The 144,179-nt window shown below is 37.2% G+C and overlaps 9 protein-coding genes, 1 long non-coding RNA gene and 1 other non-coding gene across 16 annotated transcripts; 6 read left to right on the top strand and 5 right to left on the bottom strand.

Moving 5' to 3' along the window:
- Positions 1-4,217: 4,217 nt before the first annotated feature.
- Positions 4,218-26,027, top strand: LOC121051084. Of its 2 annotated transcripts, none has more exons than XM_040513028.1 (8): positions 4,218-4,310; positions 19,948-20,040; positions 20,319-20,780; positions 21,147-21,326; positions 21,465-21,719; positions 22,980-23,123; positions 23,512-23,927; positions 25,071-26,027. In XM_040513028.1, exons 1-8 carry the CDS (start codon positions 4,256-4,258, stop codon positions 25,767-25,769), a joined length of 2,304 nt encoding a protein of 767 aa, XP_040368962.1. In that variant the 5' UTR covers positions 4,218-4,255; the 3' UTR covers positions 25,770-26,027. The 2 variants fall into 2 exon arrangements, with proteins under 2 accessions (XP_040368962.1, XP_040368963.1); XM_040513029.1 differs by lacking the exon at positions 4,218-4,310 and adding an exon at positions 15,410-15,622.
- A 16,379-nt stretch (positions 26,028-42,406) lies between these two features.
- Positions 42,407-44,722, top strand: LOC112198714 (serine/threonine-protein phosphatase 2A 65 kDa regulatory subunit A beta isoform). Its single transcript, XM_024339842.1, has 8 exons — positions 42,407-42,592; positions 42,701-42,781; positions 42,876-42,980; positions 43,095-43,277; positions 43,587-43,679; positions 43,821-43,960; positions 44,373-44,450; positions 44,623-44,722. The coding sequence occupies exons 1-8, from the start codon at positions 42,422-42,424 to the stop codon at positions 44,720-44,722; spliced, it is 951 nt and encodes a 316-aa protein (XP_024195610.1). The 5' UTR covers positions 42,407-42,421.
- A 7,857-nt stretch (positions 44,723-52,579) lies between these two features.
- Positions 52,580-53,323, bottom strand: LOC112198706. The gene has a single exon (XM_024339833.1). It carries the CDS (start codon positions 53,321-53,323, stop codon positions 52,580-52,582), a length of 744 nt encoding a protein of 247 aa, XP_024195601.1.
- Positions 53,324-61,600: 8,277 nt separating this feature from the next.
- On the top strand, positions 61,601-68,419 carry LOC112188916. Of its 2 annotated transcripts, XM_024328157.2 has the most exons (8): positions 61,601-61,857; positions 64,348-64,419; positions 64,761-64,936; positions 65,335-65,398; positions 65,473-65,663; positions 65,892-65,937; positions 67,021-67,086; positions 67,498-68,419. In XM_024328157.2, the coding sequence occupies exons 3-7, from the start codon at positions 64,776-64,778 to the stop codon at positions 67,057-67,059; spliced, it is 501 nt and encodes a 166-aa protein (XP_024183925.1). In that variant the 5' UTR covers positions 61,601-61,857; positions 64,348-64,419; positions 64,761-64,775; the 3' UTR covers positions 67,060-67,086; positions 67,498-68,419. The 2 variants fall into 2 exon arrangements, with proteins under 2 accessions (XP_024183925.1, XP_024183931.1); XM_024328163.2 differs by lacking the exon at positions 64,348-64,419.
- A 6,773-nt stretch (positions 68,420-75,192) lies between these two features.
- LOC112182266 lies at positions 75,193-79,794 on the top strand. Its single transcript, XM_024320712.2, has 7 exons — positions 75,193-75,474; positions 76,185-76,360; positions 76,750-76,813; positions 76,889-77,079; positions 77,308-77,353; positions 78,682-78,747; positions 79,158-79,794. The coding sequence occupies exons 2-6, from the start codon at positions 76,200-76,202 to the stop codon at positions 78,718-78,720; spliced, it is 501 nt and encodes a 166-aa protein (XP_024176480.1). The 5' UTR covers positions 75,193-75,474; positions 76,185-76,199; the 3' UTR covers positions 78,721-78,747; positions 79,158-79,794.
- A 20,856-nt stretch (positions 79,795-100,650) lies between these two features.
- On the bottom strand, positions 100,651-103,602 carry LOC112173682 (protein TAB2 homolog, chloroplastic). Its single transcript, XM_024311368.2, has 5 exons — positions 103,079-103,602; positions 102,923-102,992; positions 101,977-102,148; positions 101,700-101,843; positions 100,651-101,021 (listed from the first exon to the last, which is right to left on the bottom strand). Exons 1-5 carry the CDS (start codon positions 103,555-103,557, stop codon positions 100,762-100,764), a joined length of 1,125 nt encoding a protein of 374 aa, XP_024167136.1. The 5' UTR covers positions 103,558-103,602; the 3' UTR covers positions 100,651-100,761.
- Positions 103,603-104,580: 978 nt separating this feature from the next.
- Positions 104,581-109,681, top strand: LOC112182947 (tRNA-dihydrouridine(20/20a) synthase). Its single transcript, XM_024321515.2, has 12 exons — positions 104,581-104,908; positions 105,008-105,134; positions 105,487-105,614; positions 105,708-105,777; positions 105,886-105,988; positions 106,719-106,836; positions 107,034-107,115; positions 107,510-107,571; positions 108,247-108,319; positions 108,415-108,495; positions 109,135-109,215; positions 109,347-109,681. Exons 1-12 carry the CDS (start codon positions 104,712-104,714, stop codon positions 109,509-109,511), a joined length of 1,287 nt encoding a protein of 428 aa, XP_024177283.1. The 5' UTR covers positions 104,581-104,711; the 3' UTR covers positions 109,512-109,681.
- A 240-nt stretch (positions 109,682-109,921) lies between these two features.
- On the top strand, positions 109,922-113,026 carry LOC112182948. Its single transcript, XM_040513091.1, has 6 exons — positions 109,922-110,406; positions 110,490-110,699; positions 110,862-111,329; positions 111,532-111,961; positions 112,742-112,822; positions 112,953-113,026. Exons 1-4 carry the CDS (start codon positions 110,350-110,352, stop codon positions 111,625-111,627), a joined length of 831 nt encoding a protein of 276 aa, XP_040369025.1. The 5' UTR covers positions 109,922-110,349; the 3' UTR covers positions 111,628-111,961; positions 112,742-112,822; positions 112,953-113,026.
- Positions 113,027-117,399: 4,373 nt separating this feature from the next.
- Positions 117,400-118,968, bottom strand: LOC112198699. Its single transcript, XM_040513502.1, has 4 exons — positions 118,478-118,968; positions 118,192-118,389; positions 117,742-117,981; positions 117,400-117,570 (listed from the first exon to the last, which is right to left on the bottom strand). Exons 2-4 carry the CDS (start codon positions 118,315-118,317, stop codon positions 117,451-117,453), a joined length of 486 nt encoding a protein of 161 aa, XP_040369436.1. The 5' UTR covers positions 118,318-118,389; positions 118,478-118,968; the 3' UTR covers positions 117,400-117,450.
- Positions 118,969-122,416: 3,448 nt separating this feature from the next.
- TRNAT-CGU lies at positions 122,417-122,488 on the bottom strand. Its single transcript has one exon. It is a non-coding gene; the product is annotated as a tRNA-Thr (tRNA).
- Positions 122,489-127,331: 4,843 nt separating this feature from the next.
- Positions 127,332-130,192, bottom strand: LOC112192191. Of its 4 annotated transcripts, XR_005804976.1 has the most exons (8): positions 130,151-130,192; positions 129,213-129,283; positions 129,065-129,117; positions 128,551-128,835; positions 128,388-128,463; positions 128,009-128,089; positions 127,521-127,574; positions 127,332-127,405 (listed from the first exon to the last, which is right to left on the bottom strand). It is a non-coding gene; the product is annotated as an uncharacterized LOC112192191 (long non-coding RNA). The 4 variants fall into 4 exon arrangements; XR_005804980.1 differs by lacking the exon at positions 129,213-129,283; XR_002933410.2 differs by lacking the exon at positions 130,151-130,192 and having other exon boundaries at positions 129,213-129,882.
- Positions 130,193-144,179: the final 13,987 nt, after the last annotated feature.

The following is a 144,179-nucleotide window of genomic DNA, read 5'->3' as shown; positions in this document are numbered from 1 at the left end:
GGCACCGGTTGGGTCGGGTTCTGGGTTGCTGCGAGGGTGGTGTCAAAGGGTGCTTGGCGGATCTGGGTTGCTGCGAGGGTGGTGTCAAAGGGTGCTTGGCGGATCTGGGTTGGCATTATCGTTGTTTCCAGATCTGATCTCGAGATGGAGGATGGCTGGGCTGGTGGCGACGGGGTTAACAGGCGGCAGCTGGTGGCGTCTTTGCAGGTGGTGCTGCGATAGGTGCTGCGGCTTCTCGGCGGGGATGTACCAGAGCTGGGTTAGGCCTGGCATGTTGGCTGGGCTCTCCTTGCTTCTAAGGCTTGGGCTTGGGCCCTCTACTTGGACTCAAACCAGGCTACTTTTTTCTTTATAGTTTTTATTCTTTTATGTTGTTTAGTTTTATTGCGTGTTTTGCGAGTAATAAGTCTCTGCATATGTTGTGTAGAGCTAGTCGGGCCTTTTGCCTGTGGGTGCACTCAAAGTATCTTGTCTGCTCTAGGTAGGCGGCGAGTTCCTTGCTTCGTCAAATGGTCGCTACCTCCTAGTGGCAGGGTGAGACTAAGTGTCACTGGATATATTTTTCAATGGCAACATGGTGGGAAAGCTGTGATTATGGAAATTATGCTATGCTGTATTCGAGTTGCAGATCGAGTTATCTTTCCGTTGTGTCACCGCTGCGAAGCAAATAGAGCCGTCTGGAGCGCGTTCTTTGCTAGTATGTGCCTATTTGAATACAAGTGTTTAGTAGAGTTTCATGATATTATTTCAGGATGTACGTACTCTAAGTGCCTATTGTAATCAGGTGTTTAGGCTCAATGTCCCCCCTTGTATTCGACTGTTTCATTAATCAAGGCCTGAGGGCAGCCGCACCAGCCCTTTTTCTCAAAAAAAAAAAATAAGTACCTTTAATTTCCTTATATAGTTGGTGTTTTTCAATAATGTCTTAGTTATATATATATATATATATATATATATATATATATATTTTTTTTTTTTTTTTTTTAATGTATGGCTTTCGATTTTATTTAATTCATCTGACAAATTATTCATCAGACTTTCGATTTTATATTCATCTGACTATATATATATATATATATATATATATATATATATTTTAATGTATGACTTTCGATTTTATTTAATTCATCTGACAAATTATTCATTAGACTTTCGATTTTATCTTATTCGATCTTCTGACTTTTATTTATCTTTTCCTTTTTATACGGAAGTCGCTTCTTTCTTTCTTTCTTTTTTTAATTGTTTTGACAAAGATGGAACGCGTAATCAATCAATAAGTTTGATAAACAAGAAAGGAATATGCAACAAACCTGAAAGAGTGGAGAATATATAAGAAATATATTTGCCTACTTGTCCTAGATGCTCTAATGCTATTGAATGGATCATAGTTTGAAGGATTGTGAAGTCCTGATGAGAATATAGGCTGTTTATTATTCTGGTGACTTTCTCTCCTCCTTCCTAAACCCTTTGATGATTGGTTGATTTCAACCATCTCAAAGGTCTAAAATTAGTTAATATCAGGTGTCTTGCTATTGTATTTTTCTGTGAGGCTGTAGCATATTTGGGAATGGCCTTGTAGCAGAATGTTTTAACCAAGCTTTTGACATTAGTAATTGACCAGTGTTTATCATTGAAGCAAATAAAGCCACCAAAAACCTGCGCGCAAGACATGCATGTTGCCCTACCTTTCTCGGACTGCCCGCGCCCTTCGGGTTGCTTTAAATTGGACATTAATTGATGGTAGTTTCATTAAGGGAACTAAAACTGGAGGTGTGTTCAGGAATGATTGTGGTGCATTGGTGTAAATCTGGGATTGAGTCGTGTTCTTGACCTGAGCTTTGCTACTCGAGGGATTGGAAATGGCATGGAAATGTGGCTGCAGAATTTTTGAAGTTGAAATGCAGTCTTAGTACTGCTGTCAATCTTCTCACATATCCTAGTGATTCGCTCTATCTGTACATCCTAGTGATGCACCCTTATTCTAGTGACGGATCCAAGCCATCATCCACGGGCTTAATTGGATGGGTTTTCTTCTTCCTTAGTTGGTGGTTTGCTCAATGACCAGTCCCGAGGTGTGGTAGTTGCCATTAGTTGATGGGAAGGTGCCGGAGGTCTTGTTGATGGCGGTAGCGATTGATTTGCTAGGGTGCTAGGTTTGTTTAGTGGGCTACGGCCGTTTGGATTTGCTGCATTGAATTGGGCTCTTAGCTTTATTTTGCCTATAGAATGGACTTTAGTCATTCGATTTACTTGATTCTTAGATTTACGAACTATACAACAATATATTGAGTTCTCTACGTGCTTAATTGTTGCGTAAGAGTTAGGTTAATCAGATATTTGTCTATTTTATAGGTTCGTTTTTAGAATAAATGAGTTTATTTGTTTTCAATGAGTGATAGTACCGATTAGATTGCTTGGTCCATAAAGATTTGGTTCAAGCTAACATTCGGCTATGATAAGGAATAAAATTATCTGCTTTGTCAAAAAAAAAATGAAGAATGAATAGTCAAATGTACATTACTAATATGAAGAGTTGACTAACGCACCAATTGGATCATTTAACTAATGTGTGTGTGTGTCATACACATGGTTCTACCAGTGAGAGATCCATTTTTTAGATCATTTTAAGGAATTCTTTGTGGGACTCATTTTTTAATCACATATCGGCATCTTGACCGTTTAATTTTTAGGTCCCAATGAGTAGATCACTTCTGCAAAATTTTCAGCCTAATAGATTATCGTTAAGGCACTAAGGTAGATCAAATCAATAGACGAACTGAATTTGTCCAACTTGAGCGATCGTTTAGAAACCTAAATCACAATTATGAATGACTTAATGATTATCAATTTGACTGAAAATTTGCATAAGTGATCTACACATTAGGACCTAAAAACTGAACGATCGAGATGTCGAAATGTAATCAAAAAGTAGGTGTCACAAAGGATCCCTTAAACTTGCCAAAAAAAGAGGATCTCTTAGTGAAAATGCCCTATATATATATATATATATATATATATATATATATATATAAAAAGTTCCCAGGACCTCCTTAGATTTAAAATTTAATAATTTTACCGTTAATCATTTACATTCCTATGCAATAATTATGTATACAAAAATAACCAAATCCATAATTATTTGTCATTGAAAATGTGTAAACAAATGTAGTTCATGTGATAAAATTACAATAAAGATAGTGCTAATCAGATAGTTATACGTTTTCTGATTTAGCTAATTTTTTATAGGATTTAGATGTGTATGTGTAACAAGAGAATGAGTGGTTTGAATTATTAAACTACATGCTAAAATTATAAATATCCTCAAAATTTCAAATTTAATGAGGTCCTCGATCTCTAAAATCTCTATATATGTGCGTGTATATGGCATTTGAACAGAATATGAATCTCAAACCGTCAGAATTCTCTGAGGTTCACTGGAACTGGGTTCCAAGAGAAGCTAATTCTGCCACCGCCTCGCTTGCCGATCAGGAGGTGGGACCTCAATGTTGGGTCGACAGTCCCTCTTGGAGTTGCGATACTAACTAAGCCTTTGAGATAAGAAATATAAAAAAATGGTCGAACAAAAACCCAAACTAGAGATGACCTAAGTAGTTTCAGGACTTAGGGCAACCGGGTAACCTTGCTAAAACACAATATAGCAATAGTTTTATGGGTTGGCCAGGTCAAAATGACGTGGAATGTTGGGGTGGCGCGGCTGCAGTGGTATTAATTTAGGATATTTTATTTTTATTTTTAGGATTACCTTCTTATGACCAGATTCATATGGAATTAGGTTAGATTTGTAATATTTGGAGCTTTAGGCTCTCTCTTTGGGTTTTATCCCTTTAGGTTTAATTAATGAATATTATCACGTACTTTGACCCCAAAAAAAAAAGTAAAAAAGTTTTTTTTTTTTTGGACGACAATGTAACTCTCCATCCCTGATGTCAGTGAGATTTGAACCCGTGACCTCCACGGTGTTAGTTAGACTAGCTAACCAATAGGCCACAGCTCACCGACAAAAAAAAACTACTACTTGATACAAACCTTTCTAGCTGCTGATCAATTTTTAAAATTTATTCGTGTCGGACTAATTCCAAAACAATTATAAATTACAGGAAATGATATAATCAATGGCAAATTAAACCGACCAACCGAGAACTATAGTTATATACATATATAATCGCAAATTTCTTGTTTCATCGTACTTCCATTCGCAAGAATGTCCTCGCTTTCTCTTTGAAGATCAACCACTATGTCTTTCAGTACTTCAACCTCTTCAAGTACTCTTGGATCCAGCTTTCGCTCAGGTATAGAAACATTACTGTTCTTTTCTTTTCTTTTCTTTTCTTTTTTGTATTGTTGGTCTTTGTTGTTTGTATAAAGCTATAGACAAGAGTAGCTAGACAGAGATCTCTTCCAACTTCAGCTGTTCAAGCTTTTCATTTAGACATGACTCAATTAAGTTGTTTTAGAGGAGCTATTTTTAGCCTTCTGTTGTTGTATTTTTCATCGGTGGCCATTAATTAATTGCCAGCTGAAAGCTTCACGGTGGAAAGCTTGTCTCTGAAAACAATGACATACATGCAAGAGCTCCAAACTCCCAATGGAAATTCTCTGCTATACATATAAATCTGTTGAACAAATTTATATTTACGTGCTAGACTACAACTATTAAAATTATTACAAGATCACTTTTCCAAAATAACCAGATTGTTAACGATGAGATTAAATTGCTTTTAAATCCATAATATATATGACTGTAAATCTGTAATACAACTGAAGTAGCTAGCAGCTGATGATTAGTCATTTTGTGTGTTCTACTATATATATATAGTGTATATATGATGCAACGATATATAGTTCAGCTACATATTGAGCTGCTTTTTAGTATTAGACATCTGATATTTACCATTCTATAAACGCAAAAAGAAAAACCCTGGAATATTATCTGAGATAGGAACAAGTTACCTCAATCTACTTTGACTGATTCAATAGAGTTAAATCATACTAACATTAGACGCTTAGAGCATCTTTTGCAATGCTAACCATTTTTTAGTCAAATTTTAGCCAAAATAGCTAAAAAGTCATTTTAGCTAACTATTTTAGAAATACGTATGTATCAGTGTTTTCTATTTTAGCTAGTTTTGAATTTATATTATTAAATGAATATTAAATAGTTTAAATGTATTTATAAATAACATAAAATAACCTAAAATAAATGTTTTAAATTATAGAGAGTCTCAATCGCTCTCTATATTTATAAACGAGATAGCGAAAAGTTATAATGGAGAGCCCCTTAGAAGTCTTGTGCACCTACTAAAATAGATAAAAAACTAAACATACTCTCTAAAATAGCTAAGAAGCCAAAATAGAGTGTGCTAAAGATGCTCTTTAGCAATGCTAACTATTTTTTAGTCAAGTTTTAGCCAAAGTAGTTAAAAAGTCATTTTAGCTAGCCACTTTAGAAATACGTATGCATTAGTGCTCTCTACTTTAACTAGTTTTGAATTTATATTATTTTTTAAGTGAAGATTAGATAATTTATATTTATATATTACATAAAGTAACTTAAAAGAATGTTTTATATTATAGGGAACCTTAGCTCGCACTCTATATTTAGGAGCGAGATAACTAAAAGTTATAATGGAGAGTCACTTAGGAGTCTGGTGCATCTTCTAAAATTCAAGAATAATACATGAAGTTAGGCTCACTATGAATTTTGGTACATGAAGTTCTAAAACATAAATTTTATTACATCAAATTGCAAGTCCAACCCAATATATGTACACGATGTCAATAACGACGTTAACCCTTATGTCATTATTCATTTGTCAAAGGGTAATTTAGTACTTTTAGTTTCCTCAATCTCTCTCTCTCACACACTCTCTCTGACCCACTCATTCTCCCTCTCCCCCCCCCCCCCCCCCCCCCTCTCTCTCTATCTATCTATCTACATAGACCCATCCCCTTTCTCTCCTCCATGGCCACAGCCACCACATTTCCTCCACCTTCAAATCCACATCCACCAAACTCAACCCCAATTCTAATCTCAACCCTATCCTCACCAGCAATTACCGTTGGTCCATGACCCAAAATATGCACCCAATTTTGCAATTCCTCCTATGGTCCTTCAACTGTGACGAGTATTTGGAATGGGTTGTTCCTTATTATACTGGCGGCAACCTCAAAGTCCTCCGCTACCGCCCAACCAATCAGATTTTTCCCCGCAGTGATCCGATTCAAAACTCATAGAGAACTGCAATGTCTCGCTCCCTCTCCCCCTAATTCAAACCCTCCACTCTTGCTCCACTTCTCTGGCAATTGACACGCAATTGAGGTCAGCTCAATTTCTCGCACCCGTACAGAAGGCTTGATGTTGATGTGGAAAGAAGGGGAAGAAGAAGGTGGGGGAGAGTTGAACGCGTGGTAAAAGAGGTTAGGGTGGAGAGAGCAGCCGCCGAGAAAGGAGCGAGACTAAGTCAAGAAGAAGAGGGCAAAGTCAGTGTGGTAGAGACCAGTGGTAAGGTTAGGGGTGGAGGCGTCAATGGCGGTGGTGGTGGTTATGAGCAGAAGGGCTTGGGATTTAAGAGGCAAAATCAACGAAGTGAAGTGAGGAAGGGGAGAGAGAGAGAGACCGTTTTACCCCTCAAAATATGACACATGTCACATAAACTAACGACGTCATTGACGTTGTGTACGTATACTGGATCAGGCTTAAGTTTATATTTTGGAACTTTATGTATAAAAATTCATAGTGGGCCAAACTTCAGTTATATTACCAAAATTTTCCCCAAATAGAAAAATAAACAAGTTCTCCAAAATAACTAAGGAGCCAAAATAGAGAGTCTGATAAAGATACTCTTAGCAATGCTGGCTATATTTTAATCAAATTTTAGTTAAAGTAGTTAAAAGATTAATTAGTTTGTATAGTCACTTTTAAAATAAGTCTTCATAATAAGTTCTCTCTATTTTAGGTAATTTTGAAAGGAGCTTCTATTCATACCTCCAAATTTGATATTTGGACCTCCCCACTTAATAGACCTCCAACTTTCTTTTACAAATAACCATTTTGCTATCTACACCTCTCTAATCTTCCTAAAATGCCCATCGTCCAATAAAATCAATAAAAGCTCTTTTTTTTTAAGATTCTATTCATACTTTCAAAAATCATTAGTTGGACCTCCTTTAGTTTTTGAAGATTTGGAATTGCAGCAATTTTTCTTTTTTCATTTTTGGAAGTTCATCCTCCATATACGAGTTACAGAGGTGCTAGCACTTTTTCAATGAATTGTCGACTCTTGGTTAGCGTAGGCAACAATACCATGTTTGCTCATCATCTCGTACAAATATGTTTTCCAAGTATTATTTTCATTGCATTTAGGTGTCATTATCCCTAAACTGATTCAATAGCAACTTGAAATGAACATGGTTCTTTAGTTTTAGATATGTATGGGATAGTGGAGGAAATTACCATAATCAACCATGAGTCTAGTGCATTCTCTATAGATTTATATCATAAGGTTGAATTTTTCATCATATTTATAGAATAGTTCCACATAAAATTGCTCTGACTGATGATGTGCGGGAAGATCAATCTTGTGGACAACTACTCATTGCTGCATTTATCATATAAACGTGCTGGAGTACTGTTTTTTGTCGCCACTCTTTCACATGTTTGTTTGCATTCAGAATGAATAGGGCTTCATCAACTGAGGTGTCTTTGTATTTCCCATTTTCTCTCATTTTATTTTTTATTTTTTTATAGCGCAGTGATAGATCTTGTAAATTGTCAGCTGTGTGAGCAACGAAGTCTATCACTTTACAAGGACAAAGTCAAATTCTGAAAATTTTGACTACAACGTAAAATAATGTTTGACGATATATATTTTAGCGTTTACATTAGAGGAGAAAGTTTTTTCCAAGTTGAAGAGTATTACTGTTCGTAGAGATTTTTTTTTTTCCTTATTTATGTCTTTATTAGTAATTTGACATGAGTTGACAAAATCAACTATTATTTGAAAAAACAGAGAGGTCCAAATACCAATATTGGAGGTATGAATAGAAACTCCCTTTATATTATCTTTTCAATGAAGATTAAATAGTTTAAGTTTATTTATAAAGGGTGCAACTATTGTGACAAGACCCGCCCCGGATTTCACCCCTGAAATCCGAAGTGGCCCTGCGGGACCCACCTTAGAAGAAATTCTACCAAAAATTTGGCGGAACTTCTCCCAAAATGGGCTACCCAAAACCTGTAGAAAGCATATACACTTCTAAATCAATTCATCCTTATGCTCCTGGAGCCACCCTGCTCCCCAAATCAACATCATCCTCCAATTCACAAAATACAAATCTCAACTTGAATAACATAAACCTCATCAATAATCAGAGCGATTCTAACGGAAAGGTATATAAGGAAAACCTAATTCAAGGACAGACACGGAAGCCATGCTATTGACTATGCCTCAACTCCAATGTACGCCCGACCTCTACAAATTTCGCCTGCAAACTGGGCATTTGAAACCAAAGGGCCCAGGGGAAAAGTATTGAAAACACGTTAGTGTGAGTGGACAAAAATAATCAATTTTAAACAAAAGAGATTTTATACTTTCCCACATTTAATTTATTAAAAAATCTCCCGATGCATGCACTGATTTAGGAAAACGAAACAAAAGGAGTTCCGCTCAAGAAAACCGACTAGCCCCGCTAGTCCCAAACAACTGAAAGGAAGGATGGAAACTCCGACACTCAACAGAATAAGACCAGCCCCGCTGGTTAAACGGAAATCAGACTAGGCCCCGCTAGTCAAGTAATGATAGGATATGGGGAAGAAATATCACCATACGGGTAATGGAGCCTCCCAGGCTCTACCTACCCTCGACTGCCACTCACACATAGATTGTGCGAGGAGGAGAACTAATAACCTCAACTTCCACTCACACATAGATTGTGTGAGGAGGAGAATATGACCTCGACTGCCACCCACGTGAGGAGGAGAATAAATCACCTCGACTGCCACTCACATACACAAAGTAAGTGAGGAGGAGAATAAGCTACCTCAACTGCCACTCACCAACACAAAGTCGGTGAGGAGGAGACCTAATCACATGACCCGCGTATGGTGAGGAGAAACCATCGAAAACCAGTAAATCCGTAAATCCATAAGGCTTCTCCAAAATCTCTCAAGATAAAATCCATGTATTCAACGACGTGACCCCGCACGCCAAAATAGTCTCGAAATCATAAACAAATGGGCGAGAATTAATAAATCATTATAATTTCTTTAGGAAATCTCATTTCCGATAATATTCCAGAAAATCTCGAAATCATCATTAAGGCATTCCCAATGCCAAAACCGAAAGTCGATAAATAAATAAATATGAAGACTAACTCCATTGAAATCTCAAATCGACAAATATAAATATAATATAAATAGCATAATTCCGGAAATCACCTCAGAAATAATTCGTCGAAAATCAACATCAATTATAAATTCGAATCCGAGCATAACAAATTAATATCCGAAATTCACAACCGGTATAAATCATAAATACTTCATGAAAATCATTATTGAAAGCAAATCCACGAGATAAATTGAAATCAAATTCCGAAATCAATTCATATGCTCGGAAAGTAATATGTTAATTAAATAAAGCATTAATTCAAGAAAATAAATGCATGCATCATTATTTAGAACAAAAGTCCACTCACAGTACTATTCCAGTGATCACGCATATGAGTTCCTTCGTCGAGCAATCGCTCGGTACGTCACCCTGTACATAATATATTCCGTGAATAGTTATTCCACAAATTAATACAATTCCTCAAATCCATTCCTTATAATAACATCTCCACTTCTCCTCGGATGCAACCCAAATTATACTACTAATACCAATTCGTTAATTTAAAGGTTCTAAGGTAGAACCGAGAGATATCTGACGGCCGGATTCTCGTAATTCGATAATCGAAACCCTAAACTTCAAAAATTCATAATTAATTCCAAGCTTCTCCAAAATTCACCAAATTTCATATACAAGCTCTACAATATTTATAGGATTTAATGGGCTAAAAACTGGAATTAAAACACAGCCCAACACGCCTCCACGTGCCGCCAACGGTGGCAGCGCGTGGGCCCCACGCGCCGGCGGCCACTACCTCCGATGGCCACCATATTTTGACAGTAGCACCTACTCAACACACTGTTCGATTTTCTCAACTACAACACAACCCAATTTTACCTTTAAACAGTCGAAATCGGCCGGTGAAATTTTTCCAGAAAATCCCAAGAACCCTAGGATTTGAAATCTTCGATTCGACCTCCACACTGAAAATCTTGACTCGAGGATAGGGGCGAAATGATCCTTGGCAAAAACCGATCCTTCGACGCCAGTTTGGTGGCCGGATATGGCCGGAATCGCCGGAAATCGATGAAACCTCCGCCGCCAAACACCACCACAGGCGTGACAAGGAGGAGGAGACGAGCTTGCCGGTGCCCGAATTCCGTCGTGGGTCGGCCGGAGAAGGGAGATATCGGAGGAAGAAGAAACCGGACAGAAGGGAAGAAAGGGTCGGGGGAGAGGAGAGAGAAAGAGCCGGGTAGGTTTCCAAAAATGGAAACTTACCACAGTAACTCGGCTATTTATAGAAACTTACCATGAACAGTAACCGTAAACAGTAACTTTAATCTTTTGCCTATAACTTTCACATACGAGCTCTGATTTTTACGCACCACATATGCACGCGCTTGGTTTAACATCCTCTACAACTTTCATGAAGGAAGTTTCCTCAAATTTTGACCCGAACGAAAAGTTAACTTTTAGGGCCACTAAAAGTATCTAAACAAGTAAAAGTGAAAGGAATTGTCGTTTCCCGTCCAAATGACTAGTAAACGGTAAAATTTAGGTCCGGGACGTTACATATTGTCACCCTACCATATGCTCTGTTCACTTTACACCCAAAGTTTGTCACCCAAACTTCCAATGCTACCCTTATTTTGATTTAATCATTTTCAATTACTTTCTTATCTTCAATAATCGAATTGATTATAGATACCCAAGTCTTCTTTTCTTCTTGATACCCAAAAAATTTGCAGAACCCAGTTCTCATCCCGGCTAATAGAGTAGAGAATTCATGATCAACATAAGCTTCCATTGAAATAGAGTAGCAATGGTGTTAAAGGCAACATGACTATACCAATTTTGCAAGCGAAAATCCCCACAAGCATAGATGTGTAAGGAACAAAAGGGTTTGAGAGCAAGTATATATTACTCAGCCAACATCTCATAGGATTTGATTGCCATTGAAACACCAAAAATTAGACCATACCCTTTTGCCCAAATAGCTCAAATTTCTGATACGGGGGAAGAACCAAGAGCATCAGCACAAAGAATCGAGCTTTTTATGAAAAGTGATGAAAAATTGAAGATTTTGCAACGAAAGAATCACAATTTCAGAGAGGAAAAGTCAGTACTTGGAAGTGAGAAAGAGAGGAAGGTGGTTTAGGATTTTGGAATAGGGGAATATGATTTGAAATTGGAATGGGGTTGGGATGACTGGATGAGAACTAGGTCTTGCAAATAGGAGGTGGAGAGCCAGATGTTTTGGTTGGCAGCGACGGTGACTGTGGAGGCAGATTCTTGGGTCTTCGGCCGGAACTGAGCCGGGATGAGAACTAGGTTTGCAAAGTTTTTGGGTATCGAGAAGATATAAGAAAGTGACTGAATGATTAAATAAATATAAAAATAATAAATTTTAATTCAAATGATTTAAACATCTCTCAGCCCTTGGATCAAGGTTGAGCAAATCAGATGGTAATTAAGCAAATAATCCCTGATCAGTAGCTGACCAAGTGAATGGGACTGTAGTAGTAATACAATAAAACTATTGTATATTTTTTGTTAGTAAGAAATGACAAAGGTATTTATCCATACTTACATATGTTAAAAGTTTGTATAAAATATATTTTGCATTCTGTACTAAGGGGGCGGATCTGTGGCCACCTAAATTATAGTTAAGATTATACTCTGATTCTAGACCATTAGATCATATAACAACTAATGGTTCAGACTAAACAAAATATGTTATTTATTTTTTAAATAACATATTCTATTATATATCTAATCAAATAACCAGCCATTAATTTTTTTCCTATTGTCCTTCAAATTCATTTATAACAGACAACTTAAATTAAAAAATGCTCAACAATTACAAGATCCATTTCCTCAAATTATTTTCTTGCTTCTCTTATTCTCTAAATTCATTTGTTGCAGGAAAAATAATTGATTGAGATTTTTTTTTTTTTTTTTTTTTTTTTTTTTTCATTTTTATTGATATGCAACTCACCTAAGGAGTAGAATCAACAAACGGAGAATTTTTTTTTTCTCAACCTCTAAACAAAATTTACTCTATGTTACATGAAAAATTCTAAATAGTTTTCCAATTGATACCTTAAAATTAATGAAGTTAGAGAAGAAAGTAACTAAATAGATAATCTCATTTGATTTGGTATTCCAAATTGGGTTTTCCTGCAGTAAATGAAGGAATGAGAAAAAAGGAAAAAATGTAATCATCTACTTTTGTATTTTAGAATATGCATTTATTAAAAAAAAAAACTAAAAATATTATTTAATTTGAACCATTAGTTGTTATATTGTGAAATTATAACTATTGCTTTTTATAATATAGATATTTCAATTTTTCTATCTTACGATGCATTTTAAGTACTTTGAACTCTGCCCCCACCACCCCACATCCCCAAAAAAAAAATTTATGACTCCGCCCCTTACTCAGTCACGATGTGTGGATGAGGGTTTTATCACCCACATTTAAATATGATGATCTATTATTTATTTTGTTAATCACTTATTTGTCTTGACACTCCATTTTTAGATATTAGCAACCAAACTACTAGGTCACATAGTCAACCGATTGCCATATCATTAGTTGATCATTTACTGACTCATATGAGTACGTTAACTGATTATAGGATTCTATAATATTCTACATGCCCTCTCATTTGCAACCTAAGTATTAGGTTGCATGAGCAACCAGTGTTCTAAAACTCGACTGCCTAGGCGCTGGGCAATGAGTTTCTGACTCGATTAATAGCTAATCAGTGGTGTTGGGCGGCTTGAATTTGGGCGGGTGCCTAGGTGTGTGGCCGGCTGAGCGGAATATCAAGATGGGGAATCTAGGTGCATTTGGGAGTTTTTGTCAAAGCTTCTACGAGACGTTTCTTCTCCTTTTCCACTTTGACCTTGTCCAGAACCTTCTTAGCTGCACCGCCTAAGCCGTCGCACAACTTCACCACCCAGATGATTTAGATTTGAGATCTGAATAATTTTCGAAGCAAATACTATTCATATTAATTTAGATCTGAGATCTCAATGAAACTCTAAAACACTTAATGACTTAATGACCTCGAGGTTTTAATTTATCTAAATTAAGATATCAATGATCAATGCTTGGTGTTTAGTAGGACGAGGAGGATGAAGAGTTCTCGATCTAGGAACATAGATAGAATGAAAGGGGACCACAAGAAAGAGGAACTAAAAGAATTTTATTTAAAAAATAAAAAAATAAAAAAAATAAAAAAACTAAACAACTCAGTTTACCGGCTTGAACTTTAAGCCTAAAATCAGTCTGGTTCTTAAACTTTTTTTTTAATCAGACTGGTCCTTGTACTTTCAAACAACATTACCCGAATCCAAATTTTGAATCCGCGTCCAAAAATGACATTATCTGCTGAGTTGGAGCAGACAAGGGGGCCCACACTTCAGATTTTTAAACCCTAAAAGAGGGCAGAATGGACATTTTGAATTTAATATAATTTCTAATTTTTATTTCTCTCTCTCTCTCTCTCTCTCTCTCTCTCTCTCTCTCTCTCTCTCTCTCTCTCTCTCTCTCTCTCTCTCTCATCTTCTCTATATTAGCCACCACGCCGAAATTTAGAGAAATCTCTTCCACACCCAAACTCAAACCTAGGTGCTATCAAATTCAAATCCACAACCCATTCACTCCGATACAAAACTCATTCACTCCGTCACCCAACTCTTCCCCCACCGGTCTTCACTATTTTCACTCGTACCGGTAATAGGAACCTCAATTCCCCCAACTAGCTCTTCCCCAACTCCGATTACCAGTTAATGCCATGTAACCCACCTCACTGTCATTTCCAATTCTCCAGAACCCACCACTTTCTGATGGGCAGCTCCGAAGAACCCAGCTAGCCCATCTCCCTCTACGACGTCGTCTACTCCCCTCCTCTCCAAACCCGATGACCCGTCGCCTCCTCCCTCCCCTTACTCCAACCAACCCGTCGGACCCAGTACCTCCAGATCTCCTACAACCACAACCCTCGTCCCTTGAAGGGACCTCCCTTTCCTAATCCTCTTCCTCCTCTTCGTTCTCGCCACCTTTGGCTTCGGAATCTTCATCGTCTTCCACTGCAACTCTGATTACTCCAGTCTCTCCTACTAATACGACTCTGATTTCACCTCCTGCGTCAAGAACGCTTCTTCTTTCACTCATGGCCCCATCAATTGTGAGCTTCTCAGTTCATCGTCATCTTTTCTAAGGGTTTTGACATGGACCTCTTAGGCTTGGCAGAGGAGGAGGGGTTCGGCGTCATAGAGGAAGGGGTCGCCGATATAGAGAAAGAGAGAGAGAGAGAGAGAAAGAATATAGAGAAAAAAATAAAAATAAAAATAAAAATTAGAAATTAAATTAAATTTGAAATTTCAATTCTACCCTCCTTTAGGGTTTAAAAATCTGAAGTGTGGGCCCTCTTGTGGGCTCCAACTCAGCAAATGACTTTTTTTTTTGAACTTGGATTTAAAATTTGGACTCGGGTGCTGTTGTCTGAGAATACTTAGACCAGTTTGATTAAAAAAAAAAGTTTAAAGACCTGACTGATTTTAGGTCCAAAGTTTAAGGGGGTAAACTCAATTTTTTTTCTTAAAAAAAAAAAAAATAGGGTCCTTGACTCATAGCCCCAAAATAGACTAAAATTAGCTCACTTACACCACCAACAAAATTTTGTTCCCACTAACCCCACTTGATAGCTAAATGACGATTTTGGGCTTCAAAAAATTAAAAATCACAGGTTGCGACCCTTATCTCTCTCGCCGACTCTCTCTCATCATCGATCTCTCTCTGCAAGGACGCCGTTGACGACCGATCTCTCTCTCTCTCTCTGCAAGGAAGAGGTCGACGACCCTCTCTCTCACTTTCTCTCTCATCACCGATCTCTTTCTCTGCAAGCACGTTGACGACGACCCGAGGATCCATCTCTCTCTCTCTCTCTCTCTCTCTCTCTCTCTCTCTCTCTCTATACAAGGACGTCGTCGACGAGGAGGAGGAGGATCTTAATTACAAAAGCTCCGAGTCTAATCTGAACCTTCTTCCCCACTAATCCCTCCGTCAGCCTTCTTCCCCGTTGTTTTCCAGCACCGACTTCATCTTCGGCATCACCGGCGTCGTCGTCTCTAAGGCTGTGATTGATTGAATGATCTACTTTGGACCAGCTCGACCAGATGCAACTACTTTGGAGTCGGAGCTCCGAACACCGACGAGAAACGTAACGAGGTCTCTTCTGGGCTCACCCAAAACCCATTTCAAGGTACTCTCTCTAGTAGTTCTTCATTTGATTTTCTTATTTGGCTAAATATTATTCCTTGTCTGGCAAATGGGTTAAGATTTAGGAGATGTAATGGGGAATAATGATGTAAAGTCTTGATTTTTTTTTTTTCAGCTATTTGAATTGTACATACAAAAATGGGTGTTTTTGCTCTAACCCAGAGACTATGCAACTTTGAAATCCGGAGACTGGTGTTGATAATCGGTGTGGCGGTTGTTATTGTAGTTGTGAATCAGTGTTTTGAGCTTCCCTTTGGTAAAAATGTTTACTTTTCACCTGCGGATACTGGTTCAGCTTCAGTGGTCACATTGTTGGGTAATGTTACTAGTTCAAATGATTCGGAGTCTGGGAAGTTTGATGTTGTTGGTGTAGTGGGGATAGTGGTTAATGATACTGGTGGTTTAGAGTTAGAGGAGTTTGAGTTGGAGAAAGATACAAGTAATGTAACTGTTGAGAAGAGTTTTCCGGCAATAGACGTCTATTGGGGGGCAATAGACGTTTTGAATTGATGTAATCTCCTAGTTTTTTTTCTTTAATCAAAGTTTTATTTGTCTAATTTTAAAAAATAAATGGGTATTAGGGGGCAATAGACATCTATTGGGGGGCAATAGGCGTCTATTGGAGGGCAATATAGGTTATTCAGGGGGCAATAAACCGCTCCGACCTCATATGAGATCTACAACAACCTCTTTGGAGATTTCAGGCGAGGTTTCATAAACCTCTATTGTCTCCCAATAGACGTCTATTGGGGGGCAATACATGGCTGATAGTCGTCTCTTGGGGGTCAATAGACGTCTTTTAGGGGCAATAGATGTCTATTGGGGGCAAAAAAACTTTCCGGTGAGATTTTCAGCAAATTCCTGTGGGCGGCAGCCGGTGACCGGATTCCGGCGGCCGGTGACGAGCTCCGGCGAAGTCTCCTATAGTTTCTCTCTCTTCCATTTTCTCTCTCTCTCTCTCTCTCTCTCTCTCTCTCTCTCTCTCTAAGTAACAAAGGGGTGAGGGGTAAAATGGTATTAAAAAAAATTAAAAACAAAAAAAAAAATCTTAATGGGGTATTAGGGAAGACTCCCTTAGAGGGTATTGGGTAAAAGGGAATTAAAAAAACTTAATGGGGTAAGTGGGAAAAAAATCCCTAGAAATGGGGTAAATGGACAAAACCCCAAAAAAAGACAGACATCGATTTTTTAGTCTTCTTATACACCTTTTTGAGTTTTTGACCCACGTTCTACGGTGACGTAGCAAAATCAGCCACCAATCAACTACATATGATTTAATGAAATAGAAAATCTAGTAAATAGAAACTCTTTTAAGTCTAGTATTCTTTTTTATATAATTATATGATATAAAAATAAAATAAAATTAAAATTAAAACCGCTTAAGCTCTATTCCCTTTGTCACCACTCGACTAGTGCTTAGCGATTTTTAGAACCTTGTGAGCAACTGATTGGCACGTCATAAACTAGTCAAGATGAGTTATCCACAAAGTTATATATTAGAGTATCTCCAATAGTAGAGATGTCAAAAAGAGTCTGTTAAATTTGGTTTTGACAACTTAGGTAGCAAATGTCAAATTAACGTGTCACTCTCTCCAACCAATATGTCAAAATGTATATTATATTATGAGTTTTACTTTTTTATTTTTTTGTTAATTTTAATTTATTATGATTTGTTGGGAAGTAAATATTGATATAGGTCCATTTGGAATAAACAAATAGCCATAAAATATTTGAATAGCTTTGAGCTTATGTCAAATTTGACATCACAAACTCATATGTCAATTACACATAAGCAATGACTACTCCATTGGAGAGGAATAGTATGTCTTTTTGAATGATTCACACCCTCCATGTGGATTTGACCATTCTATTGGAGATGCTTTTATGTACAAAACCTAATTTTCATTATATATTCTGTGTTCGGCCTAATCTTCAACCTCGCTAGCTAGCTGCTACTGAAGAAGTTGTCTTAGCTTAAACTTTGCACCAAGAAAAAATCTAACCGCCTTGCCATAGTTACCTGAGGTGCACCCCAAAAATGCCATTCTTCACCTTGAGTGAGGTGCTAATTAAGAATTTCAACATTGCATTTATAAGAAGCGCAATAGTACATAAAAACTGCATGGAACTTATGAATTTTGTTTTCTAATTAGCTAGTAGTTTTTTAAAGCGATTTTAGGTTTCATCAAAAAATAGTTAATTAAGTACTGTTCATCGATTTATTTGATTGTTTTATTTTTAAGAAAGATAATTAGTAATTTGAAACTTCGCATGCATAGAGGATGGTTTGGACCATTGGATTGATAGTACTTAATATAGAATTGAATTCAAAATTTTATAAAGATTTACCATTTTGAAGTTGGAGAGTGTAGAACCCCACATCATAAAACTGATAAAAGGAAATATAATTTACAAGTATTACTTCTAATAGCATCAAGATGAGTTACATGAATCACATTTGTCGTTGTTTAACATGACAAAATATTGTTTAAAATGATAAAATAATGATTCATCTCCACTCATGTCATGGACCCGAATTGGGATCTCTAAGTTGGGCCTTCAAACAAGATGAGTTAGTTCTAGTGTATTGACGAAGTTTGTGATTGGGAATTTGTTTATTAATTGGCTGACTAAGTTTCTTTTCCAATGTGGAAATTGGTTGCGCATAGGTGTGCACACCTTAGAAAATTGAAAAGTTTTAGGTTGTTGAGTTGGGACGAGACGTTGGCGAGTCGTGGTCTGTTGGTTAGCTAATCTAAACACCTCGGAGATCACGTGTTCAAATCTCATAAGGTGCAATAGTGGTTTAGAGTGGGAATAAAAGAAAAGTTTGGAGAATATTGGTGCAATAGTGGCCCATATTATCACTGTTTAAAATACGATATATATATATATATATATATATATATATATATATATTGGTTGATGGCGCTTTATTATTTTCAAAAATGAGTAATGAGTCTGGAATAGTTCTTTTGGAACAGTCTATGATATTGTGATATTTATTATATATTTTTTACATCTAACTGAACAAAATTTATAATCTAATTAAACCAAATTTACTACATTGATAACAAATTTACCACTTTAGTTTTATACTATTTACATATAATTTAACTAAAATAATAACATTAACAACAAATTGTTGAAAAACTTGTAACAATGTCCTAGATGGAGTAATTACTTCATACAGAACTAAGATTACACAAAAAATAACTCATGTTACCACAACAACAACAAATTTGCTGTCATATATGTAAATGTATGTATGACATACATGTAGGTACTGTAAAATTTTCCTAAATTTTTGTTTGTAGCGAAATTCTTCATTCAGAGCGAGTGCAGTGGTCATATTTTCAGAATGAGTGTGGTCTAGTTTGTTTTTTTCAGACTTCTTCCTCTATAGCATTAGTGTCAGAAATTATCTTCATGCCATTATCTCAAGTTCCCATCCATTTTTGTAATTCTGTTTCATTTTTTAATCAGGTTTCCATTCATTTACCCATATCTTCTATTTGGGCTAGGGCTTTGGCCTTTGACCCAATTCTATGTTTATGGTTTTTAGTCTTTACTATGCCTTTTATCTAGTTTTCTTTAGTTAGTGTCTTATTTCCTTGCTTTGGGAATCCTAGGTTTGTATTACTCTCTACTTTTGGTAGGGAATTACGCACTTTCGTGCCTCTAGCAAATCCTCTTGAGTAGTCACGATGGAGGATTCTCGAGACAAGGGCATGGGAAGCTTTGGGTTCCCGGGTCTCCTTGCCTAGTGCTTGACTTTTGAGTCTTTTACTACTTGCTTCTTAGTTCTCTCTAGTTGTATACCAATTGAGGTCTCTAGGCGACTAGGTTTACTTTTCAAAGAGAGATTTTGTAGTGAGGATTTGATCTCCTGTATGTAGGCTCAATAAGTGAGCGCATGTGTTATCAGTGAGGGTCACCTGTCCTTTGCCTGGTAGCTTATACCATGTATGATTTTGGTGTAAGACAGCATTCGATGTACGTGCCTTCTGGCTATGAATAATTGAATGATATTATCTCCTTTTCTCAAAAAAAAAAAAAAGTTGTTTCAACTTTACCGATTAATTAGTCTAGGGATTTCCCTTCTTTATCCTATATATATATATATATATATATATATATATATATATATATATATGTTGGCTTTTAGGTTTTAGGACGCTAGCTTCATGCATTATTGCATTTATAAGGCTAATGAGACATATCAACTGTTTTAGTTTAAAGAAAAAAAATTCGACCTTTTAGAGATTATACGCTTATACACTGTATGTTTTGTGACAATAAACGTAGGATGTGACATAGCATATGAGAATGATGAACCAGTAGCTGATGATATGGTTGCTACGGGTAATTCAACTCCAGTCTTGTCGCTCCGATTACCAGGTAAGCCTTTTTAATTTATTTATTTTTAAAACATTTTGTTCGTTCATTTATTTAATTTATTATTATTTTTTTTTGTTATAATTGAAAAACATGCCTTCAGATTGTTTTCAACTGATATTGACCTCATTTGCAATCACCTTCAGATGTTATAGAGCTCTTATATGGTTAATTCATAGGTTCCAAGCTCAATTATACATAGGTTAGGGCATGTAACCTTCAGGGAATATGACTTGTATGCATGATTGAACCATTCGTTCATGTAACGTTTGCATATACAGAAGAAGGAAAGGATTCGACTTTATGTCTAAGGATGTATAGAGCTGCACTAAAAGGTGATTGGGAAGAGGCAGAAGAAACAATAAACAAAGATGAGTCAATAGTGCGTTGTGGGATCTCATTAGGATCATATACTGCCCTTCATGTTGCTGTGGGAGCGCGACAAGTCCAATTTGTGGAGAAGTTGGTGGAAAAGATGCAACCAAAGGACTTGAGACTTCAAGACGAAACGAGCAATACAGCTTTCTGTCTAGCTGCTGCCGCTGGATCTTTAGAAATTGCTAAAATTATGATACGGAAAGATCCAGACCTGCCAGGACTACTGGGTTCCAAAGGAAGAACGCCACTCTATTTTGCTGCTTTGTTTGGACATCAGAAAATGGCTGCATGTTTGTACTCTCTAGCGTCAAAAGAAGAAAACCTACAAGAACTATTTTTCACTTGCATTAAATCTGGTCTCTACGGTAAGTTTAAACGTCTTGTTCTTGATTCGAGATTTATTTCTCATAAAAGTTGACGTACTTTTTTTCGTTTGTTAGATGAATTTAACTTCTTCTTTTTTCCTTTTCTTTTTGCTCATGTGAACTTAACATTGGTCAGAGAATTAAATAAAACACTATTTTTATGAGACTTACATTAAAATTATCCCTAACAGAAGTAAATTTTGTTCTTATTCTGTGCAGAAGTAAATAACATTAATTTGCTGCAGCTTAAAAGAATATCATTTGATACCTTAAAAGAAGTATATAATACATCCATTAGTATAAATTGCCTCCATAAGATAATATTGGTCATTATTCTGTCGTTTTCTCATGTGATTATATTTGCAGGTTTAGCCTCGTTGATGCTAAAAAAGAATCCCCAATTTGCCTGGCAACGTGATAAAGAGGGACAGACAGCCTTGCATTTGTTGGCTATAAAGCCTTCAGCATTTACCTCTAAAACTCCTCAAGGAATATGTATGAAGGTCAAATATTTGACATCAAAAATATGCATCAGACTCACACAATGTGAGTGCCGATCACTTCACTTATATATCACTTTTATCAAGTATCAATTTACGTTGGCGTTTGCAGGTCTTACCTCGTGAACTCGCTTCTTCTTCTTTTTTTGCTTCTGATGATTAATAAATTGGGTTACATTTGCAGGTCTTACCTCGAGAATACTAAAGATATGTGCAGAGCTTGCAAGTGAATTAGATAAGAATGATCATCAGTTAACCACAGTACTGGATTTATTAGCTCATGAAAAATCTTCGGTACCCACCAAGAAAAAAGAAAAAAATCCTTCCATATTACCCACCAAGAAAGGTAAAAATGCTTCGGTACCTGTCACTGACAGTTGGGGAATACGGAAAGGGCTTTCATCACCTTGTAGCCGATTACGGAAAAAGCTTGAAAGATGTGAGTATTCTATTATGAAAAGGTCGACTATACATACACTAGTACTACCCGTAAATCACGTCTTTATTGACAGTTACATAGTAACGACAAACTTGACACTAACAATTGATAATGTATCAAAGGGCCCGGTAACTAAAATATTGCAGGCTAGTCACCACTTAAACCACGTAGGGTTATATCAGATGTATCTGATGAGATAGGGATATATTCACAAATGGTGTATAAACTTTAGGCGATTCTATATTTTGGTGTACCAACTTTCATAACTATCAGAATGGTGTATAAAGTTTGCTCAAATCTTTCATTTTGGTGTACGTCGTTAAATTTTCCGTTATCTTTCCTTTAGCTTTGTCAGTTTTTTTTTTTTTTTTTTTTTGTAAAGATAACGGAAAATTTAACGGTGTATACCAAAATGAAAGATTTGAGCAAACTTTATACACCATTCTGATAGTTGGTACACTAAAGTGTAGAATCGCTTAAAGTTCATACACTATTTGTGATATTTTCCCGATGAGATATTATATATAGTACTATAGTAGGGAACCATTACTTGTCTGCTAAGATAAGATAGAGATATACATATGCCTACGAGAAGTAATCAAATTGAACTCGGTCACTCTTATGGGAATAGGACTCTGATCTCTACTCCTATAAAAGGCACAAGTCTTTGCACTCTCTCTTCACCAAGTTATCAGAGTCTTGCCCAATAAAAACAATACAAGTGAGAGAGAGAGAGAGGCGAATAAGATTTTTGCTTTAAGTTTTCAACCTCAGGTCAATACCAAAATCTCTAAACACCGTTACATTTCATTTCATCTTTTGTTTAGTACGTACTTATTATTTGTGAATTTTTATGATCTATTTTATATGTTTATTGGTACACACACACACAAACTTATTGCTTTCAATCATAATGTTTCTAATGCATGCCCTATTTCATATAATATGTTACCATTTGAAGACATATGTTACCACTTCGATAATTCATGTGGTAACTAAGAAAAAGTTCTTATTAAGATAAATAAGATCTCATTAGAGTAAAATAGGTTCGTGTTTCAGTAAATAAATCCTAAAAATAGTAATTGTATGTATATGTCATATGTTAACATATTCTAATTTATGTGATCTAAACCATTGACGTTGAGTGTGCCCATGCATATCATGCACCATCTGTGTGTGTGTGCAGTAATATACTAGCACACTAACAAGTTAAGTTTCGTCTGATCTAATTAGTAATTATTTTGGTCAATTATTATACAGCGTTTGCTTTGAAAGTGCTGGAAACGTATCCAGAGCTTCTTCTAGAACTGGATGGGGATAATTTAAGAGTTGCCTTGAGCAATTTATTGAATCAAGAGCATGCAACATCTGCCTCTGGACTACTGCGAGAAATACTCGAGCGAAGTGAGTTACTCTTCTTACTAGCTCAAGTAATAGCTACCTGTAAAGTAATATAGGAGTTAAATACATTAAATTTTGTTACCAAGTTTTGTTCAAGAAAAACGGGTATGGACAACAATTTTGATTAAGAAAATAACTTCTCCTTCGACATGGTTGCTATAAATGTTCCGCGAGTTGTACCGACTGGACGTACAAAATCTTCTGCATCAATTCCGTCACGTACAGTGTACAGAAAACATTCACTAAAAACTTGTACAGACGCTATTGGCTTTACTGACAATTATTGATGCATGCGACCGTGCTTTAACCAACTTTATGCAGCTCTGTTCAAATTTTGCGTTCATCGTGGAAGGAGGATTAACTTTTATTCCACATGTAAATATAACTACAGATGAAAATTCAGCCCAAGCATTAGTCAAAGACCTCTGGGACGAAGTTATGAAACAAGACTACCCAAAATTCAAAGACATATTAACAAGGCCTACGCATCTATTGTTTGACGCGGCAGAATCAGGAAATTCTAAGTTTGTAGCGCAGCTGATTCACGATTCTCCTGATTTGATATGGGAAACTACTGATGATGACAGAAATTGGACCATAATACATGCAGCAGTTAAGAACCGCAATGAGAGGATCTTTAGTTTAATATACAAGATCGGGCTGATCAAGGATGTCATAGCTACCTTCAGAGACAAAGAAAATGGTAATACTATACTTCATTTGGTTGCAAAGTTAGCTCCAACTAGTCAGTTGAATAAATTACCTGGAGCAGCTTTCCAGATGCAGCGGGAATTATTATGGTTTGAGGTTCTCTCTCTCTCTCTCTCTATCTCTCTCTCTCTCTCTCACATAGTCAATTTGCTTGAACGGTCAGATTGCTGCAATGAGATTGTAAAATGAGTCTCACAAACAGTTCTACTAACGAATCCTTTTTTTATAAGGGATCTCTTGTGGGACTTATTTTTCGATCACATTTCAGTATCTGGAGACTTGACTATTCAGTTTATTAGGTTCCAATGTAAATTTTTGTTTACTAAGGGTTCGAATCTCTCTCTTTCCATATTTATTCTTCACCTAGTCTAAAAAGAAAAAAAAAAAGATATCTCACTAGAAGGGTCATGTATATATGTGTGTGTGTGAGCACGCGCATATGTTGTTTTTGCTTAGGATAGGACTGTTTAGAACTCTTGTGTTTTTTTTCCTTTTCAATAAGATTTAGGATGTTTTTTTTTACCTCGGTTCACGGAAGGGAAATCATTTCCCTTGTCTTTCCATGGGGATGGGAAGTTAAAATTCCTGTCAGGTTTCATTTCCGTTGTTTGGTAAAGCAGGGAAACATTCAAGAAAGACTATTTGGTTTCCTTTCCAGTGTTTGGTTGGTTCAGGAAAGGAAAGAAAAAAAAAATATCAATGTTCCAATAATACCCTTATATTTTAAAATTTATCATCGTAGGTGAATTTGGCAATAACACATTTGAGGAGGACAAATCCATCCCATGAGTTTTGAAAGGAACCATCTTCCATCCTATTTTTTCCTCTGTCAGGAAAATAGTTCCCAAATTTGTGCTTACCATACAAAGGAAATGAACGATTTCTCTTTCTTGATTCCTCAAACCCGTAAACCAAACATGGCCTTTGAGTTTACGTACTGAACTACTAATATTAAAAGTTAAACATACAATACTGAAGTAGTGAAGTATAGAGCTTAAAATCTAAAATTGTAATCCTGATGTTTCTACACCTTAAATTAATTTCCCGTAGATAAACATCTTTTCTTTTTCTTCCACACACACGCACGCTAATCACATACTGATGTCATAAACCTAGCTAACTAATAATCATCCCATGATTCATTCACTTCAATTCCAGCTAATTGGTTCTATTTTTCTAATACTTGATCAATTGAATTATCTATTTATTTTACATACATATTGCATATGCACTATGCAGGAGGTGAAAAAGATAATGCGACCTTCACATATAGAGATGAAAAATAACAATTCAGCCGATGGCATAACACCTCAAGATTTATTCTCTGAGCAGCATGATGAATTATTGAAAGCTGGACAAGAATGGATGAATGGGACTGCACGATCATGCACACTTCTCTCGACGCTTATCGCAAGTGCTTTGTTTGCGGCCATAGTTACTGTTTCCGTCGCTGGAAATCATCCTTTACAAAAGACCTCATTTCGGATTTTCATCATTTCAGATGCGATAGCATGTTTGTTGGCCTTGATATCAACATTAACATTCATGGCTATCCTCACCTCACCGTATGCTGAAAGAGATTTTCTCATAGACTTACCCGGCAAGTTGAAAACCGGACTGGCATTTCTCTTGGTTTCTATCATAACCATGATGGTGGCGTTTAGCTCCTCTATTTTCATTGGTTACGGCCGTAAGGACTTCCTCTCAAGTCTTGTAACTGTTCTTGCACTTCTGACGGGGGTTGTGTCAATTGTTCAGCAGTGGCAGCTGTTGAGCATTGCATTTGGTTCTGCATCCTCTTCCGAGTCTTTATTTACGGAAAGTGAAACCGTGCTTCAGTCCAATAAGAAACTAACCGTACCCCAGATGAAAAAGAAAGAACCGTCCAGAGTACGTCAGTCAAAGAGAAAAACAAACCGTTCTTCAACAAGAAACTAAATTTTATGTTTTCGTTCCATGCCTATGCATATGCTTATGGGAATAAATATGTCAGTTCTGTAAAGATATTTATGGAGGAGGCGATCTGTTGTCCCCAAAAACCTTATGGGCCCTTTTGGAAATAGGAATTTGGGAGTGTGGATTTGGATTTAGAACCCCCAAATTCAAATCTACCTCTATTTGGTTTTCTATTTTGAGGTGAACTTGGATTTGAGATCTATTCCTTAAAAATCCACGCTCTAATTTACTTAAGAATTTGAAAGCACTGTGAAAAAATAGTTATATAATTGAAATCATCTCTCTCTCTCGTGTAAAGAAAACACGCACTTAAGTCTCTAAGGCCTTCTCCAACCCACCAAATTAAAAGGCTAAAGGGCTATTTTTTTAGCCGAAGTGATCTCTAACCCACCAAACTAAGGGCTATATGGCCAAAAGTTAGGGCTAAAGGACAACCCAAAGGTTAAATTTAGCCCCAAACTTAGCCTTTTAGCCCTTTAAACAAAAGGGATAAGAAGGGGGAGGTCCACTAGAAAAGCTGACTGTGACCTATGCATGACGTCAACAGCTAGTTGCTGACGTCATCTAGCCGTTGGTTTTGATTTATTTATTTTTTTATAAATTTTTACACTATAGATACATATTACCTTAACCTTCTTTTTCACATCTTAAAAAAGATATTTTGATTATCTTAAAAAAAAATACAACCTGAAAAATATTTTTTATCATAAAAATGATTTCAATTACTATAAGTAAATATCTAACAAAAAATAAGAACTGTTCAAGTAAATCCAGAATATGTTTCTGGCCCAAACTTGATGTTACTTGCTTTAGTTGAAATAAGGTTTATATTAGAGATATTCTTGGAGAATCTTAGGAGATATCCAATCAATGTATGATTATGTTTCCATGTACAACTCTATCTCTATTCTTGTAATCCTCTATATAAAAAGACCCCTATTATCAATGAAAGTACGACTTAATTCTCTCCCAAGACCAGTTTTCCTTAAACAAGTTATCAGCACGAAGCCATAACCTTGAAACCCTAAATTTGTAGCCTTTAAACCCTCGCCACCATCGCCACATGGATTGAAGCCCTCAATCCCAGGATTCCAGAACCGGCGGCCGAAGCACCGGAACCGATCTAAAAACCACCAAACCGGCCACTGGAAGTATCAAACCAACCCTCCAAGAAGAAAAAATGGGATCCATGCACTTGTTCACTAGCTTCTGGAACTTCGATTGCTACCAAATTTTGCCCATAGTAGCGTCTCGACCTCAGCATTCAGGAACTGGAAGAAGAACACAAAAAACCAGTCTAAAAGTTGTAGAACCGGCCTCCAGAAAACCCAGCAGAAGAGAAAAAAACAGAGGAAAAAAAAAAAGGAAAAGCTCAGAAAAAGTCAAAGCCCAGCCCAATGCCACGTCAGAATAGGACCCACACTGCCACGTCAGCACCGGACCCACTGCCACGTCAACTCGGTCAGCTCACTGGTCAACTCCGGTCAGCAGTCGACGACCGCCGGCCATTTTCTGGAGACCGGTGACTTTTTCGGCCAGTTTTCCGGCAAGTTTTCCTGTGACTTTCCGGCCATTTTCCTGCTTCAAACCACTTTTTGAAGCTAAATTTTCCAGCGACCTATTTCAAGGTATTTTTTTACTAAAAGTTTCCCTTTTTTTAATTCAATTTCTTTTCTTTTTTGGGGACTTGCAAACTCCCTTCTTCTACCCCCTTTCTTCATCATAGGGAAGACCTAATTAAGCCGAACTATGGGGTGTTCGTGCTCACTCCAAGCTTAGAGCTTGTAGAGTCCTCCAAACTTAGAGTTTGTTGGGAAGTTATGATCGACCACAAACACATCATTATTTCGATCTAATCCAGCCCCTCTTGGAATTGAATTTCCTGAAAACGATTACGCTCAGAAATTCCTAATTTCTTGGAAGCGATTACACTTAGAAATTTTATATGTTTTCGTGGTAGCTTTTTCCGCTCTAAAACTAACTCTTTTTCTTGTTCTCTTTCAGGATGAGTAACCTGAACAAATTGGACTTTGCTCCATCAAGAACAACTGGATCTAGATATCACAGGTGGGTTCGTGATGTCCGCCAACCTCTCAAGGCCGATGGAATCCTAGATACAATTCTCGAGCCTAACCAGGACGTGCTAACTATTGAGCAAGCTCAAGATTTGGAAACAAATAGAGCAGCCTTAGAGGAAAATAAGGCGAAAGCCATCATTCTAATGACTCGTCATATGGATGATTCGCTCCAGTACGAGTGTATGAATGAAGAAGACCCCAGAAGGTTGTGGGTCTCACTCGAAGAAAGATTTGGCAACGTCCGTGATTCCCTACTTCTGGACCTAGACATGAGATGGCATAGCCTCCGCTTCTGTGATTTTAAGTCAGTTCTTGACTACAACTCGGAAGCACACTATGCCAAAATCCTTATCACATTACACTTTTTGCACAAAAAAAAAAAAAGTGTTGTGTGATGAAGGAAAGTGAATCACACAACATGTTTAATAAACATACGTTGTATAAGGTGGTTAAAATTCTAAAGTTTTTTCTAGAAGGTCATTGCACAACGGTTACAAGAATAATCTGTTGTGTGAATAAATAAAAAATAGTGGCAGATTTCCCTCCTAGATCGACTCAAATTTGGCTCAAAATTGGTACTTCATTGTACAACAGAATAGTTATATCTGTTGTATGAGTGTAGTTTGCAAATTGTCATACAACAGTTTTTGTTTTTGTGTTGTATGATCAAGATATATTAGATGTTTCGATGCGTCTCCATACGCTACTCATTCCCCTGCTCCTAAACTGAACTTTGCTTACACAGAGCGGGAACTTTTCCTCCTTGCTGCCGCAACTCAAATTTAATATGTGCGGAATCAGACAACATAACTTCATTATGTGTTGTCTGATACATGAACACAAAATAAAAATAGCCAACAGCCAGTGTGTTTGACAACTTAATTGGCTAGTGCTAATGACTTTTGTCTCCCACTTCATTTTTTTCCAACACTCAGATGGCCAGACAGAACACCATCAAAGCACAATTTGTTTTTCATATGTCTTCTTCTCTCCCCGAAAGACAAGTACTTCATCTTCACCTACAACCAACCTCCGTGGCCGACTCCACTGAAACTTGCATCCCTGATCCCTAATCATCAACCCCTCAACTCCCGACCCCAAAATTTCTTCAACTTTCGAAACCTTAACTCGCTCTCTCCAACTTATTCACGACCCTCTCATACTCTACCGCACTCCGACATAATTCATGCCTCTACAAAGAACCAAAGAAGTAGTTAGTGAGGAGAGGAAGATGAATGAGAGGAAGTAGTTAGCATTCCCCGCCTCTCTCTTCTATCTTCTTTCTTTCCAGACTCCACTCCCCCAACTCCAAACCCTATTTTCCCCTCTGCTGCCTCTGTTTTCTACCATGTCAATCAACACTTGTCTCGGACGAGCCAATCCTAGACTTATACGAGATGATGTCTGACGAACAACATGGGGATTCCCAGTTCGATCTCTGATCTGAATCTCCACCAGAAAGTCCACAAGCTCCTCAAATAGCGCCGTTTCAGCTAGTTTCTGGTGATGTGAAGTTCACGGTGGTGGCCAAGGATGGGTTTTGTTAACTGATACTTTTCTTGCCTCAAATTTTCATGTTTTTGAAATCGATTGTGTTTTAGGTTTGATTGATTTTCTGGTTAAAATGGATTTGGGGATTAGGGAGGCTGCCGCGCCATCATGGACGCCGCCAATTTTTTCTTTTTGTCCGGTAAGCCTGTTTTCATCACCCCTCCCCCACCCCCCCTGTTGATTGAGGTCTCGGCTTTGATTTGGATTGGGAAAACCCTAATTACTTGTTGTTTAGTTTAGAGTAGTTGAGGCTTGAGGAATCTAGATAATAGAAGTTGGAGAAGGGAAAGTTGCTAGGTCAGTTTGAAAGCTGAAATTGGTAAGGACCTTGAACTCTGTTTTGATTATAAGCAGCAGGATATGTGTAATTTTAAACTCTAAGGTCATTCTCTGTTAGTTGATTGTAGTAAGATCTAGTTGGTCTCTTAGTGCATATGTGTGAGTTCAATTTGCTGAGTCTTTAGCAATGTTAATTAAGGATGTCATGATCTTTTGATTGCTGTTAAGTGCATGTCTAAATGTGTGTTTATGGACAAGTTTATATATGAGTTTAATTGTTAAGTTGCCGGCTTCTCTATATCATTTTGCAACGTAATTATGTCTCATCCGGTCATCCCCAATATTGTTAAACAACTATTAGGTCCCAAAATCTTAAGAAGTTGGGGAATGAGCCAACATTTGTATTATGAACTAGCACCCTTTATCAAGTGCTGTCTCATTATGCACCTTCTGTTGCAGAAAATTGTTGAGAGTGAAAACTCTTTAACCACAACTTTGATATTTATGTTAAGCAACCATTGGGCCTCAAGATAAGTTGTTTGGGAAAGAGCCAATAATGTATACCCAGCTAACATCATATCCTCTTTATTCTGTCTCCTTCTCATTATGCACCTTCTGTTGCAGAAAATTGTTGAGAGTGAAAACTCTTTAACCACAGCTTTGATATTTATGTTAAGCAACCATTGGGCCTCAAGATTAAGTTGTTTGGGAAAGAGCCAATAATGTATACCCAGCTAACATTATATCTTCTTTATTCTGTCTCCTGTTTTGAATTCCTTTCCTCTATATGTTATTTTATCAGGGTTTCCTGTCTCAATCTTGAAACATGTTTTAAGTTCCATATTTCCTAAATTGAGTGTTGGAATTGCATCCATGTCCAAGCTTGTTGTTCATTTGAACTCCAAACAAAGCGCAACCTTGTAGGTGATAATGTCCTGCTGCAAAAGTGGCTATGTGAGAATAATGCAAAATGTTTTCTTTAGCATAATTTACCCCAACCTAACCTAGGCTGGCCCGAATAAAGAACTGTTCAGTAATTGGTGCTAGGGTAGGTATTAACAGTCCGGTCAGTTCAAGTGCATTATTTATACAACAACAAAAAAAAGCACATTTATGTAGATTGTGTTAAATTTCTACTTGTTTCTGACTATATCAGGAGCTTAGTTAAGGCCCTGGAGGTCTCTCATTTTACTAGTTACTGATGTCACCGAAAACATGTGCATATAAGTATACCATTTTTCTTGTGCTTCTTGAATCCTTTTTATTTTTTATTTTTTAGAAGAGTGCTCCTTGAATCCTTAAGCCTGATACTCTTGACTTTCATATTATCTTATGCTTTACAAATTATGAAAATAATGTTTCTGAATACAGAGTTTGTGCATTTAGCTTCTCAATCAAGCTAATACTGCCCCTGTCCCAACCTACTGTGCATTCTGAAAGATTTGTGCTTATCAAATTAATACAATGAATTACCAAACAACTGCGTCTGAATATTTTTTTTTTAATTTTTAGGGACATATGTGTGGCTAGATTTGGTCTAATAAAAGGAAATCCACTCGGTGAGCTTTTGAACTTGAGGACACCATATCAAGATACTAAATTGAATGGATGATTTTCCGTTTTTTGCAAGAGATGAGTTTTGCATGGATGGTTGTGCTACATTTTACCGCTGAGATTATTCAAAGAAATCGTAAAATATGAGGTGAGGAAGTTCTTGCTTTTACTAACTAGGAAAAAAGGAGAAAGTGAGGAAATTGATAATATTTTACATGCCATGGTTGATAATTCTAATATACTTTTGTAGTGTGAGTTTGATAGGTCTATTATGAGAGTGATAGAAGCATTGCAGCCATTGGAACCTCAACAGAGAGATAGAGCTTGTATAAGGCTGAAGAAGGTATATATTTCATTGTAGTCTTATGTTTTGTGGATATGTTTCTGCATTATCTATTTGCTCTATCAACTAGTTATATGTGATTTTGTAGGCCAATGTTGCACATGGAAAATGAGGAAAGTGAGGGCACTTGCGATGGAATTCAACCTATAATTTGTGTGGTACTATGTGTATTTGAATTAAGGATATGTTTTATATCATTAATCCTTGTGTTCTGAGTTCTGACACAGTTGTGCTTCTTAACTATAGGCAAATACGCACATATCTGCAAATCCAAAGTTCCCAGATGTAAAATTGTTCCAGGTGCAGTTTAAAACTCAATAGCTCTGCCTTCTATGAATTTTAAGTTTAAATACAGTATTGATTAATTGTCTTTATTTCTGATACAAGGTTGCGGACCTGATTACTCGACTGGACAAAATTGCCGAGATGAAAATTCCTCTGTTGGTTTGTGGAGATTTCAACTCTCTTCCTCTGAGGTTAGTCTTCTGCTCTTAATAACTAGCTTACTGGATGATTTGGTATATAATAAAATTTGGAACAAAAGAAAAAAGTATGGTCCTTGTAGAATTGTTTTTGTTCTTGCGTTTGGCCCCTATGATGACTCTTGTGATTCTATCATTTCCGCCTAACAAGCTGACCTCATCTTTTCTACGAAAACCTTGGGAACTTTTTTCTTTTATTTGTATTGAGAACAAATTTATGATTGATATTCCTATTTAACATTGCAGTGAGCCTCATAAGTTCATAACTGCTGGCAGAGTCGACATTAATCTTCCCAACGATACTGATCCATTTGGCATATGTCAGCATCTAAAGCTTCACCATTCACTTCCACTGGTATGGTCATTATTATCCGTATCTCAGTTTTGTTTTACATAAGATTTGCTTGAACTGTTAGCATCTTTATTTCTGCTAGGAACATAGATATATTCCCAGCCCACACATATAAAGCACTTTTCTGCAAGCATTTTTTATATTTGTGTCAAGAATAGGAACTTGTGGTTAGATGCGATGCTGCTCTTAAAGCTTTATGCAAAAGAAAAGGTCTTGAAGTTGAGGTAACTAATATTTCTATTTTGTATATAAGCTACATTAGTCTTATGCCCTAAACTTCTGACGATGTCTGGAATTATGAATTACCTAAAAATGGGTGATAGAAAATGGGAAGAGATGTTGGGAGTGGAATGGCTTTAGGATCAAGTGTATTATTTATTTATTTGCTCCAGTTGCTGCTGTTCTAGGGACCAATCCATCTCTTCTATTATGATGAATCAGTTGGATGTTGTGAAGTGGGGCTGGCTTTTAGTATTTTCTGATTGCTTGTGTTTTTGTGTTTTTCTGGGTTACTAATTGGTATCTTTTTCTACGTTTGAAAAAAAAAAAAAAACAAAACAAAAAAACACACACACACACACAAGAACACGTATAGGTAGATAAGAGTCTCAATCAGCCAAGCTTTCCAACCCTATACCTAGAATATCTTCAGTGGTCGAAGTTTGTAATTGAAACAGTCATTTTGAATAGAATATCTTCAGATCTTTATTTTTTTTTATGTCAGCAAGAGCTTTAATTAAAATATCTTGATCTGCCTGACTGTTGAGAAGGAAGAAGATCCAGGTTCATATTCAAGAGCATCAAACTCTGTTTCTGAGCTTGTGATAGATGTTCAACTGAATGTGAGTAACATGAAAGTGTTATATTATATCGTCTTTTCTTTTCCAGTATATTGCCAACTGGTAGTAGTAATAGGGACGTCATATAAGTTAGCAGTACTTTCTTACCTTGTCATTCGAAGTTTAAATATTTCCATAACCATTTGAGAGTTACTTGTAGAATTTCATTCAAGCTGTGTGGACTCATGGCTAACAAAATGGGGGACATGCGGCCCCGTGTGCAAGCATGATATGAGAACAAAACCTGTAAATCCTAAGGTAAGAGAGTGAGCTGCATCCTCATTATTTAGTGTTCCAGAGTCTTGTTTAAGTTTTTTGAATATTAAGACTCTGGGACAACCTCTATTCTGGTACTTGCAGTCCCTAGCTTTCTTGATTGTGATATATGGGCTAATAATGAACTGGAAAATATCAAAGTTTGATTGTTACCAGTTTTCTGAAAACGTCTGAAGCTTGCATCTTATTCTTTTAAATCTGTTCTATTGCAAACATACATAGGCAACAGCTATAAATCTTGTTTTTTGGTCCACTTTTTTGTTAAAGGTAGCTGAGGTTGAATGCAAGTTGGCAATATATAGGTTCTGTTGAACATGTTGCTTTGTCTTTCCTAGCTTGTTCATGGCATTCCACTAGGGCATGCTAATATGCGCGTTTCTATTTATGCCGCACTTGAGGAAAAAGCAAAAGTGTTGTTTCCTGTGAAAGATGAAATTGAAACAGTGAAGCAGGCGTTGGGGAGTTGGGTAGCATGGCCTAAACACTTGGTCATAAAATCACAGGTCAAGGTTAGAACTCAGTATAATTCAACCCAGCTACTTTGATAAAAGTTCATTTGTTTGAAGATATTTACTCTTTAGATATATAGCATATATTTATGATATATACCTTACATTTATTTTCTTATTCTATAAACCTGCCGAGGATAATGTTGAGAAGAAGAAGAAAAGGAAAGAGAGAGGGGAAGAGAGGTAGCAGCCAATACACCCAAGCGGATACTGATCAAGTGCGAAATGAGTGAGAGAAGTTTGTTGTCAACACATGTGCATGAACCATGAAGTAACGCGCTTGTTGCTGGACCATTTTCGCTAAGGAAAACATCTTTTTGTGCTTCTCTGTTGGTACATTGTCATGCACTATGTGTTGCATGTTTTGGAACAATGGATATATATATATATATATATATATATGTATGTATCAGCTTTTTGATGTCCCAAGTAGATGGGCATGCACTAGAATGCTTTTCTTGTTTAAAATGTTGGGTTCAATGATTAGTGGTTTGGAATGATGGTTTGCAATGTTTATATTTGGTATGTAAATGGATCAAATGCATAATTTAATTCAGGAACGGGATATTCAAATAATCAGACAACAGAATAGATATAATGATAACTGCCCGTTGTCTGAATGGCCAAAAATGGGACAAATCACATTCCAATCATTCATATGCACATCGGTTTTTAACAAATCACTGTCTTCTAATCTGCACTCACACAATAGAAGTAATTAAACTCTGTTGTCGCAATTTTAATTAGACAACAGAAGAAATTGAATTCTGTTGTCCCAAATGTTGATCATACAACAGATATAGTCCAAGCACTGAAGTTTGAGGATCAATCAGACAACACAAAAAATAAAAGTATGTTGTCTGATATGCTTAACATACAACAACTTGAACCCAAGCACTGTTGTCTGAAGGTAGCGCTTCAATTGCTGCGTAGCTGCGCATGGCATCTCTGAGCCATCTGTCAAGCCATCACACAACAGTTATAACAAATACCCATGGCCTGTCTGTTTCTCAGACAACTGTGTTCCACCATTGTTTGATTTTTCATCAGATAACGGCTCGCTCTACATCGATCACACTCCAAATCACACCACGGTTTTGGCCCGTCGTTTGATAAGGTTTTTGGCATAGTGGCACTGCGCATTAAATCCTTAATGGAATTCTGTGGTAAAGAGATCACACATGTGATGTTGATTGAGAAGACTCTCTCTGCCTTCCTTGTCTCTGCATTGATGGTTTCTAAGAACTATCGAATCGATGTTACTGCAGGACGGATCACAAGGTTTCATGAGCTTATTGGAGCTATGAATGTCGCTGAAAAGCATGACAACATCCTTGTGAAGAACTATAATTCGAGATTCGTGGAAACAAAGCATATTCTGGAATCCAATTATAGTCGCGCCCCTAAGAGAGGGCGCCAAGAACAAAACCCTAATCTTAGGGATATTTCTGAACGTTCTGGTTCATATAATCGCTCTACTTGGGAAGGTAACCGCCAAAATAAGCGAACACTGAACCGAAGAGGTCCACATGGAAAGGGAGAGGGAGGCAACGCCTCTGGCCATGTTGGTGGCGCCACCAACACTAAGAACCATCTAAATGACGCTTTCAAAGCGCCTCAATCAATGGAGTTTGAGTAAAGAGATGTATGTTCTTGATGTAGAGTATTTGGTCATTGGGCACACATTTGTAGAGCTCGTGAAGAAAATGTCACCACCTACAAAGCATATTGTGAAGCAACAGAAGCTCACAATGTGAAACAAGAAGATCAAGATGATGATTTAGAGTGAAGGGTTAAAGACTACAAATCTGGCTGGGATCAATAGATCGCCAATTCTGTTTAAGTCTTTATTTTTCCAAGAGATGTAATAGGCAATTGCCATATATTTTTGTAGTAATTGCCAATGGTTTAGTCTTTCTTCAAAGAAGGCTCACCCAAAGTAAGTGTGATGTCTAGGAAGGTTCTGAGATTAGTGGTACTTAAGCGAGCCTTACTCCACCGACATCTCTCTACTCACCTGGTCACATTTATTTTGGAATTACCGAAAGAAGTTAGACAACTACCATTGTTTTGCATTAGCTAGCATTTTGGATTAGCTTTTCTTTGGTCAAAGAGACAATGACGTAACTCCGTTGACTTATGAATAAAATTTTGAGTTCTTTTCATTATGACTCCATATTACTTTTGTGACTACGATGGCTGGGTCATCAATATTAATTCAAGGACATGGAATAGCCCAAGTTCCCCTTGCCAAATGGCACCTTGATTACTATCACAAAACTCTCTACGCTCCTAGGTCAAATTGCACATATGAATAGCCAACGGATTCCATGCGAAAACGCATGTAGAGAACGGAAATGAGTTCCTTTGTAACACCTCTAATGAGTGCGAACAAAAGCGCATCTTAGAGAAGTTTATGTGTCTCTCTAGTAGACTCTATGTCACTATTCGAGCTATTAAATCCAATAAAGTTATGAGATAAGATCTCTTGGATTTAGACACATATTGGCTTTGTCATGACAGGATAGTTCATCCTAGTCATGATATGATGATCCGTCTTCTAAAGACTTCACACGGACATCCTTTCTCTTAAATGAAATGAAGCATGAATCAAAAGTTGATTCCTGGACTAAGTGTGACCAACTCTACTGCCTAGGGCACCGCCTCAGTCCACCACCAGCCTAGAGCTGGAGTAGTCCCTATCCATGACGCCATGGATGGCGTCCATCATGGTGATGGTGCCCCAGGTATTGTTGTAATCACCAACTTGCTTCAAATAGCGTTTCAGACTCTTAGGCCCAACCAAAATCCTCATTGGTTACTTCTAAAGCCTCTCGCTCGTTTTACAAAGCCCATTCCTTAAGGAATTAGGACTGAGACCATCCTATGCAAAGGATATAAAAATACTCATTATGTTCTTACATAGAATCCGTGGACTAGTTCAACCAACTTGCGGATGTTTAAATATCTCATGATGCTAGTTGACATGCAAACAAGCTGGTCATGTGTTGTGTCATTGTCCACTTGTAAATGCTACTTACGCTACACTCCTGGCATATATCATACAAAAACGGGCTCACTCCCCGGATCATCCTATTCGCTCAATTGGACTTGACAATGCTAGAGAGTTTACATCGCAGACTTTCGATGGTTATTGCATTGTGGCTGATGTTGGACATTATATTCCCATGAACACACCCTAATGGTCTCGCGAAAATGACTGCGATGTTTGTCCGGACATTGGTAATGCGCACCAATCTCCTTATATCTGCTTGGGATGATGCAATATCGCATGCAGCTATGCTAATTTGTTTACGACCCACCACCACTAAATCTACCTCTGCGTTACAGCTAGTAACTGGGTACAAGTATCGTACTTACGCATATTTGAGTATGCAATTTATGTGCCAATTGTGCCGCTACAATGCCCTATGATAGGTCCTTACAGATGAATGGGCAACTACGTTGGATTTGAGATTCCAACTATCGTCCTCCACTTAATGCCCTTGCTAGGCGATCTCCTTACCGCCATTTGTGGATGTCACTTTGATGAGACAGTCTTCTCGTCGTTAGGGGGAGATAAGAACACGAATGTTCAGCAGGAACAACATGAATTGTCATGGCCTGTCCCCACTATGTCTCATCTCGATCTCTACGAAAGTGACGACATCACACATTTGGTGCAAATATGCCTGCAAGGAAGTACGTCTCTACGAGAGGACGTAGCGCCACCCTACACAGAGGTAGGTATGGAGCCAACACCAAAGAAAGTGACACTCTGGTGTTACAAGCCATGGCCCCAGCTAAGATGCGTGGGAGGCCCATGGGTTTGAAGGATGCTTTGGCACAACCTAATCCTTGGATCATTGACACTCAAAATCCATCTCATGAGAATCTTTCGGGTTATGGTTATCGTTGGGGAACGCCTCAATGTCAGAACCCATTCCTAAGAATATAGAGCTTTATGAAAATTACACTAGTGTACATGAGACGTGCGATAGAAACTCCATCATAATTGATGATGTAATCGTGCATTTCGTTGCGCATGAGTGTGTTAAGTCCAATGATATCGAACCATGCTCCATTGATGAATGAATGCCAACGTAGAGAGATTTGGCCTAAATGAAAAGATGCGATCTAGGTTAAGTTGGATTCTCTAACGAAGAGGAAGGTTTTCGAGCCAGTGATGCCAACACCTCTTAACATAAAACCTATTGACTAATGGGTCTTCATTAGAAAGTGTGATGAGAAAAAGAGATGGCAATCACGCTTTATGGCGCAAGGCTTCTCACAAAACGCCCTGGAATCGACTACGATGAGATATATTCTCTCGTAATAGATGTCATTGCACTCCACTACCCTGTCAGAGTGGTAGTTTCCAAATGACAGAACATGCAGCTTACGAATGTGGTCACTACGTATCTCTATGGGGATCTAGATACGGAATATATATGAAGGTTCATGGTGAACTTCATTTACCCAAGTCATGTGGCTCTAGACCACAGAGCACGTTTACAATAAGGTTAAAACGCTCACTAAGATGACTACTTGATTGGGAAGGGATATGCCCATGCGATTCCATAACAAGTTTCGGATTCCATCGCAGTTCATGTTGGACACGATCTTCATTGGAAGCCCTTAAAGAGTTAAGGGAAACCGCTAAACACTTGAAATCCGAGTTTGAGATGAAGGATTTTGGGAGAACATGATTATGTCTCGGTTTGGAACTTGAGCATCGTGTTGATAGATGCTTAGGCATTTTGACAAGGTTAAACCTTTAAGCACCCCCATGATCGTCCGTAGTCTTGATCCTGAAAAGAATACTATTCATCTGAAGGATGATGACGAAGATGTGCTAGAGGCAGAAGTGCCTTACTTGAGTACAATAGGCGCATTATTGTAATTAGATCAATGCACAAGACCGGACATCTCATTTGCAGTGAACTTGTTAGCTAAGGTATAGCTTTGCGTCAACACGACGCCATTAGATTGGTGTAAATTAAAAGATATCTTTCGATACTTGAGATGTATGATTGATATGGACTTGTTCTATCTCTACAAAGAGATGATAGATTCGGACAATCACACACTAGGAAAGCCGCCAACACTGGCCTGCGTCCTGTAACCATATCCCAAAACAACGTGTGTTTTAGAAGGTTTTCCTGATATTGGGTATCTCTCTAACCCATACAAAGGTCATTCCCAAACTGGTTAAGTGTTCATTATATCAGAGTTGTATCAATGAATTGAAAATATACTTGTTACAATATATATAAGTAATTACAATGATAATTTATACAATAGTATATAGATTACAATGCACAACATGCATATGAAATAAAGGAATTGTAATTGCAAGAGGACTGACTTGTGATTCGAAAGAGGCTTGCAGATTGGCAATGTCCTTTAGACAGAATTTTGCCCCTACTTAGTGCTTGTAGTTTGTTAGGCTTCTGACCACCACGATACAACTATTGATAATCCAAGGGCCTAGCACCAGACCTTGGATTCTAGCAAACGCACCAAATGTTTTTCTCTCTGAAGGAAAGGAAGGAAATATTATTGTGTATCTAGAGAGGAAGACCTGTTAGGTTTATATAATGTTTTAGACACCACTTCAGTTCAAATTGAAAAGGTAAGTTGTTTAGACTTATCCCTTCAATGACCTCTTTAATTCTAATTCAAAAGGTAAGTTGATCAAACTTGTCCTTTTTATTTCAAATTTCAAAAAATGAATTCTATTCAAACTTTAACACATTAAAATGATGAATGTTTCATGTTGATATCAGTACTGATCAAAGGGTTGCTTGGATAATGAGGATCCCTACTTGCATATGGAACAGTAAAAATGTTGGCCTAGATGTAATGGGATTAGGAAACCTTTATGGGAGGCATCTAATCGTTAAAGCCAATATATGGACCTTAATCCCTGCTCCGCCAATCACCCATGCATATAAGTTCTCTACCCTATTACTGAGATTGCATTCATCAGATTGCTCAGAGGAGAAGATCAAGCATGTCTTTTCCAGTTTAGTTTTCTTTATCAATATTTTGCATATGTTAGTTTGTTCTTATGCTTGAGTACAATGTATATTTTACATGACTATCCAAATTACATCTTATAATTGTTATAAGAGTCGTTGTACTCAATTAAGAAGCCAAAATTGAACACAAAATAGTTTTTTTTTCTTAAAAAAAAATAAAAAACTAGTTTCTTGTCTAAAATTTTGGTTGGGCCTCGCTTCATTATCAAAGCCCAAAACCCACTGGTTTCTTTATTATTTCCATAAATTCCTCGCCATATACTTTGTTATTTTTACATTCATATACTGATCTTCATTATTTATATAGGTATTTTGCTCTTTTATTTGTATCTCTAGTAGATGAAAATGCAATCTTGTGATTTTGAGTAAAGTAGAGTGGACATGTGCTTTGATGATACAAGTATCACACACGTGCAATATCGTGTGATGTGGTGGGACCGGCCGACTGGGTCCTGAGAGTAATTTGGGGTTAAATGAAGTAAAATATATTTTGTGATATAGTGTTGATACACGACTTGACCCATTAACAGCCTTAGGGTCAAGTCTTAAGAGTGATTTGTGGCTAAAAGCACTACACCAATTTCGGAATCAGACAACACATATCAGACGACAGCAAACATTTTAACTGTCGTCTGATTTAATCAGACGACAGCAAGAAATATTGTGTCGTCTGAGTTTTCGAATTAGACAACAGTTTTTTCTTGGCTCTTGTGCAATATCATTTCAGACAATGGTTTATTTTTTTGATGTTGTCTGAATGAATTAATTCAGACAACAGTTATTATGTGATGTTGTCCAAGGTTCATTTATACAATGGTTGATTTTTGCTGTTGTCTGATTATTTTCAGTCACACAACTGTTATTAGGTGTCTGTTGTCTGATATCTTGTAAGTCAATGGCTACTGAAAGATGTTGTTTGATTTAAGTTGTTCAGACAATGGTTTTTAATTTGTCTATTGTTACATGAGTTTCAGACAATGCATTTTATTTGATGTCGTCTGAGTTTTAGATTTTTTTTTTTTTTGATACAATGAATAGCTGACTTTAGTTAGGGTTTGACTTATACTTTTAACACTAATACTCTTTCAACTCGTTCCCTCTCCATTCCATCGAGCAAAACACCCAGTCCGCCTCCAGCTGAAAATCACTCTCTCTCACTCTCACCCTAGCCTTTCTCATTTTCTCCTTCTTCCTCTTTCAGCCGCACATGCCTCTTTCTCTCTGCTCTCTCTCTTCGTCTCACCTTCTCTCTGTCACGCTGGAAAGCTCGACTTCCAGTCGTCGACTTTTGACACCTCCACCACCAAAAGATAGCCCAAGCGATGAAGAATAAAACCCCGGCCACCCCTCCATCGATCGAGATCATCGGACCAAGGGAAAACGAAGGTTGCGTTGGATCCAAGGGAAGCAACCACACGTCCCCACAGTCCCAACCAGAGACAAGAGAGAAGAGAAAGAGAGAAGGGCCTAAGAGACTAGAATTAAGCAATTCGCACCAAAACCACGAGATCGAGCTGGTGCTAAATCCAGGTACAACTTTCTCCTTGATTCAGTTTACGAATCAGGTTCTAGATCTTCTGAATCAGATTTCATATTGATGCTACGTTCCAATCGAATTGAAACCTAATTTGTTGTGATTTTGAGCACGAAGCTCAGCTTAAGTTATGGTTGTCTGCTATTTCTGTGCATTTTTATGAATGAACAAGTCGAGTGTTTATGCAAATGTAATGGTGTTTGTGTTGAAGGTGGAGAAAGCGGAGTTTAATGGTGATTGAGACGTGGCCGCGGTGATTATGGGGAGTCACAGTGGGGAGCAAGAACGGAATGGATCGGATGGACAAGGACAAGAGCCGTACCGATCTGCTCGCTGCTGGCCGTAAAAAGGTACATACACATTGGCTCATAGCACACTAGCTTTCGTAATTTGGCTGCTGTGTTAGCAAATAGAGCTCAAGGGTTTAATTCATTTGCCACACACTTGAACTGTAACTTGTCGAGTATATTTGTTATTAGGTATAATTTAGATAGATTGGGAAATCCTGTAATGCCTATAGGTGTTTTCTTTCATTTTGTTAACTGTTATAGCAAGTGAATTACAGTCTCATATACAAGGTATCCCACTGCCAATATACTATCTTATCTCTGTATCTATCCCTGCTTATTTTTTCATTTGTATGACTTATTACTATACTGTGCACGACTAGTTTTCTTTTGGCTATATAGTTTCAAGTTGGACCATGAGATAATAGTTTTCTTGATATTTATATTTGTGATTTGAGTCACCATCTTAGTAATAGTTTGAGAACTTGCCAGTTGACTTCTAATTGATGGTTGTTGTGATGTTGACATTCTTTAGGTCAGACCTGGTGCCTGCCTATGTTCGACTTCTTCGCGATAATGAGGCTGAGGTGCGGATTGCTGCTGCAGGAAAAGTAACCAAGTTTTGCCGAATTTTGGACCCAGAACTTGCCGTTCAGCAAATCCTACCATTTGTTAAGGTACACATCTTAACTTATATTTTGTTTTAAATAGTTTGTTTGATTAGTCTTGATGCAGTTCTGATGTGTGACTTTAGCTTTATAACTTATAAAGTTTGCTTGCTATAGGAATTGTCAACAGATTCATCCCAGCACGTTCGCTCTGCATTGGCTTCAGTGATAATGGGAATGGCACCAGTTTTAGGAAAGGCAAGAATCTTCTGTTGACTTTTCTATATAATTCATAAAACTAACCATGCTCTCCTGATCCTTATATTAATTCATTTTCTGTTGGTGGTTGCAGGATGCAACCATAGAGCAACTGCTGCCTATTTTCCTTTCTCTTGTCAAAGATGAGTTTCCAGATGTCCGGCTGAACATTATTAGCAAGCTTGAGCAAGTCAACCAGGTATGGTTTTGCCCGCAACCACTGTTAAATTATTCAACAGACTATTGTCTTAAGGATATTGGTTTATGTTTTCCCATTGAATTTGAGCCGTTCTTGGTAATTTACCTGGTGCAGGGAATTGGAATTGATCTGCTGTCCCAGTCTCTACTGCCAGCAATTGTGGAACTGGCAGAGGATAGACATTGGAGGGTTCGGCTTGCGATAATAGAATATATCCCTTTATTGGCAAGTCAGTTGGGTGTGGGGTTTTTCGATGATAAGCTTGGTTCTCTTTGCATGCAGTGGTTAAATGATAAGGTTTGTGCAGCCTTTGAGATTGATAAATAATTTTTTGACATCTCATGCTTATTGCTTTCAGAAAGCCAAGAAGAAGAAGAAAAAGAACTTGATGCTTCTGCTTTTTGTTCTTTCTATTTCATCATCAGAAAGAATTTTGTTACCTTATATTTACTTTTACTTGTCTAGAAGTAAAAACATGGGAATCTTATCTGGTGGTTAACAACTTCCTCTGGTTTTAAAATATTGAAATGGCAGTAATCTGTCATGCAGTATAGGCTGGGAAACCTCTTTTTTGAAATTTACTGACAAAATTGTTGTTGATGGTAGGTTTACTCAATACGTGATGCAGCTGCTAATAATGTGAAGCGCCTTGCAGAAGAATTTGGTCCTGATTGGGCCATGCAGCATATAGTCCCACAGGTTTCTATTCTTTTCTTATTTTAGATTGGACTAAAATGTATCTATGACTAGGTTTGTAGTTTTATAGCACTAAGGTCTAGTTAGGTACCTTTAGGCTGAGTCATTTGTTACTCTTGTTTAAATCTGGCAATCTGTTGACAGGTTTTGGAAATGATTAACAACCCTCACTATTTGTATCGGATGACCATTCTACATGTAATTTCCCTACTTGCCCCTGTTATGGGATCAGAAATTACTTGTTCCAAACTTCTACCGGTGGTTATCACTGCATCAAAAGATAGGTAAATATTACTAGCTATGACACTTAATTTTTCTCTTTGCCTGATTTAACTTAGCTGTGTTAGCAAATAGAGCTCAAGGGTTTAATTCATTTGCCACACACTTGAACTGTAACTTGTCGAGTATATTTGTTATTAGGTATAGTTTAGAACTTTAGATAGATTGGGAAATCCTGTAATGCCTATAGGTGTTTTCTTTCATTTTGTTAACTGTTATAGAAACGACTAGAGAGAGACAAATGATCGATCTGATTTTGAATATTTGGTCCCTGTACATTTATCATCAGCTTCAACAATAGCAGTTGGTGGGTCAATTATGTTTTTATAAATTTGGGCATGGAGTGGAGATAAGTTTGTTGTTGCTTCCATATTAATTAGATCATGAAGGAATAATTATTGCTTGAATCCCTTGCAGGTATTGCGTTCCGGATATTTGGATACTATCCGGAGGCAAAGGAAGTGATTGTCATAAGGCTGCAATTACAGGAGACATGTAAGTCCTGATGTCCTCCTTTTTCTGTTAATTTGGAGATGTCTAGTGGTACTGTGGCAGTAGATTTGACCAAGTTCTTATTGTTTTCGTCATTATGATTTATCTAATATTCTGTCAATCATTTACCAGTCTCTGAATTCTCAAAAATGATATCCTCTTGTTTGTTTTGCAGAGTGGGAGACCCATTCAAAGACACAGCTAGACCTTCACTTCATGTCCTTATTAAAATGCTTGCTACAAAAATGTTGGTCATGGCTCCTGTCTTTCTTTGAGTAGTTTATAACAATTCCGGGTTTTCCAGTTTATCAGTCATGAGTGCACGTAAACTATTTGATTGACTTGTGTCAATCTACTTTTTATAAGAGCTTTAGTATTTGATCATGATGCTCTCAATACCTTGACAATTTATTAATTGCATCTACTTTTCTTTCCTTGCAGTGATTTTGCTGACAACTATCTTAGTGGTACAACACCAAAGGAATAGGCTTCAAGCTTGCAGTGATTTTGCTTACAACTATATCTTGAGAGATCGAGCAAATTGTATTCTTTTTTATTATCATGTAAAGCTCATGAAACTTGAAAGCTTGTTAAGCTAATGAAAAAGATATAGGCACTTGGACAAGGTTAATTCCTGTGTAAATGTTGGGACGAATACTGGAATGAAATGGTTTTTGGAATCAAGGATATGTTGTTCAATTGTGTATATCTTCTTTTCTATCTCAGACAATTCAATACCAATCGCAAACCATTGTCTAACAAACGAACATAAAGAAAAAAGAAAGAAAAAACTGTTGTCTGAAGCAATAACATACAATAGCTTTAATAGTTTTCATGTTGTCTTGTTCAAAGTCAGACAATAGTATTCAATTACATTGCTGATCTACAAGCTTCATTCAGACAACAGTTTTTGTACAAATCAATGTTCTCTAAATATTCATTACACGTCAACATTCTTCCAGGGTCTGCCAACTGAAATTACTTTGCACAAGAGTTCTGGTACAAATTGCTGTTGTTCTTTGTGGTGTTCAGACAACAGACTGGGTAGTAGCTGCTGTTGTACTAAATTTTATCAGACGACAGTTTTCTGGTATTGTCTGATTCATGTATCAGACGGCATTGAGATAGACAACAGCAAACCTTATACTCAGACGACAGTGAAAAACTGTCGTCTGATTGAAAAATTGGTGTAGTGAAGAATTAAAATATGTTATTATGATACAATGTTGATACATGTGTGATACTAGATTGTTTCATGTCTGATATAGTATTGATACATGTATGATACAGAGTTACTAAAAGTGTGATAAAATGTTAATAAATCTGTGATACAATGTTGATACAGGCTTGATATAGGTATGGTAATTGTGTGACATGGCAAACATGGCTTAAAGATGATTTGAGATAAGGGCTATGTATTGGTTACTACCATGTGATTTGGATCTAAAATTAATTTAGTCTCTAAACTTCCAATTTCATCAAAAACACCAATCCACTATTATTTCTTATCTAGTAGGTCAATCCGCCATATGTCTGTGAAATTGAATCCCTAAACCGCTAACTTGGTATGCCAACTCAGCCCTGATGAGGCCCACATGAAAAAGAATATACCAAAGTTAACCCTGGCTCTCTTCTAACCCAGATTTCAGTCTGATTCTCTATTACGTGACCTTCCCCCTGAACACAATCTCAAAACCAAAAGGGTCAAGCCTTGACATTCCTACGAGCAAAAAAACCAGTGTTCTAAAAATCGGCCGCCCAGGCCGCCTAGGCGCTGGGAGGAAAGAGACCGAGGCGAGGAAGGGGTAATCGGCGGCCTTAGGTGGAGAGAATTTAGGCCTGGGCGTCTAGGCGGTTTTCCTTTTTTTTTTTTTTTTTTATGTCTTTGCAAAAGTGCTAAACCTAAACACCGAAAGCATTCGATCCCAAATTAGACAAAAAGATTTTGCTCTGTTCACTCCTCCACCGCACCTCTTCTCCCAGCTCCCCCAGAGCCATCACAGCTCCCCTCGAGCCACCGCAGTTCCCCCAAGCCACCGAAGCTCCCTCAAGCCACCAAAGCTCAATTGCACCCTTCCACAGATCTTGATACCCGATCGCTGAGACATCGTGGGCTCCTTGACCACTCCGATTCATGATTCATAAACGTTATTTAGAGGGAACATGTGGGTGGCTACAATCATCTTCTTCAAGCTCAATGTTTTCGCCGCCGCTATTGAGTTTACATTTCAGAAATTGGTTGTGGGTGGATGGATGTTTGGGACGATGAGCAGAATAGGACTTGTGTTTGGTTGATCTGATCAAATTCTCTTCATAGAAAATTGATTTTGGTGATCTAGGAATTGGGATTTGAAAGATTGAATCTGTGAATTGGTTTTAGAAGATTTTGGAAGATTGGTGTTGGAAGATTTTGGAAGATTAATTGGTTTTGGAAGATTTTGGGTTATTTGGGTTTGTGACTTCGTGTTTGAATAGGCTAGGAATCATCCGGCCATGTGTTCAATTAAAAATATTCAAGCCATGTGTTCGACATGCATGAAATGACCTAATAGAAAATTCATATTATTGTTATTTATAAATTATAATAAGTATTTATATATATTTTTTAGGTCTATAATATGTTTATATGGTATAAAATAAATTAAAATTAAAAAAAAAAATAGAAACCGCCTAGGCACCAGACTAGGCGTCTGGGCGCTAGTCCCTTGGCGGCCGCCCGACTAGCGGGTAGCGATTTTTCAGACCTTGAAAAAAACTCAAGCAATTCTTCACCCTAAACCAGCCTGACTGCATTGTCATTAACATATTCCACCGGTGGGTCTTTGACATCATCAACGCCCTCGGAATCAAGAGGATCGTCTTCAACGAAAATGGGTTCTTCTCCAGTTGCCTAATGCAGAATATCAACTTATTTGGACCTCATGAGAATAGGGGAAGGTGATAGCCATACTAGTGAACATCCTAGACTCGGGTGATAGCCACCCAGGCTAAATTAGTACTCTCTCACTCCCGTATATATCCTTATGCCACTGAGGCGAATATGGTACTGGGCTTCAGAGTTACCGCCACAGAGGCAGTAACTAGTGCTACAGAGGCTGACAACCTCCGTGATCCTATCATGTCACCACAAAGGCGGACAACATGCTAGCATTATAAATAATCACCCTAGGTACGGCATATGAAAACATGAGAAAAACCAAAATCAGTAAAGCTTCCCCAACTCTCAAAATAAAGACACGAGTACGGTTCGAACCTCACTTGGAAAATCTTGTGATAAGAAATCAATAAATCAACGGCGTGTCCCACACGCCAAAATATTCTCGAGTCAATAAACGAATAAGCAAAGAAATCCATAAAATCCAATAATATCCACAACTCGAAAGATTCATTAGAAAGCTTAAAATAATAAGACCAATGAGCGATTCTCAATCCTTTCTAAAAGCTAGAAGCACAAGCCAATGTCAAGAAACCAAAAATAAATTCCATAATCGAAACCAATTTATAATCTAGAAATAAATAAAACCATCATTTACATTATTGCATGCATATGTTTTAAAAGAAAGCGTCCACTCACAATAAACGGCTAATCCTGCGATCGGTCAGAATCCTCCTCAAATGGGGTCTCCTCACATCCTATACAAAATGGTAATTATAAACAACAACTCAGCATTCGGAATTTAGAATGTAAAGGACAAAAATCTAAACTAAAACTCCGACCCTGAAAACCCAAGTGCTTCAACTTCTCGGGTTCGACCTAAACTTAACCACTGATAAAAATTTGTCAATTTAAAGGAAGACAAAACTGAGAGAAATCCGTCGGTCGGATTCTCGTAAATCGATAACCGAAACTCTACACTTCAGAAAAATCACAATCGATACTAAACCTACTCCAATATTTACAAAACACATACTAAAATGCTCCATAAGTTACAAGGAATGCAACCAGCCAATTTAGGAGGCCAAAATCGGCCCCTCACGCGCTACCAGCAGTGGCGATGTGTGGGGCCCCCGAACCAGGTATCAACACCTATACCAAAATGTTCCTTACAACATCCCTAACAACTTTCTTAACTACAACATTGATCAATTTTAAGTCTAAAGCCCGAAATTTACCTCGAAAGCAAAACAAGGGATTTTGAAATTCTAGAATTTCAAATGACTAGTAAACCGGTAAATTGAGGTGCGGAACGTAACACGGAGAATCAGACTAAAATCTGGGCTCGTAGAGAGCCAAGGTTAATTTCGGTATTTTTCTTTCCATGTGGGCCTCACCTAGGCTGAGTTGGCATGCCACGTCAGCAGTTTAACGACTCCATTTCATAGACACATGACATATTGACCTATTAGGTGAGAAATAATAGAACAAGAATGGTTTTGATGAAATTGGAAGTCCAGAGACTGAATTGATTTTGGACTCAAACCACAAGGTAGTAACCAATATGTAGCTCTTGAGATAAAATGGAGTGAAAATGTGTTTTCGTGATATATGTGTGATACAGTGTTGATACTAGTATGATACATGTATGACATGGAGGGCCGGGCTGAGCTCATAAGGTGATTTGTGACAAAATCACAAAATAGAGTGAAAATATGTTTTGGTGATACATGTGTGTTATAATGTTGATACAAGTCTGATTCATGTGTGACATGGTCGGTCGGTGCCATAAGGTGATTTGAGACAAAATTGAATGAAAATGTGTTTTGGTTGATCCACATGTGATACCGTGTTGATACATGTTTAGTACATATGTGATACATGTGTGACGTGGCCCCCAAAGGGGCGCTCACAATAAGGTGATTTGAGGATACACGTAGGTGTTATACAGTGTTGATTTAAATATGATAAGTGTATGATGTAAAGGGCCATGCTCACAAGGTGATTTTGGACAAACTTAAGTGAAATTATGCTTTGGTGAGACACTGAGACATGTGTGATACAATATTGACACATGTGATGTAGTGTTTTAAAAATCAATGGACTGCTAGATTTTTTTTTGAGTAGAAAAAAGAAAATTACAACGAAAAGCCCATCGGGCAACCAAAGCTAAACTTGTCTCAGTAAAGGGCAGAGAGTGCCAAAACAGGGAGACACTGCAGCCAAACTCTAGGAGACGAGCATGATCCCGTAGACGTAACATCCTCAGCTAAGAAGTTCGCTTCCCGAAAAACATGAGAGAAGGAGATGCTGGCGAAGGAATTAGCAATAGAAGCTATGTCTTGGAGGAGAGATTTTAACATCTAGGGAGCTTCACACTTGAGGTTGACACAATTGATGATTAGGGACGAGTCATCCTCCACTAAAATATGGTCCAGGTTGAAACGCTTAGCCGCTAACAGGCCATCCTTTAGAGCTATACATTCAGCCAAAGGAACTGTTGAAGATCCAATTGACCTCGAACCAGCAACAATGGGGTCACTAAAGTGGTTTCTAATAACAAAGCCCGCAGCAGCAAGGTTGGAAGAAGAAACAGACCCATCAAAGTTGAGCTTCACAAAGTTTTCAGGAGGCGGGTGCCATTTAATGACTTCACTTAAGCTATTGGAAGTCATAATAGAACGGGGTTATGGGTCCTATAGGCAGCACAAAAGGAGGCTGAAGCATGCACCACAAAGCCAGACTGAACCGAGTCCCTGAACAAAACATCATTACGCTGTTTCCATATTTGCCAACAAAGAAGCAAACAGTTTTCCAAAGCATCCATTCGAGCATTCTGAAACATGTAAACAATCCAATCATCAAAACAATTAAAGATAGTAGGGCTCTAATTCATATTAGCCATAGACCAAATAGCCCAAACTTTTGGGCACGATCGAAAAATTTGATCCAAATTTTCCACATCATGATTACACATGCCACAAATAGGATTGATACTAGCATTGAAGTGAGCAAGTCTTGCTCTTGTTTTTAGTCTATCTCGAACAAGGAGCCAAGCAAAAAATTTTGCTTTGGGGGGAATATTGAGCTTCCAAATTTTGTTCAGCAAATTAGTCTTAGGGTGAACATTCTGATTGCATTGAAACCAGGTGGCTAATTTGATGGAAAATTTCCCATCAGAATTCGGTCCCCAAACAAACTCATCATCCCTGTCAAAAAATGGAAGATTAACAAAGGAGATATCTCTAACAATCGAAGACTCTAAATAATGGGAGAGTTTCTCAATATTCCACACTCCATTAACTAAATACTCTAAAACAGACTAGTCTAGATCTATAGAGGCTCTGCTAGTGTCATCAACCAGGTGAATCAAGGGGAAATCATAGATCCAATTGAAGGTCCAAAATTTTATGTTATGACCATTCCTAATAATCCATCTCATTCCTTTCAGAATAATATCTCTAGAGTCTAAAATACCCTTCCAAGCAAGCGATTGATGAGATTGCTTAGGAACCTCAAAAAAGGATAACCTACGAAGGTATTTTTTCCTAACAATCTCCACCCACCAGTTATTTTGGTCTGTAATAACTTTCCAACATAGCTTGGCCAAGGCAGCTTTATTAAAACAAGAAACCGGTCTAATACCAAGCCCTCCCTTAGACTTCGGCAAGCAAACTTGCTCCCAAGCCACCGGAGGGGAACCAGAGCCACCCCAAAAGAAATTCCTCATTTCCTTATCTATGGAATTTGAAATAGAAATAGGGCATTTAAATCAAGAAAGAACATGGTTAGGCACTGCAGAAGCGCTCGACTTTAGAAGAGTGAGACACCCAGCCCTAGACAGTGTGGAACTCTTCCAACCACTAAGCTTTTTTGAAATTCTAACAAGCAACACTTTAGCATTTATGGGATCTTTCCAGAAAATAATGTTATGAACACCTAGATATTTGCCTATAGTAGTTCTATGTTGAATTCCCAAAATATTAGCAATCTGAAGTTTAGTTGAAGCATTCAAGTTAGAGGAGAAATAGACAAAGGACTTATCTGAATTAATGTGCTGCCCAGAGCAAGCAGCAAACCTGGAAAGAATCCTTGTGATATTCCGAGCAGCTTTAGGAGAACCTCTACCAAAAATTAGACAATCATCCGCAAGAAGAAGGTTAGACACTCGAACACCATTCGGCGAAATTAGTAAACCAACATGGTGCTTAGAAGCAACAGATGCTGCATTACGGCTGCGAATTAAAAGGTTCCATACAAAGAATAAAAATGTAAGGAGAGATTGGATCTCCTTGCCTAAGACCCCTCGAGGGCTTAAAGTTTCCTTCAGCCTTACCATTAATAAGAATTGAAAATGAGACTGAGGAAACACATTCCAGAATCAAATCAATCCATTTAGAATTAAAACCGAACTTAGATAAAACACAACAAATGTAATTCCAATCAAGAAAGTCATAGGCTTTCTCCATATCAAGTTTGACTGCCATTGCACCATGTCTAGCCTTCATTTTATTAAAAGAAGAAAAGATTTCGTGAGCTATCAAAATGTTATTTGTAATCGAGCGTCCTGGCGCAAAAGCTCCTTGATTCTTGGAAATACATTTTGAAAGTAAAGGTTTAAGGCGAAAAAATAAAATTTTAGAAATGATCTTGTAAATGACATTACATAGACTAATGGGTCTAAAATGATTTACTAACTCAGGTTTCTCAACTTTCGGGATCAAAGCAATGCTGGTATGATTAATTAATTCTAGAGAGGAAACATTATTGAAAAAATCGGAAACTAAATCACAAACTTTATTCTTAATAATATCTCAATTTTTGTGGAAGAAGCAGGCATTAAGTCCATCAGGTCCAGGGGCTTTTAAGCCTCCAATAGTGAAGGCAGCCCGATGAATTTCTTCTTCAGAGACAGGTCTAAGCAAACAAAGATTATCTGAATCCGAGATAATAGGATCAATTAAATTCAAAAAGTTTGTATCCGGAAGAGCATTCCCACTAGAAGACTGGTACCTATTCATGAAACTGTGAATAAAAACATAGCTAATATCATCATGGTTAGTAAGCCACATATGCAAGTGATTTTTAATCCCTGCAATACGATTTCTCTTTTTTCTAATAGTAGCAGCGGTATGGAAAAATTTTGTATTCTTATCCCCAAAGGCAATCCAGTTAGCCTTGGCTCTCTGAGCCCAATAAAATTCCTCATTTTGCTGGACATCCAAGAGGGCGTTTGTCAAACTCTGAACTTTATTCCTTAAAAATCAGAATTGGGATTGTTCATAAATTGAAGCTGATAGAAGGCTAGATCATTCTCCAAAGTAGAGTACTTATTCCTAAAGTTCCCAAACTGTTCTTTGCTCCAATGACTGAGGTGAAAGCAAAAAGCATTAGAGATAGGCTTAAAATTCTTAATAGGGTTGGAATCCAGAGTCTGACTCCAAAATTTCTTTACTAAGTTAGGAAACTCCGGGTGAGATTGCCAAATGGCTTCAAATTTAAGACTATAAGTCTTAATAACCCTAACAGGAAGAATAGTCAAAACAATAGGTCCATGATCAGACCCAGAAATAAGGAGATTTTCTAGAGTAGCAAACGGGAATAAATTCAGCCAGTGGGGGTTAGCCACCACTCTATCCAAAAGCTCAAAAATCAAAGACTGATCAGAATGCTTATTGGACCAAGTGAAAGGAAGTCCTTCAGCCGGAAGGGAGCAAACATTAATGGAATTCAGAAAATGAATAAAATTGTGCATATAAGTTGAGGAGGGATTGCTGCCTCCAGATTTTTCTTCAGTACAAGTAACATTATTAAAATTCCCCATGATAATCCAAGGATCATTAGAACTAGGTTTAAGAGAGGTTAACTCATTCCAAAAGTCAAACTGCAAACTTTTGTCCGGGTAAACATAAACAAAGGTAGCAAACCAAGTGGAATTGGAAATAGGATCAATAATTCTGCAATGAAAGAACCTATTATGCTTCACAATAATATCTACCATAGCAGTAGAAGAATTCCAACACAAAATTAAACCACCACTTTGTCCAACAGAAGTAACAAACTCGATATTATTAAAATACAAAGACAACAAAGAACTAAGTTTATTCGGAAGAGAAACACTTGCAAGCCTGGTATCTAAGAGAAACAAAATATCTAGCCGCCAAGTTGTGATAAGATACTGAACTTGGGCTAGAAAACCAAGCCAGTAACTGCCCCGGCTGTTCCAACTAAGCATTCTCATTTAAAATATTCAAAATAGAGGCATTTTCCACAAACTGATCAGTACTAGTTTCCATGTTTTCGACCATTTGTCTAGTTCTTTTCTTTGGACTCGGGCTGGTGGCAAACCCCACACCTGGGCTAAAGTTTTCAAACCCAGCAGCTTCACCTAGGAGCTTATCAAGATCGCCTTGGCGAGGAGGCTCCTCAGCATCAATGTATTGATCCACTTCTTGTGACGAGTCATCAAAAACAACCTGCACCTCCTTATTCTTAGGAACTCCAGAGGGCCCAGCCCCATTATTTGCAACTGCCTCCTTGAAAGACTTGCCCGGCTTTAACATAGCTTTTTGATTATTGGGGATAGTCCCCTGTTTTGGATAAGTGAAACCTTTACCCTTCCCTTTTCGGGACACGATTTTCCACGATGCCCCATCAGTAGAGTTATCACCTTCTATAGGGGTTGGAGCAGCAATAGGTTGAGAAAAGACCAAGGAAAAGTGTTCTGCAAACAGACTTTGAATATTCTCATACTTGGCCATTTCGGCCGGATAGACTGGATGGTCATTGTCAAATCTTTCAACCATAAAGAAATTATCATTGAACAACTTAAAAGGACAGGAATGAACTTGGTTACGCTGAATATAATGACCGCATCGAAATCAAACTTCATAGAGAACCTCATAAGAGACCAAAATGGGGATTAGGTTACCTACTTTGTTGTTGACAAGGACCGTGCGTTTGAGAGGAAAACGCAAATCAATCTCTATTAGGACCCTTGCAAACATGCACTTCTTAACTTGTAAAGTATTATCATCAGCATTAACATAACGACCAATTTTTTTCAGAAAGGGAAGTTAAGGAATGCTTATGCCAGTACGGGAGGGGAAGATTTGGGAGTTGTACCCATACAATAAGATTTTCAATGCGGGAAGACGCAGCATCAAAACTGTAATACCATCTTTGTAAATGGAAGATACGACTGCCAATAAACCAAGGTCTTTTGTCGAGGATCCGAACAATGTTCTTCGTAACACTGAACTCTATAACAAACCAGTGATTTATCAGCTTGTTGATTTGGAAATTGCCTTCCAGATTGGACCACATTTCATTGCAGTGGTTCACTACAATTTCAGCTGGAAGTTTCTTGCCAAAGAGCTTGCCGACTATACAGTGGTTTAGGTAGTGTTCAAAGAAACCGGTGGGCGGTGAAGGCAAATCCACATAGGCTGGGGTGGTATCCACATGGAAGGTTTCATCACCAAAGTCAACCGGGAAAGCGTCCATAGTAACACAGGGAAACAGAGAATAGAGTTTAAAAGGAAACGTTCGTCGAGAGGAGGAGGCATTGGCTTGAGGTTGGGCATTGGGGCTGAAAGCCATTGTGCAAAGCAGAGGAAGAAGGTTAAGAGGAAGCAGATAAGATTGATGTGTGTCACAAATTCTGGAAAACCAACTATAAATAGGAGGACTCATGCTTGAGGCCTACATAAAGCCAATCGCATGAGGAAGAACACAGAAATAAATCATCTTGAGAAGTAAACCAACCTTCTTGGAACTCAAGACAAGCCACAAATTATGATAAAGCCAAGATAGGAGATGCATCTAGGAAATAGGATACCAACTCAAACGACAAGCAAAAACAATCGCGCAAACAATTAAGCCAATAACAGCAATAGCAGAACACGAAACGACTATAGGAAAAGCAAAAGAGGCAGAAATGTAATGATGAAAAGCAAGATAAGGATAAAAACTTATCTCAATATCGGATTTGTTGACAGTGTCATTGGGAACTCGTAACGACGAGTGAACAGAGAAAAAGCAACTTATGACGATCCAACGGTAAGGATGGATATTTTAATGCACGGGCACCTTGAACAAAAGAAATAGAGCTGACAGGAAGGCAAGAATCAAGATTTGCAGAAAGAGATCGCGGTCAATAGGTTTGGCATGGAAAGGAACCACAGCGCCGTCTTCATGTAAATCACCGCAGTTAGACAAAAACTGCGGGGAATCTTCACTAAATCCAGGCCAATTCGTTCTCCAAATCGAAACCCATGACACCCAAGTGATAGGAATAGAAAAGGAAGATTGGAATTGTAGTAGGAGAATTGTAGCAAAGGCAGGAATAAGGAACCCTAGATCCCCAAATTGGAAGACGAGTGGGACGCGTTCCATTTTTTCTAACCACACTATTTTTTTAACCCTAAATTCGCATCAATACATTAGGATTGAAAATATTTTCGCATCCTACAATAGGATTTAAAGTGTGATGCCCCAGAAATTCGTAATTATTTTCCGAGGAATTTCCGGAATCTAATTTATGGTTGTTCGACGGTTTCGTGGCTCGTGGACAGAGCGGAAGTGTTTTGGACGAATTAATTATTTGAAAAGTATGACTTTAGGGGGGGGGGGGGGGTTCAAGGTTGACTTTTGATACGTTGATATTTTCCAAAAACTTCCTTCACAAAAGTTGTAGAGCGCGTCGATACGAGTTCGTGGATATGTGGAACGCGGAAATCGGAGCTCGTATGAGAAAGTTATGGCCATGGGAAGGAATTTCCATTTTGGTATAAATAGAAGTTTCCCGAAGGAGAAACTTACTATTTTCATTTGTTTCCTTTTCCGGAAACCATTTCCTTTCTCTCTCTTCTCTCTCGGCTGCACCTTCAGAATCGAAAATATCCGGCTGACCCGACCCGAACCCGGGCGATCTGACCCAACTTTTCCGGCGAACTGCGGCGGTCTCCGGCGACGAAACTTTCCAGATTGGATCGTCTCCTCCGTCTGGTCGTCCCTGTGGTGTCCTCTAGCACCGATTCTCGGTGGTGGCAGTGGTAGAAGGCGGCGCAGTTGGGCGATTTCGGACCCGGTCGGAAATCCTTGTTCCGACATCGGCAAGGCTTCAAGTCTTCTTGGTTGAGCTTAGAGCAGCCTCGTCGATCGATCCTTGGTGGTTGTTTGGATCGATTCACGTGAAACCTTGTTCAACTCAGTTTGGATTACTGTTCACTGCTTGTGAGGTAGTTTTCGATCCCTTAAGCTTGTTTTCTGACTTCGAGCTAGTTATGAGAATTCACAAGCATGCTTAGATGAAGAACTTTGATGTTGGGAGTTTTGTGAAATATTGAGTTTTGGCCGGCGGTGGTGCGCCACTGCCTGTGGCGGCGTTCCGGCCACTTAAGGAACTTTTTTTGGTATTATATATGTTCTACTCGTTGATACAAGCGTTTCGATATATAATATACAAATTTTGGAGTTCGTATGGAATTGTTATGATTTTTGCAGTTTCATACCGATCGATTTATTCTATCCGTGAGGATTTGAGCGTCCGATCGACTTGTGGTTTGGTCACATCGATCGTGGACGTACTTCGGAGACTTTGGGAGGTCTCGGATGTGGTTTTGCCTCGATTGGCGCCACTTTGGGGAGTTTAGTTCAAAACAGGGGTTTCGAACTTAAATCAAATGTGAATCGTTACTAAGTTGGAACCGTATGTGATTAGGTACTTGACGAAGTATTTGGACAGCTATTTTGTGGATTGGCTGCCTTGTTTCGTATTGAAGACGCAGCGGGAGTTCGAGGTGAGTAATCTCACGAAGTTCATTCACGAATGGGTTGACCTTATTGTTTTGAGAGTTATTTAGTTAGCTGCAAACTATAGTTGGTATTAGTGGCCTTCCTGAGTGAATGACCACTTATATATATATATATATATATATATATATTTATGTGGAATATGTATATTCTTGTGGGTTGATCAGTGAATTGAAGCAATAGGTATTGATGGGTTTCATTCTATTGTTTTGGGGGCTTGACTTTTCGGGAAACATTTTGTGGGAATTGGGAATTTCTATTGTTTTGAAAAGTGTCAAGATTTGGTGTGAGTTGCTTTGATGTGATTTGAATGTTTTGATCTAACGACCAGGGGTCGGAAGATCTGAGAGTCACAGGTTGTGATTTCTCCTTTCAGTTTGATTTAAGGTTTTGATCTGACGACCGGGGAGGTCTGATGATTGGAGGTCACGGGGTGACATCTCCTTTTGTGCGAGTTGAGTAACTTTTGGGTCCTGAGTGACCATTTTGAAAGGTTTTGATCTGACGACCGGGGAGGTCTGAGGATTTGGGGTTGCTGGGAGTGACCTCAGGCATATATATCGGGACTTCACGCCTTTGGCCAGATTTGTGGATACGATCAGTTAGAGCTCTAGTCTGTTGCCATAGTACATCATGGGGGGTAGCGATGAGCTATCTGATGCTCATGAGTACGTGTTTTTAAAAGGGAGTTTCTGAGATTCTTTCTTTTAAATGTCCTGGGAGGACTTGTTTATCATATTTAATTGTCAGAGTTTCAATTATTATGATTTTGTCACGGGGTGACTTCTGTTGATTTGAGAATGTGTTTTAAAAGGGAGTTTCGGGGATTCTTTCTTTTAAATGTCCTGGTAGGACTTGTTTATCATATTTAATTGTCAGAGTTTCAATTTATATGATTTGGTCACGGTGTGACCTTTATTGTGATTTTTGGGAAATGCATATTGAATTGTCAGAGTTTTCAATTAATATGACTTTGTCACGGGGTGACTTATATTCATTTCTTTTGGGAAAAGAATTTGCTGTTTTGAGAAAACAGGGTGCGTGTTTCTTTTTACGAGTTGATGGGTTTCCTCGTTAGGCGAGTTGTGCATGTGTGGTTTTGAGTTACTCATACGGGCTTGCAAAAGCTTACCGGGTTTGTTGTGTGGCAACCCGGTGCACCATTCAAACGGTGTAGGGGTTAATCCTGCAGGTTAGGATAATTGTGCTGAAGCTGAGGTAGCGCCTTTGCAGCTTTACGGTAGGAAGCCAATTTTGTGACTTTACCGTTATTTGGACATCCGTTGTAGTGAGCTCTGAGGAGCATTTACGTTTTATCGTGTTGTTGACAATTTAATTCGTAAGCTTGTGTAATATATAACTCTATGGAGCGAGTGTATATTAACTTTGAGGGTTCAGGGCATCAATATGTGTGTAAGTTTAAGGGAAAAAGATTTCAGGTATTTTGTATTGATGACTGAACGTTCACGCATGTATAATTATGTGATTATATATATCGATTTTCATGTGTGTAAAATCAAGGACGTGACATAAAGACAAGTTCAGTCCTAACCACTTGACAAGCATGCACATGTTTGCAAAACATACCTGATTGATGAGAGTTGTGCCTGAAGCTTGAAGCATTCCATTCTTCTAGGGATCCAAGAGTAGAAAGCTATTACATGAAAACAAGAATCATGGTTGTTGTGCTTAGAAAATGCCAATCAATTCAACATTGCACTAACAGGTCTCTATCATTGTTTTGCCATTGACTCACCTTCTGTCGTTTTGGCATCGAATAAAAGAGTGATAGAGAGATTGAGAGATAGAGAACATGGAGACCAATACTAACTAAAATGGTAGACCCATCAAAAAGAGGAAGAACATATATAACCCAACAAAATGTGAACAAGTGAGGATGGGGTGGCCGGATCGAGTTATCTGGCCACATATTTTGACTAGCAATAACGCATCAATGGCGAGATTACTTCACGAGAGCGTTAAATGGTTATGTCACACAATTGAAACGTGGTTTCTTCCGATCAGATTCCTTAACCAGTGACCTGAAACTCGACATTGTGAGTCTATTAAATTTAGTTACTTGCAAATTTTAGCTGTTCACATATTTCTAAATGTATCCAGTAAAATCTTAGTACACCCAGTAAATTTATTTATTTATAAATATATCTAATTAACAAAGTAATTTCTCAAACTAACTTGATCATTACCGGGCACATCAAGAAATAGAGCGATGAAAACTTGCCAGGTCATACCAATCCTCTACGGTAGCTTCCACTAATCAACAGTGTACAAGACTCTCTTGAACCCCACCAAAATAGGAGGGAGTGGAGCTTCTTTACCGATTACACGGATGACGGCTGTGGGGAAATGCAGCAATTTCTGATAGGGCTGGGCACGGGCCGGGTTTAGTTTATCATTTGCTGGGCCCGGGACCGGCCCGTTTTTTACTGTTCAGGCCCAAAGCCCGTTTTACACCAAATAGGGACCGGCCCGGGACCGACCCGTTTCATTTCGGGCCGGGTTTCCGGGCTTTCGGGCCCAAAATACATTTTTTTTTTTCATTTTTATCTTTTTCTTTTTCTTTTTGATCTCAGCACTCTTCCAGCCTTCCTCTTGCTCTTTGAGGGTCTGGGAGTGTCGAAGTCGGCCTTCCCATCTGCAGCCATGGTACAATCTTAACAGGGAGAGGAAAAATTATATGAGAAGTACCCAAATGAACTAAAAATTTACTTCAATCTACACCAAGAACATAAATTTACTTCCATCAAATTTCAACATAAACTACACCAAGATTCAAAATCAAAACATGCATCAAACAATCAGTAAAAGCAAGCATCGATCCGTTGAATCAAAGCCACTAGTTACAGACTTACAGAAAAGTGAGAGATTTCTGAGAATGGAAGCAATTTCAAGGCGAAATTGCATAAAAGAAAACAAGGGTTTCGAATAAAGCTACTACCTTTCGGTCATGTTCTTGGGCGAAGAACTCCCGATTGACGTCGCTCTTGGGAATGGCTTCGTCGGAGCCAATAGCGAGGGCGGTGTCGCGGACCTGGATGGGGAGGCCGTAGTCGAGATCGAGGAGGCAGACTTGGCAGACTGGACGTCGCTCTTCACTTTCTTGGCGAAGTGGAAGAGGAAGATCCGAAGAAGTAAAGAGGAGGAGGAAGAAGAAGAAGAAAAAACTGAAGGAGAAGGAGAGAAGAATAAGGACGCATGGAGAGAAGAAGCGGAAGATGAAGATCCGAAGAAGTAAAGAGGAGGAGGAAGAAGAAGAAAAAACTGAAGGAGAAATCTTTGACGCGTGGAGAGAACTCAGAGAAGAATAAGGACGCGTGGAGAGAACTCAGAGAAGAATAAGGACGCGTGGAGAGAATAAAATAATCAATAAATATCTAATAATGGTATATACGGGCCTGACGGGCTTTTTTTATCTGAAAACACAAGGCCCGGGCCCGGACCGTTTTTACCTACTTCAAGCCCGGACCGGACCCTTTTTAGCAAAAAAAAATTTGAACCCGGACCGTACGGGCCGGGTTGTGACGGGTCGGGCCGGTCTTACGGGCTTTCGGGCTAAAATGCCCAGCCCTAATTTCTGATTCCAATGCCATGCCCATCTTCCAAACCAATTTCTGATGTCATGCCCCATCTTTGATTGGTGAGGCTTTTAACCTGCATACACCATAACATCCAGACCAAGGCATCCTTTGGTCTAAGAAATTCATTCTACTCTGAATCGAACACACCCAAAAGCTCAAAACATCAAACACCAGCAATTAATTTTTTATCTTCCATCTCTTACACCTATAGTCCCTACGCTAGGAAGTTTTCATCGCTGTATTCTTTGCGGTACAATATAAGGGTAGTTTGAGAAATTAAATGATTTAATTAAAAAAAAAATTACTAAAAACGGTGAGGATCGAGTGGCATAATAACCAGAGAACAACAAAACTAACCGTCGCAGCCTCAATTATTAAAACTAGCCTTTTACCCATGCGTTTGCATGGAGAAACAACAGAGCTTTTTGATAGAGAACAAACTCTTAATTGCATTGTGATAAAGTAAAACCCAATCAAACAATGATGAAAAAAAAAATTTGATCTTTAAAGAACGGGGATTAGTGCAGTTATTTTTCGCTTAATTGCTCTTAGTATGGAGTTGGAAGTGAGAGGACGTGGGTGAGTTCATCTTATTCTTTTTTAAATTTGTCAATAATACCCGTATCTTATTTTTTTATTGCATTGGGTTGATTTTTATTAGAAGGGTTTTTTAGACAATCTTATTTTTGATGAAGCCTTTGACATCAAAAAAAAATCTTCAATTATAGTAGTGGAGATAAAAAGAAATTGGCAACATTCTTTGGTCTCCAACTTCCGATAAAAAATAAACGAAACCACCCACTTTTTTATTTTTTTATTTTTTGGTTTGTTAAACACTCCCACTTTTTTTATCACAAAAAAACCACTCCCACTTTTTGCAGCCGCCTTTTTCCCACTGTCAACTTTCCTCTCCAGTCTCCACCCCTATAGAAGTATAGACAATTACTCTTCCAGCCCTCCCAGCCCACCGGAGGAATCGACCGGAGATATTTTTCAGTTGGCCACCGGAGGAAATTTCCTTCCTTTTGCGCTCCCCCTTATCGGGTTAGGTTCATCAAGTTGGCCAATGCAATATATCAGGTGATTCTACAGAGGTCTCTGCTCGGCTTCACCTTTTCAGGTAATCACTTTCTTCTTCTTACCTTCTTCTCTGCACAGTGATTTCAACTACCTCGCTCGCTCCTAAACCCTAAACCAACTTTCCTTTGTTATGGATGGTGCTATCATAATTTCCAAACTCTCGTATAGATTTCTTTCACAGTAAAGACGAATTCAATTCTTTCAATCAATTTTGTTCCTGTTTTCGATGTTGTTATGTCTGTTTTTGCTAACTAGTTGATGCGAGTTTGAATCTCATCTTTGAAATGTGCTTGGTTATATGTTTAGAGATTACTTCTGGTAAACATAAGGATATTCGTCAATTTTCGATTGGCCTTTGCCAAACGAGAAAAGTTTAATTCAATTTCAACACCCACTTTCCTTGGTTTGGAAAGTACCATACCCTTGAATTGGCCCTTCAATGGTGAATATACTCCTATTTGATCGTGTGACAAGAATATAGATGCAAATGGTAGATGTAACAAGGATGAGGGAAACTGATAGTTAGTGAGTGAAAAAGGTGGAAATTGTATGAAATTAAAAAAATAATGGAACCCGTCAGATTTGTTTTATATGCATTGCACTTCTTGCTTAAGTGTATGACACAGGCAAGCATCTTTAGTTTGATGCCTTTTTGTGTTATTTAAGGTATATAAGATATTTCATAGATATGTGTTCAATACGGAAGTTTTAGTAAAGAGAGTTGGGTGCCTGTGAGATCCTCTTGTTTGGTATCATGCGACAGTTAGACACAGTTATCACACTGGTGTCTATGTTGTAGGGGTTTTGAGCTCTATGTGGGAATGTGGGTGGAGCAAGTTGTATAATAGAGTATCTATATATTTGTGGGCAGGTGCTTATGAATTGTCTCCAATAGAGTATATCAGCATAAACTTATAACTTGGATAACTTTAGCTGTTACCTTAAAATTCTCGCCCTTTTCACACAATTTCTGCATGTGAAGATATTGTCAAGGAGCGTGTCTTCTTCAGTATAAGGTCCTATAGTGTATTTGTTGATGTCTGGTTTATTATAATATATGCTCTCAGGTTTGATATTCTATCATTTTTGTTAGTTTCATTCTCTAGAGTATTCTGGAGGATGAAGTTCAAAAAGTCGATAATGGATACTCTCTCATTATTTACATCCACTTACCTAAGATAAGGGTGATTCTGTGGACTGGTTGGGAAAAGGTTGTACGTACTAAAAATTCAACAAAGACAGAGAAATAGGCATTGTAATTAGGGATGTGATGACTAAGTAAAAGTGAGGGGAAAGTGGCCACTTAGCCTCAGAGGTATTGTATTTGTGCTGTAAAAGAGATCTGACAATGGATCTATTCATTTATTTATTGTTTTTGTGTTTTTTTTTTTTTTTGGCTTTGCTCATTTTGGAAACTTGTTTAACATATTGACTTTAAGAGTTAATAATTTGCTGTGCAGAAATTGCTCACCTAAACTGTCAATTCTTTCAGCCCTTTTTTTTCTCTCTCTATTTTTTTCAAAGGAAATAATAATAATAATCAATGGGGATGTACATTAACATTAGGCCTCTATTACCTTTTTCATTCATAAGTAGAAGTTCTTCTGTATCTCCAAAAAGCTTCTTAAATCAAAGGAACCACTTTTGATATCCTTCTATTCATGCTGGAAACCATTCTTTTCGGCCTGAAGTCATCAACTCTCACCACCTCATCTTGAGTATTTCTTTCTGGAAGCGATCAGATATGTCTCATTTGTTATTCCATTTATCACCCGAATCTTGTTGAACACTTCAAGGACTAATGAAATTCCCCTTGATGATTTCCCAGCAATGATCAAACAAAGCCAATGAGAAACCACCAAGTCCCGAGCCTTGTCCTAACTTCATCCAAAAGCAGATCTTTGTGCCTTATCCTCCTCAAATGGCCCCTCCATCCAAGCTGCCATGCTCCAATTCAAACCCTTTACTCTATGCTTATGAACTTCTCATTCGAATAAAGCTTTTTGGATATAATTCACTGACTAGAGCAACCTTTTCTCCTCCACCAAAATACCTTCTCCACTCTCCTATTTATAGATTGTGCTCCACTTCCTCCTTCCAAATGCTAATGTATAAACTTCATATTCGCAGGGAGAGTGTTAGACAGCATCTTTAGTTGCTACTGCATATCCATAATTATCATCGCTTATTGATGTCAATCCCTGTAGTTCAGTGTTCAGTACTCTTGTACGGTTACATTTTTATCCTTATTGTTTTTTAAAATATTGCCTCCTTATTTCAATTTTTTTTTTATTAAATGTTGCCTCCTTGAGAGATGAATTCACAGAGTCGAACATTTTTTGCACATTATATTTTGCAGTTGGTCTTGAGATCAATTATTGCCATTTATTGAGTTGTAACTTATTATTGATATAAATTTCATAATTCATTTTGGTTATTTTGTGATGATTGTAATTCATAAAATGCAATTTCTTTGCCAAAAGAACTAACATGAGTTCTTTTTTTTTTTTTTTTTTTTTTTGGGAAACAGAATAGATTTACTGATTAAAAGATTGATACAATAAAAGAAAGTGGACAGCAGGTCCAGAGTAGAGAACCGGAGGTAAATTTTTATACTTGCATATGTCTTAAATGTTTGAATCAGATTTTATACGGAACAAAGGAAAAATAAAGAATGGAGCTCAAATTACTTGTCTACACTATATGTATAATGTACATAATAATTATCTTCTGTTTTCTGAACTCTATAGAGGTGTAATGCTTGAAATAATCTACTTAACCATTCTTGGTCGTATGGAAAGTTTGTGATAATACACAACCATTCTGTGATGATAACTGTTTTGTTTCTATACATTAAGAGTTATTTTTGACTTTTTGTTATCTGAATATATATTATGAGTTCTATTTGACTTCTCATAGCTTTGATGTCTATTCTATTTTCAGATAAAAGAGATCTGTATGGCATCTATTCAGCAGTATTCAGAGCCTAGTATTGAAGACGCCTTTGCGATACGTCCATTATCAAAACGTAATCTACCACACCGTATTCCCTCCTTCCGACGAGACGCTGATACTGTGTCTGCAAGTTTATCCACTAAGCAAACAGTTTCTGGAACAATGTAAGGACGTAGCTGACTGTAAATGAAATTCTATGATAACACTCGCTGAAAATTGGTTTAGAGAGATTTGGCTTTAGATATTTCGGCGATTTCTACTGAAACTGATCATTAATTTTCCAAAATGAACTACATTATAGATCTTTTGCATCTTTTGTCTATTGAAAGCCTAGATCTGGGTACCTCCAATATTTAGTGCATCAGTTATCTATAGTGTTGTCAGTATTTTTCTCTGTTTCTATATCATCTTTATCAAGACCCATGTAATAAAGTGAAAAATATCTTTTGGAAATAAAAGATCTATACAATGTGCATCAACCATTAGCATGAGAGAAACTCTTCAAGATAAATACCATAAGATTCTAATTTTTTGTCTTCTGATTTCTACATTCTCTTCACAGTCACAGCTCTTGCCCTGCTGTCTCAAGTGCCACTGCTTCAGTTCATGACTCTCCCTCAAGTTTGGTGAGTTTTCAACATTTGTATATTGTATTAAGTTTTTCTTACTCTGATTTATATTCCCTTTTGGATAAATCCAGATCCCTACAGCTTCTATCAAGTGTACTAGTATTGAGGAAGGCTTTGGGACGGCACCGATACCAGGAGATAATGAAGCACTGATTCTGGACAGCTTTATCCAAGGAGTTGTTGATGATGCACCTGGAAGTGTTTCGGTAGACCAAACAGTTGCTGTGAAATGCCATAAAAATGTATCTTCGATTGTAGGAAGGTAGCTGCACCTATCATTTTTTATGTTTCAAATCTTGTTGTCCCAAACCGTGGAGCATAATTTGACAAATTCAGGGGGTCAACCATTGCTAGGCAGTGTGTCTGTATGTGTTGATCAATGATTTTTCCAACCCTGTTGGTTTTGAGAGATTTTCCCCTTAACGCATTTATCCGTTTAGATTTCGGAATATCTTACTCAATTGAGATGTTTTTTCTTTGTCAAATTCAGGGAAAGGGAAAGGCAAGAGTCAAATTTTGACCATGGGAGTATGATCGTAAGTGTTCTGCCACTGGAGTTATAAGTCATTCCATTGGGTGTTAGAAAATATTGTACCTTGAGATTTCTTATCTAGAACTCGATTTCATGCTTCACATATGCCATTTAGTTGTTTGATTCTGTGATCTAAATTGAAATCTGAAAGGAGGATCTAGTTTGGGTGTTTGAAATTCAATGGCTTTAAAATATTATATATAATATAATGACTGTTATAGATTTTCCCCTGGTTTGAGTAATGGCTATTATTATTTTTTTTTTTCTTTGAAACGACAGCCGTTATTATTATTATTATTATTCATAATTTCATATAACAATATTATGTACCAGGGAATTACATATCATTCATATATATTTTGCCTTGGTTTCATGATCTATTTTACCTTTGTCGATATAAACATTCAAGTATTCAAGTGTAGGTTATTTCCACTGTGTGTAAGCAGTATTGTTAATAAAATCACTTTACCGCAATCCCAACAAATATGGTGCAGTGAATATTCTCAAATTTTTAACTCTCATTTACCTTTATCAATGAAAACATTCAAGTGTAACTATTTCCACTGTATAAGCAGTGCGGATAATGCAGTAACTTCACCACAATTGTCTGATTGCAAACAATTTCAGCCTTTAACTTTTGACATTGATGCTTAAACAGTCTTACTTTTTCACAGCAAGCTTCATTTGAATCTGAATAAATAGATTGGGGATGCATGTGTTGTGATTTGTTTTACATGTCAGTTCATATGTTTCCATTTTTAACGTGATCATTTGCAACCAGTGGGACTGTTGAGGGGATATTCTTGACTTTGCATTACTTGATGCATGGTTTTCAGGTTCTTATCACAATGATAAGTGAATTTGAGTTTAACTGGTGTTGATCAATACTTTTATTATATGGAGGATGATGTGGTTTTGACTGAAAGACACTGTTATCCTTTTCTGTAAGGGAAGAAGCTGTTAGGACTTAGGCATGGCTGCTTGCTGGTTTTATAATGTTATTGATGGACTGTTCTTCTCTGGTTCATTGAATCAATTTCATTAACTGCTAATTTTGCTCCTTACTCTGAAACTCATTTGTCTACAGTGGTTCTGCATCTGCTTCAAGAGGCGACTTCAAGCATGATTAGTGGTTGCTATCATTGTGTACTAGGTAGCTTTCTTTTCCTTAGATCCTAGTCACTTCTGTTAATTGGACAGTATTACATAAAAATAAACCTTGAAACTAGTTTTTAACATTCAATTAGGATAAAAACCATGGAAGTTAAACATACAGTATAACTATTTCTTTCCTTCACATTATCCACATGGCTCCCCCATTTGCCCAATGGTAAACCACTTTTTTTTTTTTTTTTTTTTCCATTTTGGTTTTACTTGGTTGAAAATTCATTTGTTGGTGGGTTCTTTATTTATAACTTAACCACAATTTTATTTATTTATTTGGTTTGGTTTGTTTATAGATTACTACTTGGTTGAAAACTCATGCCCAATGGGTCCTCGACTTGTTAAAGTACTTAACCGCATTAGTTGTTGGTTATTAATTACTACTTGGTTGAAATCTCAGCTGCAAAGCCAAATAGGAGGCACGTCAGAAGCCAAACCCAACACTTTTCCAGAAGAAAAGAATTGCTCCTCAAGTCTTGGCTGCTTCCCAAGCTTCTGCGTCATCTATTGTTTTTTGTAACATAATATTTCGACCACAAATACTAATAGAAAGACAAGGTTGTGTGAAATCGTCTTCAATTGAACAAACTGCCAGCTCCATTCAACCAAACTACAGAAGCAGTTAGAAAGATAAATGAATTGCACTGCAGGAACTAGTAGACCAACATTGGGATTCGAGAAAACGTGAATGACATTGAAGTCCAGACAAGCATTACTCTCTTCTAATAAAATGCATCACTATCGTGAAGGAGTCGGCTCTCTTGGCCGTTTCATCTACCATGACAGAGTGGTTTTAAAGAGGATGGTTTCTTGATGTATGAGGGCAAGAACTTCACAGAGCACCAGTAGGACCGGAACATTGTTGATTTCAGCATGCTCAATCTCACTAGTCTCGATCTGATTCCTAACCTGAAATGAAATCTCATCACTGGGATCGTCTAGCTCAATCTTAGACACACCACCATGTGAAATACCCAAATGAATCAAAGCCTCGCGTACCACATAACTTCATACTAGCTAGCAAGTGATCATTATTGTGCAAGAAGCTCTTCAAACGATGCGACTCAGAGAGGTTAAAGATTGTCCAATATCTTGTTTGACCTATAATAATTTTAATCCAGCAAGTTCACTTCATCTGACTGAGTCACTGCCACCTCATCTTTTAAGTATGATATGATTGATATCCTAAAAACGAGAACTCAATAGCCTCGATTACCATCCATAACATTCCAACAATGAGTTTCTAGATGCATCTAAGAGAACGATTTTATTTTGTTTCTCAGATGGGTTCTCATAGAATGCTGCATCAGTATTTTGACCAAGTCATAATCCAAAATATACTTTTTCGTTTTGAAAGCCTTAATCAGAAAAATCATCAGCTCAAACAAGCATTTCAGCCAAAATAAGCATGAAGCAATATAACCGAGAAACAATATTTGAAATATTTCATGGATTTTATGGTGTTTTGAGATCTAATAGATTTGACCTACATGTTGTGGTTCTTGACTGAAATCTACACGCACAAATACGCATTTTTCTGCAAAATTCGAAAGGGTTTCATTTAGTTCGTGTATTGGGCCTGCAATGAAAGAAAGTTTAATGTAAAGCTTCGGATTTCACAACTTGGGCTCATCGGGATAGTGGGTTAGTCCAATCCAATTAGTGGCAAAAGGGAGTAATTAACACATAAGTTGAAGGAGTAATCTCGACATGCAAATTAACTTTCCCCCGCTCTTTCCTTGTCGTCGTCACACCATAGCTGCCTTCTCCATTCGTTATGGGTTCGAAGACAAACCAACACGTACTACTCTGTTCTGACTTGCTGGTTCCCAATTTCCAACAGATTGGGCCGAAATTTGACGACCTCTTCTTTAGGGAGTTTTAATCAAATTGGAAGATGATAGTTCAATAAGAACGAGACGACAAATGGGTTATCTTAGTTCGGTTCCATGAGATAGAAATGGAATTGGTTCTGATCCTTGCCGTACCGGATGAGTATCCTTGTTGGGAACTTTGATTTGGTTTTGCATCTAACTGATCTAGCTGGCATCTTTCAAGGTATCAGGATATGCATAATTAATAGTTTGATTTTAGCTTGGATAAAATTGAATTATTTTATAGCTGTAACTGTAACATTCATTTATGAGCAGATTCCAAATACGGTATTTTTGGACCAAAATACAAGCATGGTGAAAAGAAAAAAGAAGGTATGAAGTACCAAAATATATATATATATATATATATATCAAAATTTTTATGCCTTATTGAGAAAGTTACAGAATGATCGAGGACTTCAATACAGTTCAGTGATAATGTCATTTAAAATCAGCAAACTAACAACCTGAACAGTAACTATACCAATTTTATGGGAGCATCAAATATTTACAATTTTATGAATTTAGGCACCGCAAATTGTGCCAGTTTTCCTGGATTATTGAATACTAGTGGTCATAACAATGTTCTCAGCCACTGACAAAATATGTTTGCTTTTGGTACTCTTGGGCCTAAGGCACCTCTAGTGAGTGCTAGGGCCTCGGACAATTATGAAGGGCCGAGACTCAAGTACCTAGGGCTACGTCGTCATCGATTTCTTTGAGGGGACGAAGTGTCCAAGGGAGGAATCCCAGGTCCAGAGTACTACTAACCAGGCTAGTTCTTCACTTTTGTTGAGGCGACTGCAGGAACAAGTTGCTTCTAGGAAAAGCACTAGATAGTTTGCTAGTAACAATCTGTGTATGCACCAAATACATAAAAAGTATATCCATGTTAGTCATATATCTGTTTGAATCCAAAATGAGCATTTTGGCCTGACAAGGCGTGTCTTGGAGAAATTGAGCCAATATCAGTGGCTCAAGCTATATATTGTCGACAAGTTCGAGATATATTATTTAGATGCTAAATAAAGCCTACCTGCAGAATTATGGAAGATTATGCAAGCCGCAAGAAAAGGAAATGATGGAAGCATGGAAATGAAAAATCAACTTTAGCACATTTTCCTACTTCGGCTAGGAGAAACCGAGCTAAACAAGGAAAGAGGGGCGGCAGACTAATCAAATGAAATCCAAATAAGCTAAAACTTTTCAGATTCTTTTTAGACATCCCAAGGATCATTTCTTATGAATAGTATAAGAGCTAGTTTAGAGTGGAAAACCTTCAAACAATCAGTCCAATTTTCTGAAAGATAAAACTGGAAAACCGGACCTGTAAGGAGTCCAGCAATGTTTCCAGCCCAACAACACGGAAGTAAGCTCTGAAATTTTGTCAAAATGATCTACACTCATGGTGTATCATTTTATATGAAGAAGTCGAAGGCCTATTCTGAATTCTTAGTGGAGATATAATTGAAGGAATAAAGGTGCAGAAAGTGATTCAAAATTACTTCAAAACTAATCATTTTCATCTCCATTTAGTGCTCCATTATCTCTATTTAGTGCTCCACCTCCACCTCCACCTCCATTTAGTGCTTCATTATCTCCATTAGTGCTCCATTATCATGATTTGTTTAAGGCCAACCACTTTGGCATAGTAGCCTATATATAGAGGCTAAAATGAAACAACATAACACACAATTCATCAACAACAATCTCTAAGATTATCCAAGCCTCTCTAGAGCAACCCCTCTCCTTCTCTTACTAGTGACCACACTCCAGTCCCAGAATCCTCAGGAGCCGACTGTTAGTGCCACCAAACCTTCTATCAACATGCTTCGGTCCTAGTCTCCTCGGAAGCCGACTGTAGTACCGCGACCACAACGGTTATGGAACCAGCCAAGCAAGGGTAACGCCCTCGCAAACCAACCAAGCTAAAGTCATGTTTTAGCAAGTTCTCCCCACTTCCCAGTGATTTTCACTCTGCTCGATCTATAACATCGAGTATCGATTATGTGATATCGAAGAAACTAAGCAAAAGTCCTCATCACGAGGCACAAAGACCCCTGCGACGAGGTTGGTGCTCTTCTCATCTATAATCACTTGAAAGAAGTCAGGTCAAAGGACATCCCCGACGACCGCACCTGATGGTGCTAGCACGCCCATGCACAGAAAAGAGACTGTTGACTAGCTGCAGCAAAATTAGAGCCAAACAATATCATCATCATCATGAATAAAAAATAAATGAGAGAAATAGCGCAATCTCAAGATCAATTGAATGTTTCCAAGGGTAAGAAAGGAGTATTCATAATAAAATTCAACAAGGAAAATCCATGACCAAACCTAAACGGAATGGAGACTATAAACATATTACAGATATTATAACAATGTTATATATACTATATACAGATCATAGACCAAAATAGTACTTATTTATAAAAAGAGACTTACATTAACTTTGGTAAATCATTGATTCGGGATGCAACTCTTAACTCATTCATGATGAGAAGCAAAGGGTATACGTGTTTGCTTTTGTGTCTCAAGTGACTTGAGAACTCAATGGTGATGTGACCTTCCTCCATATTTCTATAGGCTATCTCTCTTTTCTTTTCTTTTTGCACATGACTCTAGAGATGCTATCTAGATTGGTGACATCCAGGAAGGAAATATGAAGAATGTAAGGACAAGCTAATATTACACACCCTATATAGTTTCTTTTGTATCACAAACAAGTTACACGAGCACTGAAATACTTTAGAAATTCTTTGCTAGGTCAACCCTATCTGAAATTCTATCAACTAGGAGCTGCTAGGATGCCCTAGAAATCAAGAAAAAAGAATTGAAGAAAAGAGAAAGATCATAAGATAATAATGTATACTAGCTATAGGACATATATGAAGAATGATTGATGTTGTGGGGATGTAGCTCTAGGGCCCTGTTTATAGCATTGGCTTGAACACCTATGAGTCGCCATACTATACTGGCATTGTCTATATTCTTCAGACCAACAAAATTTACCTAATAAGTTTCATACTAGATTCTATATATGTATATTATAAATTTGTAATTATTTACCAAAATCATATTTCATGAAAACTACATTTTCAGTAAGATATTATACTATTGTTCAATAAATTGTAATTAATCAAAATCATAATCCAATGAAGATTTACTTATTTGGTAAAATAATTGGTTTATTACTATAACAACATTTTTTTTTTTTTTTGAATAGGATTTGATGTTATTAGATATTAAAGTAATGAAAACAGGCCATAGTTTAACATACACTTATATAAGAATCCGGTGAAACCGGATAAACCTATCTAAGCCAATACTAAACTCATTAAAGTCTAAAGAGATGCTCGCTGGAAAGCAAGCCTAAAACGAGCAAGAACAACCTCGCTATCTTAAGGAAAAAATCATTCATCTAGTCTAATTTGCTAGTACGCCATTGTGGTACAAATAACAACTAGAAACATCTTAGAACAACTCATAGAGACTATTCCAACTCTAGAAGCCTTGTAACCAGATGTCTAATAGCAAAGACTCAAGAAAATACTAGCTCCTCCCCCTTAGGGTTGGAGCCAGCACCATCCTTAGCCTCTTCAGGAGCCAACAACCTTGGCAATAGGTCAGTCTTGCTCTTCTTGTCCAATGCCACTGTAGCAGACTCAACCAGCCCAAGCTTGAGCTCAAGTCTAGGCATGAAGGCCCAACTGCCCCTTAATCCAAGTTTAAGCCCAAGCTCAATGACCCAAGCCCAATTCTTAGACCTACTGAAATGGGCCCAGGTATGCCCACGTGATCCAGGCCCAGGCCCAGAGGTCCAAACCCAAACAAGGACACTGGTCCGAGCACCCTGTCACCGCCAACCTATCATCGCCGTAGTCTCCGCCCTGTCTGGGGGTCGTCCACCCCAAGCAACCATCCTCAGAAGCAGCACTGCACTGCCGCACCAACGCCTACAGATCGGTAGCACTCCAACGTTGATTGTCGATCTCTTCGACTTCAACTTCGCCTAGTCGGTATGAAAATCCGACCCTCTAACCCGCCGACACTCATCCAACAACCTAGCGATTAGTCTTTCACCCATACCGCAATCATGGCGGTATCGGTCTGATGTACCTACTGCTGATCTACCTCGATTCACAGCGCCAAGACCCAACCACCAAGATCCTAAAACAACCGGATCTTTTCGAAACCTCTGCCACCACCAAACAGACCTGAGATCTGCAACACATGACTTATGACGCGGCTCGCCGGTGAAGACGACCACGTCACTGCCACACTCTGCTCAGAAAACCCTAGGGCTCTGCTTTTTCTTTAACAAAAGTGACTTTAAACTAAAAGATTACTATAACAACATTGATATATATGGTTACAAATACAATGAAAATTTGTCACTTTACTTATAGAAAAAAAAAAAAAAAAAAAAAAAACAAACAAAAGATGAATAACGCAGTCACCAACCTCTCGTGATGCTAGGTTCAACTCAACTTTTACAAAAGCACAAGTATTACTTATTCCGAAAGATCGAGTCTAGGCCCAATCTTTGTCCTTAGAACTCTCTACAAAAATAGGTTTACATTTTTGGGTATCAACAGCTATCAATGATCTGCCGAGTTAATGGAGCGAGTCAGATTGAAATTTTTTATTATTAAACGGATTCAGATTTAGGTCGATCCACTCCAAATTTAGTCCATTTTCAAGTTTAGCTATATTTCACAATTTTAGCTAAATTTAACTAAAAAGTAATTTCTACTGTTGAAGATGCCTAGGTCTCTGACTGTCTCATCTCCTGACAACTTTCTCTCTCCTATCTTTTCAAGTTTAGACAAACACAACCCAACCTTAATTGCATACATACACAACTTTTGCTGAAACTCACAACTCCACCTTTAAATTTCTAGTCCACAGGCTTAATATACTCTCTTCTTACTATCTAGACATGTAAACTTTTGGATTTTCATGCCTAAAATCACCTAAATAATCAGTTTCATCAATCCCGCTTGACACTACTGACACAAATGAAGAAGCAACAACAGCAGTACATAGAACTCCATCGACAACACAATTAGCACCAAAATTACAATCCTCACCAAAATGTCAACAAAAGTTTTCTTAAACTCAGCTAAACACCTAAACATCAGCTTCATATCTAGATCAGAATCGAGAGCACAAGAACGGTAATCTGGGAGGGAATACTTCAACTCTAACAAGTCTGGCTTCAAATCCTTAAACAGCATGCAAACTTCATTAAAAAAATCAGAGAACCTTAGTATACTATCAATAAATACCATCACAGTCTCTGACATGTAAGTACACCTAACAATCACCTCTGAGTACACATAGTTCCTAGCATAAATCCACTCTAAAACATAAAAACAGCTATAAACACATGTAATTCATATATTCAAACAGAGATTAACAAAAGCACTCAAAATGATGGTTTATGAGTAATGAGTTTCAAAACCAAAATATGGAGGACAAAAAAAATAGGAACAGAAGCCAAACCTACTGAACCTTAATAACACTAAGCACTTAACCAGCCCTACACCTAATTTGCTAAATGAAACTAATTGAAATGAAACATTTACAAGTAATAGAACAAAAACCTAACCAGATTTGTCGAAGAACAAAGCTGTTAACAACTAAATCAAAAAATGAAAAAAAAAAAAATCAAATACATAGTAAACGAATTGAAACTCATCAAATTGAAGGAAATACATCGAATTGAAACATATACAAGTAATCGAAGCAAATACAAAACAAGAATATAAGAAGAAGGAAGCTAATCACTAAATCAACGAGATAGAAAATCACAACTAAGCTAAAACCTAAGGTGTTGTTTGAATTTGGATTCATATGCACAAAACATTCAGAGCTCCATTGAAATCAGAGCTCCGATGTGCTCCTGCGGCTTCAATAACACTGTGCTTCAACCTAAGGTCTGAAATCTGAAGTTCTTCGTATTTGTTTAAAAGTCTGCAAATGTTAGTTTGATAGTTTACTCATTAACAAAATCAATTCAAAAATGGAAGAAAAATGGCCGCACGCCCGCGCCGACTTGGGCCTTGTGTATGGATCAATTACATTTAAAAAAAGAAACAGGCCCCTATTGGTAATCTCTGGACTGAGATTGTAGCTATCCTTCAACATCATTGGTCTCGATTTACCCGTCCCACAGCCAATTTATTAAAATAAAATAACATGGGAGCAAATCCTAACGTTTTTGGTTTGAGGGTTTGAGAAAGAGAAACCAAACCACATAAAAAATACACGAAAGCAACCCGCAGCCAATCCAGCCATTCCTCTCTCACTCCCAAACCAAAAAACTTTCGTGTTCTCCCAGCCCACCGGAGGAATCCGCCGGAGATAATTTTCAGTTTTAGGAAACTTCCTTTCTCTGCGCTCCCCTTTATCAGGTTAGGTTCATCAAGTTGGCCAATGCAATATATCAGGTGATTCTACAGAGGCCCAACCTCTCTCTGCTCAGCTTCACCTTTCAGGTAAATCACTTTCTTCTTCTTACGTTCTTCTCTGCACAGTGATTTCAACTACCAACTTTCCTTTGTTATGTTGCTCTCATAATTTCCCAACTCTCGTATAGATTTCTTTCACTGTAAAGAATTGAATTGAATTCTTTCAATCAAATATGTTCCTGTTTTCGATGATGTTATGTCTGTTTTTGCTAACTAGTTGATGCGAGTTTGAATTTCATCCTTGGAATGTGCTTGGTTATATGTTTAGAGATTACTTCTGGTAAACATGAGGATATTTGTCAATTTTCGATTGGCCTTTGCCAAACGAGAAAAGTTTAATCCAATTTCAACACCCACTTTCCTTGGTTTGGAAAGTGCCATACCCTTGAATTGGCCCTTCAATGGTGAATATACTCCTATTTGATCGTGTGACAAGAATATAGATGCAAATGGTAGATGTAACAAGGATGAGGGAAACTGATAGTTAGTGAGTGAAAAAGGTGGAAATTGTATAGTGTACATAATAATTATCTTCTGTTCTGAACTCTATAGAGGTGTAATGCTTGAAGTAATCTACTCAACCATTCTTGGTCCTATGGAAAGTTTGTGATAATACACAACCATTCTGTGAATATACCAGTTTTGTTCCTATTCATTATGAGTTATTTTTGTTATCTGAATATATATTATGAGTTCTATTTGACATCTCATAGCTTTGATGTCTATTCTATTTTCAGATAAAAGAGATCTGTATGGCATCTATTGAGCACTATTCAGAGCCTAGTATTGAAGACGCCTTTGCGATACGTCCGTTATCAAAACGTAATCAACCAGACCGTATTCCCTCCTTCCGACGAGGCGCTGATACTGCGTCTGCAAGTATATCCGCTAAGCAAACAGTTTCTGGGACAATGTAAGGACGTAGCTGACTGTAAATGGAATTCTATGATAAGACTCGCTGATAATTGGTTTCGAGAGATTTGGCTTTAGATATTTTGGCAATTTCTACTGAAACTGATCATTTGTTTTCCAAAATGAACTACATGATAGATCTTTTGCATCTTTTGTCTACTACAAGCCTAGATCTTTTTATCTCCAATAGTTAGTGCATCAGTTATAATATTTTTTCTCTGTTTCTATATCATCTTTATCAAGTCCCATGTAATAAAGTGAAAAATATCTTCTGGAAAATATAAGATCTATACAATGTGCATCAACCATTACCATGAGAGAAACACTTGAAGATAAATACCCTAAGATTCTAATTTTTTTTGTCTCCTGATTTCTACACTCTCTTCACAGTCACAGCTTTTGCCTCTCCGTCTCAAGTGCCACTGCTTCAGTTCACGACTCTCCCTCAAGTTTGGTGAGTTTTCAACATTTGTATATTGTATTAAGTTTTGCTTACTCTGATTTTATATCCCCTTTTGGATAAATCCAGATCCCTACAGCTTCTATCAAGTGTACTAGTATTGAGGAGGGCTTTGGGATGGCACCAATACCAGGAGATAATGAAGCGCTGATTCTGGACAGCTCTATCCAACGAGTTGTTGATGGTGCACCTGGAAGTGTTTCTGTAGACCAAACAGTTGCTGTGAAATGCCATAAAAATGTATCCGTGATTGTTGGAAGGTAGCTGCACCTATCATTTTTTATGTTTCAAATCTTGTTGTCCCAAACCATGGAACATAAATTGCCAAATTCAGGTGGTCAACCATTGCTAGGCAGTGTGTCTGCATGTGTTGATCCATGGGTTTTCCAACTCTGTTGGCTTTGAGAGATTTTCCCCTTAACGCATTTATCCGTTTAGACATCAGAATTCCTTACTCAATTGAGATGTTTTTTTCTTTGCAAATTCAGGGAAGGGGAAAGGCAAGAGTCACATTTTGACCATGGGAGTATGTGTGTAAGTGTTCTGCCACTGGAGCTATAAGTCCTTACTATTCCATTGGATTGTTAGACAATACTAAAAACTGCCAACACTCCATATGAATGGTGTGTGAGTTATAGATTAAGGCCGAAATTATGTGCATATATTTGTAGTGGGTGGTAGATCTTGGAGGAGGGGCAAAACAGTAAAATAACACAAATATTATCGTTCACTATTGAAGGTTGAATGGCATAGTCGTAATGGAACAACAAAGAGGGGTAAAACAGTAAATCAATATGGATGTTACTGTTCATAAGGAGCTAGAACTTGAGTATAGGTAATTGCACCTTGAGATTTCTTGTCTAGCACTCGATATCATGCTTCACATGTGCCATTCAGTTGTTTGATTCTGTGATCTAAATTGAAATCTGAAGGATGATCTAGTTGGGTGTTTGAAATTCAATAACTTTAAAATATTATAATGACTGTTATAGATTTTCCCCTGGTTTGAGCAATGGCTATTGTTATTATTATTATTATTATTATTTTTTATGAAACGACTTCTATTATTATTATTATTCATAATTTCATAAAATAATATTGTGTACCAGGGAATTACATATCATTCACATATATTTTGCCTTGGTTTCATGATCTATTTTACCTTTGTCGATAAAAACATTCAAGTATTCAAGTGTAGGTTATTTCCACTGTGTGTAAGCAGTACAGCTAATAAAATCACTTAACTGCAATCCCAACAAATATGGTGCAGTGAATATTCTCAAATTTTTAACTCTCAATTACTTTGTCAATGAAAACATTCAAGTGTAACTATTTCCACTGTGTAAGCAGTGCAGATAACACAGTAACTTTACCGCAATTGTTTTTGATTGCGAATAATTTCAGCCTTTAACTTTTCACAGTGATGCTTAAACTCAATCTTTAAACTTTTTCACAGCAAGCTTCATTTGAATCTGAAGAAATAGATTGGGGATGCATGTGCTGTGATTTGTTTTACATGTCATCGTATGTTTCCATTTTTAACGTGATCATTTGCAACCAGTGGGACTATTGGGATTTTCTTGACTTCGCATTACTTGATGGATGGTTTTCAGGTTCTTATCACTGATAAATGAATTTGAGTTTAACTGGTGTTGATTGATACTTTTATTATATGGAGGATGATGTGGTTTTGACTGAAAGACTCTGTTATCCTTTTCTGTAAGGGAAGAAGCTGTTAGGACTTAGGCATGGCTGCTTGCTGGATTTATAATGTTATTGATAGAGTGTTCTTCTCTGGTTCATTGAATCTATTTCATTAACTGCTAAGTTTGCTCCTTACTCTGAAACTCATTTGTCTACAGTGGTTCAGCATGTGCTTCAAGGGGCGACTTCAAGCGTGATTAGTATTTGCTATCATTGTGTACCAGGTAACTTTCTTATCCTTAGATCATAGTCACTTCTGTTAATTGGACAGTATTACATAAATATAAACCTTGAAACTAGTTTTTAACATTCAATTAGGACAAAAACCATGGAAGTTAAACATACAGTAACTATTTCTTTCTTTTACATTATCCACGTCTCCCCCATTTGTCCAATGGGTCATTTACTTAAACCACTTCTTTTTTTTTTTCCTGGTTTGGTTCTACTTGGTTGAAAATTCATTTGTTGGTGGGTTCTTTACTTGTTACTCAACCACAATTTTGTTTTTTTTGGTTTGGTTTGTTTATGGATTACTGCTTTGGTAGAAAACTCATTCCAAATGGGTTCTTTACTTGTTACAGTATTTAACCGCATTAGTTGTTGGTTATTAATTACTACTTGGTTGAAATCTCAGCTGCACAGACCAAATAGGAGGCACGTCAGAAGCCAAACCCAACACATATTTTCTGGAAAGGAATTGTTCCTCAAGTCTTGGCTGCTTCCCAAGCTTCTGCGCATCTATTGTTTTTTGTAACGTAATATTTCAACCATAAATACTAATAGAAAGACAAGGTTGTGTGAAATCGTCTTCAATTGAACAAACTGCCAACGCCATTCAACCAAACTACAGAGGCAGGTAGAAAGATAAATGAATTGCACTGCAGGAACTGAAAGACTGTCATAGGGATTCAAGAAAACGTGAATGACATTGAAGTCCCGACAAGCATTATTATCTCGTCTAATAAAATGCATCACACTAGCATGAAGGAGTCAGCTCTGTTGGTCATTTCGTCCACCATGACAGTGGTTTTAAAGAGGATGGTCTCTTTGATGCAGGACCTGTAAGGGTAAGACCTTCACAGAGCAGCAGCAGGACCCGAACATTGTTGATTTTAGCATGCTCAATATCACTAGTCGATCTGATTCATAACCTGAAATGAAATGTTGTTGCGTGAACATTCTCATCACTGGGATCGTCTAACTTTATCTTAGAAACAGCACCATAAATACCCAAATGAACCAAAGCCTCGCGCGACGCTTTTTCCTTCTTACAATATTTTGTTTGACCTGTAAGAATTTTGATCCAGCAAGTATATTTCTGAGTCACTGCCACCTCATTTTAAATATAATATCCATGTAGGAAGGAAATCAGCTGTCCTCAATTTCTCTATTCCAATTCTGTCCCATGAATAACATTGTGCCACGTCAGATGAAGTAAACTTGCTGGAGATGAAGAGATATTGAACTATTGATAGATAAAAGTATTTATATTTCATTTTTTCTTTTTCATCATTTTAAATTTTAATGTAAAGTAATAAAACATAATAGCTTTAACAAAGTTAACTTCTGTTAAGTGAGAGGATAGGTGTCAAAATTTGGAGTAGGTGATAGAATTGGGATGGAGAAATTGAAGACAGCTGATTTCCTCCCATCCAAGTAACGAGAACTCTGCATGGATAGCCTCGATTAGCATCCACCACATTCTAAGAATGAGTTTCTAGTTTTTTTAAAAAAAAAACAGAAAAAAGAATGAGTTTCTAGATGCATCTAAGAGAATGATATTATTATCGTTTCTCAGATCGGTTCACATAGAATGCTGCACACGTATTTTGACCAAGTCATAAACCAAAATATACTTTTCATTTTGAAAGCCTTAATCGGAAAAATCATCAGCTCAAACGAGCATTTCAGCCAAAACGAGCATGAAGCAATGTAACCGAGAAACTAATAGTTTCTATACAAAAAATTTGAACTAGTGATGCTACTGTACAGGTGGAGGTGGTAAGTCTAGAAGAAGCCAAAATCCAACACATTTATCCGATTCCGAGTCCCACTGGATGGCAAGGAAATGTAAGCCTCCACAAGCCTTTTTTGCTTTTTCCCAATTTTCCTAATCATCGGCTTCCTTTCTTGTCACCGGACTAATCTTATAGGTAGCATTAATATACCAGCCAGAAATTCCGACAGAAAATATCAAGCAAGCCTGTCAACTTGATTATCTGAACCTGCTGTTCTTTATCACCTGCATCACAACACAAACACAAACATATGCATTTGTAGAGAATATGCAAGTACAAAAGTATATACACAGAAAATGAGATTATTTTGGATAATTAGGTGTACGTATATCTTTCATTGCGCTGGATTAATTAACTTAATTAGTATTCCCTGCAGGAGGTGAGAAAGGTTGTGCCACCCGGGTGCCTTAGATATGAGGAACTTGGAAGGTAAAACGCCTGGAGATATATTCATGGAGCAACATGGAGCTTTAAATGATCTCTTGGAGAATCAAAAGGAGATGTCATGGACGACCTTGCTGACAATATTCGCAAGTTCCTTTTGGGATTTTCGCAGCCTTAGTTGGCGCTGCAACGTTTGTGTTGCAAGTTGCAACAGATTCGAAGTAACCCATCCATCTGTCTTTGAGATGGATTTCAGCTTATGAGGTTTTCGGAATGTCAAAATATCCTACTGTTTTTGGTGCTCAGTTTTAGAAGCAATATTTCATGGATTTTATACTGTTTTGAGATCTAATTGATTTGACATGGTTCATTAAAATGTACATTACAACTTCTCAACTGAAATCGACAGACACAAACACTCATTTTTCTGCAAAATTGGAGGAAACCCTTTGATTGTTATCAGAGCCTCGATAAAGTTCGTATATTGGGCCTGCAATGAAAGAAAGTTTTAATGTGAAGCTTTGGATTTCACAACTTGGGCTCATCGGGATAGTGGACTAACCCAATCCAATTAGTGGCAAAAGGGAGTAATCAACACATAAGTTGCAGGAGTAATCTCGACAATTCGCATAACTTTCCCGCGCTCTTTCCTTGTCGTCCTCACATCATAGCTGTCTTCTCCATTCGTTAGAACAAGTTCACCCGTTGAGTCACCAGGTCACCTATTATTCACTGTTTTTTAGTATATATTTTCATTCTCTAGGTCACGAAATACACTGTGCTCGTGACCTATGACTCTAAATACATTGTGCAGGTCACCATGGTGACCCAGAACACTGTACAGGGTGACTCAGGACATGAAATACACTGTGTTAGTGACCCAGAGGGTGAAATTAACACTAAAAAGTAGTGAATAGTGGGTGACCTGATGACCCAACGGGTGAACTTGCTCTTATGGGTTCGAAGACAAGCCAACACTACTCTATTCTGGCTTACTGATTCCTAATTTCTAACAGATTGGCCAAAATTTGATGGCCTCTTCGGCTTTTCTTTTCGGAGATTTAATAAAATTGGAAGATGATAGTTCAATAAGAACGATGCGATAAGTAGATCATCATAGTTCGGTTCCATGAGATAGAAATGGAATTGGTTCTGATCCTTGTCGTACTGGTGAGTATCCTTGTTGGGAACTTTGATTTGGTTTTGCATCAACCTAATCGAGCTGGCATCTTTCAAGGAATCAGGATCGAAATGCATCTTAATAGTTTGATTTTAGCTTGGATAAAATTGAATTATTTTATTGCTGTAACTGTAACATTCATTGATGAGCACATTCCAAATATGGTATTTTGGGACCAAAATACATACATAATGCAAAGAAAAAACAAGGTATGAAGTACCAGAAAAAAATATATATTATCAAAATTTTTATGCCTTATTGAGAAAGTTACAAAATAATTGAGGACTTTAATACAGTTCAATGATACTGTCATTTGAATTCAGCAAACTAGCAACCTAAAACAGTAAATGTACCAATTTTATGGGAGTATCAAATAGTTACAATTTTATGAATTTAGGCACCGCAAACAGTGGCAGTTTTCCTGGATTATTGAATACTGGTGGTCATAACAACTTTCTCAGCCATCGACAAAATATGTTTGCCTTCAGTACTCTTGGGCCTAGGGCACCTCTAGTGAGTGCTAGGGCCCCGAACAATTATGAAGGGTCGAGACTCAAGTACCTAGGGCTACGTCATCATCGATTTCTTTGAAGGGACGAAGTGGTCCAAAGGAGGAATCCCAGGTCCAGAGTACTAATGACCAGGCTAGTTCTTCACTTTTCTTGAGGCGACTGCAGGAACAAGTTGCTGCTAGGAAAAGCACTAGATAGTTTGCTGGTAACAATCTGTGTATGCACCAAACACATAAAAAGTATATCCATGTTAGTCATATATCATCATCATGAATCAAAATAATAAATGAGAGAGAGAGCGCAATCTCAAGATCAATTGAATGTTTCCAAGGGTAAGAAAGGAGTATTCACGATAAAATTCAACAAGGAAAATCCATGACCAAACCTCGACTGGATGGAGACTATAAACAGATTACAGATATTATAACAATGTTATATATACTACATAAAGATCATGGACCAAAATAATACTTATTTATAAAAAGTGACTTACATTAACTTCGGTAAATCATTGATTCGATATGCGACTCTTAACTCATTCATGATGAGAAACAAAAGGTATAAGTGTTTGTGTTTGTGTCTCAAGTGACTTGAGAACTCAATGGTGATGTGACATTCCTCCATATCTCTATAGGCTATCTCTCTCTTCTTGTTTTTTTTTGCACATGACTCTAGAGATGCTATCTAGATTGGTGATATCTAGGAAGAAAATAAAAAGAAATATGAAGAATGTAAGGACGAGCTAATATTACACAACCTATATAGTTTCTTTTGTATCTTAAACAAGTTATACGAGCACTGAAATACTTTAGAAATTCTTTGCTAGGTCAACCCAATGCGAAATTCTATCAACTAGGACCTAGGATGCTCTAGAAATCAAGAAAAAAGAATTGAAGAAAAGAGAAAGAGCAGAAGATAATAATGTATACTAGCTATAGGACATATGTGAAGAATGACTAATGTTGTGGGGATGTAGCTCTAGGGTCCTATTTATAGCATTGGCTTGAACACCTATGAGTCGCCATACTATACTGGCGTTGTCTATATTCTTTGAACCAACAAAATTTACCTAATAAGTTTCATACTAGATTCTATATATGTATATTATAAATTTGTAATTATTTAACAAAATCATATTCAATGGAAACTACATTTTCAGGAAGATATTATACTATTGTTCAATGAATTGTAATTAATCAAAATCGTAATCCAATGAAGATTTACTTATTTGGTAAATTAATTAGTTTATTACTGTAACAGCATTGACATATATGGTTACAAATACAATTAAAATCTATAACTTTACTTAAAGAAAAAAAAAAGTAATAGATGAATAACGCAGTTCACCAACCTCTCGTGTTGTTGGGTTCAACTCAATTTTTACAAAAACACAAGTATTACTTATTCCTAAAGATATTCATGGTTACTTACTTACGTATCCTATAAAAGAAAGATTTTAGAGAAAGCACTTAATAATTTTTTTTAAAGAAATATCAATAAGCAACCGATAATATATAATAACAAGTCTACAAGTCAAACTCAGAATCTTTTACTTACAAATTAAGCACTAATATCACTAGACCAAGTAATATTAGCACTAACGTAGTTACACATGCAAATGAAATCATTTTAATTCTTTGAATTCTTAACGTGTTTTGTTTTGTTACATGGTGGCATATAATTGGTTGATTTGGTTCGATATATTGTAGTGTAATATATATATATATATATATAATATTATTTCTTTAACCTACTACATTTTTCATGTGTTACAATATTGTCTTTTAAAAAATTGTGATAAAGTAGCCTGTTATATTATGGTGTATTAAATATATGTATAAAATATTAGTTTCCTAACCTACTAGAGTTTGCATCTGTCACAATATTGTCTTTTGAAAAATTGTGATAAAGTGGCATCTTAAAGCATTTCATTAGACTTTTCTAATTCACCATAAAAGAAAGTTGTACGGGTGCTTTTCCGCTAATCATGGTTAACCCTAATAAATGTATTCGTGGCTTAGAATTTATGGTTTGGACCATCAAGACCTACCTAATAAGTTTCACACTAGATTCTATATGTGTATATTGTAAATTTGTAATTATTTATCAAAATCATATTCCATGAAAGCTACATTTTCAGTAAGATACTTAGACCATGGTTCAATGAATTGTAATTACCCAAAATAATTAGTTTATTACTATAACAACATAGATATATATGAGACACAAGTATCTGTTGAAACCCTACACCTAGGGTTTCGTGTAGAGAGGCAGCCATATCCGATCACGTACAGTGTTAGCCTCGGCTGGGTGAGACGTTTCTCTGGTTCTCAGGGTGGAGAGTTGATTTGTGTTCTCCTAGTTGGAAGCGCGACAGCGGCCAAACGAGTCGGATCTCAGAGGTTCTGTGATTTTCCTGTTAGCTAAGCACCCTGTTGAGGGCTGACAAGCGACTTGTTCAGGTAAACAATGGCGGGTCTGCGTCTTGTCCCAAGTTGCGGTTGCCTCTGATTGGAGGCTTGTTTTTGTTCGGCTTTTGGTTGAAAGTTTTTCTGGAATTTGTCTGGGCAGAGAGGAGTGGTTGAAGATCCGTTGAGGCCGAGTGCAAGCAGGCTCTTGGTGGCCCTAATCGCCGTTGCTGTGATGTGGTGGTGGACAGACCGGCCGCCGGAAGGCAGGAGAGCAGCAGGAACAACTAAGCAGCAGATTTTTAGGGCTTTTTCCTTGTTGGTTTGGGTTTGAGCCTGGGCCTTCGAGTATGGGCTCAAACTTTGGCTACTGGGCTCAGGGGCATACAAGGAAGGTGTCTTGCCACCCTCATTGCTTGTTTAGTGATGGGTGTGGGCCTGGTTTGAGAGGTGGAACTTCTTGAGCATTTAGATTGCTTTATGGTTCATGACCAATCATTTTCAGATCAAGATTGCTACAAGAGTTGGTAATTATCTGGAATAAGATTGACATTCATTCAAGTGGTTTATGAATAAGAAAATGCTCCTATTTGTTTGCTAGGAAGTGGCTCTCTATTGGTACCACAATTGCGCGCCTAGCTAATGAGGATGCTAGTAAATGATTTTGCTCTAGAAGATACAGAGTTTCTTTGTTTGTAAGTGTAATACCTTGGAAATTCGTTATTATTTTTCGAGGATTTTTCAAAATTTAATTAGTGGTTATTGGATGATTTTGTGATTCGTGGATGGAGCGGAAGTGTTTCGGATGAATTTTTATTCGAAAAAATATGGTTTTAGGGAGGGCACAAAGGTTGACTTTTTATACATTTGGTTTCTCCAAAAACTTCCTTCACTAAAGTCGTAGAGCTCTTCGATATGAGTTCGTGGACATATGGAACGCAGAAATCAGAGCTTGTATGAGAAAGTTATGAGCGATTAAAAATTTGGGAAATTTCTATAAATAGGAGAAATTCGGGGATTTTTCATTAAATCCCAAAATTTTCCATTTTCTCCCCCAAATTCTCTCTGTTCTCTCTCCTCTACGCAGCCCGGACCCGACGGGTTCCGGCCGACCAGACCCGACTCGTTCTCTCTCTTCCGGCCATCTCCGGCGACGGGACAAGCCAAGAATGACTCAGACCAGCCTTACACGTCGCCCTGTGGTGGTGGTTTGCACGGTAGTTCACCGGAAAGTGCAAATCGGAGCGCCCAAAGCCAAGACTTTTGGGATCCGACCGGTTCTTCCAGATTCTGGCTACTCCTCGGCTGATCCTTCTCGGTTTTAGAATCTCCTTCTCCTCTTGATCATCCCCATACCCTCCTTGAAGGATGATTTTGTGTGTGGAGTGAAAGATTAAAGTTTGAAGATCAACGATGCATAACGAATCTGGAGATTGATCAGACGGCAGAGATTGATCGATCTTGCAAGCTTGATCTAGGACGATCTAGACCGATCTAGGCTTAGCTCCAGGTATGAAAGTTTCTCAACTCTTCATGATAAACCTTTCTAGATGGCTTGATTGTTATAATTTTGAGTTTGGCCATGTAAGGGATAGTTTCTGGTTTTATATATCATCTACTCGTCGATACGAGTGTTTTGATATATAATACATAATTTTTGGAGATCGAATGAATATGTTATGATTTTTACTGTTTCGAACCGTTCGATTATTAGATCCATGAGGATTTGAGAGTTCGATCAACTTGTGGTTTTGACATATCGATCGTAGAAGTGCTCCGGAGACTTTGGGTGGTCTCGGATAAGGTTGAGCTTCGATTGACGTTACTTTTGGGGATTTTAGTTCAAACGGGGGTTTCGAACTTTAATCGCTTGTGATTTGTGTACTAAGTTGAGACCGTATGTGATTAGGTACTTGACGAAGTATTGTTGGACATATATTTTGTGGTTGTGCTACTCTATTTTGTATAGAAGACGTAGCAGGATTCAGAGGTGAGTAATCTCACAATGTTCAATTACGAACGAAGCTACATTTATTGTTTTGAGATTTATTTAGTTAACTGCAAACTATAATTAGTATCGGTTGTATTCCTGAGTGAATGACCACGTATATATATTTACGTGAAATATGTATATTCTTATGGGTTGATGGGTGATTTAAGCAATAAGGATTGATGGGTTTCATTCTATTGTTTTGAGGGTTGACTTTTAGGGAAACATTGTTTTAAGAATTGAGAATTTCTATTGTTTGAAAAGTGTCAAGATTTGGTGTGAGTTGCTTTAATGTGATTTGAACGTTTTGATCTAACGATCAGGGGGTCTGAAGATCTAAGAGTTACAGGTGGTGATTTCTCCTTTTGATTTGATTTAACATTTTGGGTCCAGAGTGACTTGCTTAATGTTTTGAATCTGACGACCAGGGAGGTCGGATGATTCGGAGGCCACGGGGTGACATCTCCTTTTGATTTGGTTTAACATTTTGTGTCCAGAGCGACTTGCTTAATGTTTTGATCTGGAGACCAGGGAGGTCTGATGATCGGAGGTTGTTGGATCATAATTCATATACATATTTGTCCCCTAAAACATGGAAATTACTTGTTCTAAAGTCTAAATTTAATGTTGACTAATCCAATTTCATTATTTCCCTAATCTTATACTTTTGCTTAATCTTTGTGTTTATATATATATATATATATATATATATATATATTATATTTTCCTTATCATGCTAGGAAATGATGGAGAAGAATGGAAATGTACTAAAAAGTCAACCTCAGAACATTTTCTTACTCAGGCTAGGAGAAAGTGAGCTAGACAAGGAAGAAGGAGCGGTCGCCTGAACAAATGAATTCTAAATGAGCTGAAACTCTTTAGATAAATTCTAGACATCTTAAGAAACATTTCTTATGAAGAGTGTAAGAGCCAGATAGAAATGGAAGGCCTTCAAACAATCAGTCCAAGTTTCTCCAGAAGCAAAACTGGAAAACTGGACCTGTAAGGAGTCATATAGCCAACCGCTATTCTAAAAGCTCTGAAATTCTAGCAGGATGATCTACACTCATAAAGGAACATTTGTTATGAAGAAGTCACGAGCAAAATCTGAACTTTTGGTAGAGAAATAATTGAAGGAATAAAGGGGCAGAAAGTGACCTGAAAAACAGCTCAACATATTCCCACCCACATGAAAAAAGCTAGATACTTTTCTCTTTTTTTCCTTAGATATATTTTTCTACTCCATTCTCTTTAATAGATCATCATCACTTCCATGTTTCTGCATTTTCATGCTTTGCTTTCATTTCATCATTACCCCATCTTTTACTTATTTTACAAACCACTCCCATACTCCACTTTCATTATTTTTCTTTCTCTCATCATTTCACTCTTCTTTTTCTTCCCTATTTAAACACATTCTCCTCTCACTCTCGAGAACCAATTCCTTCATCCCATTACATCTGATTTCTCTCTTCATCTCCTTCACAAAACCTCCATCTCCACCTCTCAAAATCCAAATCTACAATACCCAATCTACTCCATCACCACCACCACAACTACCATCTTCCACCACCATAAACTTCATCACCACCACTCAAAGTTAGCCAAAGGAGTATCATATCTTCATCACCATTTCATTCATCATCACCATCAAGAAGTTCATATCCATCCATTCCACCATCAAGGAGGATTCAAGGAGCATTGAAGGAGAAAAATGAAAGAGAAGCTACCCATTGATTTGTCAAGCTTCAACTAGTTCTTTCTTCCCTTAACTCTTTAATTTACCTTGATTTACTTTATAGATTTGATGCCAATTTGTATGATTATGAGTGAGTAGTTACTTTGTTGGGGCTAGGGTTGAAAGCCGTAGCCAAACTTGTATGAATTGATGTTTTAATTAACATTTGTTGTTATTTGTGATTTTCATCTTCACATGCTAATTCAAGAAGTGAATGCATTCATTCAAACTTAACTATTTTGAATGTGTTGTGTTTGTCATCTCATGAAAAAATGTTTAGGGAGTAGTTAACCTTGAACATTAATAACATGATAGCATCCTCTATGTGCATGTGAGGGTAGTGAGTTAAAATCATCTAGATCTAGGATTGGTTTGCTTGCTTGATTATCTAAACTCAAATCTTTATGCATCTAGGAGCAAGGAATTGATACTTATCCGGTAATATTAGGCCTGGCAACGTGCGGGTATAGTGCGGGTACGAGCCGGGTTTTTAACGGGCCGACCCAATAAAAACCCGTTAAGTTAACGGGTTTCGCGGGCTAAACCCGACGGGTTTGCGGGTTTTCCTTTGGAACCCGTTAAAAACCCGTTAACAATTTATTTATTTTTTATTTAAAAAAAAAATTAAATTTTTTTTTTATTTTTAATTTTTAATAGGTTCGAAATACATATTTAATGTACTAAATAAAATACATTTTAATGTACTAAATAAAATACGTCTAAGTCATCTTAATTGTGGCTTTCTTCTTCTCCAGATCTATCCTGCAATGTCAATTCAAATACGTCTTAAGTAAGATCCTCCAATTCAGCGCGCTCTTTTTCTAAAATATAAACAAACAAAAAAGAAAAATATTAGAATAACATAAAGATTGATAAAGTGAGAATAGAACCAAGTTGTTTTGAGCTTACCTTTGTTACCAAAAATCCAATCTCGAGTACACACTCACTGCTCTAGAGGACCTCCAAACTTTATCCTCACATAACAATCACTTCCAGAGTTTCAACACAAGAGAAAAGTTATGTTCTTAATAACGACTCAAACTATCCTATACTAGGATTCTGCCCTACTTCAACAATTAAGAACAAAACATACATCACCCACAATCTAAAGAACCTTATGACCTTATAATCTATATCAAATCTCATGACTTGACTGGCATTTTCCTAGTATTAAGCACAAGCTTCATTCAAAAACAATCTTTGCAGTATTCTTGAAGTACATTTAAATTTCTTCCTAGAGTTAGCAGCAGAGCAAATGTACTGGAAGATCTTTGCAGTATACTGAGGTCAAATGGTGGACTAACTCAATTAAAGATTAAACAATGAATTGAAATGGGCCAAATGGTGGACTAACTCCATGCCATAATAGATTAATTTATAATTGTAGGAAGTTGATCAAACTCGTATACAACCGAGGTCAAATGCAAGTCTTATGGGTTCTTCTTCATCTTTCTTGTTAATAGCCTTTGATGCAGCAAATACAAAAATTTCAATGAATCAAACAATTCTTCTTTGATTGACAAAAGTCCTTTAAATACCAACCATTGAAAAAATTGCCATCAAACCCGTATTCTAACTTCAGACGTCAGACCCATATTTTTGTTGGTCTCAATATCAATACAAATGACAAATTCTACCTGTGAATCGTGCAATTCAGTAATAGACAACTGAAAAGATTTCAACTTTTGTCAACAAGAAACCAACCACGGCAAAAAAAAGTAAAAAACCAAGCTCAGAAATTACACCTTCATAAACTAAATGAAAAATTGAAAACCCATCTGAACGACAGATATAGAGGACTGAAGAGAGAGATCAGAAATGGTACCTTCACTACCTTGTTTCCACCCAAATCCCAATAAGCACTTCAGAACCCAATCGGCCAATCCCAGCTCAGATCTCTCTCGCTCTGAAATTGTGGGTTTGGATGAAGAAGAGAGAGATGCAATCATGGAGTATACGAGAGAGACAGAGAGCACGGCAAAGAAGACAGAGATGCAGTCATGGATTTTCAGAAAGGGTTTTAATTTTCAGAAATTACTTAACGGGTTCCAACAGGCCTAACGGGTTTAGCACGACCCGGTCCGTTAATTAACGGGTTTTTGGCGTGCGGGCTTTTCTCAGCCCGAATTGATAATTGGACGGGTTCGTGCGGGCTTTTTCCGTGCGGGTTTCGGGCGGGTTTGCGGGTTTCGGGCTCAAATGCCAGGCCTAGGTAATATAACTTGTTCTTGGGTAGTTAGTTTCGCACTTATCCGGTGGAAATTAATAAAATAAAAGGAGTTTAAGCCTTTGTAGTCTTATCCGGATGCAAAGAGGGTAATTGGGAAATTAAAATAGCATCACTTGTATTTGAACTTCAATACTTGCAAGGGAAGTTAGTGGTAGACAATCCAACCCCTAACTTCATCCATTATATTACTAGTTTAGTTTAGAATACGTAATTTAGTTTACATTTGAGTATTTAATTTAATTTGGTTCACTACTCTATCCAACAAACAAGTTCACTATCACCACAATGCACATTCTCACCATGAGCCTAGATTTCCTTGTGAATTTAGGTTTGTGATTGTACAATTGCATATTCTATCTCTCCTTAGGTTAACACCCTAGCTAGTGAAAGGAATCCAATCCTCGTGGGTTCGACAACCTTTCTTAAATCTCTATACTATTACTTGTACCCCTTATACTTGAGGGTGGCTATTTGGCTAACATAGGTCACAGGGTGACATTTCATTTTGAGAGTTTAGTAACATTTGGTCCTGAGTGACCGCTTTTAAATGGTTTGATTTGATGACTGGGGAGGTCTGAGGATTCAGGGTTGCTGGGAGTGACCTTAGGCATATATATTAGGACTTCACGCCTTTGGCTGAGTGAGTAGATACGATCAGTTAGAGATCTAGTCTGTTGCCATTGTACATCATGGGGAGTAGCGGGGAGCTACTTGATGCTCATGAGTACGTGCTTTCAAACAGAGTTTCAGGGATTCTTTCTTTTAAATGTCCAAGTGGGACTTGTGGTCATATATAATTTTGTCACGGGGTGACTTTTGTTGTGAGTTTTGGGGAAATGCATATTTAATTGTCAGAGTTTCAATTAATATGATTTGTCATGAGGTGACTTTTGTTGATTTGAGAATGTATTTTAAAAGGGAGTTTTAGAGATTCTTTCTTTTAAACGTCTGGGGAGGACTTGTGTATCATAGTTAAGTTGTCAGAGTTTCAATTAATATGATTGAGGTCACAGGGTGGCTTGTGTTGTTTTCTTTTGGGAAAAGAATGCGTTGTTTTGGGAAAACAGGGTGTGTGTTCATTTTTCTCGAGTTGATAGGTTTTCCTGGTTTGGTGAGTTGTGCGTGTGTTTTGAGTTACTTATACGAGCTTTCATAAGCTTACCAGGTTTGTTGTGTGGCGACCCAGTGCACTATTCAATGGTGTAGGGGTTAATCCTGGAGGTCAGGGTAATCGTGGCTGAAACTGAGGTAGCGTGCTAGCAGCTTTACGATAGGAAGCCAATTTGGTGACTTTACCGTTATTAAGACTTCAGCTTGTAGTAAGCTCTGAGGAGCATTTACTTATTATTTTGTTGTTGCAATTTAATTTGTAAACTTGTGTAATATATGACTCTGTGGAGCGAGTATATATTGACATTGTGGGTTCAGGGTATCAGTATGTACTTGGTTTAAAAAGAAAAAAAGTTTTTCAGGTATTTTAGATTGATGGCTGAACCATCACGCATGCATAATTATGAGATTATATATTGATTTTTAAGTGTTTAAAAATCAGGGTGTGACAGTAAGTTTGCTAATTTTAGCGACCTTATCATTGTCTTGTAATGAGTTTGCTTTTGCTTATGATAGGGTTTCCGGTTGTCATGCTGGATATTTTGTTGTAAGTGCAACTAAACTCTAGCCATTGGCTGTTTGCCAGCTATTGGTTCTAAGAGCATCTTTAACAGACTTTCTATTTTGGTTCCTTAGCTATTTTGGAGAGCATGCTTAGCTTTTTAGATATTTTAGCAGCTGCACCAGACTCCAAAGTGGCTTTCCATTATAACTTTTAGCTATCTCGCTCTTAAATATTGAGAGCGAGATGAGGCTCTCTATAATTTAAAATATTCATTTTGAGTTACTTAATGTAATTTATAAATACATTTAACGTATTTAATTTTCATTAAAAAAATTAATATAAATTCAAAACTAGCTAAAGTAGAGAGCACTGATGCAGAAGTATTTCTAAAGTGGCTAGCTAAAATGACTTTTTAGCTACTTTGGCTAAAATTTGACTAAAACATGACTAACATTGCTAAAAATGCTTTAAAGATATCAATTTCTATTTCAAAAAAAAAAAAAAGAATATATATATATGATTACAAATACAATTAAAATCATTAACTTTTACTTAAACCAAACAAAGCAATAGAAGAACAACTTAGTTCACCTCTCCTTATATCAGGTTCAACTCAACTTATATAAAAAAAAAAATAAGTATTACTTATTCGAAAAGATATTTATAGTTAGTTATCTACGTAATACTTTTTTATATTTATTTTTTTAAGAAATATCTAAACAACTGATAATATTACAACTGAGAATGTCGAATAACTAGTCCACAAGTCAAACTCAGGAGCTTTCACTTACTAGTGCTTAATCCACTAGACCAATTAATATTGACACTAACATAATTTCACATGCAAATGAATCATTTATATTTCCTGAATTCTTAACATATTTTGTTTTGTTACATGGTGGCATATAATTGGTACGATATATTGTGGTGTATTAAATATACGTATGAAATATTATTTCCTTAACCAACTACAGTCATGTGTCACAATATTGTCGTTTAAAAAATTGTTATAAGTAGCATCTTAAACCATTTCATCAAACTATTCTGATTCACCATAAAGAAAGTTGTACGAGTGCAATTTTATAAAGTTGCACATCATATGGTTAACCCTAGTGAATGCATTCGTTGCTTAACATTTAGGGTGTAGCTCCCAAGGTATTGTCTAAACCGTAGACCCACATTCTAACAATTATATACCATTAAATAGTGAAACTATTATTGTTCCAAGAGTAAGGGGACGATCAGATGCTTGTGTAATAAAATATTTTGATTCTTATATAAACAAACCGTACGAAATTAGTTTTAATTTGAAATTATGAATTAGAGCATAATTGGAAAATGATTTTGAAATAATGTTTTTCTCATTATGGCAAGTTTTGCTGTGCTCTGAGACAAACTTGAACTAAATGATGTGGCATAGAGCAGGGCACAATAATAGCCACTCCTTTGATGTAATCATTTATTTAATTGAAAATGAAAGTTATAGGGGTTTGGTCTTGACAGTTTGACCAAACGTATAAAGGTGGAGTTTTTGTTGACGGTTTAGTTATAGTATATACACGAGGGTCAAAGTTTTGTAAGCTAGAGTTAGCCAGGTTTGAGAGTCAATCTTCTTCAAAGAATTTTTTCCAATTTTCAGAGTTAACTAGGTATAATATGGACTTCATTCTCAAAAAAAAAAAAAAAGGTATAATATGGACTTGATTCAGTAGTTGTGCCTAGGTTTTTCTTCGTACAGTTTTGAATGTGCACCTTTCTACTGGGAATGATGCCTATTATATCTATTTCGAACGGCAAGACTCAAGAGGATACTTTTAACTACAAATTTGGTCATCACTAATGCCTAGAATCAATTTTTTATTTTTTTAAGATTATATGCATAGAATGATATAATCAGTTTCTGCCTTGAATGATACAGAGGTCTCCAACTTCTACATCTCATTTCCTATGATGCAGGGGCGGATTCACATAGAGCCCAGATTAGGCCCTTGCCTAAACTAGGTTTTTGAGTTTGCACTGAATTGGTGTAGGCAAGGTATGTAAAAATGGCAGAAATTGGGCAAAATAAGATGAATTGGGAAAGAAAATGACAGAAATTGGGCAAAAACATGGCAAAACCAGGGCAAAATCTTCATAATTGCCTCAAGAATCTATAGCTTCCCTCTAATTTTCCTCTCTTCCCCTCCTGTCATTGTCTTGCCTTACCTGAAAAAATTTTCTGGCTCCGCCCCTACTTTGTTGGTCTTGTAAGTCCCACTGTATTCAGAGTATCACTCAAGTTCTTGATGCTACCAGAATTGTAACAAGCAAAACGGTTTCCAACATAAAAATACACAAGCAGAGTTTATTTCTTTATTACACTAAATCCACACGAAAGTATGCAAACAGGGAACTATCACCCTTACAAATTTCCTACTACTTACTACAATTTGATTCATCTACGACGTTCAATATCTTTGTAATTAGATCCTCTTTGCTGATACCAAGTCTTGAGTAGCTAGCACCATAAGTTCTGTGCAAGGCTTCCGCGCGCCAGGCATGACCATCGTCAACCGTTGGCATCCTCGCATCCAAGACATGAGAGCTTGGCTAATCACAGCAGCCAAAATTCTCAACACGTTAGAAGCATCAATGTGCATCATTTGTATTTGTGGCACTCGTTTGGGTGTTGGAGGAATTCCCTCAATTTTTATGTCTTATTGAGAGTTGTAAAACCATATATTCATGTTCACAATCACATGCACATTAACTCGACAACAATCACAAGGGATCAAGGCTTACCTTCAGCAATCACAGGCATGGATTCCATCTTCTGCAGCTGCAAACTCTGATCACCTGAATACGGCCTTCTGTTGCTTACCAACTTGCTTCTCAACGGACAGAACTAATGCAATAATACATGGTGGCAACATGGACCAATTCATCTATTTATATAGGTGACTTAAACCTCAAGAAGCTTCCCATTAAAGCAGTTCATATCAGATTAGGTCTCCTAGTTAGATACTTAATGTAACACTTCATTGTACACTACTAGCAAAACAACAATTACCCACGGATTTTAATTTGTGGGTAATAAGACTATCTCACACTGATTTCAGTGTGTGATAGCTTTTACACACAGTGCACGCACAGATTGGTATTACCGTGCGGTTTGGAGGGGGGGTAATGCTCATCCGCCACAGATTATGTTGTCCGTGTGAAATACTTACGTGGGCCCCACTATAATTCCATAAATATAAATTACCGGAATTAGTTGCAATCCGTGTGAACAACTCTATTTCACACGGATTTCTGTACCAAATACGTACCTATCTCACACGGATTTCTGTGTCAAATACATATCTATCTCACACAGATTATTTTGTCCGTGTGAATATTAGACGTGGGCCCCACTATCTTTCCGTAAATATAGATCACCGTAATGGAATGAAATCCGTGTGAACAACTCTATTTCACACGGATTTCTGTGTGAGATATAACTCACACTGATTTCTGTGTCAAAACTTATAACAATTGACACGGATTTCCGTGTGAAATTCCTACACTCTTAACTCACACTGATTTCAGTGTGTAATAGTGACAGCATGTTAAAAAAAAAATCAACCTGAACATATCAGCAGCTCTATCCCTATATTGATAGCTTTGAAGCTGGTATTTTTCTTCTTCTTCAGCTATCAGGAACCAAAACAAAGACAAAAAATTGGAAACAAGTATTATCAAGATAAATGAACCAATTATCCATTAAAATCTATTCTAGCAACGAACCCAATCAAACGCAAAAGACCATATATACCAGCAATTGTTGACAACAACAAAAACCCAACTGTACAAATAAGTGAAAACCCATTAACTTCCGTCTATTAGAGAGTAACAGTTGAGAGAGTAAGGTTTTGAGCTATGAATAAAAAATTAACGCATACTTGAGCAATTGTATGTAATATGTTGTATGTAATATGTATATGACTACAAGTAAAAGAGTGGGAAACCTCGGCTTCGGAGGCCCTCTGGTAAAAGGGCTTCAACGTCTGGTCCAGGACGACATGATTCTCAGGTTGCGCCATTGTTGGAGAGTTTGCTCAAAAAGCTTCCAGTTTTCAAGAGAGCTGGAGAGGGTGGGTTTGGAGATGAGAGAGAGGGAGGCAGAGAAGAGAGCTGGGATATGAGAGAGAGGGAGAGCAGTGGGCGAAGGAGCAGAGAGAGGGTGGGGGAAGGGGCAGTGGGTGGAGGAGATGAGAGAGAGAGGGAGACATGAGAGAATTCGGAGCTTTAGATTTTGGTTTCTGGTTTTCTGGTTTTAAGCAGCATTAATATGCACGGAAATCTGTGTGTTTATAGTATTTCACACGGAAATCTGTGTGAAATACATTTGCATTTACTACAGATATCCGTGTGAATTTACCTCGGTAACCCAATAGCTATCATCTATTGTTATTTAAATATTTACAACAGCACCCACAGTAATCCGTGGGAATATCCAAATATTGAGCGGGAATAAATCCACGGAAATCCGTGTGTAATACTACTAGGGGAGGGAAATTGAATTTGTTCCAAAAAAGTGAGCGGGAAAAAATTTACCATGAAAATCCGTGTGAGATACATATATATTTACCACTGATTTTCGTGTGTATTTATCTCGGTAATATATAATTGTCATGTTAATTATTGTTTACACGGAATTCTGTCTCTATTATATTTTTTTCACACGGAATTTAGTAGCTAATTTTTCTTTTCACACAGATATCCGTGTCTACATTTCACAGATATTCGTGTGCTCATTTCACAGATAATTCTGTATTAAACACTTATTGTAACGAAATTCTGTAGCTAATAGAGTTTTTCACACGGAATTCTGTTGCTAATAGAGTTTTTCACACAGAATTCTGTAGCTAATGGTTCTTTACACACGGATTTCCGTGTTAACAATTCACACAGATATCCGTGTGTATTACTCATTTCACACAGATGTCTGTACCAAAAACCGGTCAACCCTTTAAACACTTCTACTTCCCTAAGGGGAGCCGACCCTTGAGGAGATAAAATTTCAGAAATTTTTACATTAGTTGATATAGCTTCTAACCATGAGAGCATGAGAGTTTACAGATCAAAAAAATAAGATACGAGTGAGCGGTGATGAACATATTAGTTTTATGTAGTATTTAAGGTTTAGGGTTGACCTACGAGATCGAAACCCAAACGACGACGAAAATAATTGAAATTTTGAACACAACCATTTATTCTTATCATGATAACATCCTACGGTCGATTTTGATAAAGTCTATTTCCTACGCATTGTTGCTTATGGAAGGTATACTTTTCATTATAACTAATAAACTAGTTATACCACATTAGTAGACATATAGGAATTTTGTGCAATCCAAAAAATAAAAATAAAAAATTGATAAATTTGACATTACTCATCTATTTATAGCGTATTAATAGGTACGGTGTAAAAATTTTAACTCAATCCGTCGTTCTTTCAATATCAAATAAGTGGTTAACCTTATATACACATATACTTTTTCACACGGAATTTTGTAGCTAATTGTTCTTTTCACACGGATATCCGTGTGAAAAGGTTTTAGTTTTTACACAGACATCAGTTACTGTTATTTATTCACACGGATTTCTGTGTGTAGTCTCCTTTTTCACACGGAATTCTGTAGCTCATTGTTCTTTTCACACGGATTTCTGTGTTAACATTTCACACGGAAATCTGTGTGTATTACTCATTTCACACAGATGTCTGTACCAAAAACCGGTCAACCCTTTAAACGCTTCTACTTCCCTAAGGGGAGCCGACCCTTGAGGAGATAAAATTTCAGAAATTTTTACATTAGTTGATATATCTTCTACCCATGAGAGCATAAGAGTTTACAGATCAAAAAAATAAGTTACGAGTGAGTGGTTATGAGCATATTAGTTTTATGTAGTATTTAAAGTTTAGGGTTGACCTACTAGATCGAAACCCAAACGACGACGAAAATAGCTGAAATTTTGAACACAACCATTTATTCTTATCATGATAACATCCTACGGTCGATTTTGATAAAGTCTATTTTCTACGCATTGTTGCTTATAGAATGTATACTTTTCATTATAACTAATAAACTAGTTATACCACATTAGTAGACATATAAGAATTTTGTGCAATCCAAAAAATAAAAATAAAAAATTGATAAGTTTGATATTGGTATTTGGTAATAATGTATTAATAGGTACGGTGTAAAAAAATTAACTCAATCCGCCGTTCTTTCAATATCAAATAAGTGGTTAACCTTATATACACATATACTTTTTCACACGGAATTTTGTAGCTAATTGTTCTTTGCACACGGATATCCGTGTGAAAAGGTTTTAGTTTTTACACAGACATCAGTTACTGTTGTTTATTCACACGGATTTCTGTGTGTAGTCTCCTTTTTCACACGGAATTCTGTAGCTCATTGTTCTTTTCACACGGATATCTGTGTCAACATTTTCACACGGAAATCGGTGTGTATTACTCATTTCACACAGAAATCTGTATCAAATACTTTCTGTATCAAATACTTATTATAACGGAAATCTGTCCCTCCGTAATTTACATAACAAACAAAATTAATGATACCGAAATAAACTAATTTTGGATTTTTACACACAAATCAGTGTGAATTGATCTGCACACAGATATCCGTGTAAAAATATTTTATCATTTACACAGACATCTGTTACTATTGTTTATTCACACGGATTTCCGTCGATATTGTTATTGTATAAATGACTGTAGGGCTCAATTATGTTCTTTTCACACAGATATCTGTATCAAATACTTATCGTAACGGAAATCCGTCCCTCCATAATTCACATAACATAAAAAATTAATTATTTCGAAATAAACTAATTTATAATACGTACAAAAATCAGTGTGAATTGATTATCACACAGATATCCGTGTGGAAATGTTTTTGTTTTTACACAGATATCTGTGACTATTGTTTATGCACACGGATTTCCGTTGATATTGTTATTGTATAAATTATTGTGGGCCCGATTATGCTCATTTCACACGGATTTCTGTTAGTATTTCTATTTCACACGGATTTCTGTGGCTTTTAACTACAGTAAATCCGTGTGTATTGTTATTTTGCTAGTAGTGGTAGTCTTCCTTGCAGACTAAGAATTGGATTGCTTTACTTAATGAATTGATACACTGTTTCATTAAGCTACAAGTATTGGTTTATAGTTTGTGTCCATATTGAACTAATTTTGACATTAAGCTAATTATCAATTTACTTTATGTTAATGTGTGACAAGTCCATAATGATTCTAACAAAAGTTACAGAATGATTGAGGACTTCAATACAGTTTAGTGATACTGTCATTTGGATTCCCTAAACTAGCAAGTAATGACGTTGGGATTCAGCTTTTTTTTTCGCACAGGCCATTTGTAAAATTATTTGGACCTAATATCATCTACATTAAGTAAATAACAAATTGATTAAGCTTATTATAATAAATAGGAAATATATGAATTATCTACCTAGACACCTAATGGGTTTTGGTATGTCACTCATATGGTTAGGAATTCATTTTGATAAAGATAAATATCTAGTTAGTTGATATGATAAATTATAGCATCTTTCATAAATAACTCATTGGCTAGAATCAAGGATTCTTTTATGAGAAGACCTATCTAGCTTGTATATATAGGTGCTTGAAGTCCCTATTCACTGTGTGACAAAACATTCAGTCCTGCCCCATAGAGAGGAGTTAAACACATAGTTGAGTAGAAGATTTCTTGCGTGTGGCTGCTTGAAGTTTTGGAGCTTGGATTATTTGTGTTGAATAGCTGTGTTGCTGCTACTGCTTTTGAAGGAATGACTGTTGTGCATGAAGCAGGTGATGCATCTCCTCTTGTTGTATTCTAGTTCATATTGTATTGATCATTTGGTTGTGTTTATGCATTTTGTGAAACGATCTTGGTTTGCTCATTAAGTTAACAGCCATACCTGTTGTAAAACAAGGGGACCTTTTGGTCTAACCAAAACAGAAACTGTATTTGCAGGATCTGGATTTGACAAAACAGTAACCTGTATTTGCATTCATTTGAGATGAGATGAAGAAAATAACAATATAACCGAGGAACTGAAGTCTAAGAGTAATCTCTGTTTCTAAGATACAAAATTATACAGGTGGAGGTGGTAAGTCGAGCAAAAGCCAAAATCCAACGCAGTCATCCGATTCCAAGTCGCCTTGGATGGCAAGGAAATGTAAGCCTCCACAAGCCTTCTTTGCTTCTTCCCAAGCTTCGGCTTCCTTTGTTGTCACCGGACTTTTCTTATAGGTAGCGTAAATATACCGGCCAGAAATTCCGACAGAAAGAATCAAGCATGCCCGTGCAAAATCAACTTCAATCGCACAAACTTCCAACCCATTCATCCAAGCTGCAGAAAAATGTTATGAAGTTGTGTAAGGCACAATAAGGATGAAAGCAGATTCAAGCAAACAGGAATACTCCAAAATCTCCATTTATGATGCCAAGTAAAATGTTAATATAGCAACGTTGTATAGTGTGGTCTTTGAGAAAGGAGGTCACCAGGCCAGTGATTCCAGTATGGTTTTTAACCCTGATAACAATCCTTTTCATAAAGCATGATTGTAGTATGCAGTTAGTTATGCATGCCTCATCAAAAAGATAGCACAGTTCATCTGCTAGATTAGACTTGCACGGAGGACAATACACTCCAACAATTCATGAAAAATGTATTCGAGTCCTGGCTATCATTTATGGTCCAATTTCAGAATGTTAAAACCAACTGCGTAAGAGTATCATTTGCATTCTGAAGGGTCATATCACCAAATCTTTCAGGACTCAAATCAGTTTATCAATAGACTTTGAATAGCATTAGACAATTATGACTTTTACACCATGCTAGTACTTTTAAAATGTATCATAGGCTCCCATATGGAGCCAAGTTTCTCAAGACCACTCAGAAGTAGCCAAGCTGGTCATTCAAAGGCCCTTCTATGGGCATGTATCTTATCTTATGAACTGAATAATGATGAGAAGCAATGGTCATGATTTAGAAATATTAGAAGATTATATTCGAGAGAACTTGCACCTGCGAGTGGTTTAGCACGTGAAGAAGCAACAGCCAATCCAGGAATCAATGTCTCATCATCAATTTCAATCCCCAACAGATCCAAATCTAGACTTGCTCCAAACACAAGATTCGAGTCTAAGGATGAGATTTCCTTCTGGACAGCTGAATTCACGATTAGAATTAGTATGAGAACAAGAGATGTTTGAGAGAAATACTAAATCTGTAAGGACGGAGATAATGAGACATGTTATATATTTGTCAAAAATTCAACCAACATAGTCAGCAAATTCCTTACCTGAAAAGGGCAGTTGGACAAAGGCCCATTTCTCCCCAAAAAGATTTTCTGGAAGTTCCATAGGGAAAGGGTTATCTAGTGCAAGGAGAGGCTTAGAACCTTTCTGGAAACCAGGATGGCGTGTGTATACAGTCTCATAGCGTTCTTCCAACCATAAAAGCAGTGATAGGCACTGAGAAAAAGAAAAGTTTTAGCACAAGTAGACAAGGCAAGCCAGTTCTTCCAATAACTCAAAGCAGGCTTCATCACTATAATCATGTCCTATCTTTGAAAAACAGATGTAAGTTCTGCAACATTGTCATAGTATCTCCACAAAATGAATGATATGGACGGTTTGTTATGATATATAGTGTCTAGTCAGTGGTAACATTTGGCTCAGAAAAAGGAAAGAACGATTGTTAGTACTAATCTGTGCTTCAGGTCAAAAGGTATTCCTAAATCTCAACTACTTGGGTTCATTGAAAAGAACCCTTGTGTCCTGTTACCTAGAGGGAAACTGATCAATTTCAATAAGCCACAGCCAGTTTGGAAGTCATAACAATTTTCCCCTTACACAACTGAGCTAGAGTGATCGCAACATGTAAATGTAGTTCAAGTTGTCCAAAATACTTAAATTAGTACAAACAACTTTTCTTTCCAGTGACCATTTACACAACAAAAACCAATCAACCTCAAATTTTCATTTACATAGCTGGCTAAATGAATAGAAGCTTCATGTACAACTAACTCCTACAGATGAAAATGGTGTAGCTTTAATTAAATTCATCGAAACCTCGAGAATCTTATCTACTGGATTTCAGCATAAACCGAAAATCTTTAACTGCGACCTGATTGGGAAAATTGAGTAGACAATGATTTACTTCTAGTGTAGCAGATATGATTGAACAGTAGTCTGAAGTTTGGCATTAAAAACAGAGTTATAAGAAAATAAACAAAGCATACTCACCCTTTTACTGGGAATAGGCTTTATCCCAAGCTCGTTACACGCTTTAGTTATAATGGTCTGCATCTGTGACCTATATCATTGAACAAAACCAATCATACATGATTCCAAACATGCAAAAACTACAAACACATTTCTTTTTTATAGTGATTTGCATACCTGAAGTATCGGATTTTCTCGGGTAGAGGTACACCTAATTCATCACTAATGGCAACTATAGCTTCTTTCAAAGTAATGCTGTTGATGACATTGTTAGGGAAGTACTTTGTATGCTGTAAAGAAAGAGACTCATCACAAACTACAAGCTCCCACACTTTCTTGCCTCTGATATCCAAAATGGGCCTGGAGCAGAAGTCCAGCTCCCACTCCGTAATGCTCTCCGGGTCGGTTTCAGGGTCCAGATAGCTCAGTTCAGCTGTCGGGTCATCTTCGACTTCGCCGCTTTCGTCTATTTCTTGCGTTGAGACGGAGCTTTCCGACACGGAGTTTGATCGGAAATGGTGAAGCTTCGGTGGGTTGTTTGAAGGGTTGGAGGAGAAAGTAAAGGGGATTCTGATGGGTTTAGGGCGAGAGATGGGTTTGTGAGATTGAAGAGTTGGGGTTCTGATTCTGGTGGTGTTGAAGGTGAAGCTTGCCATGGAATGGAAGTAGTAGTAACTGATAAGAGTTTGCTAGGAAAGCTGTTATTTGCAGTTATATATCGACCACATATATCTATCTCTGTTGATGATACTTGGACCGGGACCGGCTCGTTACAAATTTACTAGTGCTTTGAAAGTGGTATGGAAGAAGAGAGATTCTCCTTACATTTTTCATTTCACTCTTACCGAAAATTCTTCTATGAAGCGGTTGTGCAAATAATTTAAAACTTAAATGTAATATGATCATTTACATTTCTTATCAACATTTCACCAAAACAATCAAAGAATACACGTGATGTTATCCAACGTTTTTGTTGGTGCAAATACACGGTGTACTCTTACTTGACAGTTTTACACCAATTCTCACTTCCTTCGGTCCAGCTCTGCACCCACTTCCGCCTCTAATGCCAACGCCACTTGATCATTGCTGCATCCTTTTTCAGCAAACAGAAAATTCCGTCACAACTCATCAAATTATTGAAAATTCCTCGTGAAATAAGTGATCAGATACAATTCTTTATTTTAAGGATTGTATTAATTTTGTATTTATAAAACATAAAAATGACATAATAGTCCATGAATTTTAATCAAAAATATTCGACTGCAGTTAATGGCTTGTTTACACGTAGCGAGCAATGACTGAGAAAAGTGGAAATAGGAAGGTTGGAGGAGAATGTTGCTAGCATTCCTCTTGCAACCCACTAACCTTATTTTTTATTCCTTCGATTGAGTTGAGTTGTCCTTTGTATTTAACTTATTTTTTCTTTGTTCTTTTTCACTTTTTGTTGAAAAATCCGAGTGTAAATTGTAATGAGTCCTACATCTCATTGGGACACATTCGCACAATTTATTATTACAGCATTTTTGTAGAGGCTCAATTAGCATATTACTTGACTGCAAACTCTTAAAGTAAAATCACTGGGCCTATCATCAGCAGTCCAGTCCATCCCAAACCGGGCCGGTTTGGTTTGACATTCACGGCGCTAAATTCCCTACATCTCCACCAAGAATGCCCTATCACAATCCGCCTCTCCCGAATTAATGGACACCGCCAGCCCCGACAGGAGGCTGTGACGACTGTGAGCTGTGAGTTTCCACTATCCAATTCCAATTCTGATTTCTCATTAAAAAAAAAAAAAAAAAAAAAAAGAATGAAGCTTGCAACTTGTTCATATTCGTCGTCACCAACCTCCGTTACTCTTGCCCGTCCCAGATTCTCATTCAATATATTTCAGCTCTCTTCTTCTTCTTCTTCTTCTTCTTCTTCAACCGCCGCCCGCCAACCACGACCCGCAATGGTTTCCGCTCGCAACTACGCCCACGCGCACTACCTTCCTCCTTGGTTCAGGTTCACTTTTCAATTCAACTCTCTTTGTATTTTCGAAACTAATCCCTATTCTATTTGTATTGTGGAAGATGATGTGTTGGTTCTGGTTTGGTTTTGCAGTGTGGCTCCTATGATGGAATGGACTGATGTTCACTACAGGACTATGGCCCGCCTCATATCCAAGCACGCCTGGCTCTACACTGAGATGCTCGCTGCCGAAACCATTGTCTATCAGAAGGACAATCTGGTACAACAATGCTCTCTTTCCACTTCTTTCAATCTCTGCTTTCTCTATTCAACTTCATTTTTTTTTCGAATAGATTTGTTTATGCATCTGTGCTAGGCTTGTGTTTCGACCAGGATTCCATTTTCGAGCCTCAAATGAAAACAATTTATTGTATACATGTATGCTATGCTTTTCCTCGTTTCCTTCTTGTATTTTTATCTTCATTTTAGTAAATGCATTATGTTCTGAAGGTTATACAGACTAGAATGCAGATTAAAGTTCTGTTCCGGATTTATTTGAGTTATATCTGATTTGGTTGGAACAGAGACAACTGATGGAATGGTCTGTTTTTTTTTTTTTTTTAATTGCTCAGGACAGATTCTTGTACTTTCCTCCAGAACAGCATCCTATTGTTCTACAAATCGGTGGCAGTAACTTAGAAAACCTGGCAAAAGCTACTCAACTTGCTAATATTTACAAATATGATGAGATCAATTTTAAGTGAGCACTCTTGCTATATTCTATCTTTTTGTTCACTATCATTTGTTTAATTTCATACAAATATGACTTCGCTGACTCTCGATGTTTAATCAGTTGTGGATGTCCCAGTCCAAGAGTAGCTGGACATGGGTGCTTCGGTGCTCGTCTTATGCTGGATCCAAAGGTTTGATAAGTTTTGCTTATTGCATTGTTAATTGCAATAAAAGAAAAACACCATAGTGTTGTCTTTGTAGTGTGCTCTGATAAAGACGTTTGTTCTTTACAAGGAAAGTTTGTTGCCGAGGCTATGTCAGTGATTGCTGCAAACACAGATGTCCCTGTCAGCGTTAAGTGTCGAATTGGTGTTGATGATCACGATTCATATAATGAGCTCTGTAAGGTTCTTTTTCGCTGAATGTTGTTTATATTGTCAAGTCTCAACAATTTAGCCTAATTAATCATTACTTTCTCTCTTTATTCCTATAAATAGTATGTGAAAAAATAAAAAAATATTACATATATTTGTCATGTTATATATATATATATATATATATAGAGTGTGTGTGTATCGGAGCAACTTCTAAAGTAAGATCCCTCTTGATTGGAGTGGTCCACATGTGAGATTCCATGCAAGGATCATCTTGACTAACAATAAACCAAATCAGAAGCCTCTCCTTATGGGAAACAGTGTTCATTAGATATATGTGAGCTCTTACGAACATAGAGTAAAGAAGTTGTAGCTTTGTGGTGAAAGTTAACAGGGACAACAGATTGCAATTTTTCTTTTCTTTTCTTTAAAAGATCAAATAAACTTTGTTGATTACGCATCACCAACAGATTGCAATGTTTTCTTGCCCAGTCTTTGCACCCTTAATTGTTATGTATGCGTGTGTTGTCAATAAACATAGCTAATTTATCTTTTGGTTAAGCCTGAGCACTTATAACCATGTAAATCTCACTGTGTATTGTTTCCAAAAGGTGCCTCCAGCTGTGAGGCCAAAACCTTTGTGCAACCAGCTTTTGAACCATTGTTGCTTTTCTGAATGTAAAAGCACTTAACTATTTTTAATTTTGTTGCTGGAGTTGCATCCTCACTCTGTTGCCCCACCCTCATCTCCTTTTCAGGTGATTTTATTTATAAAGTTTCTTCTCAATCACCAACTAGGCACTTCATTATACATTCTCGGAAGGCCATGCTGAATGGAATCAGCCCAGCTGAAAATCGAAGTATTCCACCTCTTAAGTATGTGTTGTATACATTCATTTATTGTGAACTCACATGCAAATTAACTGATGTGTGGTTATTATTATTATTATGTTCCTGGTATGCTGAACTTAATACAGCTGTCCTAGCCTGACCAAAAGAAACTACAGCTATCTTTAGAATGCTTAAATACATAAATATGTGTACGTCACCCTTTGCATTTACATTATTTGCAGATACGAGTACTTTTATGGCCTCTTGCGTGACTTTCCGGACTTAAGATTTACCATAAATGGTGGAATAAACACTATTGATGAGGTAAACGATATCAAATTAACTTTTTTTACTTTTTTATTTTTTATATATTGTTCTTTTATATAAGGATTTCCCACGATTTCAGTAGTAAATAACATCAGTTGGAACTTGGACTGTTGTCTCTGTGTTTACATTTCCTTATTGTTGAGAAAGGTTATTCAAAATTTGCATTTTCTCTACCTTTTTCTCTACTGTCATGATATAGTACAACATTTTCTAAAGTTACTATTCTGATGCTTATTGTCATTTTACATGTTATCATTATTAGGGAGTATATATTGGTAGTGATTTTATACGCAACTTGATTTTGTTAATGTTTTTCTTTTAGTGAAAGGAATCGTAATATGGATTCCATTCACCCTTTTCTCATGTCCTTTCCTTTGTTTTCAAATTTTAGGTCAATGCAGCTAGGAAAGCAGGAGCTCATGGTGTAATGGTTGGACGGGCTGCATTTAATAAGTAGGTGATATTCATGATTTGGATCGTTCTGTTTTTTCAGTACACTTTATTATTTGTTAATGTTGGTTATGTTTGATTGAAGCCTTGGATTTATTCTCTGGTGTTATGATCTGTTTTTGTTCATTTTTATGTTTGGGTCTATATGTAATTTTGCCTTTCGATGATATTTCAAAAAGTGTTCCTGTTTTCTATCCGTCAACGACATATTACAACTTAACAAACTTTGTGCATGCAAAACAAGGGAATAAGTACATTATGTTTACTGTATAACTTGAAAGTCTGAAATGTTGTTTGCTGATTGCCATGAAATATGAGAATGCAGAGTCTGCAGTTGGGGAGAATGAAACATCTTTTCTTGAGCTCTCCTGCTCTAAGAGTCCTATCCAAATGACAAAACTTATACTATTTTGTTTTTTTTCCCAAACTTGTCAAGCTCATAATTTCTTGCCTCACATGTAAGTCTGTCCACAACCCTTGAACTCAATGCGTGTCTTCTGGATCAATTGCAAAAATAGTGAAAAACTAAAGTTAGACTTTAATGAAGACTAACAACTTGGCTATAATAATCACTTCATATTGAATTTCCCCAAAACTTAATGAGTTTCGAAATTATATTTAATTGTAGTCCAGTGTAAAACTAAAATTGAACTGACAATTGTTGTACATTTTCAACAGCTCATGGAATACTTTGGGACATGTTGATACTGCTATTTATGGTGCACCAAGCAGTGGTGTAACACGGCGTCAGGTTCAGTTGCAAACTCTGCTGCAAGATGGTTGGCTGTTCAATTTCTGTTAAAATTTTGTCCTACAGCTCACTATATTTTTTTTTTCCACGTTTAGTTACTCAAGGAGTTTGAAGCTTATGGAGAGACTGTTTTGGGAAAATATGGACAAAAGCCCAATGTTCGAGATGTGGCCAAGGTTAGTACTAGCTAGTTGTTTAGTTCAATTCTTCTTTTCCCTTTATTTTTACACATGTACTATGAACTGTCATACTCATATTTTCATTTGGATTCAATCACATGGGTAAGGTTAGTACTAGCTAGTTGTTTAGTTCAATTCTGCTTTCCCATTTATTTTGACATATGTGCGATGAACTGTCATCCTCATATTTTCATTTGGATTCAGTTACGTGGGTTTCTTTGGTCTTGTCGTGTGTCTCACATCACAATATTATGATATCACCCTCATCTCTGGGGCTGCATTGCTTTGGTTCTTATGAGGGAAGGGCATTATATGTTTTATTTCAGATGTTGCTATTATACAAGTATGGTTTTTGGCTACAGTAGTAGCCACTATATGGGCGATTTATCACTATTGGTATTACGGAACTACCATGACTCAATCTAATTGCCTGGTTGAATGCTAGTTGTTACTTTTGGGTCTACCACTGGGGTTGTGGTTGTGGATTTGTTCAACCGTGAAAATAGCACCAAATATTTATGCTGTTGGGGCACTGGGCGACAAGCCTTAGAATACATATCTTAAGCTAGTCTTTTTTAAGACCCAAATTTTCTCCTACCACATGCAATTACATAACCTTTTTTGGTTTTGCTGCAGCCTTTGCTTAGCCTTTTCTATGCTCAGCCTGGGAACAGCCTTTGGAAACGCAAAGCTGATGCTGCTTTCATGCATTGCACGGTATAATTGTTATTATTATCCATCTCCAAACTAAAAATGATGTATAGTTGAGGAAATTATTTTTTGAGTACTTTGTCTTATTCTCTGATCTTCCAAGGACACCTATTTCTGACTGCTGTTGAACCTTGCAGACTATGAAATCATTTTTTGAGGAAACACTTGTAGCAATTCCAGACTTTGTCTTGGATGCACCTGTTGGAGCGCCACCATCTGGTAGTAATGATCCTTTTTCAAACATACATACTTTGTTGCCTCCACCATACGAATCAAGGGAACAAGAGCTACAATATGCTTAGTCTATCAAATCTTAATCTGTACTTTAGTGGTAATCTGTAGTGTCAGGTTGAAGCATATTCTTTATACTTTTGGAATGTAACCCATTGATCCGATGTAACAATATACTCAAATGTGTTGGTGCATAGTTACAGTTTTGTAAGGCAGTTTTGTCCATCTTGAAAACATTTCAGACGGTGACTAACAATTTGTCCACTACATCTATACTGAGAAGAACCTCCGCGATACTCTGTAATGTTTATGGGATGTTTTTGTTATAGGTAAAAATGGGATTTGATTTGAGCCCTTTGAATTTTATCACTTGTCCCTTGATTTTTCATCTGGATTGGTCTTCCGTATGATACCAAGCCTTAAACCTTTTCCGGTGGATCATAAACTTCTATGGGCCAATGGCCTCAACAACCATGACAGCCTCATTTCTAAGATCTGCAAACCTTCTCCAGTTGCTTGCCTATCACCACCCAGCGGAGCAGCTGAAGAGCCAAATGTGAAGGCGAATCATGACACCAAGAAAAAGAGCAGCAACGGGAGGGATTGTGATGTGTCTTACTTATTTACTGCGGGTGGATTCGGTTCGGTTTCAGTTAATTTTAATTGTCTTGACTTATGATTTAAATCACCAATTCATGTCCGGGTCGGGGGTTTCTGTATAGAGATAGAAATCAAATTGAGTGACCGAGGCTACTAATAGGTAAAAACAGTTGCGCTACTAATAGGAAAAAACAGTTGGGAACAATATTGGATTTCCGATCGAGTCCAGGCTAGGGTTTTGTTTTGTTGCGTCAATTAAGTATCTTTCTTTGACCAAGTTTTAGTTAGGGTTTTGAAAATAGGAGATGGATGGAGTCTAGTGAGGCAGGCACCATGGACGAAGAGGTTTTGAAGCTCAAAGAGAAGGTTTGCACTAGTACTAATGGTATTCTCTATATATTACTAGATATTCGATCCGCATTGCATTCTAACTGGTGCTTAATTGTCAGCTTTCTCAATGCGAACTCCAAAGGGAGCTGCTCCTGACAGAGAAAGAGAGCTGGATGGTCAACGAGAGACTTGTCATGCGGGAAAAAGAAGAAGCAGAAGAAAAGCTCAGAGTTTTTATAGAAGCGACTTCGAGTGCAAGATCTGAATTTGACAAAAAAAGAAAGACACTCAAGGAGGCCTTGGAGACCAAGAAGAAGAGCGTGCATCAGGTAAGATTTCTGTCACCCATTTGGCCTTAAGTTCAATTGTACGCTGATAAATGTATATATGACTGTCATGCTAGTTTAGTCACTCCCACCTCCAATTTCTGATACTAAATATGCTTCAACGTCTCAAGTTTTGAGTTTCTAGTTTGATGCTTTTTTTGGCAGTTAAATAAGGCAATCGATGAGTTTCTTGCTCGTCCTGATGTGAATTATATGGGAAAACGAACACCCGCCGTGGAGAAGTTTGATAGATTGATTGCCGAAATACGAAAGAAAAAAATGTGCTTACAAGCAGAGACAGATAAGGTGGACAAGCTACATTCAGAGATATTGGAGAAACGGGACAATTTATTTTCTTTTCTTAAGACTTGTGTGAAAAATTCAGAAATCACTGATGTAAAACCTGTGCTCCGACTCCACTATGATGCATATGTTGACACACTCAAGACTGACGATGATGATTGTGAAATGTTAAGAAAGTATGTGCATTTTATTCTGCAACCGTTTGTCAGGCTTGACTTTAAATCTCCAATTTCCGCTGCAATGTCAAAATTCTTCAACTTCTTTCTAACAAAGAAGGAGTCCAATGGTTCTCGTATCTACAACGCAGATTCTACCAACAAAGATGCTGAGGTGATATATTTTGTGTTCTGAAATCAATATTTTGTGCACAATTACGCTATGTTAGTGTATCAATATTTGATTTTGAGGACATTCTTGAGTGTCTGCTGTTTCTCTCTTTCTCATAGTACATGTTTTTTGTTTTTATTAAGAATTGAGAAGTTGGTTTTTGAAAGTGGCATAGCAGATGTGCTTTTTCTTTTTACTGGTGAAGCATAAACATCCTGTAAGAGGAAGAGAGGATGACGAGTCTGAACATCTTGGCGAAGCTTCAATAGGAAAGAAGATTTGGGACTGTATCATAGCATAAAAAGAGGAGGACCTGTTTGGAGTATGTCGGCTCTAGATGGGAGACAAGACAGACAGAACATTGAGCACATTGAACTTCTCATAACATAAAAATTTAAGATTTTTAGTTGGTTATTAGCCGGATTGTGAATAGAAGTACTGCAGGGTGGAGGGATTGGTGTTGTTGGTTGGCCTTATGTTTCTTATGTATGCGGAATAAATTGAAGCATTGCATAAAATTTTGTATGTGAACTAGAGATTTGTTTCTTGGGAATTGTGGTTTTTCAGGGACTGGATTGAAGATGATGAATTTCTTGCTCGTGTCTGGGGTTTCAAATTACTATCTTGCTTTTCAGGTAATAATTGCCTGGAATTTTTGAAGTCTCCCTTGTAGACATAACTTATATCTTATTCTTATTGACGAGGGAGAGAGAATAACCAGAGCGTTTATATATATATGAAACCATAGAGTGTAGTTCAAAAAATGTCAAAAGGGCAGAAATAAAAGTCTAAGAACAATTTGAACATAGCAATGTCTTAGAAACATAAGAAACAACTGAAATCCTAAATGCATGTAAAAAAGAGTACACAAAACTCCGCTATTTGCATGGTTCCTAGTATAGTCAAGTTCCACTCACACCCAGCATGCTCCAAACAGGTCTTCATTACAAAGGTTCCTATCAAGACTTCTTCGAACCTCATCTTTTTCGCATTTTCTGTCCATTCTGTCCAGCAGGATGATCAAGCTTCACCAATAAAAATAAGAAAGTCAGCTATGCCACATTCAAGAACCAACTTCTCGTTCTTGAAAAAAAAACAAGATGCATGTGCAATGAGAAGGAGAGTAAAGACAGATTTTACAGACTCATGAACATGAACTTAATCCTTACAAATGATATTGCTACAATATATCACCTGAGCTTCTTTGACAAGAGAGACGCCGCTAGACTCCTTCGATTATTAGATAGACCAAGACCAGAATGCTTATTTGAATACATATCTTAAGCTAGTCTTAGAATACATATCTTAAGCCTTAGAATACATATCTTAGAATACATATCTTAAGCTAGTCTTTTTTAAGACCCAAATTTTCTCCTACCACATGCGATTACATAACCTTTTTTGTTTTGATGCAGCCTTTGCTTAGCCTTTTCTATGCTCAGCCTGGGAACAGCCTTTGGAAACGCAAAGCTGATGCTGGTTTCATGCATTGCACGGTATAATTGTTATTATTATCCATCTCCAAACTAAAAATGATGTATAGTTGAGGAAATTATTTTTTGAGTACTTGTCTTATTCTCTGATCTTCCAAGGACACCTATTTCTAACTGCTGTTGAACCTTGCAGACTATGAAATCATTTTTTGAGGAAACACTAATAGCAATTCCAGACTTTGTCTTGGATGCACCTGTTGGAGCGCCACCATCTGGTAGTAATGATCCTTTTGCAAATTAACATACATGCTTTGTTGCCTCCACCATACAATTCGAGGGAACAAGAGCTACAATATGCTTAGTCTATCAAATCTTAATCTGTACTTTAGTGGCAATCTGTAGTGTCAGGTTGAGGCATATTCTTTATACTTTTGGAATGTAACCTATTGATCCGATGTAACAGTATACTCAATTGTATTGGTGCATTGTCATAGTTACAGTTTTGTAAGGCAGTTTTTGTACATCTTGAAAACATTTCAGACGGTGACTAACAATTTGTCCACTACATCTATACCGAGAAGAACCTCTGCGACACTCTGTAATGCTTATGGGATGTTTTTGTTATAGGTAAAAATGGGATTTGATTTGAGCCCGTTGAATTTTCACTTGTCCCTTGATTTTTCATCTGGATTGGTCTTCCGTAGAATACCAAGCCTTAAACCTTTTCTGGTGGATCATAAACTTCTATATAGCCAATGGCCTCAACAACCATGACAGCCTCATATCTAACATCTGCAACTCTCTCCAGCTGCTTGCCTATCACCACCCAGCGGAGCAGCTAAGGAGCAAAATGTGAAGGCGAATCATGACACCAAGAAAAAGAGCAATGACGGGAGGACGGAGGTGATTGTGATTTGTTTGTCTTATTTATTTACTACAGACAGCTGGAATCGGTTCGATCTGTTCGGTTTGGATTTAGTTAATTTTAACTGTCTTGACTTTAATGATTTAATCACCAATTCACGTCCGGGCCAGGGGTTTCTGTATAGAGACATAAATCAGATTCAGTGACCGAGGCTACTAATACGCACGATCTCCTAATTTTCGTCACAGTTGGGAATAATATTTGATAGTCCAGGCTAGGGTTTCGTTTTGTTGCATCAATTAAGTATTTTTCTTACGAAGTTTTGGTTAGGGTTTTGAAAATGGTGGGAGGATGGAGTCAAGTGAGGCGGGCAACATCGACGAAGACGTCTTGAAGCTCAAAGAGGAGGTTATTACTAATGGTATTTTCTATATATTACTAGATATTCTGCATTGCATTCTAACTGGTGCTTAATTGTCAGCTTTCTCAATGCCGACTCGAAAGGGAGCGGCTCTTGAAAGAGAGAGAGATGGAGGATCAAGGAGAAACTTTGTCAAGCGGGGAATAGAAAAGGTAGAAGAAAAGCTCAGGGTTGAAATAGAAGCGACTTCGAGTGCAACATCTGAATTTGAAAAAGGAAAAGAAAAGATCAAGACACTCAAGGAGGCCTTGGAGACCAAGAAGAAGACTGTGCTGTGTGCATCAGGTAAGATTTCTGTCACCCATTTGGCCTTAAGTTCTGGTAAATGTATATATCATAGTTAGTAATTTTTCATATTATACACGAATGAAACGCGTACTTACGTTTTTTTTTTAAATACTTCCATATTTCGTATTTTTGAAAGGGACTCGTTAAATTTAGTCACTCCAACCTGCAATTTCTAATGCTAGATATGCTTGAACGTCTCAAGTTTCAAGTTTCTTGTTTTAAGCTTTTTTTGCAGCTAACGTAAGGTTATCGATGAGTTTCTTGCTAATACTAAAATGCGTTATATGGAAGCACAATTAGTCAATGCCAATGACGAGTATGATAGATTGATTGATGAATTTGAAAAGAAAACTGACAGCATACAAGCAGAGAGAGATAATCTGGCAAGCTAAATTCAGAGGAAGGTGAAAAATGAGACAATTTACTTGCTGTTCTTGAGACTTGTTGGAAAAATTCAAAAATCACTTATGATGTAAAATCTTTGTTGCAAGTCCACTATGATGCATATATTGACACACTCAGGAGTGACGATTATGATTGTGAATGGTTAAGCAAGTATATGCATTTTGCTCTACAACCGAAGCAAACTGAGACGTTTGCCGGGGTTGATTTTATATCTCCAATTTCTGTTGCAATGTCAAAATTCTTCAAACTTCTTTCTAAGAAAAAAGGAGTCCAATGGTGCTCGTATCTATGACGCAAGCTCTACCGACAAAGATGCTGAGGTGATATATTTTGTGTTCTGAAATCAATATCTTGTGCACAATTACGTACACTATATTAGTGTATTGTGGACATTCTAGAGTATCTGCTGTTTCTCTCTTTCTCACTGTACTTGTTTTTGTTATTTTTTTTTTCAAGAACTGAGCAGCTGGTTTTTGAAGGTGGCATAGGCGCATAGCTGACTTATGATGTGCTTTTTCTTTTTTCTAGTGAAGTATAAAAAATAATATATACAATTATTGAGCCACATTTTGTCAAAAGAAAATAATTTTTTTTATTTTTATTTTTTAAACACAGTAAGGCCCTTTCGACCCTCGTCAACCCTATTCGGAAGGCCGGCCCGGTCCACTCCTTTTGACCCATACTGGATCAGACTTAAGGGCATGTAACAGCTTACATATTGAATCCTCGACCATGCCCTAAATTTCGTTGACTTTGACTCGGCCTAGCTCGACCCTCCTAGAATTTATGGTAGAGCCAGCCCTGGCCTGGCCCATGATGAGTCCTACCTAAAACGACGTCATTTTGATGAAAAGAAAGAACGAGGAAAAACAAAAACACGTTACTTCATCTTTTTCTTTACTCCTCCCGCCGCATCAAAGCTCACCTTCGGCAAAAACGGCTTCCCAAAGACTTTTCCATATGTTTTGAAATAGAACGCTCTAGTTTTGAACGGCGAGACAATTTTTGGTCGCCTCACATAGGAGCTCGCCTCGAGCACGCATCAGCATCTCCTTTGAAAACAGAGGGCATCAACTTATCTAATAATCTTTTCCATAGCTTATCAATCAAACGCTATAATTCTATCAGCTGTATTATGTACCGTAGATTTTTATATTCATCATGCTCAACTTGCATCCTGTCAAACATCTCTTTTAGTTGCAAACAAAAATCAAGCCACAAGCTTCAAAGTTTAGGCTTAAAAATGCTGGTTTTCATTTCAAACACACTTAAACATATACATATGTTTAAAGAATCTCTGAAGCTAATTAGCATGAGAGATTGCTGCTAGAGTGACTAAAGTAGAACACAAACAATTTTCATATATCAACATATCATACATTGAAACTGGGAATAGACCATGCTACAGTCTGCAACAAGGATAAGTCTTAAAAAGGAATCCATAATGCAGCGAATGCTCTCCCATGTGCAGTAGCAAATGCGAAATCTCCATATCCAATCGTAGTCATGGTCATAACGGTCAGGTGAAATATGTCAAGAATGATCCGTGCAGAGGTATGAGTATGAAACTGTCTACAAAGTCGCTCCCTCTCAAAATAATAAATGGCTGCCATCCGTGAAAGTATAAGCACTAAAATCGTGCTAGCAACTGAAGGCATCATATAGGAGCGTCTCCTATGGCGACTTTGCACACCAGAAAGATACCTCTGATACAACCAATCTGCCATCTGACCCACAAAATGGCTGTAGATAGACGGTATGATACATCCAAACATACCCAACATATCACAGAAAAGTAGAGTACCGCTCCACTTAGGAGCAATATCCCCAAAACCCATAGTGAATAGCGTAACGGAAGTAATATAAAGTGCGTCAATGAAGGTACCATCTGTGACATCGAAATATGATATAACCCGAAAAGCAAGTAGAACAAGAAATGCCATGTAGAGCAACATATAGACCAACGACATGCAAGGTAGAGTGTCAATGCCAGTAACCTGAGTCTGAGTACGTCCAAGGGTAAGTCTTACGTTGGTTTCAGACTTCCCCGCAAGCTTCAAGGCCTTATTCAGATCGTCGAGTTCCTTTTTGAATTCAGATGTTTGGATAGAATGTCTTCCCAAGTCAGCTACAACGCTCTTTTTTTTTTGTTCCATAAGTTTAGATTTGTCAGGCCACCACTGTTTCTCGTGCAATAGCTGCAGCAATTCCTCTTGACATTTAATAATCTGTCGCTATCATTGCATCAGTTACCAAGTACTGAAGCTTGATACTTATTACATATAATCTGATATAATCATAAGCCTTGTTATTTATAAGCTTCGAAACCTCTTCGTTCTTGCTTGACATCCTGCCCCTACCTATTTGACCACAAAAAACAATTGAAGCATAAAAAATAAAATAAAAAACCCTAGCCTGGACTTGATCCAAATTCCCACAAAACCCACAAATTTAAAACGAAAATAAGGAGATCTGGTGTGATTGGATGAAGCAAAAAAAGAGGGAATTTAAATGAAAATGAGGAATTCATAATTCCTAAACATGAATCACCTGGTTTGGCATTCTGAACGTGGAAATTAAAATTTCTCTGTGGAAAAAAAAGTAAGGAATTGATTGTCTGAATTCTTCACTTCAATTTTCTACAAAAGTGCGTTTGGATGAGAAAATTATGAAATCCGTAGAAATTTATAAATGATGGAATTTTTAACTCCATCAATTTAAAATTCCATTAATTGCAATTTCTATTGTTTGGCAAAGGTTCCTATCTAGACTTCTTCGAACCTCGTCTTTTTTTCGCGTTTTCTGTCCATTTTGTCCACCAGGATGATCAAGCTTCACCAATAAAAATAAGAAAGTCAGCTACGCCACATTTAAGAACCAACTTCTCGTTCTTGAAAAAAACAAGAAGCATGCACGTGCAATGAGAAGGAGAGTAAAGACAGATTTTACAGACTCATGAACTTGAACTTAATCCTTACAAATGATATTGCTACAATATATCACCTGAGCTTCTTTGACAAGAGAGACGTGGCTAGACTCCTTCGATTTGAGAGTAGAATACACAGCCTCACAGAAAACATTAAGATTTTCTAGTCTCTTCTCCATCTCTACGCGATATTCTAGCGTCACTGACAATCTCTTCTCTATAGTATCCAACGAACACTCTACTTCTGTCAGCTGTTTTTCCTTAGCTTTCCTATATTCATCATGCTCAGCTTGCATCGTGTCAAAAATATCTTTTAGCTGCAAACAAAGCTTCAAAGTTAGCCTTAAAAATGCTGGTTTTCATTTCAAACACACCGAAACATATATGTATATGTTTAAAGAATCCCTAAAGCAAATTTAGCGTGAGAGATTGCTGATAGAGTGACTAAAGTAGAACACAAAAACAATTCTCATATATCAACATATATCATACATTGAAACTAGGAATCTGAAACAAGGAAGTCTTACATTGGTTTCAGACTTCTCTTCACGTTTCAAGGCATTGTTTAGATTGTTGAGTTCCTTTTCAAATTTAGATGTTTGGACCGAATGTCTTCTCAGATCAGCTACAACTCTTTCTTTTGTCCGTTCCATAAGTTTAGATTTGTCAGGCCATCACTGTTTCTCCTGCAATAGCTGCAGCATTTCCTCTTGGCATTCAATAATCTGCCGCAACCATTGCATCAGTTACTAAGTACGCACTCAATTAAGGGTGATAGTTATTACATATAATCAGATATATATAATCATAAACCTTGTTTTTAAGCTTTGAAACCTCTTCGTTCTTGCTTGACATCCTGCCCCTACCTATTTGACAACAAAAAACAGTTAAAGGCATCAAAAGAACGAAACTCTAGCCTAAACTCAATCCAAATTCCAATTCAAACCACAAATTAAAAACGAAAAAGAGGAGATCTTCTTAGAAGCTGATTTCAATCTCTTTAGAGAAACCGCTGGCACCAAATTTAATTGCGCTGAACGCACTTTGCTCTCTCTTTCCCTCTCAATCTTTACCCGCACTTGTCCCTGTTCTGCTAAAATTAGCATCCAATAACTTAACCCTACAAAATGTCATCATTAGTATATAGTAAATAGGGATCGTTCTATTCCGGGGATTGAGGGTACACCTGTCATTGTAAAACAATTAAAATAAAAACAAAGTATAATATTTACAAGAATATATACTAATTAAGAAATTAAGGGGGATTTAGGTTTTAGGATTCCGAAAATTAAAATAAATAAAATTAAAACACAAAAACACATATACACAAGTGAAACGCAAGAAACAAAGATCAAACCCATTTCATACAATCAAATTCGATTCAACCCTACAATTGTTCTTCTAAGTCATGAGAAAGAAGTTGATCATGTAAAACATTTGAAGCAAATGATTTTCCATATTTTACTTTCCTTTACTAATTAATCTAAGTGAAAGCACATAGATCAATCCTATCAAACATGCAATCAAAGTCTAGAAAGCTAGCAAATCAAGACATGTTCAACTCAAAACACATAGAGAAAGGTTATCAACTTAAGTGCACAACCTAGTATGAATAAGTTCATCTATTTGCAATCCTTTTCAATTAAATTCGATTTTTGTCCAAAACCTTTACTACTTTTGATTCAAGTTCACAAAACTATTAGGTGAATCATAAACTTAAATCTAGCATCAATTATATGCAAACCCTAGATGTTTCGAACCATATAAGATAAACACATAAAAGATATCAATCAAGCAAATTTAATTGAACAATCTCACATAAGCAACTGTAGAATCACAATCATAGGAATCGAAAATATCATTCAATAATAAGATTTCGGATTTAAACTTTGTTCAAACATTGTTGTCAACTAGAAACAATTCCAACGAAAATCAAACAAGGTTACAAAGAAAGAGGACGAATTACACCGTGAGATAGAGATGAGGATGGAGAATTGGCGTTTGGATTCTTGAATCTTGGAAGCAAGTCTTCAAGGTGGACGATGGATGATGATGCTCACGGCTCCTTCTTCTCTTCTTCCTTGCTTGAAACCTGTGGAGCTTGCACTAGAGGATGGAGAGAGCTTTCACGTGTAAATTTCTGAATTAAAGGGTGTCTAAAACGTCTAGGGAGAGGGAGTATATATAGGGTTTATATATAGGGGACGGCAAAGTACTCTCCAAGCTTCTTGATTCTTCTATGATTTTCCAAGGAATTATAATAAAATGCCACATAACTCCAACCAATCGAAAATTGCCATGTAAGCCCTATTGTGTTGTCCAACCAATCAAAACTCTCCAAAATAAGTCTAAATCCCTTAAAAATATATTCTTGCCGAAATTATATAAGGATTTTCTGATTTTCTTCATGAATTTTGGCCAAAATTCCTTTACATTTGGATGAGAAAATTATGAAATCCATAGGAATTTATAAATGATGGAATCTTTAACTCCATCAACTTAAAATTCCATTAATTGCAATTTCTATTGTTTGGTTGTATCCATTTAGGATTTGAAATGTGTAATAAATTAAGAAAGTTTAAAACAAATAAAAAAATAAAATAGAAAAAAACCTTGTTTTGGAAATGAAAATTGAATACTGCAAGGGAATTCGTAAATGACACCTATTTTGGTGGAAATTGAAGTGAGGAATTTAAATGATGAATTCCTTCGTTTTTTTCCACAGAGAAATTTAAAATTTCCAGTCTGATAATGCCAAACGAGGGAATTAGCTTGTAGGAATTATGAAATCCTCACTTTCAATTAAATTCCATCATATTTTCCCTCATCCAAACACACTCTTAGGGAATTTAGGGATGAACCTAGACTTGTTTTGGACCTTTTTCTTGTTGCACACACTTCTTCTTTCCTTAAAACTCTCCCTAAACTTCTCCAACGTAATCTCTTTATTCTCTTCTTGATTTGCACGCCATCTCTCTCTCTTTTTCACGGCAAAACACAAAAGTCATCCCAAAAGTTTCTCTTGACGTCATATATAAAACCCTAATTTCCATGGGTTTTTATCCATTTTGCCAAAAATCCAATTTAATCCATAGGGTTCTTGGGCCATGTTGCGTCATCTTCAAGCCATGTTGTCTCCAACGTCATTTCCCTCATTATTTCGATCAAGTTTCTTGGTTAGCTCCGGAATCTTGCTTGATACACTTTCCTCTTTTGAACAGGGTTTCCTAGTTAGAACAGGAAAACTTCATTTCTTCATTTCTACTCATTTGTACAGCCCTTTGTCTCTTGTCTTAACTCCTCTCAACGTTGGCTAGCTTCTCTTTCATTTCTTGAGTTCATTTCCACTTGTTTGCTCCAAGGACCTGAAAATAGAAACTATTACTAAAAATAGAAACTTTCCTAAAAAGAAAATAGAAACTTTCCAAAAATGAAAAATAGAAACTTCCTAAAAGTAAGAAATGGAAACTTTCCTAAACTAAAACGGAAACTTGCTAAAAACAGGAAAAAGAAACTTTCCTAAACTAAAAGGATTCATTTAAGGAAATAACTAAGTAAATATAAGGAAATAACAGTTAAAACGTCGCATTAAAATGCTCCTACCAGTCCCCCTCTGCTTTGCGTAGATCACTACAACGTTCACCCAAAAGCGTAGAACATGAAGAACAACTACGAAACCCTCTATCTCCCAACATGCATCAACCACCTTATCATAATGAAGAAACTAAAAAAAAAAAAAATGAAATTGAAGAAAACTTAGTCTTATCATAAGTAATATCATTGTATTACTCAGTATTAGATAGAACACCAAAAACAGATTCTACCAAACTGCCAAATACATATGGAAGAACTCAACGAAAACACAGAACTCCATTGTTCTAGAGAACTCGGGTTAATTCAGTATCCCTTGAGGATCGGATCATATAAAACCAAATTTCACATGCCATATTGCACACTCATTACGTATGAACTAGTACTACGCCAGTTATTCTAAAGCCCTATGGCCATGCTGATGCTATATATCCATTTGCTGGAGGAAGAATTGTATGGATCATTTTCCAAATTTCCATTTCACACGTATATATGTCACGCCATAAGTGATTCCTCAAACACTTGACTCGATCTGGACAATCTATCAGGAAGCATTATATAAAAAGAAAGGACCAAACAATGAAAGTGGAGCTAGGCTCGTCTATAGTCCAATACAAACTCCACTAAAGAATTAATGCAGATTCTAAACCTGCAGCATAATGAGACTATGAGAGGTGAAGCATACCTCACTAATGCTGGGATGAAAAATTGTCAAATTTCTTGTGCACAAGGACGCATCAACCTATATAAATTCAATACTACATTTTATATATATTGTTCGCTTAAAAATTTTGTTTAGGTTTAGTACAGAGACAAAGGAAATTTTCAAAAAAAAATAAAATAATAATAAATCAATAATTATAAAGAACTGCTGTAAAAAATAGAAAATAAATGGAACTAATGCAGATTCTAAACCTGCAGCATAATGAGACTATGAGAGGTGAAGCATACCTCACTAATGCTGGGATGAAAAATTGTCAAATTTCTTGTGCACAAGGACGCATCAACCTATATAAATTCAATACTACATTTTATATATAGTGTTCGCTTAAAAATTTTGTTTAGGTTTAGTACAGAGACAAAGGAAATTTTCAAAAAAAATAAAATAATAAATCAATAATTATAAAGAACTGCTGTAAAAAATAGAAAATAAATGGAACTAGCTCCCAGCGAGGATCGAACTCGCGACCTTTCGCTTACGAAGCGAACGCACTGCCACTGTGCTATGGAAGCCAGCTGATATTTTAAATTAGTTTTTGGCATAAAGAATATATGAAACTCTCCCCTTCCTCCCCATCTAGGGTTTTAGTTAGGGTTTTGTTGAAAATAGGGGAAGGATGTCAAGTGAGGCAGGCACCATGGACGACGAAAAGGTTTTGAAGCTCAAAGAGAAGGTTTGCACTATTATTGCTCATGTATTCTCTAATATTACTATTAGATATCGTTATTATTATGCATTGCATTCTAACAACCGGTGGTACTGCAAAATCTGTCAGCTAGCTTTCTGAACGCCGACTCCTAAGGAAGCAGCTCTTGAAAGAGAGAGAGATATGGAGGATCAAGGAGCGGAAAATAAAAGAACTACAAGAAGAACTCAGAGTTGAAATAGAAGAGAATTCGCGTGCGACTTCTGAATTTGAAGAAAAAAAGAAGACACTCAAGGAGGCCTTGCAGGCCAAGAGGCAGAGTGTAAGTCAGGTAACCTATTTGGTAGATCTCAATATGATTTGGCAGCTCCATACTTCATATGTAGGCTGATAAATGTATATATTACTGTCGACATGCTAGTTTAGTCATTCCCACCTGCAATTTCTGATGCTAAATATGCTTCAATGTCTCAAGTTTTATATAAGTTTCTGGTTTGATGCTTTTTTTGTCAGGTCAAGAAGGCATTGGATGAATTTAATGCTAACCGAGATCGTGAATTCCCTTATAAGTGAGCACAAACAGCCAATGCCAGTGACAGGTTTGATAGATTGCATGCTGAATTAGAAAAGAAAATTAAGTGATCACAAGCAGAGAGAGATAATCTGGACAAGCTACAGTCAAAGATAGATGAGAAATGGGACAATTTAATTGCTTTTCTTGAGACTTGTCGGAAAAATTCAAAAGTCACTAATGATGTGAAGCCTTGCCTCCGAGTCCACTATGATGCATACATTAAAACACTCAAGACTGGTGAAGCACTGAAGCGTAAACATTCTGTAGGAGGAAGAGTGGACAACGAGTCTGAACATCAATAGGAAAGAAGCTTTGGGACTTCATCATAACATAAAAGGATGGGGACCTATTTGGAGTATGTTGACTCTAGATGGAAGAGAACACAAGGAGAACATTTAGAACGTTGAACTTTCTCATAAGTCATAACATTAAAATTTAGGACTTTTAGTTTGTTTACCCTGATTGTACATAGAAGTACTGGAGGGTGGAGGGATTGGTGTTCTTGGTTGGCCTTATGTTTCTTATGTATGCGGAATAAATTGAATTATATCCAAGGATACTCTTCTTGAATTTGCCTTCGCCCTTAAGGCATTGCATAAACTAGTCTCTCTCTCTCTCTCTCTCCCCGTCTCCCTGTATGAATTTTGTATGTGAATAGCAAATGTTCAGGAGATATTTGTTTCTCGGTAATTGTGGTTATTTAGGGACTCGATTGACAATGATGGACTTCTTGCTAGTGTCTGGGGTTTCAAATTACCATCTTGCTTTTCAGGTAATAATTGTCTAGAAATTTTGAAGTCTCTCTTGTAGACATAAGTTATTTATATCTTATTCTTATTGACAAGGTTTAGTTGCATGAACATGTTAGTGTGAGTCATCGTTCCCTATTAGGAATAGACTACAAGGGAATATATTGTTGTAATTACTTACCTTGTACATGTTGTGTAGTACAATAGTACACAATAATTGTAGTACGATTGTAATCTGTTTATATACACCACAGAATGGGTGTAATATTATATCAGAAAATTTATTCTCTCAATCTTGTCATATTTGACTGAACACTGCATGTATATTATTCATTTCAACTGATTTTAAATTTCGTTTGGCAACTATTTGGAGTGATGCTATTTTTAATACGTTGTGCGAGGAGTTGAAGACAGTTGAAGTCTTGAAGACATAGTGCAAACCATGTAAAAGCCTTTCAAGGAAGATAATGTATAAATGCATTCAAAATTATTATAAATATAAAATCACTACTGTACAAAAGCAGAACCCTTTAATATTCACATTAGTATTGAACTGAGTTAAGCTTTGTTACTGATAGTTCTGGGTTAATTATGTGTGTCTTTGCATGTGACCGTTCCTTGTAATCTATTTATCAAGTTGGCAAGGTAAACAGTTTTCAAATAAAGAAAAGCTCTTTATGTTAAAATTAGATCTGCGATTGGTCCCGAAAGAAAAGGCATCTTCCAGATGGATAAAATTACTCAGGATTGAATTTAAGAGAAGTCGTACTTTACTATCATTTAGCGAGTGCAGAATCATGAGAATTAGAACATTGAAAGATGCGGAGATGTGTCTGTGGTTTGAGTTAGTCATAGCTAGGAACCGCTAGTACTACATTACAGTCATTACTGCATGAAAATGTAATTGAGATAACAAAAAGAAACGGGTATAGCAATTTAGTTTGTTGAACTGGGGGAATACCTTATTTCTGAAGATGCATGTCATACTTGTATACCACTCCCTGCAGATGCTCGTATTAGTTTTCAGGTTGATAGCTCAGGCTGAATGAGATACGTACTGACTTACTGTAGTATTAAATGCATCTATAGTTGAGTAAAAAACATTATTGATGTTTTCTAATCACTATAAACATTGGTTATCTCCAGATTTCAGCTAGTGACATTTATCTTTCCTCTCAATTTTCTTATCGTCTTTTTGCTTGTGAAATATGTGAGTTATTTTCCACAAGCTTGAATCATTGGGCTTCTCTCTCCCATGTGAGTAAAGGCCAGTTTCTGCTCAAGTAAAATAATAGACCCTTGACGTTTCTCCTCCAGAGGGAGTGGCCTAGCAGATCAAAAGCCTTCCTCTTTATTCTCTCTTCATCTTCAACCTGATGACGATTGATCTAAGCTTCTTGAATGGTGTTTCATAGGCACCCAAGTTGATCACATGTTTGTTGTGTAATTCTGGATTATACCTTAAGAGTTTCAATTGCTTTGCTTAGCTTGCTGGTTTCTTCCTAGTGCGAGTCTCTTGGACTGGGAATTTTTCATAATGTGAAGCTTGTCAAAATCTTGAGGAAGAGATAATAGCATGAGGTTTGAGGTAAAATCCTTATTTGCTCGCAGCAGTGTCAAAAGGGTAGAGATAAAATAAGAACAGTTTGAACATCTAGCAATGCGGCAAAAACATAAGAGACAACTAAAATTCTAAATGTAAAAGAAAACGAGTAAACAAAACTCTGATATCTGCATGGTTCCTAGTACACTACACAGCCAACATGCTCCAAACAGGTCTTCAATATTTTATATTAAGCAAAGGGTCCTATCGAGACTTCTTCGAGACTCGCCTTCTTGGCATTTTCTGTCCATTCTGTCCAACAGGATGATTAAGCTTCACCAATAAAAATAAGAAAGTCAGCTATGCCACATTGCAGAACCAACTTTCCGTGCAATGAAAGAGAGAGGAAAGACAGCTTTTACAGACTCGTGAACTTAATCTTTACAAATGATATTGCTACAATATATCACCTTAGCTTCTTTGAGAAGGGAGACACCACTAGACTCCTTCTCCAGAAGACATCAAGATTTTTTAGTCTCTTCTCCATCTCTATGCGTCTTTTGCACAGTTCATTGACTCCTGACTCATCAGTCACGATCTTCTCTAGCTCAACTAAGTTTCGCTCTATTTTTATCAGCTCTAAATCCTTAGATTTCTTATATTCAGCATAGCAAACTTGCCTACTGTAAAAAATCTCTTTTATCTGCAAACAAAGTGTCAAAGATTAGCCTCACGAATGCTGGTTTTCATTTCAAAACACACCGTTGCATATAATACATCACTATGCCAATAACCTTATCAGACGACAGACAATGACTGTCGTCTGATATGCAAAAAATCTGTCGTCTAGTAAGCTGATATCTGATTGACGTTCAGACGACGGTTAAAGCCCGACGTTAGAAATTGACTCAGACGACAGACACCTAAAAAAAACTGTCGTCTGAATGTGCTTAAATATGTACAAATTGTAAGTATATGTGGTTAGATATGAAATAGAACGACAGTCAAATGTTGTTATTGTCAAACTCTAGCAACAGACTTTACAAATAATCTATTGTCTGTTTTAATGCGAGACGACAATAAAATGTCGTCTGAATGTGTAGAATTTCCATGTTTCTTTACCAAATCTGTTGTGTGAACTTTATTGAAACAACATCCACTATTAGTTATCTATTGTCTCTATTGTTGTAAAAGGACATTTAAATGTCCTTTGAATGTGTAGATGCTTGAAGTATCTTTGATCTTTCTGTTGTGTGTACTTGTTTCAAACCATAGTTGTTGGTAACTTTCTATTGTTTGATATTATTTAAAAAGACATATAACTTCCAATGTATTATCATATATCCCAATGATGAAAGTCATACTCAAACCATGAAATACAGTTTGTTCACAGCAGCATAAACTAATCTACCCTCATTGATAAAAGTTTCAACACGTTGCTCCGACCTCCTCAAAAGGTCCTTCATGAAGAGTGTACTTGTCCCATGAGAAATCAGCAGTGTATCTATTGCGCAATGGTCAAAGACTTCACTACTTGTTTTCTGCTTGCCTTCTGCAGACTACGTATCGTCTCTACTTCCTAACCATTTCTGCCCTGATAGATCTCTGCTTCCTAAGTGAGGACTACTTTTTTGTGACAACATCAACCAACATTAGTTTAGTTACCATTGGGCTAAACACATGAAATATAAGTCAAACTTTTATAGTCAAATTGCTTGATTAACAGTATCAAGCAGAAAACTCATTTGCAAAACTCAATCGAGATGCAAATGTATAGTTGACTATACTTCATGAATAGAGGTAACAAAAAAATGAACAGGGAAAGGTAGTAGTGAGTATATACCTCAGTCCCTACTTTTCTCTTCTCTTCCAACTCGGCCTTGTTTCCAATCAAGAACATTATTAAAGTTGGATTTGCTAATATCAAATGAGAAGTAAAATAAACTTGAGTGACTTAGTAGTCTTTAAGAATATTAGTTACTCAAGTTATATCAATCCAAAAAGTGGTCACTCCAAAACTTTTCAAATGTACCTTGTCTTTGCAATTCAAAAACCCACTTCTTAGCTCGCTAAAAACAAATGACTCCTGCAGCCAAAAACAATATGCATCGAACTGATTACACTTAAAAAGTGCATAACTCATATTACAAATCACCAAAGAGTCTCATATCATTTGACAGATAAAGTCTAAGCAACTCATATTGCAGATCATTAATGACATAGTCTTCGATCATTTGATATATAAAATTTTAAGGCTTACAATGAGCACACAAGTGGCTCATTCTGCTTTCAAAAGTTATATATCAAAGATGCTATAGTCTTTGCTTCAAGAGTATCAAAAACAGAAAAACTTCAAGTCGATTACATATAATCTGCAGATACTTATAATGGAACCATTGCAAAGACTGTATAATGTTGAAACTTGAAAGTCTAATGTTCCGTGAAATTACAAACACGAACTTGCAAAAACCAGCAACACATAAGGACATCTGAACCTAAATTGGAGAGTTGAATGATTACCATGCTTGTGATATCATAGACCAACAGCTGCAGTTGCACCGCGGTAATACATGGGAGCCAGGCGATGGTAACGTTCCTGACCTGCAGTGTCCCATATAATAGAGTGAATCAACCAACATATATTCCTCTTGCTATAAAACAAGTAGACTACTATGGACCACAGGAATTTATTACTACTACATCAATTTATCATTACAACATGTAACTGCTCCTACATGCTTCAAATGAAAATGTTCAAGACCTTTTTTTGTTAGTCATATTTGAATTAATGATCATGTCACTACAACAAATAAACCACATAGCGAGCATGAATCTAGTAAGCACCAGTGCAGCAAAATCTGTACTAAACCAAAATAAACTAATAACATTAATAATTTACCACAACAGAGCATCCGAGGAAGAGTCATCATGGGGGCAATTGTCCACTAAGTACACAGAATCATTTGATTGTACTGCTGAGAAGATAAAAATAAATTGTTTCATATCCAGATAAGCATACATATACACTATGCTCGAAAGTAATCTTGAGAACCAAGACTTACAATTACCAACCCCAGCCTTTGTTGATAATGCCTCTTTGTCCAGTAATTTTTAGAGCTTGAAGAATAATATTGGTCATCTTCTCTAGTTCTTGAAGAGGCTGATACAAGGCACAATAAGGGAAAGAAAAATGGCTGGGGTTGAAAGTAGTGTGAGGACTAGATACGTACTAGCTTCAAACAAAAAGCTGATGGAGTTGAAAGTAGATAACATAAAACCATCCTTATCCCAAAGCCACCAAGCCTCATTGCAAAGTTATATTGAATAGATATACAGCAAGCTGAGTTCTACGATACACAATACACAACAGACACCCTTAGTTAAAAATCACAACAAAGACCTGAGCTGTTAAGGAATTGAAAGCAAACGGTAATGCACAATTAAAATTCAAACTACATTAAATAATAATGCATCTGAATGTCTGCAGACTATAGGACACCTTTATGGATAAAACAATGTACATAAAGTCATTAAAGGAAAAAACTGACAAGTATAAAATGGAGAAATTAATCAAACCTGGAAGTGGGGAAGAATTCTATGCTCCTTATAGTAGGAACCCATCCTTCCACCTGTAGCAGAAACCAGATTGTATTATGGAGAATATATAACAGTAACGTCAAAAAGTAACTAATAATATGAATAATAAAAAGGAGTATTATCATACATATATTTCATGTAGAAAGGGACAACCTGTCCTTCCAATCCAAGTTAAATATCATCAGTAATCTAGAAGATCTGAGCAACATTGATTTTGAAAGTACAACACAAAAGATTAGTGATAATGTATGTAGAGCCCTAGAAGCTTGAGTAGTAAATTTATAAGGAAGAAATAATAGATATTATGGGGCTTCTGGCCTTGGGAAATACCATATCGTGATTAAACTGACTCTTATTTTTCTCACTTTCACTCATTCAATTACAGCCACAGCAGACCCTAGTAATACTCCAACTTACACTGCCTCTTGAGAAAAGAATTATTAATTCCAAGACTCCACGGGTTACTTTAGATTAAGCCTATAGCCAAAATGCTTTCAAACTAATGAGAAGACCAAGATCTCAGCTTTCAACCAAGCTTTCAACCAAATAAAAATATTAACTACATCAAATAACAACAGAATTATTTCAAAGTTAAAGTGGTTCCACTTGATTATTGGATATTCAGAAGATTAACAACATAAAAAAGTGGTTCAAAAGGATCTGCTTTTGAGAATAAGAAAAGGAGGCATCTACCAAGCTAGTAGGGTTGTAGTTGTAGAGTCACAGTGGCAATCAGAATATCAGTATGCTGACCATATGTAACCTTGACAAAAGAATTACAGATCGAAAAGAACAATAACCAATAAAAGAAATACTAGATGCACTTGAATTGCAAATGCCCAATAAAAAGAGTTTATATCAGCACACAAGACTATCCAAAATAAAGGGAATCATGCCAATCAATACCAAATAGTGATTGCAGCAGGATACAAATATACACATATCAGACCTTGCAAACAACAAGCATGAAACTGAAACTTAACAAAGATAGTTAAGCAAAACAAAGTTTAGATAGGTAATGACCCAAAAAGTGCAAATGCAAATGGAAATAAAATGCTAACTAACCTATCATCTCCTTCTTCGATTCACGAACACCCCGCAATTCGAATCTAGGGGGTTGGTTAAGCTCCTTCACCGATTTCAAAGACGAATCGTACCTTCGAAAAGAAAATTTGAACATAACCCAGACAAAAGATAACCTTGTATCCCCAATTCGAATATAACCCAGCAAACACAAATCAAATTTGAATAGATATTTCAATTAAAACCCTAAAACCCAATCCAAAAGAAACTCTAAATAAATTGATTAACAGTGAATCGAAGGCCTTACCCAACAATAGTGAAACAATACGGATTGAAAGCGTTGAAATCTTCTCAACACCAACAAGAACTCGTGAGAGGGATTGAGATGGTTTGGCTGTATGGTTTGAAAAAGTGATTGAGATGGGTTCTATGTTTGTCGAAGAGAGATGGGGGAGATTGAGTTTTCAGTTTTGATTGGAGGAGAGTTTAATGGGGGAGATCTGCCAAGAAATTTGTGTTGAGCTGGGTTCTTTTGTGCCTAAGGGAGAGCAAGATAGATAGGGTTTCTCAGATGTGGAAGAGAAAATTTTTCAAAGGGTTAAATTTGTCGGGGAGAGAGAAATAGCTTTAAAATTTGGCATATATCCCTTCATGTTGTGCCAAAAAAACAAACAGCTATGACAAAATTTTTTTTTATCTCCTTTGACGAGACGACAGATAAATGTCGTCTGAACAAAAAAAAAAAAACAGATACAACACGAACCGAAATCAAATTTATCTCCTTTGATTAGACGACATATAACTGTTGTGTGAAGACAAACCTAATTCTCAAAGCTAACTTACCATGGTATGTTGCTATATTCAGACGACAGTTTTTACACTGTCTGTCGTTAAAATATATCAGACGACAGAAACCAACCTGTCTGTCGTCTGATCTCTGTCGTCTGATGAGGTTATTGGCATAGTGCATGTTTAAAGAATCCCTAAAGCAACTTTAGCATGAGAGATTGCTGCTAGAGTGACTAAATATTAGAACACAAACAGAACTCTAAAATCAACATATCATACACTGAAACTAGGGGTCATCATGGGCCGGGCTAGGGCCGGCCCTATCCTAAATTTTAGGGCTTAGGGTCGGGCCGGGCCTAGTCAAAATCAACAAAATTTAGGACCGGGTAGGGTCTGGCCGGGGCTTAAATATGCTAACCCTTACCCGCCCGAAAAGCCCGATCCGCTAGGGCTGAAAGGGCCTGGTCGGGCAGGCCTTCCAAATAAGACCGAAAAGGGCCTTATTTTGTTTAACAAAAAAATATATATTATATTTTTCTTATCAAAATATGGCTCAATGGTATATATAGGTAATGAGTTTTTTATTGAGCATATTTAATATATATACACACACAGAGACACACATATAGGAATTAACTTATAACATTTCTTGAAAAAACGAGGAAAGGGTGTTAGTAGAGCGGAAGGTCTTTGTTTACTTTGGAGTGATGAAGTTAAGGTGTCCCTCCAATCACTATCGGAGAGTCATATTGATGTGGTTGTTGGCTCCGTTGGTGAACCCGATTGTTGGCGTTTTACTGGGTTATATGGCCAACCTAGAGCTGAGAACAGGCAACGAACGTGGAACTTACTGAGATTGCTTAGTATGCAGGGCAATCTTCCATGGGTGGTCGGGGGTGATTATAATGAGATTTGTGTGGCGGCCGACAAGTTGGGTGGTGCCCTAAGATGTGCTACACAGATGAATAACATGCATGCGGCTCTGGCGTTCTGTGAGTTAGGAGATATTCAGTATGTTGGCCCAAGATTTACGTGGAGTGGTATAAGCAGGTGGGGGGAGGAGGTGAAAGTTCAGCTCGATAGGTTTACTTCAACGTGTCAGTGGAGGGATTTATTTCCGGCTTCTCATGTCAGGCATCTCAATCCGAGCGTTTCTGACCATCTGCCAATCCTGTTGGAGATTAGAGCTCAGAAAAAACGTAGAAAAAAAAGGACGAGGAGGTTTAAATTCGAGGAGTTTTGGTTATTGGAGGAGAAGTGCAAGGATATAGTTAGAGCCTGCTGGGGTAGTTTGAATGGTGTTAGTGTGTTTACTTCCTTGTGTCATAAGCTTAATCGGACTCGTGATGCACTGGAGTCCTGGAGTAAGGAGAGTTTTCATGGTTTAAGGAGAGATATTGAGAAAGTCCGATCCCAACTTGTTGTCTTCAATGATAGGTCTTTATCGGCTCCTCCGAGTGCAGAGAGGATGGAGTTAAGATCCAAGTTAAATGATTTACTTCACAGGGAACATGTTTTCTGGCGTCAGAGGGCCAAGGTTTTCTGGTTGAGAGATGGGGACTTAAATAGCAGATTCTTTCATCAGAAGGTGAAAAATCGTAGGAGGAAGAATGCTTTAATTGGTCTCTTTAATAAGGTGGGGACATGGTGTACGGATGATGTAGAACTGGAGGAGATGGTGGTTGATTATTTTAATGGGTTGTTTGCCACTTCTAATCCTCAAAGTTTCTGGAATATTCTAGAAGCAATGCATGGGGTTGTATCCCCAGAGGACAATTTCTCTCTTACACGGCCAGTTGAGAAAAGTGAGATCTTTTGTGCTTTGAAGAGTATGCACCCAACAAAGTCGCCGGGTCCCGATGGCTTCTCCCCTTGTTTCTATCGGGCATTTTGGGAGTTGATTGGAGATGATATTGTCGGGGCTATCAGGGAACTTTTCGGGTCTGAAGAACGTCTACGGGCAATTAATAACACGTTTGTTGCGCTAATACCAAAAGTGGACGTCCCCCAGTTTATGCAGCAGCTTCGTCCTATCAGTTTATGTAACGTGATATACAAAATTGGGTCAAAAGTTCTGGCAAATCGACTGAAACTGATGCTTGACTCTATGATTTCTCCTTTTCAAAGTGCATTTGTACCGGGGAGGCTTATATCAGACAACTCTTTGATGGCTTTTGAGATTTCACATTGTCTTAAAAGAAGAAGAAGTGGTAAGGTGGGGTATTGTGCTTTGAAATTGGATATGAGTAAGGCTTATGATAGGGTGGAGTGGCCTTTCCTGGAAGCGGTAATGAAGAAGATGGGTTTTGGAGAGCTTTGGGTGCGTTGGATTATGAATTGTGTTTCTACGGTCTCTTACTCTTTCATCATCAATGGGGAGCCACGAGGCCATGTTTGTCCATTTAGAGGCTTGAGGCAGGGGGATTCAATTTCTCCATATTTGTTCCTTTTATGTGCTGAAGTGTTATCGAGATGCATCCTGCATGCGGAGAATTTGGGTATTGTGCATGGGGTTCAGATTTGTAGAGGGGCGCCCATTATTAGCCATCTTTTTTTCGTAGACGATTCTTTCATCTTCTTTAGAGCTGGGAGGGAGGATTGTGAGGCTCTTAAGGGTATTCTTTCTGATTATGAGAGTGCCTCAGGTCAACAGGTGAATTATCAGAAGAGTTGCATTTCTTTTAGTAAAAATGTTCACATGTTTATGCAGGAAGGGATTGCTTTCATTCTTGGGGTGCAAAGAGTTGAAAAACATGATAAGTACTTGGGTCTTCCCACGGAAATTAGCTATTCTAAGACGGAAGCGTTTGGTTTCTTGAATGAGAAGGTCCGAGCAAGGACTCAAGGATGGAGGGAGAAGACTTTGAGTGTGGCAGGGAAGGAACTCTTGATCAAGGCGGTGGCACAAGCAATTCCATCCTATGTGATGAGTTGTTTTGAGCTCCCCAAGCATTTATGTCAAGAAATGCATCGCTTCGCTTGATGGCCCGTTTTTGGTGGGGGGATGTTGACAATGGTTGGAAGATTCACTGGTTAGCATGGGAGAAATTGTGTTGTTCTAAAAGTGAGGGTGGTTTGGGCTTCCGGAATATGCACTATTTTAATCTGGCTCTATTGGCAAAGCAAGGGTGGAGGATTTTACATAACCCTGATTTGACTATTGCTAAGTTATACAAGGCTAAGTACTTCCCAAGGTGTTCATTTATGGAGGCGGAATTAAAGGGGGGAGAGTCATACTCTTGGCGTAGTATCATTTCTGGTTGTGAAGTGCTTAGGATGGGACTGAGGTTTCTGGTTGGTAGGGGTAGCAACATCTCCGTGTGGCATGACCCTTGGGTACCTATTCCCCATTCTTTCCGCCCGTGTTCCCCTATCATGGAGGGAATGGAGGATTTGTTGGTTAGTGATTTAATTGACCAAGAATCGATGTCTTGGGCTATAGGCTTTATGCATGAACTTTTCACGAAAGGGGAAGTAGAGAAAATGGCAGCTATTCCTATTAGTCTTCGTGGGGCTGATGACCGATTGATCTGGCATTATGACAAGAAGGGTTTGTATCAAGTTCGCAATGGTTATCATGTGTATAATATGGCTATGACTAAGAAGCATTGGGCGTCAACGTCGTCAGGGGATATTTGTGGCATAAATAGCAAGTATTGGGCTAAGGTCTGGGGGGCCTGTACTCCTCCAAAAGTGAAATGCTTTATCTGGAGGCTTTTGAAGAATATTATTCCTACAAAGGAGGCACTCATGCAACGTAGAGTTGCTATGGTGGACCCCAAGTGCATGTTCTGCATGGCTGCTGTGGAAACTGGTACACATTTGTTTAAGTCTTGTTTAGCTTTACATTGTTTCTGGTTATTTGGCCCTTTGAAATTAAATGCTACTGCACACCCGGCCAACTGTGTCCGAGATTGGGTCTTAGATATGATTGACTCCCTGAGTGGGGATCAGCGAGATTTTTTCTTCATGGGCTTATGGGCCATTTGGACAGAGAGGAATAAGCTAGTGTGGAATGATGTTCACTTCCAGCCTATGCATATGATCCAGTGGTCTACTCAAATGCTTGAGGATTTTCAAATGTACCACCCGAAAGTAGTTAGGAAGCAGCGAAGGCCTCTACCTAAGTGGCAAAATCCTCCAAGTGGTCGTCTGAAAATCAATGTTGATGGGGCTTTTAGAGCTGAGGAGGGGAGTGGAGGTATTGGGGTAGTGGTCAGGAATGATGTTGGTATGGGTTTTGCTGCTTTGGCCAGGACTTTTCTACATGCACACTCGGTTCTTAATATGGAAGCGGAGGCGTGTAGGGCTGGCTTACTTCTTGGTATTCACCAAGGTTGGACTGACATAGATATTGAAAGCGACTCTGTCATCCTGATTTCTGCTCTCAATAGTTGAGAGAAGAATTTCTCTGAGGTAAGTCGAGTTTTAGATGATTGTAAGGAGTATATTACTGTTTTTCAATCCGATAGAATTCCTGATATTTACCGTGAAGCAAATGGTGTAGCGGATAGACTTGCTCACCTTGCTAGTAGTGGTTTTATTGATGATGTATGGTTAGATGAGACACCTGCAATCATTCAGGTGGTTCTCTATGAGGATTATTGCAACTGTTCTACTGTAGCTCGGGGTTAAGGTTTTATGTCCCCCCCCCCCCCGATGCAAAATTCTACTATTAATTTAATAAATGGAACCGGGTGTGGGGCTGAGCCTACCAGCTAGGCTGGGTTCCAAACCCCTTTCAAAAAAAAAAATTATAACATTTTTTATTTTTTTTATTTTTTTTTGAGGGGCGAAATAATATATTCATCACAAGCCAGAATAGGCCGTTATATACCCTTCCGCTGACATTTAAGGACATAGACAGACAAGAAGCTAGTGGTATTACCCACAAGTGGTACGTACATATAGTCCTACTCATTATACATTCAATACGTAGAACTAGCGGATATCCTCTTTCGGTACTACTCTAGAGATGCTAGAGAGACATTCGGTGCACATAAGTGCTTAGGTTCCTAAATACAAGGAATTTATTGTAAAAGACAAGCTAAAACATAGGAACTTATAACATTTATTAATATTAGTTAAGGTGGTTATATTCAATTAACAATCTATATAAATCTCCCAATATTAATTGTTGTGTAACAAAAATAATAGAAATTAAAGAAAACAAAACTTATGAAATCAATTACAAAGAAATAGATAAATTGCATAGGAAGATGGCTGGTCAGCCTTGGCTGCCCAAAACCAATAAGGACACGACATGTGTCCAATTTCACTTTATCATCCTATATCAAAACGCTGCCTCTCTCTTCTCTCTCTACCTAACGTCATCACCACAGTCTTGTGGGTACCACTATTCTGCTAAAATAACATAAAATTAAACACATGTCATGTCCTTATTGGTGTTGGTCAGCCACGGCTGACCATGGCTGGTCAGCCAAGTTTTGTCCAATTGCATATTATAGAAAAAAGAGAAACATAATTAAAAAATAAAAAAAAATAAAAAATTATTAGGGCTTATTCGGGCTGGCTTAAAGGGCCGGGCCGGGTTTGGCACTAACGGGCTCAAACGGGCCGGGCTGGAGGGCCAAGCCGGGCTTCATTTTCATGGCCCATACCCTACCCTATTTTAGAAAGGGCCGGGCCAGCCCGCCCTTATGCAAGGACTAAGTCGGGCTTCAGCCCGTAGGGCCGAGTGGGCTTAGGGCCGAAAGGCCAAATGATGACCCCTAATTGAAACTATGAAGAGAACATGCCACAGTCTGCAACAAGGATAAGTCTTACCACGGATTCATTCTCTTCCTCATTCTTCAAGGCCTTCTTCACATCCTCGAGTTCCTTTTCAAATTTAGATGGTTGGATCGAATTACGTAGTTTTTGTCTTCTCAGGTCAGCTTCTGTCTGTTCCATAATTTTGGATTTTTCAGACCACATATGTTTCTCCTGCAATAGCTGCAGCGTTTCGTGTTGGCATTTAATAATCTGCGGCAATCATTGCATCAGTTACTAAGTACTTAAGGGTGATCCTTATTATATATAGTCAGATATAATCACAAACCTTTTCTTTAAGATTAGAAACCTTGCCTCTGCTTGACTAGGGCTGTAAATAGGTTCGATACAGCTGATGTTCGACTCGTATTCTGCTCGATTTTAGCTCGCTCAGCTCGTGTTCGTAAGATAAATGAGCCAAGCTTGAGCTCAATAATAAGCTCGACAAAATAACGAGTCGAGCTTGAACAATAATATATTCGACTCATCTAGCTCGTGAGTAGCTCGAGTTTGCTAAAACTCAAACATGTATTAAAACTCGACTCATGAAAATTTATAATATAAATAATAATATAATTTTTTTAATCTCAAATCTTTAATTCTTTTTATTATCTTCCTTTTCAATTGGAAGAGAATCTGAGCATTTAAGTAAAATATATTACAATAAAGTCAAAAGGGATTTGTGTGATGGTTAGACATCATATTTGGATTATTATTTAAAATTTTCTTTCTTCCCTTTTTTTTTTTTTAAATTTAAAGTCAAATGAGCCAAGAGGTCCCTATTCAAGCTCGAGCTCCTCCAATAAATTGAGTTGAGCCGAGTCGAGCTTGAGCATGGAAAAAAAAATTCAAGCTTTAGCCCGGCTCGAGCTCAATAAAAAACAAATGATCCGAACATGATCACCTTGGTATTCGCTCTGGCTCGGCTCATTTATACCATCCTGCCCCTAATTGAGAGTTCGAAGCTGAAATAGATGTTCAACGACAACCAAAAAAAAAAAAAAAAATTGAAGCATCAAAAGAACGAAACCCTAACATGGACTTGATCCAAATTTAAAAACAAAAAGAGGACTTCTTACTTATTAGAAGCCTCCGTCACTGAAATCTAATTTCAATCTCTTTAGAGAACCGCTGGCCCGGACCTAAATCGGAATTCCCAACTTCAATTGCGCTGAACGCACTCTGCTCTCTTTCACTCTTAGGGTGGTGTTCATATTTTATGAAAATATTGAACTTCGAATTCATATTTTATATCAAAAGATATAATAATAATAATAATAATAATAATAATAATAATAATAATAATAATAATAATAAATATTATTATTATTATTATTATTATTATTATTATTATTATTATTATTATTATTATTATTATTATAATAAAGTAAATTCTTAAGCACAATGGTTAAATTTTTGAATTACCTATTATGTCCATTTTTCAAAAAAAAAAAAACCTATTATGTCCATGATTTATAAATAGGGAAAATTACATATAAGTGCATCTTTGAATGTTTTTTTAGCCATAAGGCCACAAACTAAGTTTTTCCCTCATAAGGTCACTAGATTAAAAAGGGTGTTATATTTTGGATATAAAAACTAACATATTTACATAAATACCACTAGAGTAAAAAGTCAACAATCATTCTCTCTCTCCTCGCAAGCGAGGTCTCCGGTCAACTTCCGGCGGGACTCCGGCAAACTTCGGGCTGGTCTCCGGCTGACCTCAGGCGAACCCCAGAGACTACAAAAGCTACTGTGGCTAGCAACAAAAGCTACTCTGATGAGATTTCCGGCAACCTCCGGTGAGGTCACAAAAGCTACTATCACTAGCAATAAAAACTACTGTCACAAGCAACAAAAGCTACGTTGGTGAGATTTCTGGCGAGGTCACAAAATCTACTATCACTAGCAACAAAAGCTACTGTCACAAACAAAAACTACGCTGGTGAGATTTCCAACGAGATCACAAAAGCTACTGTCACCAGCAACAAAAGTTACTGTCACAATACGAAAATCTACTCTCACTAGCAACAAAATCTACTCTTGCATCACCAAAACTTACTCTCATCAACGCCAAAAGCAATAATCAAGTAGAACAAAAGCTACTTTCAGAGACTGAGAAAGTTATTCTCATAGAATAAGAAAACTATGGAAATATAAAGGATACAAAAAAAAAATGCTAGTGGAATCGAGAAAAGAAAACATATTCAATGTTACGAAACGTATACAGGGTTCAACAATAATATAACTATATAAAAAGCTACTTCCATTGTTATAAAAGCCACTATCATAGTTGTGAAAATCAATTATAATAGTTGTATAAAGCTATTGTCAATGTTATAATGCTACTGTCATTTTTCAATGGTGACACTCTAAACCCATATGCATCATTTGCCACCTTCAGCACGAGCCTTCATTTCAACATTTCTTAGTTGGCCGAATGATCTCTTGGTCAATGGAGGCTTCAATATCCAAATTCACATGATTTTTGAAATCAACTACTATAAATGCAAAGGGGAAAAACTCTGCAAGAACAAAGATACAACAAAATATTAGTACTTGAAATAAAAACTAAAAACAACAATGTACCGCAGTGCCGCAAACGTGGCACTCTTTATCAACTAGATAAAAAAAAAGCAATCTAAAAAGCTACTGTCATAAATACAGAATGTTACTATAATGCATATACAAAGCTACTGGAATAGTAATAGAAAGCTACTGACACAGGTACAGAAAGCTACTATAAAACATGTACAAAGCTACTGGACCAGTAATAAAAGCTACTGACATAGGTATATAAAGTTACTATAACACATATACAAAGTTACTAAACCAATAATAAAAAGTCATTGACATAGGTACAGAAAACTACTATAACACATGTACAAAGTTACTGAACCAGTAATGAAAAGCTACTAACATAGATACTGATTGCACAAAACCAACTTATTATACATAGTGTAACACAAATTCCAACAAGAAATGCTAGAGATACGAAATCACAACAAGAAGAAAATTAAATTTCATTCAAAATCATGCTTTTCCAATTTGATAAGCTTTTGACAAAAGACCACTTGAAATCAATCAAAATGAAAACTAAAAAGTTACTAACATCAGATTAAAAAGATACTAACATAGAGATAGAAAGTTACTGACATTAGATTAAAAAGATACTAACATAGAGATAGAAAGTTACTATCACTGTGTTGAAAAGCCATTATAACACTTATAGAGAGTTACTGACTTGAAATCAATGAAAATGAAAACAAAAAAATTACGGACTTCAACGTGAAAAGATACTAATTAAGGATAAAAAAAAAGCTATCACTGTATTGAAAAGCTACTGTAACAGTTATAGAGAGCTATTGACTTGAAATCAATTAAAATGAAAACATAAGCTACTGACATCAGCTTAAAAAGGTACAAACATAAGCATGGAAATCTACTATCATTGTGTTGAAAAGCCATCGTAACAATTGTTACTAACTGCAACAGAAAATAAAAGACTTTTAAAAGATTAATTTCTAGAAACACTCACTTTTTGGGAGAGTGTTGTTATCTAGCATGAATGTCATTTATTGAACTGAAATGAACTCACACTTACTATGTTTCAAGACACTATGGTCAACAAAAAAAAGAAAAAGAAAAGGAAAGAATGGTTCCGCCAACATGTTTGATCCAAATCACATAACCAGAAAATGGAGAAAAAAAATAAACAAAACAGGATGGGATTACTTGTAATGAGTTCAATTATCAATTTCCAAAATAACAAACAAACAACAAACTATCACTTAGATCCATTGCCCCCACTTCCTTGCACCAAAATCTAATCTCAGATCCCAACCACCAAATAGGCAAATAAGTAAAACCTTCTACACAAAGATAAGCCCAAAGAACATCAAATCTGATAAAAACACGCTTTCTTTTCCTCATCATACAAGTTTAACTCTAAGAAAGCCATGTTACACAACATTCAAAGAAAGCCACATTCCGAAACCTCATAAATTCCAAGATTCAATTCAATCCTAATCCAAACCAAAAGGAAACGCAAAATTTCAAGGCAAGAGTTACCGGATTAGAGTGAGTGGATTCTAGATATCCTGATCCAGCAGCGGGCTTGGACTGCAATAAACTATTGAATCTCTCCGAGCTTGTTGACTCGCCCATTACAGGAAGATCACGATCGTCCGACTGTTAATCGAGCTTGAAGATCTCGATACTTGCGAAGGAGTTGAAGGACAAATCCACCGCTCCCGCTATCGTCACGGTCGCCATGTACGATGCGTTGGGCACGACCGCCACCGACGCCGATCTGTTCACACAAAGCTTAATTATAAGAGAGATCGAGAAATATAGGTGGATGGATTTGGTGGAATTGGAAATCTGGCTTTTTCTAGGGTTTGGTTTTGAACCTGATCTCCCAAAGCGTACTCGACGGTGCGTCGACGAAGACGCGGGATCGAGCAATTAGATGTCGGCGGAGACAGGATGGTGCGCCAGCAGAGACGCACGGTCCTTCCAGCAAAACGTAGAGAGAGAGAGAGAGAGAGAGAGAGAGAGAGAGAGAGAGAGAGAGAGAGAGAGAGAGAGAGAGAGAGAGAGAGAGAGTTGAGGGTAAAATAGGTATAACAAAAAAAGAGCTGATGGTTTTGAGCCCTAAAGTGGCCTTACTTGTACAAAAAAATTTAGGTGGCCTTATGACTAATATAAGTCTCAAAATAACACTTACATGTAATTTTTTATTTATAAATATGCAGGAAAAAAAAACATTTTTATTAAAAATGGGCAAAATAAGAAAAACTGTCAATAAGCCACAAAAAGTATAAAATAAACTACATTTTTATTAGAAAATCATTTTATATATATACTAGAAGAAAAACACACACTGTGTGTGCATTTAATTTTGAAAAAAAAAAAATTTAAAATAATGAAACCAATTTTTAGCAGTTAAATGTGAGGAACAATTGAAGTTAGTGGATGATAGTTTGGGAGAGCAGATGAATAATGCTTATTTTTATATTATTTTTTATTTTTTTATTTTGTAATTTACAACTTTATCCTTGCACATTTAAACTTTCTTAAACTTTTTTAATATTTGAGGCCTATTTCAGTAAAAAAAAATTGTTTTGGCTAATAAACTCTCTTCTCTTAATAATAACTAGCCTTCCTCCACACATGCTCTGCATGTGCAAGTAATTTATTTATTTTTTTTTAGAAAATAAAAAAGAAAAGATAATGGAAGAAAACGATTATTGCAGAGAGAACTTAGTGGGAGAGAAAAGTGGGTTGTGGGATTTATTTTGTTTATTTTTATTAAGAAAAATATAATTTGTAATTGTCGTAATCGCCCTTGTGATTTAATTAATTCTCAAAGTATTTTAATCTCTTAAGGTCATTTCTGTCAAAATTTTTGATTTTGGTTAACAAAACCTCTTCTCTTAATAATAATAATATAGATATAGATATATATAATTTAATTTTTATTTACTGTTCTACATTTTTTCTAAGATAAAGTAAAAAACTAAATGGCACGCACGAAGTGCATGTCAAGAGGCTAGTAAATAATGACACATTACAATCCCTCCGGTTGCTGCTCTTTTTCTTGGTGTCATGATTCACCTTCACATTTTGCTCTTCAGCCGCTCCGCTGGGTGGTCATGGGCGAGCAGCTGGAGAAGGTTTGCAGATCTTAGAAAGGTTTAAAGGCTTGGTATCATACGAAAGACCAATCCAGATTAAAAATCAAGGGACGAGTGATAAAATTCAAAGGGCTCAAATCAAATCCCATTTTTACCTATAACAAAAACATCTCATAAGCATTACAGAGTATCGCAGAGGTTCTTCTCGGTATAGATGTTGTGGACAAATTGTTAGTCACCGTCTGAAATGTTTTCAAGATGGACAAAACTGCCTTACAAAACTGTAACTATGACTATGCACCAACACATTTGAGTATATTGTTACATCGGATCAATAGCTTACATTCCAAAAGTATAAAGAATATGCTTCAACCTGACACTACAGATTGCCACTGAAGTACAGATTAAGATTTGATAGACGAAGCATATTGTAGCTCTTGTTCCCTTGATTCGTATGGTGGAGGCAACAAAGTATGTATGTTTCCAAAAGGATCATTACTACCAGATGGTGGCGCTCCAACAGGTGCATCCAAGACAAAGTCTGGAATTGCTATGAGTGTTTCCTCAAAAAATGATTTCATGGTCTGCAAGGTTCGACAGCAGTTAGAAATAGGTGTCCTGGGAATATCAGAGAATAAGACAAAGTACTCAAAAAATAATTTCCTCAACTATACATCATTTGTAGTTTGGAGATGGATAATAATAACAGTTATACCGTGCAATGCATGAAAGCAGCATCAGCTTTGCATTTCCAAAGGCTATTCCCAGGCTGAGCATAGAAAAGGCTAAGCAAAGGCTGCAGCAAAACAAAAACAAGGTTATGTAATCGCATGTGGTAGGAGAAAATTTGGGTCTTATAAAAGACTAGCTTAATATCATATATTCTAAGGCTTGTCACACAGTGCCCGAACAGCATAAATATTTGGTGCTATTTTCACGGTTGAACAAATCCACAACCACAAGTCCACAACCCCAGTTGTAGACCACTAGACCCTAAAGTAACAACTAGCATTCAACCAGGCAATTAGATTGAGTCATGGTAGTACCGTTGTACCAATAGTGATACATCGCCCATATAGTGGCTAATACTGTAGCCAAAAACCATACTTGTAATAATAATAATAATAATAATAATAATAATTAAATTCTATTAAATGAAATTTCAAAGAATCCCCGATTTACTCTCAGCCTCTTTGATTAGTAGGTGGGCGACCTAAGCCTCCTACTTACATATCTTAATGAATATAAGTAAGATGGTTCTTGACAACAAGATAAGGATCAACGCCCAGAGATTGGATCAAAAGAACCTGCGTATAGATTTTGCTCGTGAAAAGAGCAGTTAATTTCATGAATGCCACCACCACCATCACCATCTGTTCGTGCAATCTCAGTCCAAGTTACCGATGATGGCGTTTGATCTCATGGCCTAGTTACCCTTCAAATCCGGCTAGCGGCTGCTAATTTATTTCATTTGCTTCTTCTATTCATTAGTTCTTTAGTTCCTTCGTTATGTCATTACTGTTGTTGAGAATATATACATCCTATATGGGAAAAATGAGACCTTACTAGTGAGTTTATAAGGGTTTGGATCACTTCATCTATTGCCAATTGATTTTGAATGTGAACCCCAGATTATCTTATCATGGTATCAGTCTATCAGAGTGGGTTACCCACATGTGCATGCCTCATGGCCACACATGCTCCAAGTCACCCAAAGTTGTCCACGTGTATGGCTTGAAAATTTCGCCACACGTGCGGGGGCGTGTTGAAATTATATACATTCCGCATGGGAAAAATGAAAAATGAGACCTTGCTAGTAGGTTTATAAGGGTTTAGGTCACTCCATCCATTGTCAATTGATTTTGGAT

This window comes from Rosa chinensis, chromosome 1 (assembly GCF_002994745.2).
Source record: "Rosa chinensis cultivar Old Blush chromosome 1, RchiOBHm-V2, whole genome shotgun sequence".
Taxonomy (NCBI): domain Eukaryota; kingdom Viridiplantae; phylum Streptophyta; class Magnoliopsida; order Rosales; family Rosaceae; genus Rosa; species Rosa chinensis.
Note: the sequence above shows the minus strand (reverse complement) of the source record. Positions and strands in the feature narration are given on the sequence as shown.

What these genes read in the sequence shown, in the direction of transcription:
- LOC112182947 (XM_024321515.2), top strand. Translation starts at nt 104,712, where the DNA reads ATGAAGCTTGCAACTTGTTCATATTCGTCGTCACCAACCTCCGTTACT. An exon ending in TCTATCAGAAGGACAATCTG is followed by an intron (nt 105,135 to 105,486) that starts GTACAACAATGC and finishes TTAATTGCTCAG; the next exon opens with GACAGATTCTTGTACTTTCC. An exon ending in CGAAGTATTCCACCTCTTAA is followed by an intron (nt 106,837 to 107,033) that starts GTATGTGTTGTA and finishes CATTATTTGCAG; the next exon opens with ATACGAGTACTTTTATGGCC.
- LOC112182948 (XM_040513091.1), top strand. Translation starts at nt 110,350, where the DNA reads ATGGAGTCTAGTGAGGCAGGCACCATGGACGAAGAGGTTTTGAAGCTC. An exon ending in AGAAGAAGAGCGTGCATCAG is followed by an intron (nt 110,700 to 110,861) that starts GTAAGATTTCTG and finishes TTTTTTTGGCAG; the next exon opens with TTAAATAAGGCAATCGATGA. An exon ending in CTACCAACAAAGATGCTGAG is followed by an intron (nt 111,330 to 111,531) that starts GTGATATATTTT and finishes TTACTGGTGAAG; the next exon opens with CATAAACATCCTGTAAGAGG.
- LOC112188916 (XM_024328163.2), top strand. Translation starts at nt 64,776, where the DNA reads ATGGCATCTATTCAGCAGTATTCAGAGCCTAGTATTGAAGACGCCTTT. An exon ending in ATGACTCTCCCTCAAGTTTG is followed by an intron (nt 65,399 to 65,472) that starts GTGAGTTTTCAA and finishes GGATAAATCCAG; the next exon opens with ATCCCTACAGCTTCTATCAA. An exon ending in GTATCTTCGATTGTAGGAAG is followed by an intron (nt 65,664 to 65,891) that starts GTAGCTGCACCT and finishes TGTCAAATTCAG; the next exon opens with GGAAAGGGAAAGGCAAGAGT.
- LOC112198706 (XM_024339833.1), bottom strand. Translation starts at nt 53,323, where the DNA reads ATGGTAGATATTATTGTGAAGCATAATAGGTTCTTTCATTGCAGAATT.
- LOC121051084 (XM_040513028.1), top strand. Translation starts at nt 4,256, where the DNA reads ATGTCTTTCAGTACTTCAACCTCTTCAAGTACTCTTGGATCCAGCTTT. An exon ending in CATTAAATCTGGTCTCTACG is followed by an intron (nt 20,781 to 21,146) that starts GTAAGTTTAAAC and finishes TTATATTTGCAG; the next exon opens with GTTTAGCCTCGTTGATGCTA. An exon ending in GCGAGAAATACTCGAGCGAA is followed by an intron (nt 23,124 to 23,511) that starts GTGAGTTACTCT and finishes ATATAACTACAG; the next exon opens with ATGAAAATTCAGCCCAAGCA.
- LOC112198714 (XM_024339842.1), top strand. Translation starts at nt 42,422, where the DNA reads ATGGTTGTTGTGATGTTGACATTCTTTAGGTCAGACCTGGTGCCTGCC. An exon ending in TGGCACCAGTTTTAGGAAAG is followed by an intron (nt 42,782 to 42,875) that starts GCAAGAATCTTC and finishes TGGTGGTTGCAG; the next exon opens with GATGCAACCATAGAGCAACT. An exon ending in TGCAGCATATAGTCCCACAG is followed by an intron (nt 43,680 to 43,820) that starts GTTTCTATTCTT and finishes ATCTGTTGACAG; the next exon opens with GTTTTGGAAATGATTAACAA.
- LOC112173682 (XM_024311368.2), bottom strand. Translation starts at nt 103,557, where the DNA reads ATGGCAAGCTTCACCTTCAACACCACCAGAATCAGAACCCCAACTCTT. An exon ending in GAGAAAATCCGATACTTCAG is followed by an intron (nt 102,993 to 103,078) that starts GTATGCAAATCA and finishes TCAATGATATAG; the next exon opens with GTCACAGATGCAGACCATTA. An exon ending in AGCCTATTCCCAGTAAAAGG is followed by an intron (nt 102,149 to 102,922) that starts GTGAGTATGCTT and finishes TCTTTTTCTCAG; the next exon opens with TGCCTATCACTGCTTTTATG.
- LOC112198699 (XM_040513502.1), bottom strand. Translation starts at nt 118,317, where the DNA reads ATGGAACGGACAAAAGAAAGAGTTGTAGCTGATCTGAGAAGACATTCG. An exon ending in AAGAGAAGTCTGAAACCAAT is followed by an intron (nt 117,982 to 118,191) that starts GTAAGACTTCCT and finishes CTTTGTTTGCAG; the next exon opens with CTAAAAGATATTTTTGACAC. An exon ending in CTCTTGTCAAAGAAGCTCAG is followed by an intron (nt 117,571 to 117,741) that starts GTGATATATTGT and finishes TTATTGGTGAAG; the next exon opens with CTTGATCATCCTGGTGGACA.
- LOC112182266 (XM_024320712.2), top strand. Translation starts at nt 76,200, where the DNA reads ATGGCATCTATTGAGCACTATTCAGAGCCTAGTATTGAAGACGCCTTT. An exon ending in ACGACTCTCCCTCAAGTTTG is followed by an intron (nt 76,814 to 76,888) that starts GTGAGTTTTCAA and finishes GGATAAATCCAG; the next exon opens with ATCCCTACAGCTTCTATCAA. An exon ending in GTATCCGTGATTGTTGGAAG is followed by an intron (nt 77,080 to 77,307) that starts GTAGCTGCACCT and finishes TTGCAAATTCAG; the next exon opens with GGAAGGGGAAAGGCAAGAGT.